Consider the following 144,179-nt stretch of genomic DNA (forward strand, 5'->3'; position numbering starts at 1 on the left):
TTATTAAAAACCTTATCCCACGCTCCTGAGTCACGATATCCTTCTTCAAGTAATTGAAGATCTGTTCTTCATTGCAGATTCATCATGTGTTTCCATAGTTACCACACAGCTAAGCAATCACATATGTACCCACAGCAGTTTCCCAATATCAATCCATGTGCGTCACCTGATAAAAACCATCCTTCTGTTTCCAGGTGATCTCCCAAAGGATCATAGAGCTCAGAGAGTTTAAGAAGGAACTGCAGATGCTGGAAAATCGAAGGTATACAAAAATGCTGGAGAAACTTTTCCTCCCTCTTCCTCCTTTTTCCTTTCTACTCCCCGCCTCCCCCCACCCCTTATCAGTCTGAAGAAGGGTCTCGGCCCGAAATATTGCCTATCTCCTTCACTCCATAGATGCTGCTGCACCCGCTGAGCTTCTTCAGCATTTTTGTGTACCATCGAGTTCAGAGATCTTGATTTATCTCATTTCTTCAGTCCTAATGTCTCTGCTCGGGTAGATTTATCAAGTACAACTTTCTTAACATAGATATACATATGGGCAAGAACATAGCATTTCAAGAGAAAATTGTCAATGACTACACTTTCCTGGAGTTTTTAATAATGTATTTAAGCATGCACCCAGCCATTAGTCCAATCAACTGGCTAATGATCTTAGACCCTATCTTCCAGCTGCTCCTTTGAAATATTCTCAATCACAATATAAATACTTGTTTATAACACATGAATCTGGGAGGAACCTTTCTTTTGACTAGTTGATGTTCATAGTCCTTGTGCTGTGAACTGCTTTGATGTTATCGTGCAAAGGCATATTTCCAGCTTCAGCCTCTATAAATTGCGTAATGAGTATTTTAATTTGATAGAAGCTTGCCATGACATCAAATTTTGGTGAAGAATGTTCACACATTTTCCTATTTGTGGACCTTTCTCATCAACATTATGCACCCAGGTGTCAGCTCATAATTAGCAGCCCTGATCGGAAGTCTGTGAGACTTGCCCTGAGCCTAGAGTAAGAATCAAGAGTGTTTTATTGTCATATGTCCCAGATAGGACAATGAAATTCTTACTTGCTGCAGCACAATAGAATATGTAAACATACTACATAACGGGAGATGAAAAAAGATTCAGTGTGTGTTTACACAGGCACACATATCCAATATATAACAAATATCGTGCAATAATAATAATAATAATGGTCTGTTGCAGTTCAGAGCTCATTTGTTATCATGTTTAATAGCCTGATGGCTGTAGGGAACTAGAACTGATCAGGACTAGAAATGTAGTGTGGTATGAAGGGGAGTAGCATTACCAAAGGTGTTGCCCACTCATTAAGGCAATAAACCATCTTCCCATCGGTTATGGAGGTAATAGATCACTCATCCTCTCCATGGTGTTCGTTCCTGCAATTCCATGGGACTGAGGACCGAGATAAGAAAAACATTTTTCACACAGAGAGTGGTGAATCTGTGGAATTCTCTGCCACAGAAGGTAGTTGAGGCCAGTTCATTGGCTATATTTAAGAGGGAGTTAGATGTGGCCCTTGTGGCTAAAGAGATCAGGGGGTATGGAGAGAAGGCAGGTACAGGATACTGAGTTGGATGATCAGCCATGATCATATCGAATGGCGGTGCAGGCTCGAAGGGCCCGAATGGCCTACTCCTGCACCTATTTTCTATGTTTCTATGCCATTTATTCATTCCACAACCAGTTCTTCTGGGGAAATTTCAGTGAAGCTGCAACACTCCCAGCGACTTTGAGATTCCCATACCTACACGTGACAGAGAAGACTGTTGATTGATTCTTAAGCAGTGTTTTTCACCTGGCATTTACTAAGAGTACAGTTGACTTATTAGCCGGGGCATAGAATGCAAGAGCTGGTCGGTTGAGGCACAAATATTTCTAACAATTAGTTCTAACAAATACTATGCTTTGGCTATCATGCACTTAAAAATATCAGACCCCATACCCTTGCACTAAGCAGGCATGACGCTAACTATCCCGTTGTTATATCTTGATACCAACATTTTGATGATATTAAGATCTGCCCCAGTTCTTTTCTTCCTCAGATTCAGCTGCAACCTCTTGATAATCACAACCATCTCTCTTTCACAAACACAAACCTTCTGGTAACTGACAGGCGTGAAGTTTGTTTCTGGTATATCAATGGTTTCCATCTCATGAGGTGATGATATATATACCCCGAGAAGAATTTGTGTGTTATATTGTTCTTTGAAGATGTAAATCTTTTATAAGCATTTTTCTGATGATTTACACGGTTAGATAATCACAAAAATATATAAATTCAGGGTCCTGTCTTGCAGTGGTCAGTGTAGAGTGAATGAAGGATATCAGTCCCTTCCATATCTTTAGACCTCTCTCCCCCTGACTCTCAGTCAGAAGAAGGGTCTCGACCCGAAACATCACCCATTCCTTCTCTCCAGAGATGCTGCCTGTCCCGCTGAGTTACTCCAGCATTTGGTGAATATCTTCAGTATTTACCAGCAAGGTTTAGTCAAACGGTGGTATTAGTAAGTGAGGAAGTTTTAAGTTCAATAAACCAATGGCCTTTGGATAGGTATTCATTGCTGTAAATCTTAGTTTCTTTTATTCTACCAGATTGTACTACTGTGGTGGCACAGCAGTAGAGTTGCTGCCTTACAGTGCCTGAGACCCAGGATCGACCCTAACTATTGAGTGTTGACTGAAATGCCCCTGTCCCACTTGGGAAACCTGAACGGAAACCTCTGGAGACTTTGCGCCCCACCCAAGGTTTCCGTGCGGTTCCCGGAGGTTGCAGGTGGTTGCCGGAGGTTGCAGGTAGTGGAAGCAGGTAGGGAGACTGACAAAAACCTCCGGGAACCGCACGGAAACCTTGGGGTGGGGCGCAAAGTCTCCAGAGGTTTCCGTTCAGGTTTCCTAAGTGGGACAGGGGCATAATTTTGTACATCTCCGCATGGGTTTTCCTTGGGTGCTCCGGTTTCCTCCAACACTCCAAAGACGTAGAGGTTTGTTGGTTAATTGGCATTGGTAGAAAATATAATTTATCCCTAAATTAAAATTAAATTAAATTAAATTAAATTTCTTTATTTATATAGCACATTTTTAGTCAACTTGCATTGACCCCAAAGTGCTTCACATAATTACATCCACACACACAGGCAAAGGTGGGTGAAGTGTCTTGCCCAAGGACACAACGACAGTATGCACTCCAAGCGGGATTCGTACCAGCTACCTTCCGGTTGCCAGCCGAACACTTAGCCCATTGTGCCATCTGTCGTCCCTAGTGTGTGGAATAGTGTTAATGTACGGGGATCACTTGTTGGCATGAACTTGGTTGGCCGAAGGGCCTTTCTGCGCTGTATCTCTAAACAACTAAACAGTGAACGTTTTTTTAGATAGTGTTCTTCATGTACTTAGAATTTCCCAAAACCTTTACAACCAATAAGGTATGAAGGGTAATCTGAAAAGCCTGACGGTCTGATTCAGTAGTGGTAGAAGGGAAGAAGATTGAAGTCGTTTTGCCTTCCATCACAGTGAGGAATGTGGGGGAGTCGATGTGGTGAATGTTCATGTTAAAAATTTATTTGGGTGTCTTGTTGTTCTTTATTGGTATGACTTGGACCACTGGACTGGAGGGCCGCAGCTTCGGCAGCTTCCACCACCCTGGGCCGAGGAGTTGAACCGGCCCGTTCGCGGAGCTCGGATTCAGCCGCGGGACTGACATTACTTACCATCGCCCGGTGGGGTCACAACATCCGAAGCCTGGATCGCCTCGGCGCAGAGGGAGAATAAGAAGGGAAGAGACAAAGACTTAAGACTTTTGCCTTCCATCACAGTGAGGAGGTGCCTGGTGAACTAACTCACTGTGGTGGATGTTAATTTGTGTTTTTGTCATTTTTACTATATGTAGGACTGCAAGGCAATGACATTTCGTTCAGAACGCAAGGTCTGAATGACAATAAAAGCTACTTTGACTTTGACTTTGACTTTTATGGTAAATCAAATTCCTCGTATGTTGCAAAACATACTTGGCTAATAAAGTACTATTATGATTATTATGATTGTGATTAGTTAGTTGAAAAAGGCTAGTGAACACCACCATTATTTGCTGGCATTCCAAGACAACCAAAGGGAATTTTACAATCACCTTAACAGCAGATGTTAGTTTAATGTTGAATTTGAAGATTACAGCTCAGAAATACGTACAGTTAGCACAACATATTTGCTTGTTGTTATCACAAGTCCAATCGGCGAATGTGATCAGTCACCGACTAAACAGATCGCACTTAACACACACACGGTTGTCAGCACTCACATTGGCACCATTTCCATCAGATGCAGTTGTGAAAACATTGCCCATGGATAATAGAAACCACACATGCAGCAACAAGCCTTCACAGGGCAACGGAGAGGTGCTTTGGTGAGGTTTAAAGTGGACCTGGTTCTCCAAATTTGAGTTTGTGAGGATTGTGTGCCCAGAAGGCACAATGGAGAAAGTGTTCTACAAAAGAAGGAATGTGAGAATAAGCTAATGATAATGTCTTCTGATGATTGTCTTTGTTGTGCTCCCCCACTGTGGAACAAAGAACCTGTTCTAAACATATGCAGCAATATTGGAAGGTTTAAAAGCACCATGCTTGTACATGTTGATGATCGAGCCCCTTGCAGCTTTGAAAGAAGTCACATTCAGTGCACTTACTTAGTACCTGGGACATTATTTAGTCACTCATTTGATCTGCAAATCCAAGAGGTCCATTTCTGGCCCGTGTTCCAATTGCAAATGAAAATACATTTCTCTTTGTGAAGGAGCCTGGCAGATAAATGAATGTTCACTGATCTGCATCTGGCCCCTTGATGATCCCATGGGCTGAGCTTAACCACATAACAGTATTTGATAAGAGTTGAGATGTCTGTTATTTCATCACCTTCATGTCACACACGGAATCAAGATTTCTGACTTGTTAAAGCTACCTGCTGATCTGACATTTGACAGCAAGAATAAACAAGGCATCCAGTAGGCTCAGGGCTGCTGCATATCATGGTAATGAGATACTGGAGACTGTTGTTTCTTATCTAGGTCACCCTGCTTTAGTTTATGCTTGAAATACAAACAAACCTTTAGGCACCACTTCTTTCACTCACCCACCCACCCACCGGACCCCTGTGTGGCAGATGGTATGGGATAATTACCCAAGTGATGAAAAGCTGTGTTTTTGAAGTAGCAGAAAGAGAATCAGAGACAGCAGGATGTGTCGGACAGGGTCTCAAGGCAACTCTGTGGTGATAAAATGCCAGAGTTAATGATGTTTGGAAAACCTTAATAATAATAATAATAATACATTTTATTTATGGGCGCCTTTCAAGAGTCTCAAGGACACCTTACAAAAATTTAGCAGGTAGAGCAAAAACATGTAAGGGGAATGAAATAAATAGTAGAGACATGACTAGTACACAAAGTAAAGACAGAATTCAATACAAAACACAATACGAGGCAATTAATGCACAGATGAAAAGGGAGGGGGACGTGGGGCTAAGGATAGGCAGAGGTGAAGAGATGGGTCTTGAGGCGGGACTGGAAGATGGTGAGGGACACGGAATTGCGGATCAGTTGGGGGAGGGAGTTCCAGAGCCTGGGAGCTGCCCTGGAGAAGGCTCTGTCCCCAAAACTGCGGAGGTTGGACTTGTGGATGGAGAGGAGACCGGCTGATGTGGATCTGAGGGACCGTGAGGGTTGGTAGGGGGAGAGGAGGTCAGTGAGATATGGGGGGGCCAGATGGTGGAGGGCTTTGTAGGTGAGGATCAGGATTTTGTAGTTGATCTGGTGGGAGATGGGAAGCCAGTGAAGTTGTTTGAGGACTGGAGTGATGTGATGCCAGGATTTGGTGTGGGTGATGAGTCGGGCGGCTGCGTTCTGGACCAGTTGGAGTCGGTTGATGTAGGTGGAGCTGATGCCAAGGAGAAGTGAGTTGCAGTAGTCCAGTCAGGAGGAGATGAAGGAGACTTTCAGCAGCGGGCGGTGTGAGAGAGGGTCTGAGTTTGGCGATGTTGCGGAGATGAAAGAAGGAGGTTTTAATGACATGGCGGATGTGAGGCTCAAGGGAGAGGGTGGAATCAAAGATCACGCCAAGGTTGCGGTGTTTATAATCTTGGCTGCTGGCATCTGAGCGAAAATGTGTTTTTCCCTGCATGGAACAATATTCTGGAATGTAGCCCTGACAAAGAGTGCTTTCTTGACACGACTCTGAGACAATAATGCGTTTAATTCATCAATGGATCTTGGCGAGTTCAACCAAACCTGAGCAAGCTTCAGAAGCCTGAATAATCATCTCCAAAACTCATTTATATCATCTCTTCAATGCACTCACCTGATGAGGCGGTGATAATACAGAAAAGGCACAATTCCATTGTTAATGGTTTATTGAGGAAGTTCTTCATGCAAGATGAGGGGGCTTCAACACGAGTGTCCATTCTCCTGCCCAATCATCATTCTGTCTGACCATTAATGCTGCCACCACAATTAAACAGATAGATAGAGACACAGCGCAGAAACAGGCCCCACGGCCCACCGGGTCCGCACCAACCTGCGATCCCCGCATGTTAACACTATCCTACACTAGGGATAATTTACACTTACACCAAGCCAATTAACTTACAAACCTGTACGTCTTTGGAGTGCGGGAGGAAACCGAAGATCTCGGAGAAACCCACGCAGGTCACAGGGAGAACGTACAAACTCCGCACAGACAGCACCCATAGTCGGGATCGGACACGGGAACCCGACGCCGCCAATGTTGTAAGGCAGCAACTCTACCGCTGTGCCACCATGATCTGACCTGGTGGACCAAGATACCTGGTTAAACTCGCCTCTTCTTGTCATGAAAAGCCAAGAGATTTTGAATGTACATATTTACAGGCAAATCTCCCCCAGTTAAATGTCACATGAAAAATAACTTTCAGCAGGTCTGTGAGTCAAAACATGGCGCGGAGGCAAAACTGAAGAGACAGACGTCAGGCAGAGTCATGGTAGTCAGGGACTCCATCGTGAGAGGTACAGACAGGGGTTTCTACGGCAACAGGCGGGATTCAAGGATGGTGTGTTGCCTCCCTGGTGCCAGGATCCAGGACGTCACGGACCGATTACAGGGCATCCTCAAGGGCGAAGGTGAGCAGCCGGAAGTGGTAGTGCATGTCGGCACAAATTACGTCGGGCAGAAGAGGAAAGACATTCTGCAGCGTGACTTTGGAGAACTCGGAAGAAGGCTGAAAAGCAGGACCTCCAGGGTGGTTATCTCCGGTTTGTTTCCAGGCTGGATGAGTGGGCAGATGAATGGCAGATGCAGTTTAATGCAGATAAATGTGAGGTTATCCACTTTGGTGGCAAAAACAGGAAGGCAGATTATTATCTGAATGGTGTCAAGTTGGGAGGAGGGGAAGTACAACGAGATCTGGGGGTCCTTGTTCATCAGTCACTGAGAGTAAGCATGCAGGTTCAGCAGCCAGTGAAGAAAGCTAATGCCATGTTGGCCTTCATAACAAGAGGAGATGAATATAGGAGCAAAGGGTTCCTTCTGCAGTTGTACAGGGCCCTAGTGAGACCACAGCTGGAGTATTGTATGCAGTTTTGGGCTCCAAATTTGAGGAAGGACATTCTTGCTATTGAGGGAGTGCAGCGTAGGTTTACAAAGTTAATTCCAGGGATGGCGGGACTCTCATATGTTGATAGAATGGAGCTTGTATATTCTGGAATTTAAAAGGATGAGAGGGCATCTTATTGAAACACATATGATAATTAAGGGTACACAAAATTGCTGGAGGAACTCAGCGGGTGCAGCAGCATCTATGGAGCGAAGGAAATAGGCGACGTTTCGGGCTGAAACCCTTCTTCAGACTGATAGGGGGTGGGGAAAGAAAGAAGGACAAAGGGAGGAGGAGGAGGAGCCCGAGGGCGGGCGGATGGGAGGAGACAGCTAGAGGGTGAAGGAAGGGGAGGGGGGGAGGGGACAGCACGGGCTAGCCAAATTGGGAGAATTCAATGTTGATGCCAAGGGGACGCAAGGACCCCAGACGGAATATGAGGTGCTGTTCCTCCAATTTCCGCTGTTGGGATTGGACACGCTAGAGGTAGGAAACATGTTCCCGATGTTGGGGGAATCCAGAACCAGGGGCCTCAGTTTAAGAATAAGGAGTAAGCCATTTAGAACGGAGATGAGGAAAAACTTTTTCACCCAGAGAGTTGTGAATCCATGGAATTCTCCGTCTCAGAAGGCACTGGAAGTCAATTCTCTGGATGCTTTCAAGAGAGAGTTAGATAGAGCCGTTAAAGATAGTGGAGTCAGGGGATATGGGGAGAAGGCAGGAACGGAGTACTGATTGTGGATGATCAGCCATGATCACATTGAATGGCGGTGCTGGCTCGAAGGGCCTACTCCTGCACCTATTGTCCATTGTCTATAATAATGCAACTGTGCGTCAGTACTGCACTGATACATTAAAATAGATCATGTTCAACTCCAACTCCTGAAGAGAGAGTGAAATAAAATAGCAATCACAGTATCATAGTGTAATTCCCAGACGGGCGGTTTATTGATTTGATTTCCAATACACGATCTTTAAAGCTTCGTTAGAAGAGTAAACAGATCTATCAACAGTTCCATTAATTATCCAAAACATAACAACAAACTACCATTGTGCAAAGAAACAGATGGCTTTAATACAACGTACCATTTCTCTCACCAACCTGACATGAAGCACAAAGTAGGCTTTGACCTGAATCTTTTAAATCAATCAAATTCCAGACATACTGATCATGAAAATGGTCAAACAGCTGCTGGATAATGAGATTTATTAGTGTTTTGTCCTGCTGCTCCATTCATCTTTCATATACAGAAAATGCTTCAAGACTCAACATTCCTGCCAGAGCCAGCTTAAGGGATCATGAACTATTAAAAGCAGGTACGATGAATGAATGCACAGCATTTGTTTATGTTTTTATGTAACCGTGGGTTTGGAAAATTATGCTGTGCTTTTGGAACTGTTCGAATCTCTAAGCAGAACCATACACCTACGAGATTCCTGGAGCTTTGCTTTTATACAAAGAAGGAAATGTATTAATGCGGTAATCTGGGCTAGAGTGATCACAACTATTTCTTTCAACATTCTGGATGGTGCACCTGGCTCCATAAGTATCTACAATCATAGAAACATAGAAAATAGGTGCAGGAGTAGGCCATTCGGCCCTTCAAGCCTGCACCGCCATTCAATATGATCATTGGTTGACCTTCCACTACCTGCAACCTCCGGCAACCACCTTCAACTAGCGTGGCAACCGGCTTCGACCAAAAAATTACCGATTTTTAAAACGGCAACCTATTTGGGTTTGAATTTTTTGAAATAATCGCCAGATCATAGAAGAAGCGGAAACCGCTTTCGACCATTAGGGAGACTGACAAAAACCTCCGGGAACCGCACGGAAACCTTGGGTGGGGCGCAAAGTCTCCAGAGGTTTCCGTTCAGGTTTCCTAAGTGGGACAGGGGCATTACTCCAGCAGTTTGTGTCTTCTTGAGAATAAAATCAACATTCTCTTCAAGGATTAGGTTTGTCTGAAGTCTTGCTCCCTCTGCTGGTAGAAGGGTAATAGTGACAGCCTCCGAATTTTGGTTACATGAAAATAGAATGGAATGCAATATTTTCTGAGAAAATGTATTTTCAATATTTTCTTGAATGTTCTTCCATTTCAAAGGATAGTGCTGGAAACATCCTGTTCTGTTACATTTATAGTTTCACGACAGATGGCACAATGGGCTAAGTGTTCGGCTGGCAACCGGAAGGTAGTGGTTCGAATCCTGCTTGGAGTGCATACTGTCGTTGTGTCCTTGGGCAAGACACTTCACCCACCTTTGCCTGTGTGTGTCCTTGGGCAAGACACTTCACCCACCTTTGCCTGTGTGTGTGAATGTAATTATGTGAAGCACTTTGGGGTCAATGCAAGTTGACTAAAAATGTGCTATATAAATAAAGAAATTTAATTTAATTACAAGATTTCTTCCTTATCGAATAATTAAATGGCAATGTATAAAAGCTCTGGCAGAGGCATGGGGATTGAAGTGTAGTGGGAAATCTGCCTGGCTGATATCAGGTATGCTGGTGTAAGAATGTTAGTGTTCAAAAAAATGTAAATACTTGATACCAGGAATAAAATTATGCAGACGCCTAAACAAACATAGCCCAGACGGTCTGAAGAAGGGTCTTGACCCAAAATGTTACCCATTCCTTCGCTCCAGAGATGCTGCCTGTCCCGCTGAGTTACTCCAGCATTTTGTGTATATCTTTAGCCTAGACGGTTGCTGTTTTTATACGAATCTCCATCAGGTGCTTGTTTTGTATGCATTGCATCTACAGAAGAGGGCAATCGTGTGCTGTGTTTTATAACAGGGCAACAATAACTGGGATAGAGGATTTGTCGTAAAGTTTGTAAATACAGGAAATCTCCAGCATTCTTACACTGGCAGAATCTTTGGACCATTTGATGTTATTTCCCATTAATGCCCTAACACATTTAATTCACTTATAAATAATTATTGAATCTTACAAATAAATCAACACATCCCTTCAAGGTCAGCAGAGGAGTGGCGGGTGAAGGAAGGAGTGATTGCTGAGAAGGGGAGCATCCTTGTCGAGGGAAGGGCCTTGTGAGAAAAGTGCTAGTCTTTGGCTCGAGAGTCTTCGGCAAGGAGGCTGAGGGAGGAGACTACTGCAAAAGTTGGAGAGGGTGAGATGCAGTGATGAAATGACAGGTAAGCTGAGAACAGTCTAAGAATAAAGCGTAGGCCATTTAAAACTGAGATGAGATAAAACTTTTTCACCCAGAGAGTTGTGAATTTGTGCAATTCTCTGCCACAGAAGGCAGTGGAGGCCAATTCACTGGATGATTTTAAACGAGTTAGATAGAGCTCTAGGGGCTAGCGGAATCAATGGATATGGGAAGAAGTCAGGCACGGGTTACAGATTGTGTATATTCAGCCATGATCACAATGAATGGTGGTGCAGGCTCGAAGGGCCAAATGGCCTCCTCCTCCACCTATTTTTTATGTTTCTATGTTAACCCAACCAGTTTAAAATGGAGCATGGGAAACATCCTCAATCAGCCTGAAAGGAGCATGTAAACTGAAGCTCCCGCGCTTAAAGGGAATCAATATCACCTGCTCTGTAAATTAGAATTTAAATTAGAATTTAACCGCAAGCCACTACATCTTTCTTACAGGGTTTGACCTGAACCTTTACCTGAATCATCCCACAGATGCTGCCTGACAACACTATTTTCAGTGTGTAGGAATGAACTGCAGATGCTGGTTTAAATTGAAGGTAGGCACAAAATGTTGGAGTAACTCAGAAGGACAGGAAGCATCTCTGGAGAGAAGGAATGGGTGACGTTTTGGGTCGAGACCCTTCTTCAGACTGTACAATATCAATCTACATTTTGAAGCTGCTATCTAGCAGACACTTAATGTGTTATTGCAGGCTTCCATATAGTGCAGGCATATATTCCTTTCCTGCTTGCCAGGAGTGGCTTGCTTTAGCCCAGGATGGTCTGATTATTCCAACAGCTCCTGCCAGGCTTCCTTGGTCATTCCGAATCCCTCAGACTACTCCCATCATTTAAACACTTTCCCACTGGTTAAGGAAAGTTTGCTTGATTTGTGGTATGTTGCTTTGCGAAGCCATCTGTAAACGTGGCACCAACTGTGATGCATCAGGGCAGGCATGAGAGCAGGCATCATACCACTAGAGAACATTGTACCAAGTCCCAAAATGGTGTTATACTGGGGAAACCAATGGTAGTGTTGGTTCAGACCCTGTGAACTTCATGGTCTTATCAAAGTTTTATGAACAGTGCTGGAGTTTCCAACTGGGCGTCGGAAAGTGGAGAAACCAATTCTAACCCCACGTCCTCAAGGAAGTTCTAACCCCATGTCCTCAAGGAAGTAGAATGGTTTTAGAATGCACCGATTATCTTCCCAGTGCCAACGCCTCAAAATATGTTTTGCTGCAAGGTTGACAGGATGCCTCCTATTAAAAGAGAGGCCGTCAGCATCCATAAAGACTCCTCACACCCTTGTAATGGACTGTTCGAACTACTTCCCTGCGGCAGACGTTACAAGGCCTTCTACGCCCGCACCTCCAGACTCAGAAACAGCTTCATTCCCAGAGCTATAGCGGCTCTGAACTGGCCCTGCTGAGTGCCCCCCATGCCCCCTGGAGGTTGGAGGCTGCATACTAAATCTCGTTGCACTGATGTGCAATGACAATAAAAGATATTATTATTAATATTATATTATTATGTTAGGGGAGATAAAACAGCTGCCAGTGGATATAAGATTACGACTGGAAAACAGAATAAATAGTGGACAACTTGGGATGGCTGCTCTCCATTTGGTGAAACCTTCCTTGCTACAACTGAGCACCAGATTATTTACACAACATTTCACCAGGAACAGTCTGAACATATGATCATGATATTAAGATCCCCAACAGAGCCGAGTCACATAAACAAGACCAGCAGTTGCTTTGTGGAACACTGCTTTATTAAAATATGATTCTGATTCAATCATATGTTCAAGAGAATTGTTTTATTACACAATCAGCAACAGAGTAAACATCACCAGTGTTCCTGGCAACGGCAGATACGATGAGTCTTCAATAGTCCTTGACATGATTCTGGAAATTGTGGAATTCCCTGCCACAGAGGGCAGTGGCGGCCAAATCACTGGATGGATTTAAGAGAGAGTTAGATAGAGCTCTAGGGGCTAGTGGAGTCAGGGGATATGGGGAGAAGGCAGGCACGGGTTATTGATTGGGGACGATCAGCCATGATCACAATGAATGGCGGTGCTGGCTCGAAGGGTCAAATGACAACTGCTTTACATATTAAAATGCTAATGAAGTAGAATGCTTAATATCACTATTCTAAAATGGTTAGAAAGTTCTTGCTGACTTGCACAATGCTGGAGTAACTCAGTGGGACAGGCAGCATCTCTGGAGAGAAGGAATGTATGGCGTTTCTGGACGAGACCAGAGATGCTGCCTGCCCCACTGAGTTACTCCAGCATTTTGTGTCTATCTTCGGTTTAAATCAGCATCTGCAGTTCCTTCCCACACCTGTTGTCTTTCACATTTTCACTGACAGCAGAATTTCTATTTCATAAATTCTCCAATTTCTTACTCTTTCATAATGCTAGGTTTATACTCCAATGGCTATTGAGGTTTACGTTTGCCTATGAATTATATCCACTTTCTCTCATTTGGCTTGGGCATGTGATTTATGCTGTTTAGAAGTTTCCATCGCATCATATTGATTTTCATTTTTGGCTCCTTCAGTCAAAAATCACATACAAGTGATTTTAACCACCCCCTTTCAACATGCAGGGGTAACTTTGTGAGGAATTGATTTAGTTCACAGTTCTTACAATTAAGCCACAAGTATCCACAGATTCAAAATACTATTTTCGCTGATGGTGGAATTCCAATTTCATAGCTTCTCCCATTTCTTTCTCTTTCACAATTTGGGGATTTTAGTGCCTCAAGTAACAATCTACTGGGGTGTTATTGTTCATTTTCATACTCGAACATTGACCACACACACACAGAGTAAAACACAAAGTGCTGCAGTAACACAAAGGGTCAGACAGCATCTGTGGACGGAATAGATAGGTGGCATTTCGGGTCGGGATCCTTCTTCTGACTCCAGCACTTTATGTTTTGCTCAAGGTTGCAACATTTACAGGTCCTTGTGTCTCCACGCACAGACTAAAGTTACGTTAAATTAAGTCGCATATAGGGCATATAAATTGAAAAATCAGGACAATTCTTCACTCAACGAGTGAACAAACTGAAGCAACTTTGAAGAACAACTCTGGATGATGAAATGTTAGTGTCTTTACAGCAACATGGACCATTGGAACCTTTCAGAGATCTTTTTCTAATCTTAGTAAATCAATTACAGAGTGAATAGAATTTAATGGAGTAGAAAGAGCAAAGGTATAAAGGTCTTTCATGGGCAAGTTAAGCCCCTGTCCCACTTAGACGATTTTTTCAGTGACTGCAGGCGACTAGGCTGTCGCGAGATGGTCGCAAGATGATGCCTGTATGGTCGTGAGTCGTCTCCTCAAGTCGCCTAAAGAGTTGTAATGTTTTTCTGGTTGCCGCTGGATTTTGAAATGTTCAGACCTTTTCGGCGACTGTGGGCTTGACGTAGCTTGTCTTCTGTCGTAGGTGCTGTCGTAGGTTGTCGCCAGGATGACGCATGTTGTCACCAGGTGATGTTGGTTGTCGCCGGGTGCTGACTTCGTTGAATTCCATTGGCGACTACCTACGCCAACCAGCGACAGGTACCGGCGACTGAATTGTCTTCAGTCGCCTTCAGGGTCGTCGCTTGTCTTAGCTCGTCACAGGTGGACGTGGGTTGACTTTGGTTTTCGTAGGTTGTCCCTGTGTGGTCGTAGGTGGATCGCCGGTTGTCAGTAGCTTGAAGTTGACTAGGTGGTAGGTTGGCGTAGTGCGACAGTCGCTGGCAGTTGCCGAAAAAAATTGCCTAAGTGGGACAGGCCCTTTATGTTCTGAGTCAACTACAGCTCAGTACGAGCAACAAAAATTAAACAAAAACTCAACAGGATTTTTTCATTCCCCGTGGTAAACAACAATATTCTTATCAGTTTCGTATAACTTTACTTCGTAGAGTAGTTTCGGCGGGAGGCGAGTCTGTAGGTTATCCCAGATGTAGATTGCTACATTTTCAGCGGTACTAAACAGAAACATAAAATGTTCAGTTATACATCGTTCTGAAGTTATTCCAGCTGCATTTTAATAGTTCACTCACATCACTGCCACAGCTTTAGCACAAAGTAGGAGTGGTGCAATATCTGAACTCTTTACACACAGCTTGTAAATACATTATAATATTGCACCACACTGTAAATAAAGTCAAAATAAGAGTAGCTTTGCCAATATATTTCTGGAAAGTTAAAAAGTTTTCAGATTAAAGTACAATTTTTTTTTTAAAAGGTTCAAATAGAAAATATTTGCTCGAGAAGGATAAAAACATGTATACTCATTCACTTTGATACGGGGGTAACATCTAATGCAAGATAAACATGGAATCTGCTCATAGCTCAAGTCCGAGAAGGAAGTAATACACACAGATCAAAGCTAACTGGGCCCTGTAACAACAGTCTAAAAATTAAAGCCCACATTTTAGAAACATAGAAACATAGAAAATAGGTGCAGGAGTAGGAGGATCACAATATATCCGGCTACAGAACTGTGTCTCGGACACGGTAGTGAGCAACACAGGGTCCCCACAGGAGACGGTCCTCTCTCACTTCCTGTTTACCATCTCCACCTATAACTCCATCTCTTGCCACCTGCAGAAGCTTTCAGATGACTCTGCAATTGTGGGCTGCATCAATGCCGGTGTGGGCGAGTTGGGTCGAAGGGCCTGTTTCCACACTGTATCACTCAACGACTGGAATTACAATAAGTGTATATTACCTGGTATTGTCAAGCCATGTACAACGATTCCTCATCAATTTTCTACTTTCAAAAAAACAAATGCAGGAGGAACTCAATGGGTCAGGCAGCATTTGTGGACAGATGATGTTTTTGGTCAGGACATTTCTACAGACTGATTGGTGTAGGGGGAAGAAAGGTGTAAAAGGGAGGTGGGGGGGTGGTGGACAAAGTCTGGCAAGTGATAGGTGGATATAGGCGATGGGAGGGAAGGAATGAATGGCAGATGGGTGGAGTAAGTGACAAAGGTTAGAGGTTAAAGGAGACAAAAGGATGCCAGATAAGGAGAAGGAAAAGTATAAAGTCAGAGGAAGGGATATCGGTGAAAGAGAATAGGGAAAATGATGGGTCTCGACCCGATACGCCACCTATTCCTTTTCTCCAGAGATGCTGTCTGACCATGTGAGTTACTCCAGCTTTTTGTGTCTATTTTAGGAATAAAATGGAAATGGACTGGAAGGTGGGAACTGAGTGTACAAAGGAGGAGAAAGGAGCAGGGCAACTGAGGGGGGAGACATTACTTGCCTAAGACCCACCTACCTAACATTATTAGCAAAGAATGGAACATCCTTATCCAGGTTCTTGTGGTCAAGTTGCTTCATAATGACTTCCTGGTCAAGAAAAATCAGAAAGGATTTGGTGTCAATATAGAACAAATATCATTTAATCTCATAGAGTGTTATACACAGCAGCCATACCAGGCCAAATCAGAACATTAGACATCATTTACAAATGACCTCCATCATCCTTCCTCAGTATGATCAATACCTGCACATGTTCCTTCAGTTCTGTGATATTCATCACCATCCCAGTGACTGGATTGACCTGAATGGAAGGGAAGTTAGATTTACCATTCTTCACTCATAGAAAATAGAAAATAGGTGCAGGAGTAGGCCATTCGGCCCTTCGAGCTCATGAACCACAGAAAGACTAGATAGAGACACTGACCCAAAGGTATCAAGCTGAAAAGTTAATGCCGTCGCCGAAAAACCACTAAATCTGGAAATCTGAAATAAAAAGGGTGGCGCAGCGGTAGAGTTGCTGCCTTGCTGACCACGTGGGTTTTCTCCGAGATCTTCGGTTTCTTCCCACACTCCAAAGACGTACAGGCATGTAGGTCAATTGGCTTGGTGTGTGGGTAAACTGTCCCTGGTGTGTGTGTAGGATAGTGTTAATGTGGGGGTTCTCTGGCCTGTGCAGACTCGGTGGGCCGAAGGGCCTGTTTCCGCGCTGTGTCTCGAAACTAAAGAAAAACTAAAAAATGCTGGAAAGACTGAACGGGTCAGGCTGCATCTGTAGAAAAAGGAACAGGTAACATTCCATCTTGAAGACCCTTTGACTGATCATAATTACTTATTCGGCTAATTTCCAAGATGCTCTCATTTTACTATGCCTGTCACTAACTATTTTCTTCCTGGATCTCTGTCTCTACCTCAGGTGATGGCAGATCACAAACATGCATTGCGAGCCTACAGGCTGGTTCAATATCTTAGCTGTTCATCCCAGTGTACCAAGTCCATTCTCCCACTTCCTCCATTTCCATCACATTTTTCGTTTGAGTCTCACTGGGGCTCAAATGACAATAAATTGTATTGTTGTTGTTGTTGTTGTTGTTGTTGTTATTTGATGAGACTTTCCTCAAAGATGTGTCCGAGACGTCTTCCTTCGTCCTGAACAAAGTCCTTCGACTGCAACTGATCTATAACCCACAATCTGCTCTCAACTTGACACAGCAACAATAACGTTACCCTGATCCCATCTACCACCTCACCAGCCTCTACAATCAACTACTGAACCATTCTATCAACAACAATCTTCTATTTACCTCTTCGGAGACCCTTGGATCACTTCACCCAGACTAAACGTTATTCCCTTAATCCTGTATCTGCACACTGTGGAGGGCTCGATTGTAATCATGTATTGTCTTTCTGCTGACTGGTTAGCACAAACGCAACAAAAGATTTTCACTGTACCTCGGTACACGTGACGATAAACTAACCTAAATTATCCTTCATAATGTTTGCAACGTAGTGAAGGGTCTTCGACATGAAACAATAACACTGATTCTTCCTCCACAGATGCTGCCTGATCTGTTGACTATTTACCCCATCTGCAAAATTGTCGATACTGATTTACACTATTTGCTTTTAACTAGTTATTTTCCATTAGACTGTCTTCGGTCTCAGTCTAGACTCAGTCTGAAGAAGGATCCCGACCCGAAACGTCGCCTATTCCCTCTCTCCATAGATGCTGAGTTTCTCCAGCATTTTTTGTCTACAATTTTCCATTAGATAACCATCTGTCCATGCATTGCTGATTGGCAATAGAAGAACTTTTCACAAGAAGAAAATTCCAGCTAATATCAATTAGTTCCAAAAATTGGGAAATTATTGTTTGAAAATTGTCAAGCAATAGCTTAATTGGCCTCAGGTTGTTCATTTTTTTTTTTGATCTTTACTGGGAGATTTTAATCACATGAAGTCTCGAGTCAAATGTAAGTATTTAACGTAAGGTAGCAATGAGACTACACGAATGACTACCAAACAATCAGCAGATTTTGTGTAGTATGGATTAGGTAAACGCGTCATGTGGTGACTAAGCCTCACTAACTGTGGGGCTTTCTGTTTCCTGCAGGCTGCTCACTCACCTGCAATCTACTGCCACAGCTTCTTCCCTTTCCCTACCTCACGTCCCAGTCCAGGGGAGAGGCAAGATCATCATCACTATGTTACAACCGTAGCTCTGCATCCACATCGAGTTCACTAACCGAGCTGGTTCACTCCACAACCTGCACTTCATATCCTGCATGCATATACTGACAAACACACTTGCATCCCGAGACTTCCAGGAGTCTCATTTAACTCCAGTGACCCATGGACAACTTGGGAAGATTGGTAACTCGAGGTTAGCCATTTCTACAGGTTGAGAACTTTTCATGCAGGTGGGTCTGACATGTCTTCCTGTAAATAGACACATAAAGCAGTAGTGACTCAGAGGGTCAGGCAGCATCCCTGGTGACGTTTTTTGGGACTGGCTAAATTTTTGTGCCTTCCTCCACAGTGATGAATGCTGTGGTGGATGTTTGTGTTAAATGTTTATTGTGTGTTGTGTGTTCTTTCTCATTGTACTGCTGCTGACAAATTCATTTCACTTGCACTTTATGTGCAATGTGATGAATAAAACCATATTGTATTGTATTGTTTTGGGTTGAGACCCTTCTTCAGACATCTGCTGGTCCTTGCTGCATGTCTTCCAGAACCTTGGCTTTGATACACCAAAGTTAACCAAGATCTTGTCTCCGGCCCTTCCTTCTCTCCCCCACCCCCCATCAGTCTGAAGAAGGGTTTCGACCCGAAACATCGCCTATTTCCTTCGCTCCATAGATGCTGCTGCACCCGCTGAGTTTCTCCAGCATTTTTGTGTACCTTTAACCAAGACCTTGTCTCTTCTATATACCACAAAGGTCCATCATTCCATTTCCACCCCTGCCCCACCTTTAAGCTCACAGCCTCCGCACTCAGCTTCTGCAAGTTCCAACTCCTAACAAAGGGTATTCAACTTGGAACATTAACTGTGATTCTTTTTTATTTTATTTTAATATATTTTTTTATTAAAGGTAATCAATTACAGTGCTTCAAACAACTTTATATCAAATTAATTCAATTTGCATTAAGTAAAACACTAATAATACTTATCTACTATTTTTTTTTAGAAATAATGATAGTAGAACAGTTATAAATCATTAAGAGAGTGATTAAATAATAATTTGATTATATATAAGAAAGAAAAGAGAAACGAAAAAAAAAAAAAAAAAAAAATTTGAAAAACCACAATATGTATTGTTAATAACACTACTACAAGTGATAGTATCAATAAAGACATATATGTTAATTCCAATATAAAAATGAATTATTCTCACCAAATCCCGCAGGGTGCACGCCGAGCTGTGTTGCCAAGAACAGCTACTTCTCTAAATACTGTATATATGGAGACCATATCTGTTCAAAAGAATTATACTTGTCCAATAGGACAAATCTAATTCTTTCCAGATGTAACGTCTCCATCATCTCTGCTGCCCACATTTTGGTTGTGGGGGATAATGTTCCCTTCCAAAATTTCAATATGATTTTTTTCCCAATTATCAAACAGTAATCAAAGAAATTTCTTTGATTTACTGTAAGTGATAGATGTAAATCCGGAATTCCAAATATTATTAGCTTTGGGTTAGGGTCCAATTTAACTTTGATGACTTCAGAAATAACTTTAAAAATTTCTGTCCAGTAATAATTCAATTTAGGACATGTAACGAAACTATGTATTAAATTTGCCTCTGCTTTCTTGCACTTATCACAAATAGCGGAGAGATTCGGAAAAATACTATTTAATTTAGTTTTCGAATAATGTAACCTATATAATACTTTAAATTGTATCAATATATGTCTGGCGTTTAATGAACACCGGTGTATTCGTTGTAGACTTTCTTCCCAGTTTTCTTTTGTTATAGCCAATCCCATTTCATTTTCCCATGCTTGACGATATATTTCCGTTATTGGATTCTCCTTATCCAAAATGATGTTATATATATAGGCTATTAATTTTTCTGTATTTGGATATAAATTAAACAGTTCGTCTAACAGTCCTGCTTCTTTATTTTTATAATCTTGTGTATTGGATTTAATATAATCTCTAATTTGTAAATACCTAAACAAATGTTGTGGAGACAATCCATAAATATCTTGTAACTCCTGGAATAAAAGAAATTTTCCTTTTCTATAAAGGTGTTCTATCCTTGTAATTCCTAAATCATCCCATTGTTTAAACCCCCCATCTAATATAGCAGGTTTAAACGATGGATTATTCATAATTGGTAATCTAAATGAGAGATTATCCAAATGTAGAGTCTTAACTATTTGTTTCCAAATACGTCTATTATTATATATTATTAGGTTGTCTTTATAATTTTTTTTTTGTACTTCCGTTGGTGCAAAAATTATCGAACCTACATTGAAAGGTAGACAGTCTTCCTTTTCTATATTTAACCATGTCGGTTCATGATCCATATTACCCACCAGAAATTCATATTCTTAATCTGAACAGCCCAAAAATAATATTAAAAGTTTGGAAGTGCTAATCCTCCATTTATCTTAGCTTTGCATAGATGTTTTTTATTTATTCTGTGATTTTTATAATCCCAAATAAAACTATTAACAATATTATCAATTTAAAAAAAAAAAGTTTTCAGAAGAAAAAAAGGAATAGCCTGAAACAAATATAACAACTGTGGTAGAAATACCATCTTTATGGCACTTATTCTACCAATCATGGATATAGGAAGTGTTTTCCAATATAAAATATTTTTTCTAAGTTTATCTAATAGTTGAGGATAGTTGGATTTTATTAATGAGTTATGAGTTTTAGTTACGTTAATCCCTAAATATTTAAGTTTGTCTGTAACTACTTTTAATGGGTATTGTTGTAATGTATTTAGATTTATTCCTGTTATTGGCATAATCTCGCTTTTATCCCAATTAATCCTATACCCAGAAAATGCACCAAACTTAGTTATAATGTTTAGCAGGTTGGGAATACTAATTTCCGGTTTTGTAATATAAATCAAAACATCATCTGCATATAAAGAAATTTTATTAGTTGTTGTATCAGTATTATAGCCATATATTTCAGGTTCAGATCTAATTTTTTCCGCCAATGGTTCTATCACCAATGCGAACAATAAGGGTGATAACGGACATCCCTGTCTGCATTCCCTAGAGAGTTTGAATTTGGCTGATAAAATTTGGTTAGTCAAACTTTGGTTAGTCATTAACTGTGATTCTAAGCCACAAATTAAAATAATCCTGTTGGAACATTTACAGCTAATAAACCGCTGCTTTGTTGTATTAATTGAAATCCAACAGATCAAAGGCGGTCAAATGGCAGTCAATTCATGGAATATTCTTGTGCTAAATATTGAATGACAGCCAGGCAGTCTTTATTCTTTATTCTTATTGCTTTTCTCTGAAGCCAGGTCAATCACTAGTGCAAGTTACTGAACCTTTGACACTCAAACAGTTTGAAATAGTCCTTGCATTATATTGAGAGTTGCCCACATCTTCACCACTTACCTCACCACATACTGTAACTTCCACTGTAAAACACAAACGCATCAGGTTAGAACAAGACGACAAATTCTATTGCCAAAAATAAAATTACAATAAGCACTCGTACCCCAGCGGTATGAACATTGACCTCTCTAATTTCAGGTAGTCCTTACTGTCTCCTCCCATTCTCAACTCTCGCTCTAGCCCTCTGGCTCCCCCTCTTCCTTTCTTCTTCCTGCCCCCCCCCCCCCCCCCACCCTCACATCAGTCTGAAGAAGGGTTTCGACCCGAAACATTGCCTATTTCCTTCGCTCCATAGATGCTGCCTCACCCGCTGAGCTCCTCCAGCATTTTTGTCTACCTGCATTATTTGATAGTGTTTATATCACAACTTGTTGTGGTATTTATTCTGCTTAATAGTTTAAAAATTATGAAAATAACTTTCTGTGCTAAGTCAGAGCAAAAGTACCCAAGTTTTATGTCACACAGACTTTCAATACGGGGGTGATCAAGGGCAACATAGCTAAACCTACTTAACTGAAGCCATTTTGTGTCAGTCTCTAACAGATACAGACAGGAACATTGCAATGTGTCTTTTGTGATGAAGCAGTTCTGTGGAGAAACAGCTGCATGGGTGAATTGTGACCACAAGAATCTAGGTTTGAAGTGAAGCAATACTGAAAATGGTCACCAATCCAGTTCATTCTAAAAATGATTCTTGACAAATTGTTAGCCGACTCCATAGCCAAGTCCACCCACCACTCTGTGCGTTAGAATCTACTGAAACACATATTCTCTTTATAGGGCCAAGGATTGAAGCTGCCCAGCTCTTCAAAGAACATGAAGCAATCTAATTAACCAGAGTTCATCAGATAAGTTGCAGCTGGATTCAGTCAATTGCTAGCTAGCCATATGCTTTTTTTGAATCACTTGCCTGTGCCAACAAGCCATTCATCGGGTACTGACCTTTGTAGTTATGACCATGGCCATTTGGGTTGTTGCACTTTCCAAAAATTCTCTTGTTATCCTCGGCACTCAAGAAATTACTGGAAAACAAGTTACAAATCAAAATTTCAAAACCAGCTATTTTTAAGAGCCCTATCTAACTCTCTCTTGAAAGCATCCAGAGAACCTGCCTCCACCGCCCTCCGAGGCAGAGAATTCCACAGATTCACCACTCTCTGTGAGAAAAAGTGTTTCCTCGTCTCCGTTCTAAATGGCTTGCTCCTTATTCTTAAATTGCGGCCCTTGGTTCTGGACTCCCCCAACATCGGGAACATGTTTCCTGCCTCTAGCGTGACCAAACCCTTAACAATCTTATATGTTTCAATTAGATCCCCTCTCATCCTTCTAAACTCCAGCGTGTACAAGCCCAGCAACTCCATTCTCTCAGCATATGACAGTCCCCCCATCCCGGGAATTAACCTTGTAAACCTACGCTGCACTCCCTCAATAGCAAGAATATTATCTGCCATGATTATCACAGTGTATGATGGTGGTGCTGGCTCGAAGGGCTGAATGGCCTACTCCTGCACCTATTGTCTACACAGATATTTATTTCACTGCCTCTTCTCTCTTTAGCAGATGCCGTTTTAATTTATTTTTCCAGCCTTTGTCACTAGCTCCACCCATCGCCCCACTTCTCCTGTTGCCAGACCGGACCAAAGATACTGGAGGAGCCTCTAGATTATAATCCTCTATAATCTTTGGACCGGACAGTCCCGCCCCCACCTAATTTTTCCGGCCTTCTTCCTCCTCCACGGGTGCTGCCTGGGCTCCTCTGGGATCTTTGGCCTGGGGTGCTGAGTTCCTCCAGCACACTGTTTTTGTTCAAGAAGGAACTGCAGATGCTGGAAAATCGAAGGTACACAAAAAAGCTGGAGAAACTCAGCGGGTGCAGCAGCATCTAAGGAGCAAAGGAAATAGGCAACGTTTCGGGCCGAAACCCTTCTTCAGACTGATAGGGGGTGGCGGGGAGCAAAGATCCTATAGCGGAGCTCCGCTATAAGATCTTTGGCGGGGAGAAGGAAGGAAAAAGGAGGAGGAGGAGCCCGAGGGCTAAGGAAGGGGAGGAGACAGCAAGGGCTAACAAAATTGCCTTGAACATTGAATTCTCCCAATTTTCCTAGCCCTTGCTGCCTCCTCCTCTTCCTTAGCCCTCGGGCTCCTCCTCCTCCTTTTTCCTTCCTTCTCCCCGCCACCCCCTATCAGTCTGAAGAAGGGTTTCGCCCCGAAACGTCGCCTATTTCCTTCGCTCCATAGATGCTGCTGCACCCGCTGAGTTTCTCCAGCATTTTTGTGTCCCCTTGTTTTTGTTGCTGCGTGTCCTGTGAGCGTTCCCAGTATTCCTCCCCGTGTTATTCGGTATCCTGCAGGCAGCTGCCGGCCGGTGCGGGAGCCAGCACAGTTTGCAACACAGTCTAGCGAAGCCTTGCTCCCACAACAGCAGGAAACAGCGCACAATGTGTGGTTGATGGGACGTAATGTGTCAGTGTGCTCGCAGATGAATGAACACAGCCACCATTCACGGAAGATAGATAGATAGACACAGAATGCCGGAGTGACTCAGTGGGACGGGCAGCATCTCTGGGGGGGGTGGGAGGAAAGAGGAATGGGTGGCGTTTTGGGTCGAGACCCTTCTTCAGACTGATCTTCATCCGCAGTTCTTTGCTGCACAATTCACGTAAGGACAGGCGGAAGGGAGACATGTCTCGTCTCCTCTGTACAGCTAGATGGCTATTCCCCGCCCTACAGTGGCCAATATTTACCTGTGGAGCCGGTGAGCTGCACAGAAAGACTCCACTCTGGTCACCCGCAGCCGCCTGCGACCTCCCGTCCCCTTCTCAGCCGCCTCAGCCTCCATTTGTCCGGCTGTGATCCTGAGCCGATTGGACGCGCCTCGCAGTCACGCTGAGTAAAACTAGGCGACGCTGCAAATCTCCAGGCCCTTGTTACATTAACCTGTTAATTACCTAAACGTTTGCAGCAAGTGCACGGGGTCTAATACAAGGGACGTTACAGCCAGTTACGTGCCAGAAAATTAGTAAAATACATAAAATTAGTGTATTTTATGTAGTTTCCAGAGGAACCATAGAGAGTGCCGTGGCGAAAGACACGTGTGTGTGTGTATATATAAACAGTCTACAGATATTGAAATAACAACTGAAATAACAACTGAAAACGCGTTTTTTTTAACGGCGTAAGCTTCATATTTCAATAGTCCTTTATAGTACAATGGAATTTGATTTACCATACAGTCATACCGAAAAAGCAGCAAGATACAAAACAATATAAACATTTAAACATAACCAGCAGGCGTGTGAGAATCCCCAGGGAAACACAGCATTAGTGGAGAGCCATCAGTTCAATGGGCCATATTCTCACTTTATTCACTGTTTACACTGTGCCAACCTAGTTCCCAGAATGTGAGAACTCCTCACGACCATGAAGGTGACTCCCCGGCAACCGCCCGCAAACATGTGGCGACCATGTGGTGACTGCAAAGTCTCCCACAGTCGCCTAAAAAGTTGCCTAAGTGGGACAGGCCCATAACTCTATCTAGGCCTCTATGACATAGAAACATAGAAATTAGGTGCAGGAGTAGGCCATTCGGCCCTTCGAGCCTGCACCGCCATTCAATATGATCATGGCTGATCATCCAACTCAGTATCCCGTACCTGCCTTCTCTCCATACCCTCTGATCCCCTTAGCCACCAGGGCCACATCTAACTCCCTCTTAAATATAGCCAATGAACTGGCCTCGACTACCCTCTGTGGCAGGGAGTTCCAGAGATTCACCACTCTCTGTGTGAAAAAAGTTCTTCTCATCTCGGTTTTAAAGGATTTCCCCCTTATCCTTAAGCTGTGACCCCTTGTCCTGGACTTCCCCAACATCGGGAGCAATCTTCCTGCATCTAGCCTGTCCAACCCCTTAAGAATTTTGTAAGTTTCTATAAGATCCCCTCTCAATCTCCTAAATTCTAGAGAGTATAAACCAAGTCTATCCAGTCTTTCTTCATAAGACAGTCCTGACATCCCAGGAATCAGTCTGGTGAACCTTCTCTGCACTCCCTCTATGGCAATAATGTCCTTCCTCAGATTTGGAGACCAAACTGTACGCAATACTCCAGGTGTGGTCTCACCAAGACCCTGTACAACTGCAGTAGAACCTCCCTGCTCCTATACTCAAATCCTTTTGCTATGAAAGCTAACATACCATTCGCTTTCTTCACTGCCTGCTGCACCTGCATGCCCACTTTCAATGACTGGTGTACCATGACACCCAGGTCTCGCTGCATCTCCCCTTTTCCTAGTCGGCCACCATTTAGATAATAGTCTGCTTTCCTGTTTTTGCCACCAAAATGGATAACCTCACATTTATCCACATTATACTGCATCTGCCAAACATTTGCCCACTCACCCAGCCTATCCAAGTCACCTTGCAGTCTCCTAGCATCCTCCTCACAGCTAACACTGCCCCCCAGCTTAGTGTCATCCGCAAACTTGGAGATATTGCCTTCAATTCCCTCATCCAGATCATTAATATATATTGTAAATAGCTGGGGTCCCAGCACTGAGCCTTGCGGTACCCCACTAGTCACTGCTTGCCATTGTGAAAAGGACCCGTTTACTCCTACTCTTTGCTTCCTGTTTGCCAGCCAGTTCTCTATCCACATCAATACTGAACCCTCAATGCCGTGTGCTTTAAGTTTGTAAACTAATCTCTTATGTGGGACCTTGTCGAAAGCCTTCTGGAAGTCCAGATACACCACATCCACTGGTTCTCCCCTATCCACGCTACTAGTTACATCCTCGAAAAATTCTATAAGATTCGTCAGACAAGTTTACCTTTTGTAAATCCATGCTGACTTTGTCCAATGATTTCACCACTTTCCAAATGTGCTGCTATCCCATCTTTAATAACTGACTCTAGCAGTTTCCCCACTACCGATGACTACACAATTTGATTCAGAATTACGAACAAAAATCATTTCTGAAGTTTGCAAGGCAGTGAGAATGATGTATTCCTGAGTTTCTGCCCGAGCATTATTTTTTATCTGCATTTTTCCTGTGGTTGTAACGCTGTATTCTGCATTCTGTTTCTTCCTTTAGATATACTCATAAATGGTATAAACTTCCTGGATAACTCACAAAACAAAAGTTTTCATTGTGTCTCAGTACACGTGGCAATACTAAACCAATGCCAGTACCACTTCCTGTGACTTTTATCATCAATAGGAACAAGAGCAGCAATGTCCAATATAGACTGGGACCGCCATCAAGGACTTAGATGGTGTGGAATTTGTCAAACACATTCAGGAAAGTTCCTTAGGCAATATGTAGAGGGTTCTATAAGGCAGAGGTCAAAGCCTAAACTTCTCTTATGAAATAGGGAAGGGCAAGTGACTGAAGTGTTGGTGTGCGAGTCTTTTGCGACCAGCGATTACAGTTCTATTAACTTTAAATTCGTTGTGGATAAAGACAGGGCAGGCCCACAAATGAAAGTTCTGAATTGTGGCTAGGCTAGTTGATTGGAGCAGGATGCATGCAGGCAAAGGGATAATTGGAAAGTGGGATTGGTTAAATGAGTAATGGTGTGAATTCAAGGCATGCATGTTCCTTCCTGCTAGAGTGAAGGGCAAGGCAGCTGCGAGTAAGGAACCCTGGGTGATGAGAGAAATCGAGGCTCTGGCCAGGAAAAAGAAGAAGGCATAGGCTAGCAAAACGCAGCTGAGATCAAGTGTATCTTAGTGGACTGAGGAGCACATTAGAGGGGGGTAGGGGGAAGGGGGTGTGCGGTGTGATGGGGGGGTGTGGGGAGGGGGAGGGGGAGGGGGTGTGTGGGGGGGAGGGGGTGTGTGTGGGGGGAGGGGTCTGCGTGGGGGTGAGGGACACTCGCCACGGCACCACACAGCACCTCCCGACTCCACACATCGGCTTACCCGACTCTACACAGCGACTTCTTCTCCTTGCGTTTGAGGCAGCAGATGTTATGTAACACCCTCCAGGCGCTGTGGCCAGTTCAATGTCCTGTAGTCGAGGGCCGTGAGGTGTACCCCTCCACCGGGGGGGGGGGGGGGGCGGAGGACAGCGCAGTTTAATAATGACGTGCTGCTGCGTTGTTGCTAGTCTGCTCCACACATGCAGGCCGCTGATGAATGCAGCCCCCAGTGATGCATGTTGGCATTGAACCAGCCGACTCCTGTATGGAGCCGGTTCAGTGCGGCCCACTCTTTGCGGGGCAGGTCCGAGCTGGGTGGGGCTGTGGTTGGGGCCTGGAACTCATTGCCAGGACTGGTGGTGAAGGCAGATACAATAGTCGCATTTGAGAGGCAAATGGAAATGCAGGGATTAGAGGGATATGTACAGCAGAAAAGACCGGTTCAGCTAGGCATCATGTTTGGCCAAAGGGCTTGTTCCTGTGCTCAATATTTAATGTTGTCAATTTAAATTTGTCTAAAAAGTCAAAAATTCTAAAGTCTATTAAAGTCTGTTGACCAAGACTGCAAATAAAGTTAAGTGGATCGCAGGCAAGGTGTGTTTTGCTAACAGTTTTAGGAATTCACACGTTAGTTACGGTTATTTCTAATAGCTAATTCGTTTGTTGTTTATATGTATTCGGATTTCTGTGTGAATGTCAACCTTAAGGAGATAAAGGCTAATCCTTCTAAACTAACAAGCTTTAATCTGTTTGGATAAACATGCATCTGGTGCCTGTCTGTGCATTGTTGAGTCAGGAGGAGTCCTGTGTTCTCCTTGCTTCTTGCCTCTGGGTCTGGAAATGGGAAACTCCAAAAGCGGTGCCCTCTCCAAAGATATCTTGGAAGATCTCAAACTCAACACCAAATACACAGAAGATGAGCTGGCAATATGGTATCAAACATTTTTGAAGGAATGTCCAAATGGAAAGATCACCATGGCACAATTTCAAAAGATCTACTCTGGATTTTTCCCGGATACGGATCCCAAAGAATACGCTCAACATGTTTTCAGGAGCTTTGACACCAATTCTGATGGGATCTTGGATTTTAAGGAATACATCATTGCGCTTCACCTCACCTCCTCGGGAAAAACCTCGCAGAAACTTGAATGGGCTTTTTCTCTTTTTGACGTCGATGGCAACGGAACTATCAACAAAACAGAAATATTGGAAATTGTCAAGGTACAGCGATTTTTAAATGGCATCATTCTAATTTTACAACGTACAGTGATTACTAAAGTGCATGATTCTGATTTTACAAACTGCCAGAAAATATAATTACACATTTTCCATTCTGAATCAATTTTTTTCCAATTATTATTTTTTTTGGCTTTCACCATTCATCTGTTTAAAATCTTCATAGGCAGCGCTTCTAATTATTGTTATCAATTATATGAAGAAGAGTCTTGGCCTGAAACGTCACCTATTCCTTTACTCCAGAAATGCTGTCTGACCTGCTGAGTTACTCCAGCTTTTTGTGTCTATTTTCAATTATCTTTGCTTTGTAACCAGTGAATACCAGCTGCAGCAAAGAGGCTGATGTGATATTCTTTGACAGTTAAGGGCATTTTCCCAAATGCAAGATGCTTTCTACCATTTTGTGGCCATAACAATTTTAAAAGATCTTGAGAAATGTTTTCTATTTATACTGTAGTGTAACAAATGCCCCAGGCATCCTAAACCCCCTGTCACACTTAGGAGACCTAAACAGCAACCTCTGGTGACCTTGCCCGCCACCCATGGTTTCCATGAGGTCACCGGAGGTTTTGGTCACTCTCCCTCATGGTCGAAAGTGGTTTCCGTGTGGTCGAGGCTTCATCTCGGTTGCTGCTATTTTTTCATCATGTTTAAAACCGGCCTCGACTAAAAATAGGTCGCCATTTTAAAAATCGATAATTTTTTAGTCGCAGGTCTAGTCGAAGCCGGTTTTCTTCATAGTCGAGGAAGGTTTTCAACATATGCGTGGGAGGTGGTAGGAGGTTGCACATCACCTCGACCTTGATTTTTTTTGGGGTGGTGGGCAAGGTCACCAAAGGTTGCTGTTTAGGTCTCCTAAGTGGGGCAGGGGCTTAAGGCATTTTGATTTTGAAATGCAGTCACTATTTCCAGGAAGATATCAAACTGAGCAAATTAATGAATGGGAGGATTATTTGTGCAGGAAGGAACTGCAGATGCTGGTTTAAACTGAAGATAAACACAAAAAGCTGGAGTAACTCAGCGGGTCAGACAGCATCTCTGGAGAGAAGGAATATGTGAGGTTTCAGGTCGAGCACTTCTTACAATACAATACAAATTTATTGTCATTAATAAATTTCTTCAGACTATTCTTCAGGATTATTTATTTCTTTGTGGTGTTTATGAGGGAGGAATGCTATCTCAGTTACTAGATGAATTCCCCGATCTTATTTAAATTGTGTATAATACCTCACAAACTGCTTCTCTTCCTCAATTATATATGAAATATAAAATACATCAAAACCACTCATCTTTGTTAATATACCTAATAAATATGTTTTGAATGTGAATCAATTTACTTATATTGGAATATCAGAAACAAATATTAAGGAACTGATTAAATATAGAACAGAATTCCAAATGATATATTAGAAATCTACAGTAGTGCTTAGTGACCTGCCCAATGCTCACTTCATTTCAAAAAATACATTCAGGGTGTATTTTATGCTGGAGCAGGAATCGTGAAACAAATGAAAGGACAGTAAAATCTCTGTCCTCTAGGATATGCTACATATGGACATGGAGGTAGACACACCAGGTAGACAAAATACTGGAGTAACTCAGCGGGTGAGGCAGCATCTCTGGAGAGAAGGAATGGGCCACGTTTCGGGTTGAGACCCTTCTTCAGACTGATGTCAGGGGAGGGGGGCAGGCCAAAGATAGAATGTAGTCGGAGACAGTAAGACTAGTGGGAGAACTGGGAGGGGAAGCAAGGGCTATCTGAAGTTAGATATGAGGTGCTATTCCTCCAGTTTGTGCTGGGCCTCACTCTGACAATGGAGGAGGCCCAGGACAGAAAGGTCAGATTGGGAATGGGAGGGGGAGGTGAAGTGCTGAGTCACCAGGAGATCAGGTAGGTTAAGACGGACTGAGCCGAGGTGTTCAGTGAAACGATCGCCGAGTCAGCGTTTGGTCTCGCCGATGTAGTGAAGTTGACACCTGGAACAGCGGATACAGTAAATGAGGTTGGAAGAGGTGCAGAGCTGCAGGATATCGTGGAGACCCTAAGAGCCTCATCTATAATGGAAGAGGGGAACCCCCTTTTTTCTGAAAGAAAGAGGACATCTCCAATACCCTGGTATGGAACACCTCATCCTGGGCTCAGATGGAACGTAGATGGAGGAATTTGAGGAAGGACATTCTTGCTATTGAGGGAGAGCAGCGTAGGTTTACAAGGTTAATTCCCAGGATGGCGGGACTGTCATATGTTGAGAGAATGGAGCGGCTGGGCTTATACACTCTCTGAGTTTAGAAGGATGAGAGGGTATCTCATTGAAACATATAAGATTGTTAAGGGTTTGGACACGCTAAAGGCAGGAAACATGTTCCCGTTGGGGGAGTCCAGAACCAGGGGCCACAATTTAAGAATAAGGGGTAAGCCATTTAGAACAGAGACGAGGAAACACTTTTTCTCACAGAGAGTTGTGAGTCTGTGGAATTCTCTGCCTCAGAGGGCGGTGGAGGCAGGTTCTCTGGATGCTTTCAAGAGAGAGCTAGATAGGACTCTTAAAGATAGCGGAGTCAGGGGATATGGGGAGAAGGCAGGAACGGGGTACTGATTGGGGATGATCAGCCATGATCGCATTGAATGGCGGTGCTGGCTAGAAGGGCTGAATTGTCTATTGTCTATTGACTATTGTCTATTGTCTAATTGGGTGTAAGTGATAGTCGTTACAGGAGGCAGAGTGGGAAGAAGTCTAGTCAAGATAGCTGTGGGAGTCAGTAGGTTTGTAGTAGATGTCGGTCAATTGTCTGTTTCCTGTGATGGAGCCGGTGAGATCTATAAATGGTCCAAGAGAATTTGAGTGCAGGATAGAAATTAGTGGTGAAGTTGTTGAAGTCAGTGAGTTGTGCATGGGTGCAGGAGGTAGCACTGATGCAGTCATCAAAGTAACGGAGATAGAATTCGGGGATAGGGCCAGTGTACGCCTGGAACAGGGATTGTTCGACGTACCCTACAAAGTACCCTACCTGAAGCCCATGCAAGTGCCTACAGCTACCCCTTGGATTTGGAAGAAGTGGGAGGAGTCGAAAGAGAAGTTGTTGAAGGTAAGGACCAGCTCTGCTTGGATGAGAGTATTGGTAGATGGACATTGGCTGGTTCTGCGGTCGAGGAGGGCTTTAAGACCCTCCTGGTGGAGGATGGATGTGTAGAGTGACTGGACAGACATACATTGTAATGATAAAGGAGTCTGGGCCTGGAAAACGCAAGTCATTAAGGAGACGGAGAGGAGGAAATAGGCAACGTTTTGGGCCGAAACCCTTCTGTTCCCCCACAACGGTGATTACACTGCCAGTCGGGTCGGGTTACTGAAATTGGTGGAAAAAAAGGCTCACGTTCCGCTCCGTTGCGTACTACACATCAGCCCATTGCATTTAGAAGGAGTGGTCTATCTTGCTTGTTATAGGATCTTTGCATCCGACCGCATCCTCCCCCTGGTCAGCTCCCGCGGCCTCTGCTGCTGTGAGCCGACTACACCACCATTGCACCACTCCCCAGCTCCGGCCCTTTCCACTCTGGTCCTGTTCACTGGATCCTGCCCTCCTCCCCCGTGGTAGCCCCCTCTCCCCTTGGCTCTTTCCCATCTTTTCTCCGAGCTCTCTCCACCCCCCATACCCCCCTCCACCCCCACAACCCCCCCCCGCGCACGCACTCAGCCCCTCCCCCTACACTCCCTCCCCCGCCCACACATCCCCCTCCATAAATCCCCCCGCGCACACACTCCCCTTCCCTCTCACACACACCCACCTCCCCACACACACTACCCGCCCACACACACCCACCTCCCCACACACTACCCGCCCACACACACTACTACCCGCCCACACACACCCCCCGCCCACACACACCCCCGCCCCCCACACACAATCCACTCCCCCCCTCACTTCACCCACCCCTCTCTCCCTCCCACATTCTCCCTCACCCTCTCCTACCACCCACACCCAGCCCCCCTCCGCTCCCACCCCCCGTGCCCTTTGATGATGAACTTTTTGGTTGAAAAGCTGGTGGCATGTAGAGGTCGGTAGTGACTCTTGAAATGGATTGTAACCCCACAGTTACTTTTGTAGAGGGCAGGAAAGCAAAAATGATAAATTGTAAAGAAGTTGTTATTCTTCACTAATCATTTGATTTAGTTTAGTTTAGTCTAGAGATCCAGCACAGAGACAGGCCCTTCAGCCTCTGAGTTATCAGCGACTGTTGTTCACGCTAGTTCTATGTTATTCCACTTTCGCTTCCACTTGAGGGAATTTACAAAAGGCCAAATAACCTACAAACTCGTACATCTTTGGGACGTGGAGGAAACCAGAGCACCCAGAGGAAACCCACGCAGTCACAGAGAGAGAGTGCAAACTCCACACAGACAGCATCTGAGGTTAGGATCAAACCCGGGTCTCTGGCACTGTGAGGCAGTAGCTCTACCATTTATTTACAAAGGTTTTAAAGATCTTGTATTGTCACGTGTGCCAATTAAGGTAGAGTGATATTCGTATTTCCATACAGCCATACTATAAAAAGCAACAAGACACACAACTACATAAAAGTGAACATAAACATCCACCACAGCAGATTCCCCACATTCCTCACTGTGATGGAAGGCAATGAAGTCTAATATTTCTTCCCTTATTTTTCTCCCGTGGTCGGGGCAGTCGAACCATCCGTTGGGGGTGATTGAAGCCCTTGCTTCGGGGCGATCAAAGCTCCTGCTGGTTGGAGCTCCCGAAGTCGGTCTCAAACTAGAGACCGCAAGCTCCACGATGTTAAAGTCCGCAGGCTCCCGCAGTTGGAGCTCAGACGTCGGTCCCTGGCAAAGGGATTGCCAGCTCCGTGATGTTAAAGTCCTGCAGGCTCCCGAAGTCGGTCTCCAGTTCCTCGATGTTAGGCCGCAGTGCGGACGGAGATATGATATGGAAAATGTCGCATCTCCGTCGAGGTAATAGATTAAAAAAAAAGTTTCCCCCATCCCCCCACAAAAAACAAGCTAAAGAACACTAAAACATACATTGAAAACATACTAAAGAAACAAAAGAGAAGGAGGGGACAGACAGATTGTTGGTGAGGCAGCCATTGGTGGTGCCACCTAGTGGTTTTGTTAGCTTTGTCAGCTAAAGAAGTAAATGTTGTTTCACAGTGTCACAGAGATATTCAGCATTGAAAGAAACCCTTCAGACCACGGAATCCACGGCAACCACCAAACACTCATTTTACATTCATCTTATATTCATCACATTTTTTAAATTCTTCCCACATTCTCATCAATTTCCCCCATAATCTACCACTCGCCTACATATGAGGGATAATTTACATTGACCAATTAACCGACCACACGTCTTTGGAATGTGGGAGAAAAACGGAGCTCTTAGGGTAAATCCATGTGGTCACTGGGAGAGTATGCAAACTCCCCACAGACACCAGCTGAGGTCAGGATTGAAGCTGGGTCTCTGGTGCTGTGAACCAGCAGTTCAAGTAGCTGTACACCAGTCAGACCAGTGCCACAAGTGTTTCTGTGCATTTGTGAAAGGAGACGTGCAGATGGCTGCAGTCTGTGGGGGAATTGTAATAGTGGTCTGTCAACTTTGTGGCTGGTTTTTAATGAATTCTATTCTTTACTCCCACAGGCTATATTTAAAATGATAAACGAAGATGAACTAAAAACACTACCAGAGGACGAGAACACACCAGAGAAGAGAGCTGACAAAATCTGGGACAATTTTGGCAAGAAGGAAAATGGTAAATACATACAGATGGTAAAGGGTGCACTTTAGACTGTTATCATGAGACACATTTAAATTTATGATATGTCCACTGTCTGCACCCGTAAAGATAGAATTCGACAACTTTTCATTACAATGCCATCTAGTTAAAAGCAATGAAAGTCTCACATTGATGATCAGGATAGGTCATAAAGTCTCAGAGATTTCCCTGTACCCTCCCTCAGTTTATTCTAAAGGAATCCACAAGGCATAGTGCAGTGCAAAGGGCCTGTCCCACGAGCATGCGACTGCATGCGGCGAGCGTGACCGAACCGGTGCGTACGGCCTCAATGCGGCTGCGGGCCGGTAGGCCGTTGCCGCGCGGAATCTTTGGACAGTGTCAGTTTTTCGGAGCCCCGCGCGATGTCGGGACCAGCCCCGCACAACTCCATACGGCTCCGGCGATCGAAGTGGGACCGGCCCCGCGAGGCCGTACGGCTCAAGCGACCACGTTAGGTCGCGCTTGCCGCATGGAGTCGCATGCTCGTGGGACAGGCCCTTTAGTAATTAACATTTGAGATTTGCATTTGTACAGGGAAGCTGTGAAAGTCTTGATAATACATAGAGGAACTAAGGGCAGATATTATCTGATACCATCCATGATCAATAACCCCTAAATGACTGGTGTTGTTACAGTGTGTTAGAACTGATAGAATTAACTTTGGAACCCTACCATCGGCCAATTTGAAACAGGTTGTTCACTGGAGAGATAGAGCTGCTTACTGACCAGTGATAAAAGACATAACAGGTTGCCCAAACTCCTAGAACAAGCAAAGAATACCATGGGAAGATACAGTACGTCCATCAGAAAGTTAATGCTTGTTTTAGGTACACAAAAATGCTGGAGAAACTCAATGGGTGCAGCAGCATCTATGGAGCGAAGGAAATAGGCCTATTTCCTTCGCTCCATAGATGCTGCTGCACCCGCTGAGTTTCTCCAGCATTTTTGTTTACCTTCGATTTTCCAGCATCTGCAGTTCCTTGTTAAATGCTTGTTTTACACAGTTTACAGTCACAGGGTCACAGTTTAAGGATAAGGGGGAAATCCTTTAGGACCGAGATGAGGAAAACATTTTTCACACAGAGAGTGGTGAATCTCTGGAATTCTCTGCCACAGAAGGTAGTTGAGGCCAGTTCATTGGCTATATTTAAGAGGGAGTTAGATGTGGCCCTTGTGGCTAAAGGGATCAGGGGGTATGGAGAGAAGGCAGGTACAGGATACTGAGTTGGATGATCAGCCATGATCATATTGAATGGCAGTGCAGGCTCGAAGGGCCGAATGGCCTACTCCTGCACCTATTTTCTATATTTCGTTTTGGTAAAACTTATTTTCTCCCAAGAATTTGAAAAATATGCAATTTTCAGACATTGGGCTTATTCCCGACACTTCTCATGTTTCCTATAGAATGTGGTGCATGTTTACATAAATATAATCTAGTTTTCGAAAAGCTTCATGTTTGCATGCGAGGCAGAGTATTTCATGAGCTACGTTGAATGGCAACCAAAGTTAAAAATAGCGCTTGTCAAAGTTGTGTTAAAATGTGTTTATGTGAAAACTTCCTATAACTAACTGTCCCTTTTTTTCAGATAAATTATCAGAAGACGAATTTATTCAAGGCACCCTGGAAAACAATGAAATTCTCCGAATGATTCAGTTAGAACCAAACACAATCAAAGAAAAGCTAAAAAGGAAATAGCTTCAATCTTTCACTGGGAATAATATTTTCCCAAAGACTGTTCCAAGATTGTTTACAAATTACTGTTTTCTCAATAATACAATGCAAGAGCTGTGTAATTTTAAATATTAATAAAAGATTCGGTATACATTTCCACTTTAATATGCGCATTTATTTAACGCGCCAGAGACCCGGGTTCGATCCTGATTATGGGTGCTGTTTGTATGGAGTTTGTATGTTCTCCCCCTTGACCTGTGTGGGTTTTCCCCCAAGATCTATGGTTTCTTCCCACACTCCAAAGACGTGCAGGTATGTAGGTTGTGCAGGAAGGAACTGCAAATGCTAAATGGTTTAAACAGAAGACAGACACAAAAAGCTGGAGTAACTCAGCGGGACAGGCAGCATCTATGGAGAGAAGGGATGGTTGATGTTTCGGGTCGAGACCCTTCTTCAGACTGGTTAGGGATGGGGAAAACAAGAGATATAATAATAATAATAATAATGGATGGGATTTATATAGCGCCTTTCTAATACTCAAGGCGCTTTACATCGCATTATTCATTCACTCCTCAGTCACACTCGGTGGTGGTAAGCTACTTCTGTAGCCACAGCTGCCCTGGGGCAGACTGACGGAAGCGTGGCTGCCAATCTGCGCCTACGGCCCCTCCGACCACCACCAATCAATCAGTGGAGAGATAAAGAACAACGAATGAAAGATATGCAAAAAAGTAATGATGGTAACGGAAGCAGGCCATTGTTAGCTGTTTGTAGGGTGAAAACGAGGTCAATTGACTTGGTATAATTGTGATTAAGAAGGAACTGCAGCTGCTGGAAAATCGAAGGTACACAAAAATGCTGGAGAAACTCCGCGGGTGCAGCAGCATCTATGGAGCGAAGGAAATAGGCAACATTTCGTCCCGAAACGTTGACTATTTCCTTCGCTCCATAGATGCTGCTGCACCCGCGGAGTTTCTCCAGCATTTTTGTGTACCTTTGGTATAATTGTAAATTGTCCCTCGTGAGTGTAGGATAGTGTTTGGGTGCGGGGATCACTGTTTGGTGTGGACCCAGTGGGCGGAAAGGCCTGTTTCCCCGCTGTATCTCTGAACTAGACTGAACGAAAGGTTTTACGGTGAATGTAATTGAGATTCTCTTAATCTGGAATGATAGTTAAAGCTTCTAATCCTCAAGGTCATTTTCTGTGAGCAGCAAAAATGACTTGAATGGATAGTCATGACCTAAATAATGTACATTTAATTATGTACAAGATTAAAGAAAATTACATGGATTTTCTTTTTCATTCTTTCCATTGCAGTTTGGAGAGAATGCGATGTAACTAGTAGATAATAATAATAATAATAATAATGGATGGGATTTATATTGCCTTTCTAATACTCAAGGCGCTTAATGGCGAGTAGATGGATCAATATGCTTCTGGAATTATATGAGGTGATTGTTTTAATGGCCATGACGTTTTTCATAACAAGAAGAGTTTGTGACAGAAGGTGAAGCTCACTAATCATCAACACATGATGTGATATGTAACGGTCGTGGGCTGAGCTGGATTTGCACCTGGGTTCGCCGGGTTTTATCGAATCCAGATAAAGATTCCTTTATTTAATTCATCCAGGTTAAGTTTGTTTTCCAAAGGGCTGGTTTATTGTTCAGGTGAAGCATCTGATGTAATGTTTAAAGAAAAAGGTGGATATCCTGGAAGGCTTTTGGACCCAATCTAGATTTCAAGGTACACAAAAATGCTGGAGAAACTCAGCGGGTGCAGCAGCATCTATGGAGCAAAGGAAATAGGCAACGGGTTGGAGTGGAGTCAGTGGGCCGAAGGGCCTGTTTCCGCGCTGTATCTCTAAACTAAACTAAACTAAACTAAACACAGTGTTAAAATATAATCCAAGATTTACATCCTATCTAGATTGCAGCTGATGTTATCTAATGTGCATGAATGTAGTCATTGTAGGGAATGTATGCAAATGACATTGCTGGCCCTCTATTACAAATGGCATTACATAGAAACATAGAAAATAGGTGCAGGAGTAGGCCATTCTGCCCTTCGGGCCAGCACCGCCATTCAATGTGATCATGGCTGATCATCCACAATCAGTACCCCGTTCCTGCCTTCTCCCCATACCCCGTGATTCCGCTAGCCCTAAGAGTTCTATCTAACTCTCGTTTGAATGCATCCATTGAATCGGCCTCCACTGCCTTCTGAGGCAGAGAATTCCACAAATTCACAACTCTCTGGGTGAAAAGGTTTTTCCTCATCTCAGTTCTAAATGGCCTACCCCTTATTCTTAAACTGTGAGCCCTGGTTCTGGACTCCCCCAACATCGGGAACATGTTTCCTAAGGGTTGTCCAGTCCCTTTATAATTTTGTATGTTTCTATAATACCCTCTCATCCTTCTAAATTCCAGTGAATATAAGCCCAGTCATTCCATTGCCAGTCCTCTGTTACAAATGACATTGCTGGCCCTCTATTACAAATAGCATTGCTGGTACTCTATTCCCAGTATTCATTGCCAAAGACAAGTGCTGCCAAGCAGAATGTAAAATGTTGAAGAGCTTAACCTGGGAAATCATCATAGATTTAGATATTTGTACAGAAACTGCAAAACATGGTCACAGTGAGGCAGCATTTATGGAAGGTGAAACAGAGGCAACGTTTCAGGCCTAAGACACTATCAGAACTGCCAGAGACATTTGCAAATAAACAAATTGTGGCTCTGTAAGATAATTTGGTCAAAGCCTGAACACAGGCGGGAAAGGAAATATAAACATTTTCGAATTAAAATGCAAAAGAAATGGAGGAGAAATTCAAGGCTTGAATTCTTGGAAGCAACAGTGAATTCAATAGTAAATTTAAATTAATTAATTGCAGATGCTGGAAATATGAAATAAAAGTAATAAATGCAGAAACCAGTCAGTCAGGCAGCACCTGTGGAAAGAGACACAGAGTTAATGTTTCAGATTGAAGACACTGCACCTCCACCATTTTCTGTTTTTATTTTAAACTTCCGGCTTCTGCAGGTTTTTGATTTTATATTTAATTATTTGGTGTCCTCTGAAACTCCTTCTAAGTTCCTGGACTTCCATGCATTTGGGTTCAGAATTGCTTTCAGTATCTGGAAACATCTGTAAGAACCTTTTCCATTTTTATGACTGAATTGCTATTGTCTACGTGGACAGATTTCAATATTTCTCAGTGACTGTTTTTTTCAGTACAGTACAGTTCAGTACAGTTTTTCCTGTTGCATTTGGCAACACAGTTCATCTTTGGTTCAACGGTACACAAAAAAAATATTCAATGGGTTAAATTGTTATTATTTTAAGCCACAAGTGACAAATGGGAACTTGGCAACTAATTACAAGGAGGATTTGGAGGCTTTGGAGAAGGTGCAGACAAGGTTTACCAGAGTGATGCCTGGATTAGGTGGCATTAGCTTCAAGGAGAGGATGGACAGACATGGATTGTTTTCTCTGGAACGTCAAAGGTTGCGGGGAGACATGCGACACGAATGTAAAATGATGAGAGGTAGAGATGGGTTAGAGACTCAGAAGTTTCTTTCCCACCGTAAAAATGTCAAAGACAAGAACCTGACATCAGTTAATGGTTTCTCTTAACCTGAGTCTCCCCTCTGAAGACAGACAGAGACCCAGAGACACAGAGAGAGAGACACAGAGAGAGAGAGAGAGAGAGAGAGAGAGAGAGAGAGATACACAGACACACAGACACACAGAGAGAGACACAGAGAGAGAGAGAGACACAGACACACAGAGAGAGACAGAGACAGAGACAGAGAGAGACAGAGACAGAGACAGAGACAGAGACAGAGAGAGAGAGAGAGAGAGAGAGAGAGAGAGAGAGAGAGAGAGAGAGAGAGAGAGAGAGAGAGAGAGAGAGAGAGAGAGAGAGAGAGAGCGAGAGAGAGAGAGAGAGAGAGAGAGGGAGCGAGAGAGAGAGAGAGAGGGAGTGAGGGAGAGAGGGAGAGAGCGAGGGAGAGAGGGAGAGAGAGGGAGAGAGAGGGAGGGCTGGAGGAGGGAGAGGGAGAGAGGGAGAGAGGGAGAGAGGAGAGGGAGAGAGGAGAGAGAGAGAGGAGCAACGGCCAAGGCAGCTGTTAGTCACCACAATAGGATTAAAAGTAACATTCTCTAATCTTGTCATTCAAAGAGAGTGTGAAGTAATTGAATTCCTTCTATCTAGATGCAGAGGGCTTAACACAGCATTGACTCCTCCCCCATGCCCCTATCAGTCCTTCTTCACGATTAGCTTGTGTCTGCAGGGTTTCCTCAATATTAACAAATATTTCAACATAGAGATTCAACCTAAAATCATGATTTCCATGCACATTATTCAGGGGCGGAAATCGGTATCAAACATGGGGGGGGGGGGCACAATTTCTTGGCAGCCGCGCGTACGCGCATGTGTGCGCACACACACACACACACACACACACACACACACACACACACACACACACACACACACACACACACACACACACACACACACACGGCTTCAGCTGTGGGCTCTGTGGATGGTAACATCGGGCGCTGACCTGGTTGGTGACCGACTCAGAACACCAGCAGCAGCAGCTTCGTCCACCCCGCACCGTGGGGCTTGAATCGCCCGTTCGCGAGGCCTTTATCGCCCGGTGCAGCTTAAAATCAGCCGGCGAGGGCTTCAACATCAGGAGCCTCGATTGCATTGATGTTTGATTTGAAGCCGCGATGGGCAATGAAAGGCCCCGCAAACGGGCCGATTCAGACCTTAGAAAGCGCCTGGTACCCGCTTGAATCTTTCAAAAGCTACAATGTGATAAATAACACTTAAACAAATAAAACTGAAGCAAATAAAGACAAACAGAAGCACCAACCTTGGAGGGGGGGGGGAGAGAGAGAGAGAGATGGGGAAAACTAAATAACGTGAGTGAGGGACTTACCTGCAAGCAGCTAGGAAACCCAATCAACCGGATTCCTTAATGACCTGGCCCGTTTAATTCCGATACCCGTTTAAATCTTTCCTATCCACCAATACATCCAATTAGTTCAAATGGTAATTGTACCCACATCAGACAGCTTTGGAAGGTCAAAACACAATTGGTGACACATCGAGTTAATATGGTTTTTGCTTTCTGCAGAGACCGTTCCTTCCGCATCTCCCTGGTCAACTTGTCCCTTCCCACCCAAACCACCCCCTCCTCAGGTTTCCCCAGCAACCACAGGATCTGTGCAACATCTGTCCCTATACCTGCTCCCACGACTCTGGCCATGGACCCCAGGAGTCTTTCAGGTTAGGCAGATGTTCACTTGCACCTCCTCCAAATGCATCTACTGTATCCGTTGTTCTGGGTGTAGACTCCTATATATCAACAAGACCAAGTGCAGGCGCAGCGAATGTTTCACAGAACACTGGTGCTCAGTCTGCCTTGGCCTACACAATCTCCCAGTTGCCAAACATCCTATTCCGACCTTTCCGTCCTGGGCCTCCTCCTCTCTCAGAAAGAGGACTATGCCAATTGGAGGAACAGCGCCTCATATTCCCCTAGGGCAGCCTACACCCCAACAGTATGATTATTGATTTCTCTAATTTCAAGTAACCGTTGCATTCCCTCTCTTTTTGTCCTTACCCCACCCAAGTCGTCTTGCTAGTTTCACTGTTTGTATCCTTGTCCACAGCCAACAATGGACCATTGTGGGCTCCACCTTTCCTGAGGCATCAGTGCCGACCCTCTCCCCTGACTCAGTCTGAAGAAGATTGTCAACCTAAATATGTCACATGTTCCTTTTCCCCAGAGATGCTGTATGACCACTTGAGCTACTCCAGCTTTTTCTGTCCATCTTCAGTGTAGATGGGGCATCTTGGTCAGCATGGGCAAGTTGAGCGGAAGGGCCTTTTTCCACGTTGCATGACTATATCTCTATGGTAAACCCATCTATCCATTTTGTAAGATGACCCTCAACAACCAGGCAAACGTTCTTGCCTCCATGAGGATTGAGTGCTCCTGTGATTTGGATGTTGTCTAGCCTGTGATGGCCCATCCATACATTGTATTTCTTATCCTCATTAATTTTCCCAGAAATGTAGTTAGGGTACCCATTCCTTCTCTCCGAAGATGCTGCCTGTCCCGCTGAGTTACTCCCGCATTTTGTGTCTATCTTCGGTTTAAACCAGCATCTGCAGTCCCTTCCTACACGTTATAGTAGCTTGTCTCTAGGTGGGGTTGAGGATAATGAAGTAGATTTTCAAAGTCTACAGAGAGATTTATGCCAGTTGGAAGAGTGGACTGAAAGATGGCAGATGGAGTTTAATGCTGATAAGTGTGAGGTGCTACATCTTGGCAGGACAAATCAAAATAGGACGTACATGGTAAATGGTAGGGAATTGAAGAATGCAGGTGAACAGAGGGATCTGGGAATAACTGTGCACAGTTCCCTGAAAGTGGAATCTCATGTAGATAGGGTGGTAAAGAAAGCTTTTGGTGTGCTGGCCTTTATAAATCAGAGCATTGAGTATAGAAGTTGGGATGTAATGTTAAAATTGTACAAGGCATTGGTGAGGCCAATTCTGGAGTATGGGGTACAATTTTGGTTGCCTAATTATAGGAAGGATGTCAACAAAATAGAGAGAGTACAGAGGAGATTTACTAGAATGTTGCCTGGGTTTCAGCAACTAAGTTACAGAGAAAGGTTGAACAAGTTAGGGCTTTATTCTTTGGAGCGCAGAAGGTTAAGGGGGGACTTGATAGAGGTCTTTAAAATGATGAGAGGGATAGACAGAGTTGACGTGGATAAGCTTTTCCCACTGAGAGTAGGGAAGATTCAAACAAGGGGACATGACTTGAGAATTAAGGGACAGAAGTTTAGGGGTAACATGAGGGGGAGCTTCTTTACTCAGAGAGTGGTGGCTGTGTGGAATGAGCTTCCAGGGAAGGTGGTGGAGGCAGGTTCGTTTTTATCATTTAAAAATAAATTGGATAGTTATATGGACGGGAAAGGAATGGAGGGTTATGGTCTGAGCGCAGGTATATGGGACTAGGGGAGAATACGTGTTCGGCACGGACTAGAAGGGTCGAGATGGCCTGTTTCCGTGCTGTAATTGTTATATGGTTATATGGTTATATGGTCTCAACTACCTCTTCTAGCATGTTGTTAAAGATGGAACTGCAGATGCTGGAAAATCGAAGGTACACAAAAATGCTGGAGAAACTCAGCGGGTGCAGCAGCATCTATAGATGCTGCTGCACCCGCTGAGTTTCTCCAGCATGTTTGTGTACCTACCTCTTCTAGCAGCTTGTTTTATTAACCCACCACCCTCTGTGTGGTAAAGTGGGACTCCCACCCCTCTCACCTGCTTTTCTTTACAACCGGCAGACTTTCACTTTTTAAAAATTGGCAATTCAGGCAGAGAAGGGACATGAAGGATGCTGATAGTATCGGACCTGTGTTCCATTTGTATCAGTGGGTCAGCTGTCTTCGCTGGCAGGTCCCATTTACTCTGCAGACTTGTATTGATAATGGACAGTAATCCTGTATCTAACTTAAAACAATCACTTGAAAGATGGGAACTGGTGGAAGATTGTCATAGTGCTGTTTAATAGACTTTTATTTCAACATAGAAATGACATACTTTAAGAAAATTCACACCTACAATAATAAAAAATGCATGGAGTAAGTAACATTTCTTGTAAAATATGTTGTTAAGATTGAATGTAAGAGGAATGTACACTTCAGCGTGCAATATGTGCAAGCTATGTTCCATTTTTACTTGATCGCATGTTGGCATCGACATGTGTTGGTGTGGAAAGTGTGGACCATGACGTGTGGTCACAGGATGGAAGTGTCCGAAACATTAACTGAACCACGGTTGAACATTCAATGGGATTCTCTATTGTTTTCTCTGACACTTTGCAAAACAATAGACAAGATTGAGTTGGGCGTAGGGTAACACCACAAGCGTTAGTTCGGAAGTCATTGCAACCTTTCTCGGGCATCGAACGTCCGCACATTGTCCACGTATCCCTTTCTGCCTCTTAACTCATGGTCACCGAAGCCGATTGCAGACCTTCCGCGGATGCTAGCTGGCAGCATCAACTGAAAATCAAATCCCATGAAGTCCTGTTCTGTGGGTGCAGAGCGACAGTAACAGCACCACGAGAGCCTTGGAAACACCAGTAGAACCACTTGTACGGTGCAGTATTTACAGCAGAATGTGGAGGTCAGTCATAGTGTAAAAATTAAACATATCATTGCTGACTTCGTGTGTTAAAGGCCTTCACACCTGCCAGTCCTGATTCGCTCTTAAATCTGGCGTTTAGATTTGAATCTCTCCAGCTCCCATCTCTTCTTTACTGCTTTCGGAGACACTGGTCTGTGTGGACTGCTCCGTCACTGTGGCTTTCTGTGTCTGCAGCTCTGACATTGGAGCTGTGCTCAGCTGTACACTGGACGTTCTGGTGTCACTGTAGCAGTAGCTGCTGCTGTTGATGTAACTATTTGACCTGGGCTTGGAGCATTTTCCCAGATACTTGAAGTGCTTGCCCATGATACAGCCAAAACACGCAAAGTCATTTGCCAGCAGCCAGCATCTCCAACGCATTTTCAGTTCTGCTTGGACCTATTGTAAAATCAAAATGAATATGCTTCAGGTTACTGGGCATAACCAAGAACATAATGCCCCTGTCCCACTTAGGAAACCTGAACGGAAACCTCTGGAGACTTTGTGCCCCACCCAAGGTTTCCGTGCGGTTCCCGGAGGTTGCAGGAGGTTGCAGGTGGTGGAAGCAGGTAGGGAGACTGACAAAAACCTCCGGGAACCTCACGGAAACCTTGGGTGGGGCGCAAATTCTCCAGAGGTTTCCGTTCAGGTTTCCTAAGTGGGACAGGGGCTTAAGGCTACAGAAGTAGTCTACAAACCTGCTCTGCCATTCATCAAGATCGGGTGTGATTTTGGATCACTGCTTTGCAATATATATATCCCTTGATTCCTCTAATATATCCAGGAAGTTTTTAATAAGTGAGATGCCACAATCCTTAGAGAGATTCCAAAGATTCATCATCATTTGAGTGAAGAAATGTTACCTCATCTCAGTACCAAACAGCAGGTCCCATATTCTGAGGCTGTGAAGTCTGGTTCTGGTGCTTTAGAAATGTCATTGGAATTGCCTCTCGTTTGTTGAAAGTCTTGAAAACACAGACCTAGCCTTCTCCATCCACACCAATATGGCAAACCTACCAACTCTGGAACTAAACTGGCCAATCCTCATTTTACTCCTTTGATAGCAAGTTATTCTTTCTTGGGCAATTAAGCAGGTCATTGTTAAAATAAAAATCATTATATTAAGATTTAATCTAAAGAATATTAATGAAATTTTAATGGACATAGGGTCAGATTGCACTGGAGGTGAATGGATCGACCCGTTAGAGCTGCCAGATAAATGCAGCGTACACAGCAATGCACTTTGATTTCCCTTGTCCATGCACTGGTGCAGTGAAGTACGGAATGCACTGCAGAACAGATGTGGCATCTTTGACTTCTTCCTCTGCTTTCTGGACTTGCCACTACATAACAATGAGTGGAGGGAATTAATACACTTTACACGTGGAATAAACGTATTGGAAAAGTAAAATTAATTATGTTTAAAAAAATATTTTTCCTCCAGTCACTGTATATTTATGAAGATCAAGAGACTTTGATCTCATTAGGGATAGCACAATGATGCAGAGGTACAGTTGCTGCCTTACAGCACCAGAGACCTGGGAGGGGAGGGAGGGGAGGGTGTTGTTACCGAACTGAACTCACTGTGGAATGAATGCATTAACAGAGCCACTCTGCTGCTGGATCCGAAGTTGTTCGTGCCGCTGACGGTAAAGTCTGTGAACGCGGCCCCATCAGAGACTGTGAGGCCTCGCATCCTCGGCGCTTCTGACACGCCGGATCTGTCACGCTGGCTGTTCCCCCCCCCCGCTGCTTTTCACCCGAGCGGTTGAACATCTGATGTTTGGCTTGAGGCAGCGTGACAGAGCCGGGCCGGGCACCAGCGGTAGGGAAAAATGTCGGCGTTTTTCGAGCAGAGCCGGGCGTCAGCAGCCGACAAAATGCTTCAGACCCCAAATACTGAGTTATGGTGGGTGGCCAGCAGGCGGCGACAAAATGAGTGAGTGGGGGGGGGGGGGGGGAGGATTTTATTTAAAAATGTGTACATAAAAATGTCCAAATGTTTTGAGAAGTGCATGAGCGAATGTAAAAGTGAATTAGCTAGCGAAATGGAAAAAATCACGGAGTTTCAGCGTGTGGTGCTGGCGGACCAAGGAATCAAAGGCCGAATCTGACATACACCCACACACACACACACACACACACAGAGTTTTAATAGTAGATAGATAGATAGATAGATAGATAGATAGATAGATAGATAGATAGATAGATAGATAGATAGATAGATAGATAGATAGATAGATAGATAGATAGATAGATAGATAGATAGATAGATAGATATGATATCCGTTATCATCACAGCATGAATATGTTCATGTCGCCATCACAGCAAGAACTCCATAATTATGGAGCATTTCATTCTCCTCACCTCTCCATTGGCAAAGCAATACAGCAAAGCGACCAGAAAACCCTACAGAGGAAGAAAGCAATGGTGTTGGTGTTTTACAGCTGATAACTAAAGTGATAGTAAATATGACATACATAATTTAATCCAGGCAGTGTGAAGGAAATTAATTATGCTACGCAAATGTATTTTTCTCAAATAATCACATCTATTAACAGTGACGGATATTTGGTTCAACACAGCTAACATTAGTCTAAATAGACAGTAAATGTAGCTTTGGCTATTCCTCCACATAGTAAGACACAAATCTTTAATAATATGATTTCTGGTAAGAAACAGTAAGTTCCGACTGATTGGTGCACATTTGTCCTTTTGTTTTTAAATCAACTGCAATAAGGTATTGTTTAAATTCTACTGATTTTTTAAATCGTTGTGAGAAATACATTGGTCTTTTTCATTGCAATCCACCTGCAGAAGGTTCGATATTAACTAATCATTGCTGGCCGACTGGCTGTTTATCTTAGGAATATGAATACTTTATTGTCACATGTCATTAGGCACAGTGAGATTCTTTGCTTGCATACACAATGTGAACAAATAGCAGCCACCTGCAACACTGATAAAGTGACAGGGCACGCCGGCTCCCCCTTGTGGCCCCCCCCCCCCCCCCCCCACCACAGCAGTTCCCCCATGCCGGGTCCCCATTGTCCTTTGTACCCCCCCCATTGTCCATTGTTCTTCCATTCTCCCCTCACGGTGGTCCTCCACGCTCTTATCGACCATCGACCGCGTGTCGACCCGCGAGGATTCGCCGCTGCCACGAGTCCTGTCGACCCACGAGGCCCCGGCCGAGCCCTGACCCGGGCTTCTACGCATCGATCCGGGAGGCATCGAGCCCGCGGCGCCTCGATAAAGGTCTCCGGCTGCGTCTCCAGTCCACAGTCCATCAGGAAACCTTCTGGCCGTGCGGCCCATCAGAAAAGAAGCTGTGAGTCCAACATGTAACTCACACCACCCACAGCTGCCTCTTGTTCAAACCCATCTGGGCAAGTTTGATGATGTAATACACAAGTGGTTATGATCAAATGTTCCTCTGGTGTTATATGTCAATTCCTTATTTAGAATGAAAGTCATGATAATATCTGGACAGTGTAGGACTTCTGGTTACGTCTTGAGTTGCAGCAGAAGTATAGTCATTGCAGTGAACACGATCTTTTGTCATTTGGTAAATGTTGTGATTTCTGCCTCAATTCAATGCCAACCAACATTGTGTCAGGGTTTAGTGGGTAGCACTTGCCTCTGGGTTGCAAGGCTTTGATGCAAGCCAACGTGTAGTGGTTAAACAATCATAGACTCTGTGCCTTGGGAACAATACAATATTGGGGCTAGACACAAAATACTGGAGTAACTCAGCATCTCTGGAGATGTTACTGCTGAGTTACTCCAGCATTTTGTGTCTATCTTCAGTTTAAACCAGCATCTGTAGCTCCTTCCTACACAATATTGGGGCTATGTTGAAATTGGTTGGCTGCTAGATGACCATTCTCTTGTGGAATACATTTCTAGACCACCCAATTTAAGGTGTCAGTAGAAGGTTCCAAATGCTACTGAGAAGGGCAGCTAATTTCAGCTCAAGCTCTGAAAGAGACAAACAGATCTTTTCTCTCGAAGATAGACACAAAAAGCTGGAGTAACTCAACGGGGCAGGCAGCATTTCGGGTCGAGACCTTCTTAAACATCACCCATTCCTTCTCTCCAGAGATGCTGCCTGTTCCCCCGAGTAACTCCAGCTTTTTGTGTCTATCTTTGGTTTAAACCAGCATCTGCAGTTCCTTCGTACACAGATCTTTTCTCTCATTGTTATTTGGGAGAATGTTTTGCTGTATACAAACTGGTGCTGTGGTTTCCTACAACGTAGGAGGTACACGTCAATGGCTCCAAAACAGGTTAAATATTCTTCAACGGATGTCATAAGTTCTAAATAAATTGAAGTTTTTACTTAAAGTTAGGTATGGCAAAACATGGCATCTGTCCCCTGTTTTACCCTTGACTACCAAAAGAGGTCAGTGTCTGCTGGTAAATATCACTTTGCATAACGAGGTCCTGAAATCACTTGTTGTTTGACAGAATGCAGCTGAGAGTGATATATTTGAAATAAGGACACTAATAGATCAGAACAAGTAATCCCCATCGACCAAAGGAGACGAGTGCTGACTGGTAAATATTACTTTGTATTGTGAAGGCCTGTAATCATTCAGAGTTTGACAGAACTTAGCTGAGAGTTAGATATTTGAAATAGGGATACTACAGGTCAGAACAAGCAATCCTTAACTAACGCCTTTCACAAAAAGTAGTTCTGCAGCTTTGAAATGTGAAGTGAGGTGGACAAATGAAGGGAAAGGTCATCACTGTTTATTGAGATGCACGTATCCATTGTTAAAGCCCTGTCCCACAGTACGAGTTCATTCCAAGAGCTCTCCCGAGTTCGCCCCGATTCGAACTCGGAGATTTACGGTAATGGCCACTCGTCGGTACTGGGGGCTCTCGTGGACATTTTTCAACATGTTGAAAAATCTTCACGAGTCTTCCCGTGCTTACCTGCCGTTAGCGAGTCTTCCTGAGTACCTGCCGTTAGCGTCACGAGCCGCTAAGAGACGTCCCCGAGCTCCGACGTACCCGCTACGTTCATTCTCTGTGCTTACCACGAGTTTGATTTTTTTTAAACTCGGGAGAGCTCTTGGGTGAACTCGTACTGTGGGACAGGGCTATTAGTGTGCAATATACTGAGGCTCTGATCATCTCTGCATGGCCAGGGTAAAGAATTCATTGAACCGAGCTGGGGTTAAGAGAAGCAAAAGGACACTGGCCCTGATTCAATCATTTTGAAGGCGTGACAGATTGGTTTAATTGACCATTTGACCATATGATTCTTTTGAAGTTCACTCACTTTACCAGCCCTTCAACAGTCTGTGAGCAAACCTGCTCCAAAGTATTCCTCCGCTACCATTCAATTTACTTGTATTCAAAGGAATGTAGTCATTAAGAACCAATTAGAAATGCTCATTGAGATATTCCAATCCACAATAAACACTTACAACTTCACATTCTTAACATTCAGATGAGATTTTGTTTGAATTAATCCTGACCTTGAGATTCAATGGCATTATTTCCACCATCTCAGGAACAGCCGTGTAAGTGCTGTGGCTACAATAGCAGTCAAAGGCTGGGTATCCTGCAAATATTGATTCATTGAGGTCCCGGCCACGGGGGAAATGGAGGAGGACTGGCCAAATTGTGTGCCTTCAACCACAATGATGAATGCTGTGGTGGATGTTTGTGTTACATTTTTATTGTGTTTTTGTGTGTTTGTTTTTTCATTGTAGCGCTGCTGGCAAATTGATTTTACTTGCACTTCATGTGCAAGTGACGAATTAAACTGATATTGATATTGATATCATCTGTGCACTCCCCTAAGCCTTTTCACTACCTATAAAACACAAGTCAGGATCACAATGGAACTCCCTCCTCTTGCTGCACCAGTGCAGCTTTAACAATACTCGAGAAGATTGGCACCATGCAGCACAAAACAGCTCGCTTGACTGGTATTCCATTAACCACGCTAGATATTAATATCCTTCTCACCAGGGTAGAACTCGCTGCAGTGTGCGGCGGCATCTATAACCCTTGTACTCCAACAGCACCTGATAAACTCACAACCTCTACCAGTAGCAGGGACAAGGACAGCAAGTGCATTGGAATTGCAAGTCCCTCTCTAAGGCACATACCATCCTGACCTGAGAGTATATGATCAATCCATCATTGTCAATGATCTAAGTCCTGGGAATAACCACCCAGTGGCCCTACTTGGAAATTGTTATCGGAATACAGCAGTGGTTCGAGAAGCCAGCTCATTACCATCTAGTGAAGAGGAGTTTGAAATGGACAATTAAATGCTGACTTGGTCAGAGGTACCAAGATCCCCAAAAATATAAAGAATGCTAGACTAAGTGGGACCCGTTGGGTCCCATGTTCACACGTGAGAGCTGGTCCCCCAACACAATATTCCACCTCTCCACCAATTCCAATATTGGTGACCAGTGGGGGGGGGGTTTCTGGAGCGCTAGTATGGGTGTTGTGGGCCAAAGGGACAAAGGAACTGGTTTCCAGAGGGCTAGTATGGACATTGTGGGCCGAATGGATTATTGGGCTGGCAGCTCAGTCACTCAGGCCTGGTGGGCTGGCAGCTCAGAAACTGCCAGAAATTCTGCCCAAAACTAGGTGAGAGGCTCTGTGATAGAGAAGGGGAAGAGGCTGGAGAATCAATTTTAGACATTTTTCATCTATTCCTGGATCTCACAGAGAGCCAATGAAGGGAGGGTGAACAATACTGGGGTGAGGTTTAATACCTGCAGGGGGAATACTTACTGATGGGCCGAGGGGACTTCTCCTGGGTTAGTACAGGCCTGATGGGCCGAAGGGACTCTTTAAAAAAATAAAAACTGAGTGAAATCTTAGTGAAAGGCACTTTTTCTGGACTTTTCCTGGCCTGGCATGGGCCTTTTGGGCCAAAATGCTCCTCCTGGGCTAATACGGGCATTTTGGGCAAAAGGGACCAGTTTCTCGGCTAATAGGGGCCTTGTGGACCGGAATTAGTGGTTTTAGGCAGGACAAACAAATCAGTTCATTTCATTTCCATTTCCATTTTGGATTTCCATTTCACGCACAGGGCAGGTCAAACATCTCATGGCATTGTCATTTCCATTTCTATTTTGCATTGCAGTCTCAAGCACAGGGCAGGCCAAACAACTCATGACATTGTAATTTCCATTTTGCATTGTAGTCTCAAGCACTGGGCAGGCCAACAATTCATGGCGTTATCATTTCCATTTCCATTTTGTATCAATTTCCATTTCATATCATTTCCATTTCCATTTTGCATTACAGTCTCAAACACAGGGCAGGCCAAACAACTTTGTTGTCTCACGGTTGTGGCCTCTCCCTCGCGATCTTCCAGAGTGACTGACTCACGTCCTGGCATCCGGAGCTTTATAGACCTGTCCGCCCCCGGAAGGGGCGTTACCTTCATCATGGTGATTGACAGGTACGAGGACCAATCAGCTGATCTCAATATTTTTTAAACACTCATAAATTTTTTATTTTTCATCGATCGGAAAAATCCTCAGGGCTGCCTCAGCAGAGGAGGACTGTGAGTAAGGTGACCAAAATTCATAGCAATATAGAGTAGCGTTTTTTCTAAAATCAATATACAACGCAGACCAGGAGGTGGCCAAGATGAGACTTTGTTATATAGATATTGCATTGCTTGGTTTGCCTTCAAAATCGCATGGCACATAGATGCCTGGACTTCCAACATTCAGTATAAAAAAGGTTGAAAAGAGGTTACAAAAAACCCAGCGCTGGATCGCATGGGCCAAAGGGCCTGTTTGCATGCTACATCTCTCTATCCATTACTCATATAGCATGGAAACTATGGTTTGAAATAAGAAAGAAAATGCTCCTCACCTTTCTTATAAAGGGAGACAAAGAATGCAAATTTAAATGTCCAGGCTCTTAGTACAAAGTGAATCTTTTTTACCTGGAATGAGCTGATCGCCAATTGAAGAAAGAGTCGGATGTGCAGCAGTAAACCGCGAATGTGTTCGTCCAGCAGGAAGGTAAATACAAATTCGTGGATCCCAAGCAATGGTATCAGCACCAACGTTGACCTTGTCAGTCTAAAATATTGAACAAAACACCATGATTAGCTTGTGTGGGTGGTCTGACACCAACATCAACAGCAGATTCGGATGGATTATTTGATAGCAGTTATGTTAGTTAATCGAAAAATGTACCACCAGCTATTTTCAATATTCATATCATCCGTAAACTTATTAACTTTCAACATTCACATCCAAAGTATTAATATGTATTGCAAACAACAAAGTTCCCAGCATTGTTCTCTGTGGTACCCCACTAGTCATAGACACAATTAGAAAAGCATCCTTCCACCACTATCCTCTGTTCTTATCAGCTAGACAATTTTGGATCCAATTAGCCAGCTTACCTGGGATCTCATGTGCCATAGCCTTCTGGACCACCCTACCATGTGGAACTTGGTTTTATTAAGGTCTACAATATATACTGTAGATAACGGCTACCATCCTACTTGTATCAGTCTCCTTAATTACCTTCTCAAAATACTGAATCAAACGAATGAGGCAGGATTTCTCCCATGCTGATGATCCTTGATCAGCCCCTTACTTTCCAAATGAACATAAATCCTATCTCTTAGAATTTCCTCCAATATTTCCTTACCGCTGACGTAACGCTCATTGGCCTGCAGCGAACTGGCTTATCCCTACTGACCTTCTTAAATAAAATAACAACATCATCTGTGGCAAATGAAGATGTAAAAATCTTTGTCTGTTTCCAAGCTATGTGGAAATGTGGAAATTCAAACATGTAACATAATGCTGCAATGTAAATTAACCTGGCAGAAATAGGATTTTCTTTGTAATTCACAGTTTATGCCATTAATGGACAAGGGGATTGAAGGCTTTGTGGCCAAGTTTGCGATGATACGAAAATGGGTGGAAGGGCAGGTAGTGTAGAGAAAGCAGGGACTCTGCAGAAGGACTTGGACAGGTTTGGAGAGTGGGCAGAGAAGTGGCAGATGGAATATAGTGTACAAAGTGTGAAGTCATGCATTTTGGTCGTAGGAATAAAGGCGTAGACTATTTTCTAAATGGGGTGAGAATCCAGAAATCGAAGGTGCAAAGCGACTTGGGAGTGCTGGTGTAGGATTTGCATAAGGCTAACCTGCAAGTTGAATCGGTAGTAAAGAAAGCAAACTTAATGCTGGCATTTATTTCAAGAGGGCTTGTATACAAAAACAAGAATGTAATGCTGAGGCTCAATAAGGTGCTGGTTAGGCCGCATTTGGAATATTGTGAGCAATTTTGGGCACCATATCTGAGGAAGAATGTGCTGGCTCTGGAGAGGAGGTTTATAAGAATGATTCCAGGAATGAGAAGATTAACCTACGATGAGCGTTTGTCGGCACTGGGCCTGTACTCGCTGGAGTTTAGATGAATGAGGGGTGACCTCATTGAAAATACAGAATAGTGAAAGGCTTGGATAGAGTCAATGTGGAGAGGATGTTTCCTCTAGTGGGAGAGTCTAGGACTAGAATTGAAGGACATTCTTTTTGGAAGAAGAGGAGATGTTTCTTTAGTCAGAGTGTAGTGAATCTGTGGAATACTTCCACAGAAGGCTGTGGAGGCGAAGTCAGTGGATATTTTTAGGGCATAGATAGATAGATTCTTGATCAGTACATGTGTCAGGGGTTATGGGGAGAAGGCAGGAGAATGGGGTTAGGAGGGAGAAATAGATCAGCCATGATTGAATGGTGGAGTAGACTTGATGGGTCAAATGGTCTAATACTAATTGTATTCCTTATGACCTTATTATTAATGCATTCTTCAAAATACTCATCAGGTATATGAATGACCAATTATTCATGTATGAAGGAACTGCAGATTCTGGTTTAAACCGAAGATAGACACAAAATGCTGGAGTAACTCAGCGGGACAGGCAGCATCTGTGGAGAGAAGGAATATTTCTTCTCTCCAGAGATGCTGCCTGTCCCGTTGAGTTACCCCAGCATTTTGTATCTACCTGTATTGTCAATTAAAGATTCTCCTAGTTCTCAAGTTGATAACAAAGGGACAAAACAGAGAATGTTGCTTTCCCTCTCAGCTAGTCCTGGGCTAGTTGATTTTTCCGGGCCATACTTCCATGATGCTGTAATTGTAAGTTCATGTTAAGGGCCATTCTTTATGTAAGAATTGGATTCTGAGGTAGGTTGTAAGGGCAATGCTGCAATGCTTTGTTTTTATGTATAATAATAATAATAATGGATGGGATTTATATAGCGCCTTTCTAATACTCAAGGCGCTTTACATCGCATTATTCATTCACTCCTCAGTCACACTCGGTGGTGGTAAGCTACTTCTGTAGCCACAGCTGCCCTGGGGCAGACTGACGGAAGCGTGGCTGCCAATCTGCGCCTACGGCCCCCTCCGACCACCACCAATCACTCACACACATTCACACACATTCACACACAGGCAAAGGTGTGTGAAGTGTCTTGCCCAAGGACACAACGACAGTATGCACTCCAAGCGGGATTCGAACCGGCTACCTTCCGGTTGCCAGCCGAACACTTAGCCCATTGTGCCATCTGTCGTCCCATACTTCCGAACAGTGTTAAGACCAGGATGAATTAGCAGTTAGCACCTGATTTGAGCTGACACTAAAACCACACTAATTCCACCAGGGGGAGCCGCAAGAAGGCAGCCTCGCCAACATCTGTCTGTCTTTTCATTTAAAAAAATTGTTTTAGTGTGTTTTAAAAGTTTGTATTAATGTTCTCTGGTTTGTTTTATGTGAGGGGTGGGGGAGGAGGTCAGGGGAAACTTTTTTTCATTCTCTAAACCTTGCTGGAGATGCCATTGTTTTCCGGATCGTATCTCCGGTCGCTCTGCAGCCTAACGTCATGCAGCTGGCGGCCTTGCTCAAGGCTGGCTTTGAGCCCCTCCGCGGGGATGTGGACCTATCATCAGAGCTGATCCCTTGCCTGGGATCGACGCTCCAACCGTGGCCTGCGGATTTCACCATCGAGGAGCTCGCAGTCTCGGGTAGAGACTGATGTCGGGAAGCTCCAAATGACGCAAATGGTTTTCGACCAGCCCCGACCCGGGGTCTGATTGCCTAGAGTGGGGGAGCTGAAATTTCCCCCCCCGGTGCAGGAACTTGATCGTCCCGACGCAAGGGTCCAAACCGTTGGCTACTGGAGGCAAGATCGCCCCATCAACAGAAGGCCCGAGGCCCCCGACCGTGAGAGAACAAAGAAGGGAAGAGTTTGAACTTTTTTTCGCCTTCCATCACAATGAGGAATGTGAGGAGTCACTGTGGTGGATGTTTATGTTAAAATGTATTTTTTGTGTTCTGTTGCTTTTTATTGGTATGACTGTATGGCAAATGAAATTCCTCGTATGTTGCAAAACATACGGCTAATAAGGTATGATGATGATTATGATACAAGGGGGAACGAGAAGAAAAAAGGAAGGAATTGCAAGTGCAGGTTTAAACTGAAGATAGACACAAAGAGCTGGAGTAACACAGAGGGTTAGACACAAAGAGCTGGAGTAACACAGAGGGTTAGACAGCATCTCTGGAGAAAAGGAACAGGTAATGCTTCGGCTCAAGACCCTTCTTCAGGAGGCTCGGATTATAATGTATATTTCCCAGTATCTGGCATCAAATTCATCAAACAGCTCCATACTTGCCGAGTCCAATCTATTCCCATATGGAGAGAACATTACTTGGAATGAATAAATCATAAGAGTATATACAGTACAAGACAATTAGTATGCGAAGCTCGGGAACTGTTTATGTCCATTCTAAATGTTTAGTCACATGGTATTTTAGGATTGAGTAGTTTAACAGTATGCTAGGCTTGATGCTTAGTACATATTTGGTTCAATTTAAGAGTGTTCCTCTCAACGCTTTAACCATTGCTAGCAGATTAATGAAACCCAGGCATTATTACCACGATGCATGTATTCACTGACACATTGAACAGACAGCAATGAGAACAGCTTTAGAATATAAGAGGATAAACATGGTCTGAAAACTATGGCAGTAAAATGGGAACTCAATGCAGAGAAGTGATACGTTTAGAAAGGTGCACTATTCTCTGTGTTAATGTTCAAGAGTTTGATGTTTATCAGGAAGAAGCTATTCTTGAACCTGGTGGTCACAGTTTTCAGACTCATATATATTTTCTTCCCAATGGTAGGAGTGAAATGAGAGGGTGGACAGGACTGTATGGGGGGAGCTCAGTACCCAAGATGGATCGGGTGGAGTCTGCTTCTTTTTGTAATATCTGGTGTTCCTGGGTGTTCGAGTTGGTGAACAGGGCCATAATGCAACCAATCATTATGCTCTCTACCTTAACTTAATCTGTACTTAAGATGCGATCATCAGCATTTAATTTACCTCTATTCCCCAACCACCTTTTTGAAGGTATTAACGTAGAATATAATAATAATAATAATAATGGATGGGATTTATATAGCGCCTTTCTAATACTCAAGGCGCTTTACATCGCATTATTCATTCACTCCTCAGTCACACTCGGTGGTGGTAAGCTACTTCTGTAGCCACAGCTGCCCTGGGGCAGACTGACGGAAGCGTGGCTGCCAATCTGCGCCTACGGCCCCTCCGACCACCACCAATCACTCACACACATTCACACACATTCACACACAGGCAAAGGTGGGTGAAGTGTCTTGCCCAAGGACACAACGACAGTATGCACTCCAAGCGGGATTCGAACCGGCTACCTTCCGGTTGCCAGCCGAACACTTAGCCCATTGTGCCATCTGTCGTCCATATGTAGAACATAGAACAGTACAGCACAGGAAAGGCCCTTCAGCCCACACATTGGCCCGAACATGATGCCAAGTTCAACATATCACCTGCCTCTATATGATCCATTTTTTTTAGTTTAGTTTACTTTAGAGATATAGCACGGAAACAGGCCCTTCGGCCCACCGGGTTTGTGCCGACCAGCGATCCCCGCATATTAACGCTATCCTACACCCACTAGGGACTTTTTTTACATTTACCAAGCCAATGAACCTACAAACCTGTACTTCTTTGGAGTGTGGGAGGAAACTGAAGATCTCGGAGAAAATCCACGCCGATCACGGGGAGAACGTACAAACTCCGTACAGACAGCACCCGTAGTCGGGATGGATCCTGGGTCTCCTGGTGCTGCATTCGCTGTAAGGCTGCAACTCTACCGCTGCACCACCATGACCACCCTAACTATCTCAAAACCTAGAGACATCTCTCTATTCCTACACTTCCATGTTGGTATCTAAAAGCCTCTTTTATGTCACTATTGTATCTCCCTCCACCACCATCCCCGGAAATGTATTCCAGGCCCCCGCTATTCTCTGTGTTAAAAACTGGCCCTACATATTTCCATTAAACTTTCACTCTCTCATCTTATAGTTATGCTCTCAAGTAATGGACATCTCCACCCTGGGCAAAAGTTTCTGACTGTTTACTCTATCTATGTATTATCCTTGTTGCAGGATTTAATTCCTCAGATGTCATTTGACTATTAAAACTACACTTCAAGGTGATAGATGAGAGCAAGATAGCGAAGTTAAGCTGACAACTGACTGATGAGGAATATCATAGCCAGCCAAGCTTGATTCCTAACGTAACTTTCAAATATTTGCAGCTCATTGGGCCTTGTTAGAGTCAGCAAAGCCTGACCAATATCCCCCTTGTTGATGCAAGGTGGTGGAGTACAATTACAATGCTTGCACTGCCACCATTAATAAAAATATTGATTGCAATTTGGTTTCCCACATAGTTCCATTGACCTAGAGTGAAATTAATCGAGGATTAGCCAAATCCCGAGGTAAGGAAAGGCCACAATGCACTCGCTTAATGTGGGGCAAGTTAAAGGATATTGAAGAAAGACACAAAATGCTGGAGTAACTCAGCGGGACAGGCAGCATCTCTGGAGGGAAGGATTGGGTGACGTTCCGGGTCGAGATCCTTCTTCAGACTGAGTCAGAGGAAGGGGAGATAAGAGATATAGAAGGGAAATGTGAAAAGGACAGATCAAAACAGACGATGATTAAGGAAATGTAGAATGGCTCATTGTTAGCTGAGGAGAAGAGGCATATGATCAAGCGGATATCTGTAAAATTAATCAGGAGGACAGTGAAACAAGTCGGAGAAGGAGGGTGGGGGAGGGACGGAGAGAAAAGGAAAGCACGTGTTACTTGAAGTTAGAGAAATCAATTTTCATACCACTGGGATGTAAGCTGCCCAAGTGAACTATGAGATGCTGCCACTGTTTCAAGGACAGAGTTTGGCTGTCAATTGTACTGCCACCAAATCCACAATGCCAACATGGTAACAGCAAAAATATTTTGCAGTCTGTTTGCCTTTGTTAAGTCCCTTTAAATATTTGTTTATGCTCAAGGCTGACCCTGTTATCAATCTCTGTAAGCTTGAGCTCCTACAAGATTTCACGTCAAGCCACTAAACATTTCAAAGGAGGGAAAAAGGTTTTTAAACATTCAGTGAAGTTGTGTCCATTGAGGCCAGGTGGCTCCCATGTTACTATCTCATAGTTTCATTGTAAATGCAGCAGAGCACACAAAATCATTAGGTTCGGAATAAATCATGTACCTGTATTTGTAGTCGTTAAATCGCCTTTGTTGGGCTTTCAGTTTGGAAAGCAATGTTTTCAAGATCTTTATAAATATATAGAAATTCAACTGCCAGAAGGAATAAAAGGGAAGAACAATCAAATTGCAATTAGTGCTTACACTTAAATTTTAAACAGAATGTATAGAAATGAGGTAACTATTAAAATATAAGATGAATGACTGACGACATTCTCCTTTTACTGAAGTTGTTGGAAGAAGGAAGTAGGTGTGACTGTGAACACATGAGGTTGTCCATCCATCACAAGATGGAAATTCATGCTGAACGACTACTGACCCATTTCCAAAATATTTTAATCACAAATATGCCAACAAGTTGCCATACTTACTGTAATTGCGAATATCACTGGTCCCCTAATGATCCACCAGATGCCCATGTTGCGATTTCTAACCCAGCACCTAACACATGAAAATATAGTCATCATTTTTAAGAATTACATCTAAAATTTTGAAAAAAAACATCATTGCATTATTGCTGTTAAATTATTCTGTTTACTTCATTTAATTACTGATTGTGAAATGGGTCATTAGTTTTGACACTGTGATCATTTTTGCTCAGTGTATAAAATCATGAGAGGAATAGATCGGGGAGATGCATGGAGTCTCTTGCCCAGAGACATTAGCCAGGGAGTCAAACATAATGTGTCTTCCATTTCCCATTATGGTCATAGTACATCTAAATGCATCAATTTTAGCAGAGTTACCATCCTGTTAAATGTTTAAAAAAAAAATTCAAATGTCAAAAACCAGGAAACAACTTTATTGCAAGGGTGTTTACAAACATTAACAGCTATTGCCATTGCAGTTGTTCACCCAGCTGCTCTCAATCCTGCAAACTTGTTCACCCAGATAGACAATGACACCTCTACATGTATACTCTCTTCCAACTCTATGACTCTAAAGCCCCTGTCTGACTTAGGAAACCTGAACGGAAACCTCTGGAGACTTTGCGCCCCACTCAAGGTTTCCGTGCGGTTCCCGGAGGTTTTTGTCAGTCTCCCTAATGGTCGAATGTGTTTTCCGCTTCTTCTATGTTCCGGCGATTAATTCATAAAATTCAAAACCGCCCGCGATTAAAAATAGGTTGCCGTTTTAAAAATCGGTAATTCTTTAGTCGAAGCCGTTTGCGATGCTAGTTGAAGGTGGTTGCCGGAGGTTGCAGGTGGTTGCCGGAGGTTGAAGGTGGTTGCCGGAGGTTGCAGGTGGTTGCCGGAGGTTGCAGGTGGTTGCCGCAGGTTGCAGGTAGTGGAAGGTACCGCATCGCAACCGGCTTCGACTAAAAGAATTACCGATTTTAAAAACGGCAATCTATTTTTAATCGCGGGCGGTTTGGAATTTTTTGAAATAATCGCCGGAACATAGGGGAAGTGGAAACCACTTTCGACAATTAGGGAGACTGACAAAAACCTCCGGGAACCTCCTGGAACCACACGGAAACTTTGGGTGGGGCACAAAGTCTCCAGAGGTTTCCGTTCAGGTTTCCTAAGTGGGACAGGGGCATAAGTCATTCATCAACTTGACCTGGAAATATATTACCGGTCCTTTATCATCACTGGGTCTAAATTTTGTAATTCATAGAGTCATAGAGTCATAGAATGATACAGCATGAAAACAGTCCCTTCGGCCAACTTACCCACTCCGGCTAACATGTCCCATCTACATTAATCCCGCCTGCCCACGTTTGGCCCATATCTCACCAAACCTGTCCTATCCATGTACCTGTCTAACTGTTTCTTCAACATCCCTTAAAACTCTTCCCAAACATCCTTGTGGGAATAGTTTTACCAGAAGGACTACAGTGGCAGCTCAACATTCTCATCTCAAGCAGAATTAAAGTCAGGCACTACTTGCTGTCTGCGCTCATGTTGCCCAGGACCTGAAAATGAATTAAAAATTAACTGCTCTCGTTATTGTCTTTATGTTTCTTAATCTGAAGAATATTGATGGCTAAAAGTCATTGTGTAAATCAGTAGAAAGATTGAAAAGGGTAAAAGTGAATACTTTGTAAGCCAGATATTATTGAATGATAAGCCAGATTTCTCAGTTAAAAGGAGGAAATGAGGATAAATGCTGAAGATTCATAAATACATAAGTGATAAAAGCAGAGTTAGGTTAATTGGCCCATCATCTACTCCACCATTCAATCCACCACCAATCTATCTTTCCCTCTTAATCCCATTCTCCTGCCTTCTCCATGTAACCTCTGACACCTGTACTAATCTAAAATCTATCTACCTTTGCCTTAAAAATATCAATTGACTCGGCCCCTACATCCTTCCACAGATTCACCACCCTCTGACTAAAGAAATTCCTCCTCATCTCCTTCCTAAGGGAACGTGCTTTTATTCTGAGGCTATGGCCTCTGGGCTTAGACTCCCCCACTAGTGGAAACATCCTCTCCACATCCACTCATTATAGGAGGAGGATGAAGGACTGTGAAAATAATGAGACAACTGTGTGATGTATTTTGGTCCCGACACAATGTGAAAGTGAGTTGAGGGAATTGTTGCGAGACAAATCATTTCTATTTAGATGTGTCTGTGGACTTAGCTAGAACAGGACTGAAAACTGCAGTAAACCTTGACTTGAGGATAACATAGGATTTCAAATGAGAATAATATTTATGAAGTAATAGAGGTAGCAAAGGAGAAAATGACATGAGGTGAAGGAGAACTCATCAAGTATAATGAACTTTCTCTTGAATACTGTCCAGGCATGTGATGTTAGAAAGCTCGAGTATCTTTCAAGGGCTTATAATATTAATGTAATCCAGCTATTAATTATTTTTCTGGAAGTTCTTACCATTCATTTTCATAGATAATCTTTGAAATTGTCCAAGGTATAACAAACAATAGTGGGGACACTGAAAGACAAAAAATATATACAGTATGTTTGCTTCACACCAGGGTAACTTATCGAGTTACATTAAGACCATTCAGCTGGAAAGCAACAGAAGCCAAAGTTGATTATTTTGTGCAGCATATACGTCAAGGTTTGTGTGAGACTGTAGAACTAAAGCGAAAGCCTTCTGATGCTTTTGTCGATGTGGTGGGAGAGCAGAAACCCCCTCACATATTGTCACTTACCAGGTTGTCATGTGAACCTAAGGGTAAGTGGGGCTAGCCTCTCACCACACGTTTGCAAGCTTGTACTGCCCCCACCATGAACAAGCTACAGACAGACACTCATGGGCCAGCATAGATTCATAACGCTCCATACACCACAGAGGGCAACTCGCACAATTAACACGAAGAGAGAAAATGTTGGAAAACTTGGCAGGTCAGGCAGCATCAGCGGAGAGAGGAACAGGTAACCTTTTAGTTTTAGTTTTAGAGATACAGCGAGGAAACAGGCCCTTCGGCCCATCGGGTCTGCACCGACAGCGATCCCCGCACATTAACACTAACCGACTTACACTGTAATTTTGGTCTCCTAATTTGTGGAAGGACATTATTGCTATTGGGGGAGTGCAGCGTAGGTTCACCAGGTTAATTCCCGGGATGGCGGGACTGACATATGATGAAATAATGGGTCGACTGGGCTTGTATTTACTGGAATTTAGAAGGATGAGAGGGCATCTTATAGAAACATATAAAATTCTTAAAGGATTTAAGAGAGAGTTAGATAGAGCTCTAGGGGCTAGTGGAGTCAAGGGATATGGGGAGAAGGCAGGCACGGGTTATTGATAGGGGACGATCATCCATGATCACAATGGCCAAATGACCCTTGTTACTCGAAGGGCCAAATGGCCTCCTCCTGCACCTATTTTCTATGTTTCTATGTTTCTATGATTGGACAGGCCAGATGCTGGAAAAATGTTCCTGATGTTGGGGGAGTCCAGAACCAGGGGTCACAGTTTAAGAATAAGGGGTAGGCTATTTAGGACTGAGATGGGGAGAAAAAAAAATCACCCAGATAGTTGTGAACCTGTGGAATTCTCTGCCACAGATGGCTGTGGAGGCCAATTCACTGGATGTTTTCAAGAGAGAGTTAAGGGCCTGTCCCACTTTTCGGCGACTGCCGGCATCATTGATTGACGTATCAGGTCACCGAAAAATATGTGGCGTGATGGCGTATGATGCGCAGTGTTTTTTTGAAGTGTCGTATCATTTTTTTTTCGCCACTGGATTTTGAAATGTTCAAAATCTTTTGGCAACCCTGATACATCAGTCAATGACGCCAGCATTCGCCGAAAAAAATCGGCAAGTGGAACAGGCCCTTTAGATTTAGCTCTTAGGGCTAACGGAATCAAGGGATATGGGCAAAAACCAGGAATGGTGTACTGTTTTTAGATGATCAGCCATGATCATATTGAATGGCGGTGCTGGCTTGAGGGGCCGAATGGCCTACTCCTGCACCTATTTTTCTATGTTTCTATGTCAGGAAGCATCTGTGAAAAGAAAAATAATTAACGGCTCAGATGAGGGACCATTCATTGAATTTGAGACCGAGGGAAATAAAGCAGTCGCGATCGCAGCAAAATGCGGTGAGAACATGGACATTTCTCTGATGGAGTGTAGACGGTGGATGTGATAAGAATGAGTTCCTCTCGCTGTGCAATTTGTTACTGATGTGCTTGTGACAAGCCGCTGCTCACTCAGTAACCAGACTATATATAGAGAGGAAAAGGATGGCAGGACAGAAATGATTCTTATATGGACAGGAAGCAAGATCACATTATCTAAAGTTAAATAATTCATTATTATGCCAGGACGGCTGCAGCAGCCCTGACAGAAGATGAAATGCTGCTTTGGGTCTTGCATACAGTAACAGTGCAGAAGGCCACAAAGAGATCAAAGAGGAGGGAGATGATGAACTAAAGTTTTAGGCAACCAGAAGCCCCGTGTTATTCCTTATTATTTATTTAGATTTTCACACAATTGACACACATTTCCCTTGTACACCACAGAATGTTCTGGAGGCTGTCTGCTCCGTCAGGATGCTGTTGCTGCCACCATGGTTTTGCTTCCAATTCTTAATGTATTACCACATCGCCTTGTGTGGTTGTACTTGGTGTGCGGCATTACATTCACTTACTGGGCAGGGATAGCGTGTGGTCTGTTCTGTGTCTCTGATCTTGTATTAAGCAGATCTCTGCTTAGGACAATGATAAATGACATTTTAGTTGTCCTCTATCTCTACAGTAGCTTCCTCCAGCAGCTATTATATCTACAATAGCCTGTTCCAGCAGCTATTGTATTTACAGTAGCCTGTTCCAGTAGCCAATCTATCTCTGCAGTAGCCTGTTTCAGCAACACCTGCTTGGAACCTTAATAGCCCCTTGTACTGAAATGCTCACTAAAACCCAGTTGGGCAGTGGATTCCTACGTCTGTATTCTCATTAACTCGTTTTGCACATGGTAAGACAGTCCAAACAATGCATCAAGCATTTCATTATGCATCTGTGTTCACATGTGCAGTCCTCAGTTATGGCGCCATGTCATAGAAGGGAGTTGCACTGGCGCAGTGGCACAGTGGCGCAATGGTGCAGTGGCGCAGTGGCCCAGTGGCGCGGTGGCGCGGTGGCACGGTGGGACGGTGGTGCGGTGGTGCGGTGGTGCAATGGTGCAGTGGTGCAGTGGTGCAGTGGCCCAGTGGTGCGGTGGCCCAGTAGTGCAGTGGTGCAGTGGGGCAGTGGTGCAGTGGCCCAGTGGTGCGGTGGCCCAGTGGTGCAGTGGTGCAGTGGCCCAGTGGTGCGGTGGCCCAGTGGTGCAGTGGTGCAATGGTGCAATGGTGCAGTGGTGCGGTGGCCCAGTGGTGCGGTGGCCCAGTGGTGCAGTGGTGCAGTGGTGCAATGGTGCAATGGTGCAGTGGTGCAATGGTGCAGTGGTGCAGTGGCCCAGTGGTGCGGTGGCCCAGTGGTGCAGTGGTGCAATGGTGCAATGGTGCAGTGGTGCAGTGGCCCAGTGGTGCAGTGGTGCAGTGGTGCAGCAGTGCAATGGTGCAGTGGTGCAATGGTGCAGTGGTGCAGCAGTGCAATGGTGCAGTGGTGCAGTGGTGCAGTGGCCCAGTGGTGCGGTGGCCCAGTGGTGCAGTGGTGCAGTGGTGCAATGGTGCAATGGTGCAGTGGTGCAGTGCCCAGTGGTGCAGTGGCCCAGTGGTGCAGTGGTGCAGTGGTGCAGTGGTGCAGCAGTGCAATGGTGCAGTGGTGCAGTGGTGCAGTGGCCCAGTGGTGCAGTGGTGCAGTGGTGCAGCAGTGCAATGGTGCAGTGGTGCAGTGGTGCAATGGTGCAGTGGTGCAGTGGCCCAGTGGTGCGGTGGCCCAGTGGCGCAGTGGTGCAGTGGTGCAGTGGTGCAGTGGTGCAGCAGTGCAATGGTGCAGTGGTGCAGTGGTGCAATGGTGCAGTGGCGCAGTGGCCCAGTGGTGCGGTGGCCCAGTGGTGCAGTGGTGCAGTGGTGCAGTGGCCCAGTGGTGCGGTGGCCCAATGGTGCGGTGGCCCAGTGGTGCGGTGGCCCAATGGTGCAGTGGTGCAGTGGTGCAATGGTGCAGTGGTGCAATGGTGCAGTGGTGCAGTGGTGCAGTGGCCCAGTGGTGCGGTGGCCCAGTGGTGCAGTGGCCCAGTGGTGCGGTGGCCCAGTGGTGCAGTGGCCCAGTGGTGCAGTGGTGCAGTGGTGCAGTGGTGCAGTGGTGCAGTGGTGCAGTGGCCCAGTGGTGCGGTGGTGCAGTGGTGCAATGGTGCAGTGGTGCAGTGGTGCAATGGTGCAGTGGTGCAGTGGTGCAGTGGTGCAGTGGTGCAGTGGTGCAGTGGTGCAGTGGTACAGCTAGCAGTGCCGCTGGCTCACAGTGCCAGACCCCTGGGATCAGTCCTGATTTTGGCTTCCGTCTCTCCAGAGTTCCCAAATTCTCCCTGTGACCGTGTGGATTTTCTCCCGATGCTCCGCTTTCCTCCCACATTCCAAAGACTTAATTAGCCGCTGTTAGTTGCTCGTGGATGTTGTTTATTGTAAATGGTAGAATCTAGGGGTTTATGTGAATGTAGGGAAATTAAAAATGGGGTTGGTGTAAATGGGTGCCCAATGGCTTTCATCAGCCAGAAGGTGATGAATCTGTGGAATTCATTGCCACAGACGGCTGTGTAGGCCAATAGACACTTTTAAGGCGGAGACTGACAGATTCCTGGTTGGTAGGGTGTCAGTGGTTATGGGGAGAAGGCAGGAGAATGGGGTTGGGAGGGAAAGATAGATCTGTCGTGAATGAATGGTGGAGTAGTCTTGAGGGCCTCTATAGACTATGCTGAAAGGCAGCATCTTTACCGCTGCCCCACTGTCCTGTCCACTGTTCTATTCGAGGGAAATGAGGTAGCACATTGCACACTCTATGGTCACAAAAATATAGACGATTAAAGGAACAGAACCTGTTTTAATGTTGTTGCTTGAGGAACATAGGAGAACATCAGGGAGAATGTGTCTGCTCTTCTTCAGAACAATACCATGTCATATTACACGTCCATCATCGAGGTTCTTAGTTGCAAGAGGGTAACAGTGCTAATATCTCCATGCTGCTGCTCTGCACCAATACCACAGTGCCATATAATCCAAGCATTGCAATGGGGCTTAATTCTGATTCACAACCCAAAGAATGACCACTGAGCTTCGTAGGGAGGTGTCCGTATATGTTGCATAGTCCCCATTATGTTTACCTCAACAAGAAGTTACTCTTGTGTCTATCTTTGGTGAAAACCAGCAGCTGCAGTTCCTTCCTACACAAGAGGTTATTGAACTGTATAAACAGAAGCCAAGGAAAGTGTCATTTCATTTGACCCTGAATGGAAAGACTGCAGGTGACTACAGTGGGAGAAATAAGTTTAAAAGTACTAGCGAGGAGGACACGTGCTTCACTTACCCCATCCTATAAGGACATATTGCTTCAACAGTCTTTTCTCTGATAAGACGGCCAGGACTATCAGTTTATGAAGATAAATTCCTTCAACTAAAAGCCAAAAGAAGGTTGCTCCAACGAAATAGTGCATGAAGACCTGAGCCACCTTGCATCCATTAGACGCCTGGAAAAGAGAAAGTCTTACAGTCACTGACAACTGTTGCAATGAAACCTTAACATGGGCCGCAAGAAATTCAGAAGCAACTCGGTGATGTTTGTTGCTCATGAATCTATGCAAAAACTGTATGCAATTTTCAAATGGGCTCATTATCCACATGATCTTATAGAGGTGTATAAAATCACGAGAGGAATAGATCGGGTAGATGCCCAGAGGAGGTGGATTGAGAATCAGAGAACATAGGTTTAAGGTGAAGGGGAAAGATTTCATTGGAATCTGAGAGGTAACTTTTACACACAAAGGGTGGTGGGTGTATGGAATGAGCTGTCGGATGAGGGAATTGAGGCAGGTTGAGGAGGTACTATCCCAGCGTTTAAAACACAGTTAAACAGGCACATGGATAGGACAGGTTTGGAGGGTTAAGAACCAAATGCTGGCTAGTGGGATGAGCACAGATGGGATACAAGATATACATCTTGATCGGTGTGGGCAAGTTGGGCCGAAGGGCCTGTTTCCACACTGTATGACTATGATTATTTGCTTACTACTACATTGAGAAGAGCCTGCATCTTAATACTGCAGAGAATATATTGTTTGGTTTATTTTATGAAATGTGGATGACTGGGCAAGGCCCAGAATTAAAGCCTGAAAAGAGGTTACTATCGGCCAAGAACAAACGAGGAGGAGGGAGTTGGGGTGGGGTCTCTACCCCCCATCCCTCTCTGCCCCTCTCCCTCTCTAACCCGTCCCCCCCCCTCTCTACCCCCTCCCTCTCCATCTCTACCCCTCACCCTCCTCCTCCCTATCTACTCCCTCCCTCTCCCTCTCTACACCACACTCCCTCCCTCTCTGCACCCTCCCTCTCTGCCCCCCCTCCCTCTCTGCCTCCCCCTTCCACTCTACCCCCCTCCCCCTTTACCTCCTTCCCCCTCCCCCTCCCTCTCTGCCCCTCCCCCCTCCCTATCTGCCCCCCCCTCCCTCTCTGCCCCTCCCCTCCCTCTCTGCCCCTCCCCCTCCCTCTCTACCCCCTCCCTATCTGCCCCCCCTCCCTCTCTGCCCCTCCCCTCCCTCTCTGCCCCTCCCCCTCCCTCTCTGCCCCCCCTCCCTCTCTGCCCCCTCCCTATCTGCCCCCCCCTCCCTCTCTGCCCCCCCCTCCCTCTCTGCCCCTCCCCCCTCCCTCTCTGCCCCTCCCCCCTCCCTCTCTGCCCCTCCCCCTCCCTCTCTGCCCCCCCTCCCTCTCTGCCCCTCCCCCTCCCTCTCTGCCCCCCCTCCCTCTCTTGAGAGTGGTGAGCATTGGAACCTATGGGTGAGTGGTGAAGTATTGTGTTCGGGAACCATCCCTCCCCTGTGACGCCGCGCACCTTTTTGTGTACCTTTGGTATATTTGAAGTGTTTATTGCTGGACAGGGATTAACAATAGTAAAATATCAGTTGCTATATCAGACCGTCTAAAGAAGGGTCTTGACCCGAAACGTCACCTATTCCTTCTCTCCATTCCTTCACTCCAGAGATGCTGCCTGTCCCGTTGAGTTACTCCTGCATTTTGTGTCGATCTTAGATTTAAACCACCATCTGCAGTTATTTCCTACACAAATATTAGTTGTTTATAGCTATCAAATTGATATTGGAGTATAGAATCCTCTGCATCACTGATTATTCTATTAAGATCAATTGTAAATCAAGAGGCATTTGTCAGTTGTCGACATGCCTCTAAAAAGATTATTTAATTTAGAATATTGAACAACCATGTACTGAATAGCAATTATATAAACTGTAAAAGGGGAGAAAGAGTTATTGATGGAGAGATGGTGGGCTAAAGGACAGGAAATTTGCAATGTTATTGTCTAGAATCGTTTAAAACTCAGTCTCAGAAGACAGTGCATATAAGTGGTTATTTATCATTTACCTCATTCTGCAAAAACGATTTCCAACCTATTTCATCATCTGGACGTTTTGAGTAAGTGTTTTTCAGAAAAATATCTTTTATAAGAACTGCCAGAGCTCTCAGGATAAAGGAAGCAAATAAATTGACGTGAATGTAATTTCGAGTGCAATGCAGCTTCCTACAAACAGAAGGAACAGTAACACAAATTAACCATTTATCCATGATATCTAAACTGGATACATCTATTTCTGCACAGACATTGAATAAAGCATCTTCTTAGAAATGTAATTATACATGTGTTCTAGTATTTGCACATGTGGCCCAACAGATTCATTAACAGAGATACATTGAGGGTACCATGTCATTGATTGCTACTCCATCCAGCAGAGACTAGAGTATAGGCTGAGCAGGTGTGCTGTTATATTTTCACATGAAAATGCTTGAACGGAGAATTTTGAGCAATTTTGTGGCACGCTGGCACAAAGGTAGAGTAGCTGCCTTACAGACTACAGAAAAAGTGAATAAATATTTGAACTAGCGGAAGTTAAATAAATGGTGAAAGTGCAACACAATATATTCAGATTTGTATTGCTATGCATGAATAAATATACAGGGCAAATGGGTTGAGTTTGTAGTATGTAAGAAATAATTTTTGGACTCAAGCATGTCATGGTTAAACACCAGAATCAAGATATCCAGATTTATAGAAAAAGCTGTCATTTATATAACATCACACAGATTGTTTCACAGATGACACTATTTATTGCCATAAATAGCATAATTTACACCCTAAGATGTATATTTCTTATACCATAGAATTTACTGTAGTTTAAAATATCATTGAAGGTTATGGCTTTGTGCCATCTCTTCATCCTCTTGTTTTCCATCACTGTTCTCATGTCAATGGCATTGTCATGATGGATGCAATGAATGTTTATATCTTTTCACAACACATCATTTGAGCAGAATTGATATTAAACATGTCATTCAGTTAGATGTAAGAGCAGGATTTTTATAAACTGGCTGGAGCTAGGGATATCATTTGTGCCATGCTATTGTATCAAGGTAGATTTGCCACACATTATAAAACAAACAAAAATGAAATGGCAGCATAAAGCTATATTATCCCAAGCACATTCTTCAAGTGTTTAACAAGTAATATAAATGGAGAACGTACCGAAGCCACAGCAGTATCAATATGGCCAACGAAAGTGAGGACAAGGAGATTGAGTAACCCACCGTGTAGATCAGTTGCAGGGTTTTCAATAACCCATGATGATTATTCTACAAAGAAAAGATACAATCAATACATGTTTGTTGAAAGTAGTTGGATTGTTTCTCTGGTGATGGGAATAATTGGGAATGTATTTCCAGCTTTGTTTTTTGATACTTGTATCGAGTAATCTGTAAAAGGCTCAGGTTCAACATTTTATCTCATCTTGAGATATGAGCTTTGCCAGCAAAATAGTCACTTATTACCCAAACCAGTAGAAATAGTTGGTGAACAGTCTTATACAATCAAAATAAGAGCACATCGAGCGTTCAGAAATTTGGCCAGGTGATAACATACAAATGGTCCAAGTAAGGATACTATGTAATGCTCAGGAGAACTTGAATGTGTTGGGCTTCCTTTGTACATTCTGCCAACGTCTTTCTTGGTAATAGAGTTCTCAAGGCAAGTTGCTCTTCAATAAAGTCCCACCTTGACTCGTTCTATGCATTCATGTGGCTAGTCCAGTTTGTTTCCGCTAACCCTAATCCTCTAAGCCTAACCTGGAGCACGGGAGGCTAAGGGGTGACCTTATAAAGGTATTAAAAAAATATATATTTTCTCGAGGGTCGGAGTGTCTAAAACTAGAGGGCATTAGGTTTAAGGTGAGAACGGTAAGATTTAAAAGGATTTAATATAAACGTAAAAAGGCAAGATATAGAAGTACACAAAAAAGCTGGAGAAACTCAGCGGGTGCAGCAGCATCTATGGAGCGAAGGAAATAGGCAACGTTTCGGGCCGAAACCCTTCTTCAGACTATATAGAAGTATATTGGTGAATGGATTTATGGAAAATGAGCAAAAGGATTACCATGAAAATGGTGGGCAACAAGGATCCTTGCCACTCTGTAGACTTCATTACTCTGATGTAGATTTTTACAATAAAATATCCAGATCTTAACATATTAAATTAATCCTGATCACAGCCATGTTACTGGTAGGAATTTAGCAATTATTGCCACTTTTAGTTTAGTTTGGTTTAGAGATACGGCAGAACATCATCAGAAACTCACAGGAGCGTGGACAGTTATATTTCAAACAAACTCTTCAGAAATTGAGCTGTAGGGTAACCAAAATACTTTTAGGATGAGTTGGTAATCATGAGAGAAAATACGACCAGATTGTTATTTTTTTAAATCAGAAAAATGAAAAAATATGCAGTCTGAACATTGATGCAGGTGTAAGGTGAATATTTTCAAAGATTTTTAAAGGATACATATCAGAAAGAATTATAAATTATTTAATCTTGTTATAATGTTATCCTGATCTAATCAATGTTTTTTGGCCTGCACACCTACGGGGTTAACACACAGAATGGTATTAAATCACAAAAAGAAAGCAAACAGCAGTTCCCAACATTACAAAGATTCAGACGACATACGTTTTGCTGGACATCCTGGCTATCTTCATTACATTCAGAATGATCCCTCCAGATATCAGTTGAGTTTGAAATGGTCAACCAACTTCCATTATCCAGGCAGTACCTGTGGACCCTCCTTGTACTACCTGCAAGGAAAGAAAGTGATGTAAGTCAAGGGTTAGATAGAAGACAGCAATGATGCACTTGGAACCTTGTAGATTCTGAAGAAGGGTCTCGATCCGAAACATCGCCCATTCCTTCTCTCCAGAGATGCTGCCTGTCCCGCTGAGTTACTCCAGCATTCTGTGTCTATCTTTGATTCAAACCAGCATCTGCAGTTCTTTCCTACATGAAACCTTGCGGATTATTGGCTGAAAGCCGATGAACTGAGAAATTGAAGGTTGAAGAAACCAAGCAAAATTAGCCCCTTGAACGATCTTGATTATCTAATGCAGTAGTTCTCAACCTTTTTTCAGTGATGTACCCCCTGTGAAATATTTTTTTAGCTAAGTACCCCCTAACCAGCGCAAAAATATAGGCTTACATATATGTAGGCCTATATTTTAAAATCTCACGTACCCCCTGGAGTGCCTTCACGTACCACCAGGGGTACGCGTACCCCCATTTGAGAACCACTGATCTAATGGGCCTAAAAAAGAAACGGATGGCCTTTTCCTTTATTTTCCTTTTTTCTCAGGAGATTAAATGGTTTGTGGGGGAGTTGGAAGTGGCAGTGGCAGATGGAGGTGTGAATTGTTTTGTGATAGCATTGTCATCACGTGGTCCAGGTTCAACATTGTAGACCAAGATCTTTGCTTGCCCATTACATGTTTGATACCAATTATGGACCAAGAATCTTTTCTGCAGGTAAAATCTGTAGTTGCTAAATATTCCACCCGGTTAAAAAAGATCTGGCATTGTCGCTGTGACTCTAGTTCACCTGAACTGGGACAGCAGCAGTGGTGTTAATGGGTGGCTTGCCTAATTTAAAAATATTTGCTTATTGTCCTCAACTGCTGGAATATTGGTAATCTCAGCAGTTTCTGGAGAAGAGAATAAGACACTGAATCCTTGCATGGTCAAGCTGTATTAATACAAATGCAATTAAGGGATTTGTGTATGTTGTCATATAACGTCAGGCAGATGTAGAGATGGAGGGAGTTTCAACATTAGCAGCGAGCAGGGGGTGATGTTTTGCAACATTGTCTATGTTTATTTTGTTTCCTACTGTATCTGTACTTGTGTGGAATTAATAGATTTTACACCCAGCCACACAGATAATTTTAACGCTGCTTTTATATTTGGAATTAATTGTACAAATAAAAAATATAATGACATTTGCCAACCATGAGGCCGAATTATGGATGATGATTTATATATTACTTTGATGGTGTGATGTTCAAAGTTTGGGGAGAAGGTAACATTTTGATGTTATCAGCAATATTATCGCTGTTCAAAACCACTTTGAAGATGCAGCACATTGGAACTTCAGCGTGGAAAAGTGGGATGGTTTATTAGACCATTGAAGAGACATCACTCAATTCCAGAGATAGACACAAAATGCTGGAGTAACTCAGCGGGACAGGCAGCATCTCTGGAGAGAAGGAATAGGTGCACTCAAATCCAGGCCCTTCTTACTTGGAAGGGGGTAAATCAACTACGCAAGTTCAATTCAATTCAATTCAATTCAACTCATTGCACAGATACAAGTATGGGTACAACGAAATGCAGTTTAGCGTCAGTCCGTAGTAATAGTGCAATATAGAAATAAAAATACAGAATAAGCAAACAATGTGGACGGAGAGACTGGAGAAATCTATCGGCGGGACTCCGAGTTCAGCAATGTGATAGTGTTGTTGTAGAAGCTGTTCCTCATCCTACTTGTATGAGACCTGAGGCTCCTGTACCGCCTCCCTGATGGGAGGAGGGCAAACAGTCCATGGTTAGGGTGGGAGGGGTCTTTGATGATCTTCCCGGCCCGTCTCAGACACCGTTAATGCAAGTGATGCCTTCTTTTTCTTACATGGGTGGTATTTGCTACAAAGTTGGCACAGGCTTAAAGCCAGTATTTGGGTCAGACCCAGTTAGAACAAGGAGAAGTCAATGGGGAGATGCTTTGCTCTACTCAGATACAGAGCAGCATGGTGGTGCAGTGGTAGAGTTACTGCCTGTAGGCTAGTGTTAATGTGCAGTGATTGCTGGTCAGTGCGGACTCAGTGGGCCGAAGGGCCTGTTCCTGTGCTGTATCTCTAAACTAAAACAAAACAGATGATAAATGAAAAGTGGCAAGACTTAAAAGTAAAATGTACCTGGTTTAAACCAAGGAAGATACCAGGGGCAGGGTTCTGATACATTGCCCGGGTATGATGCCGGCCAACAGGTAAACTGGTCAAACGTTTCATTACAAAATATTCCTAGAGGATGCAAATATATGTCAATTATTCAAGGTATCATAGCAAACTGTTTCTGAAATATTGTTGAAAGTATAAAATTGTAACACGTTTTTATGAGTGATAAACAGCTAAATCTCAGAGATTATTTTGGAACAGACTTTTTGGTGTAAACCCTCACAAGGAGACAGCATGAACTATACTAATTGGTAGGAATCTCACCTACATCCCATTTACATAGCTGTATTCACTTGCATACATCCATTGCAGTAGACGGCACTGCTGACTAAAATGTTGGATTAATACTATTACGTTCTTGTTTTAGGTGACGTTGATCAGAATTGCTTCCACTTGATTTCCGTGCCCTTAATCACTGTCCTAGTGAAAAGGAAGCATCTATCTTATTGAATGTATTAAAAAAAACATTAAGCCTGAATATGACAAACTAACACAATTACATTGAAAAACAAGGAGTATTATTTTTAACTTAAATTGTTACATCATTGATTATGCTATTTTTTCATTTTGATTCATATTAAAATATTTTTGATTTCAGTAGAGATTCATTTGATATTTATTTTGTCATTAAGTTTTCAAAGATAATAATTTTTTTTTTTTTATATTGTCCTTTGAGCTTGATTAAACATTAAATTTTAGTGTAATTACTAATTTACTTTGTGTACACAATACTTTTTGCACTAATCTTTCAGAGAATTTCCTACATTCCCCTTGAACTTCCAGTCTCATCGGCTCCCCGTCCTCTTTCCACCTCCCATTCCCACCTCTCCTTCTACCACCTCTCCCATCTCTCCCTCTTCCTCTCCCTCTGCCTCACTACCTCTCCCTCCTGCCTCTCTCCCCCTCTCCCACTATCCCCCTCCCCTCTCTCCCCTCCCCACATCTACCTCTCATCCTCACCACCCCCCCCCCCCCCACCACTCCCCTTCTCCACCACCTCCTCCTCCCCCACCCTCTTTTGTTTCCCTTCTGCGGCACATTTTAATTTTAGTTTCATCTGTTTATCTCAAAATTAGATTGTATTTCAAGCTTCATGAGTAATTCAGTTTTTCCCTTTTAACGGTTGATTAAAATGCAATATAATTTCCTTTCATTTCCCCACTTAAACCATTCAAAATGAAACCACTTGTTTAGCTCACACGGAGATTTAGATAGGAGAGCAAATATGATGAGAAATGAAATTGGACCAATAAATGTCCGATGAAGTGAATGATTTTCTTGTTACCAAGTTCTAACGATTCTCAAATCAGTGATGTTTAATTTTGGGACAAACATAGAAACCAAGATTATTTTTCAGTAATTTATTAAACTCAAGAGTACAGATTTACAGATATTGTTCCAGCATTGCACTACCTCTACATTTTTAACTCCTTTGCTGTATTTTTCAATACCTTTAGGTATCAGGATAAGGTCCAGGAGGATTGGCAAGTAGCCAAAGTTGTTCCTTTGCTTAAGAAGGGAAGTAGAGAAAATCTAGGAAATTATAGGCCAATGAGCCACACGTCAGCAGTATTGAAGCTATTGAAGAGGATTTTGTGGGCTAGGATTTACTCCTATTTGGAAGGGAATGGGCTAATTAGGAACAGTCAACATGGTTTGGCACACAGCAGGTCATATTTTATTCACTTGGTTAAGTTTTGTTTTCAATGAACCAGAGTTTCTCTGTAAGCCAGACAGAGAATGGCCAAAGCTTGAGCTGGGATTTGAAATCTCTGCTAATGATCCAGAAATTAAACAAAACATCACAATGAACGTTATTGCTATAAATCCTATTATTCTCTCGAAGGATGTTCACACTTCAACATTATTGTTACGACATATCCATGAATTGATCGTACATGGAGGAAGAAGTTTCCTGCTGTCAAAACTTTGGCCTTTTGTGTTTTGGACTATATACTGGGTATCATGCCTGATGTTAAGGGCTTGGTGCGCACGGTACAACTTCAAACCAAGAACAATGTTTTAATAAGACCAATAAGCAAGTTATGCTTGCTTCTAGAAGGCAAAGGTGAAGATGGAAGAATCGCTAAAGAAGTCTGAATGCTTATATATAACGCATGCTATTTTTTTGTTTTTTGATATATGTTAAGCTTTTATAGCTACTTTTTAAATGTCTGGTTAGTAATTGCCTCATTATATACTCGGGTTTCTTGACATGTTGGTGATTGTGCAAGAGGTCCCGGGGTTTGTGTTCACATTGAAGCGTTCTACTGCAGTTCAGAACTGCTCTCTGGTTGTGGTAAAATTATTCAGTTGTCTGATAACAGCTGGGAATTTGGCACATTCCTTCCATACTGTAGATATGTTAAATACCTGGTTGTTCACCATCCAGTGTGCTGTCTACGGGAAGTAACAGATGTATTCTGTTTTGAATACATTGCTGGAATGCAGAAAGTAAGGTGACTGCATGATTGTTTGCTTCACAGTGCTGTCGTGTATCTTCCATTGCTGCATGTGGCTTAGTGGGGTCCTAAGGTAACTTCAAAATATAGAGCAACTGGTGGGAATTCTATTCTTTCAACCATGGATCTTAGTGTGTGGTATCATGTTGCCTTCATACTGTGGCATACTTCAAACCCGTGGCACAGCGGTAGAGTTGCTGCCATACAGCACTAGGGACCTGGGTTCGATCCTGACTACAGGTGCTGTTTGTATGGAGTTTATATGTTGTCCCTGTAACTGCGTGGATTTTTTCTGAGCGCTTCGGTTTCCTCCCTCACTCCAAAGACGTGCACGTTTGTAGGTTAATTGGCTTCTGTAAATTGCCACTAGTGTGTACAATGGGAAACTGAGATAACATAGAACTAATGTATGGGAGGTTGTACATCGGTGAGGACACAGCTGGCCAAAGGGCTTGTTTCCACGCTATATTGCTAAACTAACCTGTGCTAGTCTGCTGTGTTGCCGACAGTTTAGCTGTGCTGAAAAAATGAAAGTTTGGCTGTCAATTGGCAAGATTCTTCACCCATCATTTCCCAGCTCCTGAATCAGAAAGCTGTGGATTCACGGCCCCACTCCACTCAATGCCAAGAGTTAGCCACATTGCAGGACTTGCTGAGGCAGTGCTGCACTTCCAAAGGCTCTGGTGTTCAGATGAGGTATTAAACTAAAACATCATCTACCTGGTGCCATGATACAGTATATGGGAATGTTGCCAAGACTCAAGGCCTGAATTACATGGAAACATTGGGCATGGTCAAACTTTATTCCGTGCAGCACAGGATGCTGAGGGGTGATCTTATAGAGGTATATAAAATCATAATAGATATGATCAATAGACTGTTTCCCAGGGTAGGGGAATCAAGAACTAGAGCGTTGAGGTGAGAGGGGAAGGATTTAATAGGAACCTGAAGGACAACTTTTTCACATTGAGGGTGAGGGGTATATGGAATGAGCTTCCAGAGGAAGTAGTTGGAACAGGTAAATAACATAGAAACATAGAAACATAGAAATTAGGTGCAGGAGTAGGCCATTCGGCCCTTCGAGCCTGCACCGCCATTCAATATGATCATGGCTGATCATCCAACTCAGTAACCCGTACCTGCCTTCTCTCCATACCCTCTGATCCCCTTAGCCACAAGGGCCACATCTAACTCCCTCTTAAATATAGCCAATGAACTGGCCTCGACTACCCTCTGTGGCAGGGAATTCCAGAGATTCACCACTCTCTGTGTGAAAAAAGTTCTTCTCATCTCGGTTTTAAAGGATTTCCCCCTTATCCTTAAGCTGTGACCCCTTGTCCTGGACTTCCCCAACATCGGGAGCAATCTTCCTGCATCTAGCCTGTCCAACCCCTTAAGAATTTTGTAAGTTTCTATAAGTTACAATCTATACAGAACAATATTTAAAAGTCATTTGGCTAGATACATGGATAGGATAGGATTCTGGGGATATGCGCCAAATGCAGGCAAATGGGACTAGCTTAGATGGACATCTTGGTCGGCACGGAGGAGTTGGGATGAAGGACCTATTTCCATGCTGCATGCAACTAAAGCTTTTCACTGTACCTTGATACATGTGACAATAAACAAATCTGAACTGATCTGTTCCCCATAGACCCACCAATGAGTATCTGACCATATTCACTGAGCAGTGCATATATGGGCATTCACAGACTATTTCTCCATTAGAATGATGTTGGCCAGGTGAGATTCTGCCCTCCCTTAATGACTGCATAAGTTAATTGGTGCCATAGAACCAATCAATCTCTACTTCCCTAAAATAATTTGAGCAGATTCCAGTTCTGTTGCTCCCCTCAACGTGGGCTACTTCCAAGAGAGCAGATGGTTAAATGTTTAAACAGAGTAATTTGGCTTTGAATCATTGAAACTATCAAGTTAGGTTGCTCACCAGTTTTGGCACCAGACTTGGTTTGGTTTTGCAAACACTGATCCCGATACAAGGACCAGTTACTGATTGTGTCCTCCAGTATTGTGCCACTGACCTGCAGAATAAACAGGATGGGAGATATAAACAAGTCCCTGTAAGAAGCAAACAAGAAACATTCTTTGTGAATTACCAAAGGAAAAGAGTGTGTGAAAGCAATAAAGTTGATTCCAACAAAGATTAAATCTTGATTTATTTCCCCTTCTCATCTTCAACTTCAGTGGCTTCATTTACCGTATCCTTAACCTTCATCTAAATTTCTGAAAATTGGACCAGTTTAAGGTGTGAAACACATGAAAATCACAATCAAAAATTATCAAGCCGTTTTGAACAATCTCTTGACAAAATGTGTGTTAGCTGATACTATGATGTATTACCTACGTAGAGATTTTAATTTTTGTTTTCAGCCTGCTAGGTTTTTCTAGTAGGCATTTAGTGTAGCCCCAACTACATGTTTTTTTTAAATGATTGTTTAACCCAAATGAAGAGGAAAACAGGTGTAGAAGAAAAATTAAAATCCCCAGATACTTAATTATGGTTGGAATTAAATAAGGTAACAAAAGGGTGTGCGGACGTGGCAATGGGCATCTCTTGTTGTCCAGCTGTAGAGAAGATTAGGTTACATTAGATTAGATTCAACTTTATTGTCATTGTACAAATAAGAGTACAGGTACAATGAAATGAAGTTTAGCATCTAATATTGTAATAGTGCAAAGTAGTAAAAATACTGGTTAAAACAATATATACAATGTGGATGAATTGGACTAGTACTGTACATAGGCAAATAAATATATACAGATAAAAGGGTATAAAAGATGGCTAGCGTCGGGCCTGTGAGATCAGCAGGGTAATGGTATTTTGGAAGAAGCTGTTCCTCAGCCTGCTTGTACCACCTCCCTGATGGGAGGAGGGCAAATAGTCCATGGTTGGGGTGTGAGGGGTCCTTAATGATTTTCCCGGCCCGTCTCAGACACCGTGTGCGGTGGAGGGCATCCATGACAGGGAGCGGGGCACCGATGATGTGATGAGCGGTTTTCACCACCCGTTGCAGCGCCTTCCTGTCAGCTGTGATCTTGTTTTTGCAAGATCATGAGTATCTTGCAAAAACAAGTTTCCGACACGTTATCTCCTAGTATTGAGCTTGCACCTGTGTTTATTGTCTTGGAGCGTAGCCTTTCTTAGGCCATTCTATGGGAAAGTGTAGCATTGGTGAACAAAACTCAACAGCAACAGCTGGGTAGACCACCCGCTAGCTCATGTGGGGATTACTATTGTGAGCAAGTCTTCCCCCAGCCGCTAGAAGTGCAGAAACATTGCAGACAATGGAGGCTTATAATTGGTTCGGGGGGGGGGCAGTGGTGCGGTCTGCTTCAAGAGGAGTTAGAATAATGTCATGATGCCCTTGTATTATGTTTGACTTGTATTAACTAATGAAATAATTAATAACCATTGGTCTTTTAAAGGGGCCGTCTAATATTTCGGTGGGTTTGCGATTTTCCCAAACCAATGTGACAAGTCACGGAGGATAAAATGGTACAATAGTTATTTGTAATTTTTTTGTTTTTAGTTTTGTTTTTAGTTTATAATTTTTTTAAATGTTTACTTTTGTTTGAGAATACATTCCATTTAGCTATATTTGTAAACCAAATCTCACACAGTTACACTTTAATCATATTTCACTTTTGATCTTGTCTGCATCCTGGTCTTGGTAGAATTGGTTTGAGTAATACACTGTGCCTCTTTACAAAAGTGAAGTACACAAGGCCACAGTAGTTAGATCAATTAGTCTGCAGCTATTTTGAGTTTTCAATGCGTACCTTGCCTTACGGGCGGACTGTATTTCCAGACAAACGTCTCTATTATGAATTTCCGTGGTGCGAAACTTTTTTTCATTCCCATGTTATAAGTGTCATCCTCCAGGAAGACTTGCTCACAATAGTAATCCCCACATGAGCAGTCAGTCTATTGATTAATGAATTCCAATTGTTTTGTACGCAGAGGAGAAAGAGTTGTTGCTTTAATCAACAAGACATTGATGTTACATTGTTTGATGCAGGATTTTTGTACAAAGAAGAGATTGCCATGTTAGTTTTCCAAGCAAATCCCCAAAGTGGCCTCTCCCTGTAAACTGGTCGCCTGTTGTCCTTGGTAAACTAAATCAGCTCTCTGTATACACTTTGTCTTTATTTATTTACTTTTCACACAGGTTCTTTAAGAGGATTTTTCAATTCTATCTTAATAGTTTTGCAGTGATATCTGAATTCTTTAAGGGTGAATCTCTGTTACCTGAATGACCCTAATGTGGGGTTATGCTGTATTTCCACCTAACAATGTCTCTCATAGAGATTACAAGAACTCTCATAATCTCATAGAGATTACAATTACAAGGGGCAGCAAGGTGGCGTGATGGTAGAGCTACTGCCTTACAGCACCAGAGAACCGGGTTCGATTCTGACTGCGGGTGCTGTCTGTATGGAGTTGGTACTTTCTCCCCGTGATTTGCGTGGGTTTTCTCCGGGTTTTCTTGAAGTGTATAGACACATCCTATCGGCTCAAGTTCAAACAAATGCCTCAAAACTCATTGGCCGGCGGTTCATTCTACAGCAAGACAATGATGTCAAACATTCTGCTAAAGCAACAAAGGAATTTTTCACAGCTAAAAAGTGGTAAATTCTTGAGTGGCCAAGTCAATCACCCGATCTGAACCCAATTGAGCAAGCCTTTTATATGCTGAAGAGAAAACTGAAAGGGACTAGTCCCCAAAACAAGCATAAGCTAAACATGGCTGCAATACAGATCTGGCAGAGCATCACCAGAGAAGACACCCAGAAACTGGTGATGTCCATGAATCACAGACATCAAACAGTCATTGCATGCAAAGGATATGCAATAAAATACTAAACATGACTACTTTCATTTACATGACATTGCTGTGTCCCAAACATTATGGTGGCCAGAAATGGGGAGACTATGTATAACACTGCTGTAATTTCTACATGGTGAAACCAAAATGTATAAACATGGCCTTTATTAAAATCTGACGGTGCACTTTAACTACATGTGGTTTTTTCTATTACAAATCTCAAATTGTGGAATACAGAGGCAAATAAATAAATGATGGGTCTTTGTCCCAAATATTATGGAGGGCAATGTAGATGGAGAACCTTGAAGCAGTTGTAGTAATCAAGTCCATGGTATCATACACTATACCAAAATATTATATATATTCGTTAATATAGTAATTGTTATGCAGAATTGACATGTGTTACGTTTAGTGTTAACAGTTGATGTTTAGAAACAGATGTAATACATTGTATTTCTAATCATCTATAGTTATGGAGAAAACAGTTGTAGCACAGAATATGAGATCAACGATGAATGAAGTATCTCGAGAGAAGTAATCCATTGGAATTACAGGAGCTCTGAGTGGATCATGCAGTTGTTGAATACAGTTCATCAGTTAAATATTTGTACTTGAGAGACTGAATAAATGATGTTTGGCTAGTTGCAACTCCCCCTCTGTCAATAATTATTAGATTGTATAATTACATTTCAGTAGGCGGCAGTGAGCTGATGCAATAATTTAATGCAAATAAATAGTTGATTGTTGTCAGAGTTTATTACTTTTTAAGGGAATAGGTTGTATTAATAAAGGACTAAGCTCCTTTAGAAACTGAGTTTAACCATGTAACATGACACTTGTTGCATGGTTACAACACTTGCGCTTGTCTACCTGCAATGGTGTATGTTTTGTTAGTAGCTTTACCTCTGTTATTTGCCTCAGGAAACAGCAGCATAAAGTGCCCATAGATAATACAGACTACCAAATGTTTTGTGAATGTACTCCAACCCAAAGAATGGAGCCTGCACTCAGAGAAGGCGAGTATTCAGCCGCTAAAATTAATTGAGCAACAATATTTGTTATGGAAAGAGTCACCAGTCAACTTAAAATAGTCAAGGTATAAACCAAAGATGGACACAAAAACCTGGAGTAACTCAGCGGGTCACACAGCATCTCTGGAGAAAAGGAATTGGTGACATTTCGGGTCGAGACCCATCTTATTATTTGCATTAGTGATTTGTCATTTTTTAAATTATTTTCTCTGTGAATTCTATTCGATGAACTGTACAGCAAACCAATAAAGCGTCTGGGTTTTATCTGTGATAGTCATATGGCGTGTGTTACGTCTGCTGAGTATCAGTCCAGACACTGAACTTTGGTACATCACGCCTTATATAGCAGGATATAGGAATCTAGATTGGATGAGTAATGGATGAGGTTCTAGTTAAAGAGAGATGATTGTGTTTGATAATTCCCATGTTCCCAGAAGAGATGGAAAATGAAATTAAAACAAAATCTTGGGCAGTTCCTTCTCTCCTCCACACTTTGCTCTTGCCATCACTCTGATATATGTTCATCTTCGTCTCATCTGTCCACAAGACCTTTTTCCAGAACTGTGGTTGCTCTTTTAAGTACTTTTTGGCAAACTGTAACCTGGCCATCCTATTTTAGCGGCTAACCAGTGGTTTGCATCTTACAGTGTAGCCTCTGTATTTCTGTTCATGGAATCTTCTGCGGACAGTGGTCATTGACAAATCCACACCTGACTCCTGAAGACTGTTTCTGATCTGTCGGGCAGGTGTTGGGAGATTTTTCTTTATTATAGAGAGAATTTTTCTGTCATCAGCTGTTGAGGTCTTCCTGGGCTTGCCAGTCCCTTTGTCATTAGTAAGCTCACCAGTGCTCTCTTTATTCTTAATGATGTTCCAAACAGTTGATTTTGGCAAGCCTAAGGTTTGGCTGATGTCTCCAACAGTTTTACTCTTGTTTCTCAGTCTCATAATGGCTTATTTGACTTTCATTGGCACAACTTTGGTCCTTATGTTGATAAACAGCAATAAAAGTTTCCAAAGGTGATGTAAAAACTGGAGGAAAGACTATGCGCTGAGAGCTCTCTTATACCTGCATTAAGGAGGCAATGAAACACATCTGAGCAATTACAAACGCCTGTGAAGCCATGAGTCCCAAACATTATGGTGCCCTGAAATGGGGGGACTATTAACACAGCTGTAATTTCTACATGGTTAAACCAAAATGTATAAAAATGGCCTTTAATAAAATCTGACAATGTGCACTTTAATCACATGTGATTTTTTCTATTACAAATCTCAAATTGTGGAGTACAGAGGTAAATAAATAAATGATGGGTCTTTGTCCCAAACATTATGAAGGGCACTGTATGTGCCTTTGTTTTCACTCTGCCTTTTGTCCAAACCTCCACTCTGACTCCCTGTGGACTACAGACCTTTTACTTTCCTGTTGTCACTTTGGGAGTCATTCAATTTTCCCCTTAAGCCCTTTCATTTCTTGGCTGTCTATAAGGCTTTCTATTGTGTGATAACTAGATTTCATCTTCTCTTATTACACTTTGGCTATGCTGTATCAAGCTGACATCATGAAGTCCAAGACGACTGTGATATCTTTACAACTATAAAACGGCTCCACATTGCAATGCAGTAGTTTTTCTTAAAATGTCTAACTCAGTCTACACTTGTTCAGTTTATTTAGCAATTCTGTAAACAAGCCTTCTTCCCTGACACCCACACAGCCATAACTTCAGCACAGTACCATCTGTGCCAGATGTAATTGAAGTGGCCTTAAAGGGCTTTCTCACGGTGCGACCTGAAGCAAGACTTAACAAGAGTTTAACATCGTGGGAACCTTCTGCGATAGCAGTACGGCATTCGTGGACCACCGAGGACCTCCGTGGCGCTAACGGCAGGTAGTCGTGTAACTTTGTAAGGTCGGGAGAAAATTCAAAATTTTTTGAATTTCTCCAAGAGTGACTTGAGCAGCGTTGCAACATTGTATGAACGCAGATGCCAGTGCGATATCCGTAATGACTCTTGCGGGTACCGTGGGAGCTCCTGCGAACGGTAAACCCGGAAGCTTGACAGAAGGGACATAAGGTGAGTAAAAAAGGTGGTCTCAATATCGCCAATGGACCATGTGTCCATCGAGGACGTCCCACCTGATTGTCATTGTTTGAGAATCTTTTTCACAGTAAAAAGACTTGCAGAGATGCCTCTCAGAAAAGCGCAAGGAAAGGGGTCAAAGAAAGTCAGAAAGTTTTTAGCCATGCAGGTAAATGAGGAGGAAACTCAGCAAGAGAGACAGGTGGAGAGGCAAGAGGAGATGCCAGAGATACCACTGCCTGTGGGCTCCTTGGAGCAGGAAGAGGGTGATCAAGGTGGATTTGAGATTATCTCCCCAGTAGCTGTTGCCTCCCCAATATCCTCAGCAGACGATAACATAAAGGGAAGATGGCAGAAGGTAAGGCCATATAACTTCAACAGGGAACAAGAGGGGGAACTGGTGGAGTGGTACCAATGCAATGAGATTCTCTATGACAAATCCAGAGAGGATTATAGAAATAGGGAGAGAAAGCGCAACCTGCTGGAGACGAAGGCTGCGGAGTATCCCCGGTGCTCATGTGAGTATCTATAACAAACGGCAGGTTTTGCGGACGAACATCTTATAGGAAGCACTTTTCAGAGGACAACACTAGGAAGTCAGCTTATAACATGTGTTCCTGTGGTCGGCTACCCATCAATATAGCTGTCCTGCCATGGCACACTCCCCAATTGTGAATTGTAGTAAGGGCAGAGATGGTCTCTTTGCTCTTTCACACTGGATGTGCCCGAGTTACCTTTCAAACGCTGCAGTGAGACCATTTTCAACATGTTCGCACCACTTCTCCAAGCACCTAGTGTTACTTCCCCTGTGTCACTGTCCACTATGTCACCGTCCTGGATGGATGTTGCTGATCCAGCAGCTGCACCTCTCATTCGGATCAGGTTGTGCAGAACACATGCTGCATATACTATACACTCCACATTCTTGGGCCTCTGCTCCATTGTCTTGAGCAAGCATCTAAACTACTCTCCTGGCCCTTGACAGCCTGTAATTGAAGATCCTCTGTTCCCTAGTTAGATTCCTCTGTGGATATGGCTTCATAATCCAGGGCCGTAGTGCAAAGGCTTCATCAGCAACCATCGCATATGGGATGTCCGGGCTGTCTTCTCCTGACAGAGGTTCTGGATCAGGCATGCCTGCTGTTCCACCTTCCATTTTCTTTCCAAGCCATGTTTCTTTCCAAATCCGGCCATCACCAACACTTCCAGGTGTGCCCGCATCCACATACAGGAAGTTGTAGTTATAATCAACCACCGCCATGAGTACAATTGAGTGGAATTTCTTGTAATTGAAATAATTTGAGCCACCTCCGGGTGGTTTACGAATTGCCACATGCTTGCCATCCAAAGCCCCACATGTGTGAGCAAAGTTCCACCTGTTTTCAAACCCCAGTGCAACTCTCTTACACGCATCTGGTGTACTGGGGCATTCCATCACTTCAGCTGAATAAAATTGGATGATCGCCTCACAGGTTTCTCGGACAATACCACAGATGGTGTTGGTGGCGACAAGAAAGTTGTAAGATAGACTTTGATAAGAATCGCCTGAGGCCAAGTAGCGGAGGGTGATTGCTATGCGCAACCCTGGTTCCAGTGCCTTTCTCATTACAGTGTCAGTCTTCTTCAGCAGAGGTCCCAAATTATTCTTTAACTCATTAAAGAGCTCGGGTGAAATTCTGACAACGTTTTTGAATGCACTTTTATCCTCTTCGCACAGCACATTAAGCAGTTGCTCATATTGTCCAAATTGAGGTCTCCGTTGAAACATGGGCTTCACCCAGTGAGACTTCCTCTTAATTCTCTTTTTAATTAATCTCACCCTTCTGCCTTCACGCAAGCGTTTTCGATGCACATGTTGCGCTAATGCATACAGCGCGTCAATGAAAATAACAACCAGCCTGTACTAGAACCAACTTTGTATAGGCATGTCTACAAATGAGACAATTCTACGAACGGAGGATATTTATATAGTGTGTGAAAAAAAGTGACATCATTTGTGCCACGTGATTAACTACACTACAGTCCACGATGTTCATTCACGATTAACGGGAAAGATCGGGAGACGGACAAGTCACTCGCACAAATGACAGAATTGCCGAGTGCCGTGGGAACTCTTTATCTACCCCCCATTAAATCGTGCCGAACTCGTGCTGGACCACGACCACTTCACTCTTGTGACATCTTGCGTCAGGTCGCACCGTGAGAACCGGCCATTACCCTCTGCATTTTATCTGCTATGTGAGTTCTTTAACTTGGCGATCATCATACCAAACCTCCAGTGGATTGGCTTTCATGCCATCCAAAGATAGACACAAAGAGCTGGAGTAACTCAGCAGGTCAAATAGCATCTCTGGAGAAAAGGAATAGGTGACGTTTTGGGCTGTGACCCTTCTTCAGATTGAGAGTCAGGGGAAAGGGAAACGAGGGATATGCTGTAGATGCAACATCATAACACCCAAACAGATTACCAATGTTTCCTCTCAATAACCTGCTGTTGAGTTTGTTCAACATTAATATTGCTCCAACTGTGCTAAATCGCTGTTCAAATGATACACTAGATTCAGATGGTTCATAATGGACTGTCCTTCACACTGAATATCCCACCTTGGTCTAATTCATTGCCCTGCTTGAAACTTTCATTGTAGGCTAGTCCGTAACAATGATTCTTGGTGAACCTGAACAAGTATCAAAAAGCACTGGATGTAGATATGTGCCCAATCCCTTACTGACAGATACCTGAACTGCCAATGCAGCAAATACAACGCCTTCAAAATATGATCCTAAACTTCTCTTTATGTAGTGGAAGCTACAATAATAATAATAAATTTTATTTTCGGGCGCCTTTCAAATCTCAAGGTCACCTTGCACAGATTAAACAGAAGAGAAAAAAACATATAGTCGGAGAAAAATAAATAATAAGGACATCATCAATACACAAATTAAAGACAGAAATCGCTCCAAAGACACAAAATCAAAAAATCAAAAAACACACAATGTGAAGAGAGAGCAGCGGCAGCTAAAGCACGCCAGCGTCCACTCTCTCTTCCGACAGCCATCTTGGACACAGACTAACAAAGTACCTTACACACAGAAAAATCATCCCCCTGGTGATGCTGCCAATTTGCATTCCCAACTCTCATCCAGAGAAAAGCACTAAGTGCTGGAGTAGCTCAGCAGGTCAGGCAGCACGACCGACACAACCCCCCTGCCTGACACTCTGAGTCACTCCAGCAGTTTGTGTTTTCCTCAAGATTCCACTACAAGCGCAATATCACATTGTAATATGATCAGCATTGTACTGTTCAGTTCCTCTCATAGTAACTTGACAATATTGTACACCCATATGGACGGTTCATATGGCCATGGCTAATGGCCAACACTGGTCTATCTCTCGAAATGCCATTTCTACTACTTCCCATCACTACCCATTTACCTAACAATTCTGTTTTCCTTAACCTCACACTGGATAAGTGTCCCGTTGAAGGCAGTCGATTTCCAACTAACAACAATGAATTGAAAGTCAAACCATAAGCAACACCTGTTTTTTAATCATTGTGCTAACTTTCATATCCCACACGTTCCACCTTCCTATTTTTCTCATACTATTTCTTGAGTACATTCCTATTTGTTTGTCTTTGTGACGCCCATAATATTCAACACTACTTTTCAAGATGGGAATAGTGATGGAAAAAGCTGCAACATTATTTCTAGGCACTTAAAATTAGCCAACAACAGATGTTTAGACATGACCCTTCATAGGGGTTGCGAGCTTCAGTAATGTTCGAACTGACTGCAAATGAGGAAAGCAAGACTTGAGCTTGGCAATGCTGGGAGGAGAGAATGATATCCTCAATGCATTCAGTGTCATGAACCACATGATGTAATTTTGCTACCACACTCATTGCAGGGTTTGTATGCATCATCCCCCACTGAAGTTTGTTCATCTGCAATCACAGTGACCATCATATTATTAATCATTGATATATTGAAATGTGACATGACATAATAGAAGACACACGTAATAAATGATTGGATCAATAATATAGCATCGTACTGACTTAGATTTCGATAGACAATAGACAATAGGTGCAGGAGTAGGCCATTCGGCCCTTCAAGCCAGCACCGCCATTCACTGTGATCATGGCTGATCATCCCCATTCAATGGATGATCAGAATTTCAAAGTAATACTTATTCCCCAACCCTGTAGAGCCTGTTTCTATCCTCTGTTCAGTTACAACCCAAAATATTGTCTGTCCATTCCCGCTACGGACGATGTCTGACCTGCAGTTAGTTTTTGTTCAATGTATATGTAGTACCTGTAGTCAATTCGTCATTGGCCAATGCAAAAAAATGTCCACTTTGCACTATTTTATCTGGCTTGCCTCAGTCAGATCACTTGCACAATGTCTTTGTTCATTCTGCAAATGTTATTTGTAACAGAACAAGTTCAGCATTCCAGCATACAGCAGAATAAAAAGCTATGTCATCACGTCTGTGCAAATTCTTTCTGACTCGAATAGTCACACTTCCAAATCATTTCCCTTTATCTCAGCAAACTATTCCTCTGAAGGATTTCATTTATTTCTTCTAAAGTTACCATTGAATCGGCTAAGACTCACAAAATACAGAGCAACAGCGACAGAATGCCTTCAGCCTGCTAAGATAAGGGTAGCTCTCAAAACATGTTCCTCACATCAACTCCCAATTGTCCTGCCAGCTCCCTAAATACCTGGGGGAACTTACAGTAGCCTATTAATCTATCAACAAACACATGTTTAGGATTTGGGAGGAAACTAGAGCACTCAGGTAAAACTCACATAGTCACTGTGCTAACATGCGGCACTACTGACCTAAGGCAAGGAATGAACCCAGGTCTCTAGAATTATGAGGCAAGGCTGTAACTACTGCATTACAATGTTACCTAGATCATAACAATAAAAAAAGTCTCAGTTTCATTGTATTAATTCTTTTTAATCCCTGGTTCCAAGTTAGTTGCCAAACCGCTGGTTCATTAAGAACATTTCTCCAAATCCATTCCATCTAGGCCCCTCATGAATTTGAATTTATTTATTAAAAGTATCACTTAACATGTTATGTTCTGCGGAGAAAAATCTCTAATACATAACCACGGATTCATTGTTTTGGGGGCCAGTGCTGTTTATGTGACAGAATATGACAAGATGCTGTTCCTGCACCTCTAAAAAGCTGAACACTAGATTAATGTGCAGCATCATGTGAAATGATATATGTGCACCAGCAGCCTTTTGTCCACTTAAAAAGCACTGGTCTCTGGAGAAAAATAAGATGTCATGATTTTGATGTGAATCCCACAGGGAAATGCAAATGTACTGCCACCTAGTGTATGGTCTGGGTGATGTGGTAGACTGGACTTCATTGCCAAAGCGAACTGCAGTGCCTATTGCTTAAATAATACGACTTTATGTATTAAGTCAAAGAGTGTGACATGTATTTGTTTTAAATTTCCTACAACAGTTCACAGTTTAAGGATAAGTTAACCTGGTTTACCAGAGGGACTACAGATGGAAATTAGCCTATAGCTATAATCTTGCGTATAGCATGCAAATGTTTATAAATATGCACTGTCCTTAATAAAAACAAACAAAAAAAAAAAAAGAAAAAAAAAGAGGGAAGTCTTTTAGGACCGAGATCAGAAAATCATTTTTCACACAGAGAGTGGTGAATCTGTGGAATTCTCTGCCACAGAAGGTAGTTGAGGCCAGTTCATTGGCTATATTTAAGAGGGTTAGATGTGGCCCTTGTGCCTAAAGGGATCAGGGGGTATGGAGAGAAGGCAGGGATGGGATACTGAGTTGGATGATCAGCCATGATCATATCAAATGGTGGTGCAGGCTCGAAGGGTGCGTTTCGGGAGGGGATTGAAAGAAGATATGCCGTAAACAAACACAAATCGATGAGAAGGAAATAAAGTTCATCACAAAATGCGGAAAATGTTCAAGATGACGGGAAAGTAATGAAGCAGTTGCTTCATTAAAATTAAGGGCTTAGTTTGAACATTTTACTTATTCAAAAAAATTAAAGAAAATTAATTTCTTACATTTGTGTAAACTGCATTAAATAGAATAGGGAAGAAATTGGAGAAGCAATGATGAATAAAGAAAAAAATAAGAAAGATTATTGTGAAAAGGGAATGGGTGGATAGAACAGGGGAATGCGGGTGAGCAGGATGTAAGGGTGAGCGAGAATATTTTAATTTTATTCTGAACTAGCAGTCAGTAGTGCCATGATTAGCTAATGTATCAGGCAATAGAGATGGCAGGTTTTACCTATCGTACATCTTAAATGAATAAAAATATGTGGATTTGGCTCAATTATTGACTGTGATAGTACAGCACCAACAATATTGAAACAGCAGCATATTCAGTTTTATTTTCAGAGAAATCAGGAGTGAAAGTGACCATCTCTGTGTGGAACCACAGGAGATGGGCAAGGTCCTCAATGAGTATTTCTCCTCTGTATTTACCGAGGAGAAAGACAGTAGGACGGAGGAACTTGCAGCAATCAATGGAAGTGTCTTGAGAGCAGTCAGTGTTACCTTCGAAGAACTACTGAAGGTAAAGTCGTGAATGAAGGTAGACAAATCTCCAGAGTTTGATCAGATATATCTGAGGACATTGTGGGAAACTAGAGAGGAAATGGCTGGAGCCCTGGTTGAAATTTACGAGTCATCCTTAAATACAGGAGAGGTGCCGGAAGACTGGAGGGTGGCAAATGCTGTGCCTCTTTTCAAGAAGGGCTGCAGGAAAAATGCTGGGAACCATAGGCCGGTGAGTTTAACATCTGTAGTTGGTAAATTGCTGGAGATTATTCTGAGGGTTAGGATATACAGGCATTTGGATGGGCAAGGGCTGATTAGGGACAGTCAGCATGGTTTTGTACGTTGGAGGTCGTGTCTCACAAATCTGATAGATTATTTTGAAGACCTGGCCAAAAAGGTCGATGAGGGCAGTGCTGCAGGTGATGTGTACATGGATTTCAGTAACATGTTTGACATGGTTCCGCATGGTGGGCTGCTCTGGAAGGTTAGATCGCATGGGATCCAAGGAGAGATAGCTGCATGAATAGCAAATTGGCTCCATGGAAGGAAGCAGAGGGTGATGGTGGAAGGTTGCTTCTCAGGCTGGATGCCTGTGACCACTGATGTGCTTCACGGTACTGGGCCCGTTACTGTTTGTCGTCTACATCAATGATTTGGATGATAACATACAGGGCAAGATTAGCAAGTTTGCTGATGATACAAAAGTTAGTGGTTTTGCAGATTGTGAAGATGGTTGTGAAAGATTGCAGCAGGATCTGGATCGATTGGCCAGGTGGGTGGAGGAATGGTTGATGGAATTTAATACAGAGAAGTGTGAGGTGTTGCATTATAGGAAGTCGAACAAGGACGGGAATTACACAGTGAATGGTAGGCCTCTGGGTAGGGTTGTAGAGCAGAGGGATCTAGGGGATACAGGTACATGGTTCCTTGAAGGTCGAGTCGCAGGTAGATAAGGTGATCAAACATGCTCTTGGCCCATTGGCCTTCACCAGTCAGAGTATTGAGTATAGAAGTTGGGAGATCATGTTGCAGTTGTATAAGACATTGGTGAGACCGCATTTAGAATATTGTGTTCAGTTCTGGGCACCATGTTATAGGAAAGATATTGTCAAGTTTGAAAGCGTTCAGAAATGATTTACGAGGATGTTGCCAGGACTAGAGGGTGTGACCTATAGGGAGATGTTGAGTAGGCTGGGTCTCTATTCCATACAGGGCAACATTCAACATTCAGCATTTTATTTCCTATTTTGCTCTCATTAAAAGTTGACTGATATTTGCAGTTGTTCGATACCACCTTAGGACAGGATTGGTAAAATAAATTCACTATAATATCATCTTCTTAAAGAAATACGTCGACATTTTGAAGTGCAGTTAATGATCCCATCTGAATTTACATATGACGCAGGCTTTTAAAAAAAATATATATATATATAATTTGGGTTTTATTATTTGCGCATAATTGAAATTCAATTTAAACAGTCAATGAAGAATGTCAAACAACGCTTAATTAATAATTTCGACCCTGCCCTTTCACTAGTACGGTTATCAGTGAATAAAAATTAGTTTTGTGCAAGATCCGATGATGCCTAACATGCAAACTGATTCTGGTTTGGTATTACTTTGTTATTCGAATCGGCTAGCAGATCAGAATCATTGTGTTTACATCTGTGCAATGCTGACAATGATGACAAAAAGAAAGGGGGACTTTCGGGTGAAGTATTAGAAATTCTAGGTGTTGCGATTTGGGCATGATACTCGTGTTTACACCGAAGATAGACACAAAATGCTGGAGTAACTCAGCGGAACAGGCAGCATCTCTGGAGAGGAGGAATGGGTGACGTTCTAGGTCGAGACCCTTCTTAACAGAATTGCCCTGGCAGACCCATTGTTTCTGCCTGCTCCTGCCCCACTGAATTAAATTTTCACGTACCTCGACTCCATCCTATCCCCCTTAGTCCAATCCCTCCCAACCTATGTCCAAGACACCTCACTAGCAGTCTGAAGAAGGGTCTCGACCCGAAACATCACACATTCCTTCTCTTTAGAGATGCTGCCTGTCCCGCTGAGTTACTCCAGCATTTTGTGTCTATCTTTGGTGTAAACCCGCATCTGCACTTCCTTCTTACACATTTCGACTGCTTGTGTTTACAGTCTGACAATCTCTATCTGAAATCACTCAGGTGTCGTACATTTTACAGTGCAAAACTTAAATTCAGTTCAAGGGACAGTAAGTGTCACTTAGTGGAAATAACATAGGCACCTTGCAAGTTCAAAATCTTTACAATATCAGCCATTCAAAGTTTTAAAACAGTATTCCATCCAGCTTGCATGCTGATGTTAATATAACCTCACCTTCATTGGGAACATTAATGTGGGTGTTATGCTATTGACCAGTAATCCTGAGCAAATAATCCAAACTCAAATCTCAGAACAAACTTCTATTTTGGTATGTGCTGTTCTCGCCATAGGACATAAATCATCTTTTGTTTGTCAAAGATTTTAGCGGAGAAAACAGCTTTAGAGAAATTCAATTAGCCTGCTGAGCTTGGATAACACGGTCATGAGAATATCAGTCATTTTATTGTGGGTTTAGGATTCAGTACCTGGTTTTCATGCTGTTGCAAAATTCTCGCTCATTTCTTACCCCTTTTGTTCACAGCCTCATTAAAAAGAATAGGTGCATTTATGGAAATTTCTGCCGAAAACCGATTATTTTACAGTATGTTCCTAATTGAGATTACGAAATGTAGATTTTAAAAGGAAAGTGAAAAACCTTTCTTCCCTCATGGTTTTTTTTTGGTGCATCGATGAAAGTTCTGTGACATTTTAACACTGCTTTTCAACCATTTAAACGGATTAAGGATTTAGCGAAAAAGTGCAAACATGCTAATAAATATGCCAAAGGTAATGAACAGAAATAAATAAAAAACCTTCAATGAAAGAGAGAAGTTACCGCAGATCCTTGTGTAACTCATTCTGCTTTTAAACTGATGAGTGAGCCGGCAAAATACCACACTGAAGGGTTCACCATTTTAGTCACCGTTCCTGCATAGTTCTATTCATACAAAAATGCTTTTCTTTCCTCAAGATGGCTGTTTTTAATACACCCAGACTTTGATTTCTCAATTGCACACTCTCACCTGCATTATCTGTAGCAACACCATGCAGAGAAGAGGTGACACGGCAGTCCTCGAAGTTTGTAAAGGGCACAGCCACAGCTTGAAACTTAAAGCTTCCCCCTTGCCTCTGCCGTTGAAGATTCCCATTGCCTCAGAGTAATTTGCTTCCCATTCATCAAAGAACATCCAATTTCCTTCACGGTCCAGAATGATCCACACCTTCGTCCAACATCTGCTTTGGAGTAATTCAGGTACCGACAGATCCTATTACTCTGGTCCCCTTTGTTTTTAGTGGTCAGCTGTTGCAAGATCTCGAGACCCTATCATGACAAATTAAAATAGGTCTTCAGTCGTAGCCAACCCAGCTCAAAATGAAGAAGCAGAGGTGGAAATTCCAGCAGATTCCTGTGCAGCCGTCAATCCCCAGAGAGAGGACTACAGCTACTGAATGTGCAACTGGTGTTGTCTCACGCATCCCCCTGCTCCTAAGCTGCTCTCCACCAATCGTAGCAAAAACAGGCAGTTACCATAAAATATAGCCACACAAACACACTGCATTTGCATATAATGTGACTATCTCTGCCATTCACCAACACATTGATTGATCCATGCTATACAACTTTAAAACCATGCTTTACCTATTTCCACAAAATAAATTTTTTTGTTGGTTTTATTTTTTTTCTTAATTTCTTTTCGAAATGTTTTCTTAATTTTCAAAGAATTTTCAAAGAATCCTGCAAATCCCCAAAGTTTGTTTTTTAATCACAAAACAAACGATAACAAAAATAACATGTTAAAAACATTGTTATTAACAAAAAGTCTGTTTTCAATAAAAGCTTATGCAGAGCAAATCATACATCCAGTCTTTAGGTTTTACCCTGTGCAATCTCAGGACTTCACAGGATCCTCTAAAGCCATTGAAATTTATCAAAAGGGCAGTGACTTACAGCGAAGAGACAAGGAGCAAGTAATTTGCACATGAAACTCTTCCATAAGCAGCAGCAAAATACTGAGCAGGTTATGTATTTTTAGTCTGCAGTGTCAGTACTCACATTGTTTAGATAATGATGTTAACAGAAGAACAGGCTGCAGGCAATCCGTGTAGGAAGGAACTGCAGATGCTGGTTCACACCAAGGATGGACACAAAATTCTGGAGAAACTCACAATGGCCTGTTTCCTTCATCATCATTACTTTTTTCCACATCTTTTGTTTATCTATATTACTAAAAGTCTCATCTTGACCACTTCCTGTTTGCATTGCATATTAATTTTAGAAAAAACACTACCACTTACGGCTGTGATTTTTGGCCATCTTACATCCCCGTCCGCTAAGCAGGACAAGAAGATTTTTCCCATCGATGAAAAATAAAATACTTATTTTTTTTAAATGTTGAGATTCTCTCTCCTGTCAATCACGCCATGAAGGCCACGACCCTTCCAGTGGGAAGGGGAGGGATAAAACCCGGAAGTGTTGCGTGCCTCAGTCAGTCTCTGCAAGATGGGGGAGTGAGACGGTCACGTCTCTCAGTCTGAGCTGTGAATAACACTGAACACATGTGAGTGCCCTTAATGTGGTTTGAAAATGTAGTTTGAAAAAGCAGTTTGAAAATGCAAAGCAGATTTTGGTTTGAAAGTGCAAAAGTGTTTGTTGCTTTGAAAATGCTAAAGTGTTGCTTGCTTTGAAAATGCTAAAGTGTTGCTTTAGCATTTTAGCCCAAGAATCCATTCGGCCCACAATGTCCATACAAGCCCTCTGGAAACCAATCCCTTCAGCCCACAACACCCATACTAGCGCTCCAGAAAGCCCCCCCCCCCCCCCCCACTGGCCACCCAACGGGTCCCACTTAGTCTAGTTTGTTCTGTATCTCGCTATATCACCGTCTATATCTCTCATTTCCTTTTCCCCTGACACTTGTCTGAAGAAAGGTCTCAACCTGAAACGTCACCTGCAGTATTTCCTTTTCCTCAGTTATGCTGTCTGGCCCGCTAAGTTACTCCAGCAATTTGTGTCTATCTTTGATTTAAATCGGCATCTACAGTTCCTTCCTACACAAGGAAGGAACTAATATGTGTAGCTACATAGAGGATGGGGAGGGATGAACAGGACATAAGGATATCTCTGATAGGATGAAACCAGGGTTGACATGGGGATATGATGTAGGTGGAGCTGCTTAGAGAGGACAATCAGAGAGTTATTCAGGTAGTTTAGTGTATTGTCATTAGTTCCTGATAGGATGGTTCAGTTGCCCAATAACAGAAACTGTCCCTGAATCTGGATGTATGCGTTTTCACACTTCTGTATCTCTTGCCTGATGGGAGGGGAGAAGAGGGAGTGACTCGGGTGAGACTTGTCCTTGATTATGCTGCTGGCCTTGTTGAGATAGCGTTGAGACAAAGGTTGTTGTCTTGCCACCAGGTCACGAGGTTCTCAATCTCCATCCTCTCATCGTTCTCATCGTTATTTGATATCCAGCCCACTACAGTTGTGTAATCCGTGAATTTCTTAACCTGTGAAAGGACCATTCAGCAGTCTGATAACAGCGGGGAAGAAGTTATCCCTGACTTTTGTGGTAAGTGCTTTTAAGTTTTTGTATCGTTTGTCTGACAGGAGAGGGGAGAAGAGGCAATAACCTGGGTTAAATTGGTCCCATGCTTATTTTACCTGTTTTTCTGAGGCTGAGTGGTAGAGATGGAACCAATAGGAAACTGGTTTGCATGATGATTAATCATAATCATACTTTATTAGCCGTATGTTTCGCAACATACGAGGACATTAATTTGCCACAGTCATACAAATAAAAAGCAACAGAACACACAAAATACATTCTAACATAAACATCCACCACAATGACTCCTCCACATTCCTCACTGTGATGGAAGGCGAAAAAAAGTTCAATCTCTTCCCTTCTTTGTCCTCCAGCGGTTGGGGGCCTCTAACCTTCCATTGACGGACGATCTTACACTCGTAGCCGGCGGCGGGCCTCCTCGTCGGGGCGATCAAGCTCTGGCATTGGGCGGAGTCAGCTCCCTCGCATCAGGCTATCTGACCCCAGGTCGGGGCTTGTCGAACGTTGTGCGGCTTTTGGTCCTCCTGACATCGGTCTCATGCCCGAGACTGCGAGCTCGTGTTGTTAAAGTCCGCAGGCTGCGGTTGGAGCGTCGATCCCAGGCAAGGGATTGGCTCCGACGTTAAGTCCACTCAAAGTCAGTCCCGAGCGAGGCCTCCAGTTCCACGATGTTTGGCCGCAGAGCGACCAGAGATACGACCCGGAAAACAATCGCATCTCCGGCAACTTGGAAACAGTTCAGAGAAGATTTACAGGGAGATTACCAGGACTTGAGGGCCTGAGCTATAGGGAGAGGTTGAGCAGGCTGGGACTCTATTCCTTGGAGTGCAGGAGGACACATGGTGATATTATAGTGGTATATATGATAATTAGAGGAAAAGATTGGGTACACAGTCTTTTACCCAGGGCTTGGGAATCAAGAAAACAGGTTTAAGATGAGGGAGGGATGATATAATAGGAAACTGAGGGGCAACTTTTTTACACAAAGAGTGATAGGTATATGGAATGATCTGCTAGAGGAGGTAGTTGAGGTCGGTACAATCACAATGTTTAAAAAGCATTTGGACAGGTACATGAATGTGATAATATTAGAAGAATATGGGCCAAATGCAGGCAGATGGGACTAGTGTAAATGGGGCATATTGGTCGACATGGGCAAGTTGGACTAAAGGGCCTGTTTCCACGTCATATAACAGACACACCAAGTTACTCCAGCACGTTGTGTCTTTTTTCGTTAACTAGCATCTGTAGTTCCTTGTGTCTCTGAGATTAAGACCCATGAGCAGAAGAGCTGGAGGGAATTTCCTGCTCCTCAGTTACTTTCCACTCATTCAAGACATATACATATTATGCTCATAGACCATTGACAGAATCACATGGGTATGTGTGTGATTCTAAAGGTCTAAGACTGATTGATTGCGTGCGTGCGTGCTTGCGTGTGTGCGTGTGTGTGTGTACCTGTGTTTAACTTTCCAGTTATTAGAACAGTGACAGTTGAATGGTTTTAGAGTGATTGATGACTGTCCAATCTTGCTGGAAGATTCTACCCTTCGTGGTAGATGATACAACGAGCAGCCCAAGACAAGCAAGCAATATTCGGCGAGGAATGTGGAATTTTTATAATGGTCACGCACCATTTTGGAGGATAAGCAATAAGCACAAACAATGAACTAAGAACACCCACATATTGTAGTTATGCTTCATCGTTTTACCAAACAACTCACAAAATAGTAAAGTATACAAACTTCGTATGTATATATGTACTGAGATCACAAGCCCATTACTGAAGCCTTTTATTCATGTTATTTTTGCTGATCAAAAATGCAATTAGTCAAATCTGGATTCCCCAGTCTCCACATGTATATGAAGCCTAATGGTTTGGATAATATTGGCCAACGTATTAATTTTCTATTCTAGGAGCAGATTGTTTTCCTTTCTCCAGAATAACAGATATGAACGGGAGCTAAGTTGAACACACACATCAGACACATCTACGGTGCCACTCCATACTGTGGCATGCTTGACAGTTCTGCATCAGATTTGAAACAAATCTTTAATTAATACGTTAAATGATTACGTTAATGCGAGTTCATATTCAATTTCTCCAAGGAGCAGGATTTTCCAATAACAAGCTAAATCTTTCCAAGTAACAGTTATTGAACATGGCATGGTGCATTTGTGGCAAAACTCTATTTGACCTTGAGGTAATTTTTTATCCCCACTGAGATGTTTTTTTGAGAAATAGATTACCTTTCTGCCTTTATGTGCACATCTATGGTATAAAACTGCCTGATCTGACCTATTGTGTATGAATTAAAGTTGCTTTGAAAGTTAGTTACTTACTCCACTCATCAGCCAATCACTCCCCAACTCCCTCCCTCCTCTAATTAGTCTGAAAAAGGGTCTCGACCTGAAATATCATCTATCCATTTCTCTCTACAGATGCAACCTGACCCACAAGCTTCCTCCAGCACTTTGTTCTTTTGCTTAAGGTTGCAGCATCTGCAGTTCCTTCTGTGTGTCTTCAATAATAAGATACTAGCGGCTGTTAATGTTCCTCCCAGGAGGCCGTGGTTAGGCCGGGCGGCGAAGCCTGCCAGGGTTGGTGGAGCCTCGTGGGTCGGAGTCAGAGCCGCGCGGGGCTGGAGCGAGGGTCAGTGCGTGGGTCGACTGAGCACGCGGCTGGGGCCTGGGTCGGCGCCACGGAGGCGCCAGGTGTCATCAGACCGACGGATGAGGTCAGACCACGTGTAATTAAGGACATCGCTGCAGGGCGGGAGGAACAATGGAGGACCTCGTGTGGTTAATACTTTATTATTGCACGTGACAAGTCACAGTGAAATTCTTTGCTTGCATACCCACGGTATGCAAATAGTCGCCAATAAAGGTAGCCGACAAAGTTACAAATGTATCCCGCACCAGGTCCCTCCCCTAGTGTGTGTGGACTGCCGTGAGGAGGGGGAGGGGGGTAGAACAACAGGGACAATTTACCTTACCCTGTGGCAGCAGCATGTGATACTAACAACGTGTTACAGAGGGAAAAGATCCAAGACCAGACCAAGATCAGCACAACTAAAACCCTTTTGTCAAATGATGTCGGATATATCAGGTTCCATTAGAATTTATATAAGAGGGCTGCTGCTCAGCCTCAATGATGATGAATACATCGCTGTTCCGTGTGTAACTAATGTTCTAATGCTCCTAGCTGACACAGGAGCGCACCAGGCTGCCAACACACCATTTAACATGTGTAAGAAGGAACTGCAGATGCAGGTTTACATTGAAGATAGACAAAAAATGCTGGAGTAACTCAGCGGGACAGGCAGCATCTCTGGAGGGAAGGAATGCATGACATTCCGGATTGAGACCCCTCTTCTGACTGTGAGTCAGGGGACAGGGATACTTGAGATATGGTGGGGTAAGGTGCAAAAATGACAAATCAAAGCAGACGATAATCAAGGAAATGTAGAATGGTGCAAAAAAAATATTCAATTCCTCTGCCAATTTATTATTCCCCATTATTACTTCTCCAGCAGTCCAGTGGCCACTCTTGTCTCTTTCTTACTCTTTATATATCTGAAGAAACTTTAGTTATCCTCTTTTAGCTTACCTTCATGGGCTAGCTTACCTTCATGGGCTAGCTTACCTTCATAGTTCATCTTTTCTCTCCCGCATTGTGTTTTTAGTTACTATCTTATGTTTTTTAAAAGCTTCCCAATCTTCTGTTTCCCCACTAATCTTTATAATGTTCTATGCCTAGGTAGACACAAAATGCTGGAGTAACTCAGCGGGCCAGGCAGCATCTCTGGAGGGAAGGAATGGGTGATGTTTCAGGTCGAGACCCTTCTTCAAACCCCAATACAGTCAGTCTGAAGAAGGGTCCTGACAGATCACCTATCCATCCATGTTCTCCAGAGCTGCTTCTTCTTCTTCTTTTCGTGTCTTTGAAGCTGGTTGACTATATGACAGTTTCCCATTCCTTTACACAGTCCTTTGCGTTTTTGTTGAACACTGCAAGATCCTTTGAGCTGCACTGGTTGGGTAGTAGGGGGCAGACAAGGCAGTGCTGCATTGTATGGTCCTCTTCTCCACATTCACAGGTGGTTTGGCCAGTTTCATAGCCCCATCTGGCCAGGGCAGCTTTTGATCGCCCTGTTCCTGTTCTCAGGCGGTTGAGCGTCTTCCACTGGACCCATGGTGCTTCTGAGCCCAGAGGGAGGGCTTCAGAAGGAGGGATACCCATGTCAGTAGGAGGGGGGTCGTCCTCAAGCCTTTTTGTCCATAGTTGGAGTCTGGTTTCTTCCCGTGATGTTATTAGGGGCTGGACATGGCTGAGAAAGCTTCTCCTGGACTTCAGCCGTTGGGCCGGGGGTACAAGTCCATAGAGGAGGTGGCGTTCATCACTGGTGGCCTTGGTCATCTCTACTCGGCTGGCGACTTCCCGTCTCACATCAGCAGGGGCAATGCCAGCGAGGAGGTGCAGGTTGTTTATGTTGGTGGGCTTCAAGCAGCCAGTGATTGAGCGGCAGGTGTTATTCAACGCTGGGTCTAATTTCTTGGCATGGGATGATCTCTCCCAAACAGGACACGCTACCTTGGGGATCAAGGTAGAAGCGTTCACGTCGCGATCCCTGTCAAGTAATATCACCAAATTACTTGCGAATTCTACCAAACACTTTGAAGCCAAGCCGAAAGACAAATGATGTCCAGAGCTGCTGTCTGAACTGTTGAGTTACACCAGCTTTTTGTATCTATCTTTGTCAACTTTATCATGTTCTTCCACAAGCTATTCACAGAGCGGGCTGATCCCAGTGTAAAAAAAGCTTGGAGGTCATGTAAAAATCATTACTTTAATGTGCATTATTAACACTGAAGTTAGATATTGATAATTGTTATAAAGCAGAACAACCAAAGGAATTTAGAGAATCTACGTTGGAAGCTGTAGGCTGAAACATAAAATCATCATATGGGAGGCACAATGATGTCAGAGCTGCCTCATAGTGTCTGAGACCCAGGTTCAATCCTGACTTCCAGTGCTGTCTGTGTGGAGTTCTCATCTGCTCTCTGTGACTGTGTTGGTGCCCCTGTCCCACTTAGGAAACCTGAACGGAAACCACTGTAGACTTTGCGCTCCACCCAAGGTTTCCGTGCGGTTTCCGGAGGTTCCCGGAGGTTTTCGTCAGTCTCCCTACCTGCTTCCACTACCTGCAACATCCGGCAACCACCTGCAACCTCCGGGAACCGCACGGAAACCTTGGGTGGGGCGCAAAGTCTCCAGAGGTTTCGTTCGGGTTTCCTAAGTGGGACAGGGGCATTAGAATACTCTGATTTCAACCCACATCCCAAAGACATGTCACTGGGTAGGTTAAGTGGACACTGGAGGTTTTTCCCATCACGTAGGAGAATGGTCGGATCTGTTGGGAATTGATGACAGTGGGGAGAATTAAAAAAATATGGGATTCCTCTAGGTTTAATCAGCACTAGTTGGCTGATGGTCGGTACAGACTTGATGGACCAAGGGGCCTGGTTCCTCCTGCATCTCTGTATATTTCCACAGATTTGCCTCTGCTTGACATTCTGCCCATGACGTTCTGGTCTGGCAATCCACCTTAAGTCTGTTGGGGCAGATTTCTAACTTCCTGGTGGCCTTGACATTAACCCTGTCAGTAACATAACGGCCAGCCAATCAATATAGTTCCATGCAAGACAAAGCTGTAGTTATTACGGGTGGAACGGTTGGTTAGTAGGGCTGGAGGAACACCTCACAGGTGTTGATTATAAAGTAGACTGTTCTCAAGACAACCTGAAGCTCATGAGAGGGGAAACTCAGCTACAGACAGACTGATATGAAACTGAAATTAAGAACAGAGAATTCCACAAATTCATAACTCTTTTTCCTCTTCTCAGTTCTAAATAGAAACATAGAAACATAGAAAATAGGTGCAGGAGTAGGCCATTCGGCCCTTCGAGCCTGCATCGCCATTTAATATGATCATGGCTGATCATCCAACTCAGTATCCTGTACCTGCCTTCTCTCCATACCCCCTGATCCCTTTAGCCACAAGGGCCACATCTAGCTCCCTCTTAAATATAGCCAACGAACTGGCCTCAACTACCTTCTGTGGCAGAGAATTCCAGAGATTCACCACTCTCTGTGTGAAAAATGTTTTCCTCATCTCGGTCTGAAAAGATTTCCCCCTTATCCTTAAACTGTGACCCCTTGTTCTGGACCTCCCCAACATCGGGAACAATCTTCCTGCATCTAGCCTGTCCAACACCTTAAGAATTTTGTAAGTTTCTATAAGATCCCCCCTCAATTTTCTAAATTCTAGCGAGTACAAACTGAGTCTATCCAGTCTTTCTTCATATGAAAGTCCTGACATCCCAGGAATCAGTCTAGTGAACCTAATGGTCTTTCCCTGATTCTTAAACTGTGGCCCATGGTTGTGGACTCCCCCAAAATCAGGAACATGTTTCCTGCATCTAGCATGTTCAATTCCTTAATAATTTGATATGTCTCTATAAGATTTCCTCTCATCCTTCTAAATTCCAGTGAATATCTTATGATCTTATGAACTGCCACCTGCTGGACTAGTCTAGCATACCCCTGAGAGCCAGTAGGCAACAGTTCCTGTCCAAGGAAAGTGTTGTTGGATAACATCATTGGGGTAATGGTCTGAGCCTCATGTGAATGAGGCTCTGTCTGTCTGCCCCTGGCACCTGAGAGTGTTTCTCCAACATTAGCCCCACTCTGTCACAAGGCCACAGATGGGTCACAACAGGGTGACTCTGTGGCTCCTGGGGTTGTCCAGCCAACTCCTCTTGAGTCCGGCAGCATTAACCAAGATTGGATGAAGACCAGATAACTGCAGCAAGCAAGAAAGCAGATCCAAAAATGTGCCTATTGATCAATCAGTTACAACTGATGTCAAAACTTGCATTAAAGGAAAAATCAATAATATTGCTGTGATCTACATCTTAAACTTGAGCTCTTCCCTTCCAATGCCATTGTTAGGAAGGTGAATCTTTGAGCAGGTTTTGGGCGTGACATTAATTGAGCAATGTGGTCTTAGCCAGGCAAGACAAACCTTACACATTCCCCCTTATAAAATTTAAGATGAAACTCATACAAAGATTAAATTTGGCAACTGTTATTAGACGAATTACAGAGAATGATGAGTCAAAATATTGGAGGGGGATCAAAAATCTGATTGAATTGTGCCAGAACAACAGCCGTGCTCTCAACATTATGGAAACCAAAGAGCTTATTGTTGACTTTAGAAGGGATGAGGTCTTCATCAATGGGTCGGTGCTGGAGAGAATCAACAACTTCACGTTCTCAGGTATATATGTATAGATATCTCTGAAGATAGACACAAATGCTGGAGTAACTCAGCGGGTGAGGCAGCATCTCTGGAGAGAAGGAATGGGCGACATTTCGGGTCGAGGGCAGATCAAGTGCAGATCTTAGAAATTCGCTGACAAGGATTTTGTGGCCTATTTAGTATTCAGTTACAAGATGTTGGTACACTGGTAAGTCAGTAGTTTTCACAATTGGGGAAATGGTCAAGAGTTACCTCCTGAAAGGGTTCAGTCCGTGTAGCATGGAGAAGCCAGGATGAGAATCATTGTGTTTGTGAAACCTGCAGTTACATCTCCCGATTTCCCATTGAATTGGAATTGAAGACCGTCTTGATGAAGGTCATCAAGAGTTAACAGTTGCACTGGCAGCAGCAATCAAGATTCATTTGGTTTATGGAGCTGTTGTGCTCTTGGTAAAATATTTACTGAATTACATAATTTCTCATGGAGTGTAGCTTGGTGTACATTCTGAACATAGGTCATTGACCAGAAATGTCAACTCTATTTCTCTCAGCACAGCTAGGCAGGTTCAGCATTTGCCATTTTGTCATTGCTCAGCACATGTTCAATCTGTAGTGAGGGCACATTGCTAGTTTTCATTGCTAGGTGTAAATAAAGAATGAGAAACTGTCAGAACAGTGGACACTACTATAATGCCGTGACACACAGCCAGTGCACGACTACCACAGCAGTGTCTAACCAGGCGTTCCTCACCAAACTAAACCATGGCTGATGGACCAGGTCTCAAGCTTCATGGTTGTGTTAGGAGGTGTTATAGTCATAGGGTGATAGAGTCATAATAATAATAATAATGGATGGGATTTATATAGCGCCTTTCTAATACTCAAGGCGCTTTACATCGCATTATTCATTCACTCCTCAGTCACACTAGGTGGTGGTAAGCTACTTCTGTAGCCACAGCTGCCCTGGGGCAGACTGACGGAAGCGTGGCTGCCAATCTGCGCCTACGGCCCCTCCGACCACCATCAATCATTCACACACATTCACACACATTCACACACAGGCAAAGGTGGGTGAAGTGTCTTGCCCAAGGACACAATGACAGTATGCACTCCAAGCGGGATTCGAACCGGCTACCTTCCGGTTGCCAGCCGAACACTTAGCCCATTGTGCCATCTGTCGTCCCTGTATCATAGAGTGATACAGTGTGGAAACTGTTCAGGGCCTTCAGCCCAACTTGCCCAAACTGGCCAACATGTCCCACCCGCCTGCACTTGATCCATATCCCTTCAAACCTGTTCCATCCATGGACCTGTCTAAGTGTTTCTTAAACATTGGGATAGTCCCAGCCCCAACTACTTCCTCTGGCAGCTTGTTCCATATACCCTTTGCGTGAAAAAGTTACCCCTCAGATTCCTAGTCAATCTTTTCCCCTTCACCTTGAACCTTTGTCCTCTGGTCCTCGATTCCCCTACTCTGGGCATGAGATTCTGCTCATCTACCCGATCTATTCCTCTCATGATTTTATACACCTCTATAATATCACCCCTCATCTTCCTGCACTCCAAGGAATAGAGGCCCAGCCTACTCAGCCTCTCCCTATAGCTCAGACCCTCTAGTCTTGGCAACATCCTTGTAAATCTTCTCTGAACCCTTTCAAGCTTGACAATTTATTTCCTATAACATTGGTGCCCAGAACTGAACACAATACTCTAAATGCAGTCTCACCAACGTCTTATGCAACTGCAACATGATCTCCCAATTTCTATACTTGTTCCTCCAATTTGTGTGCGGCTTCACTCTGCCAATGGAGGAGGTCCATGACAGAAAGGTCAGTATAGGAGTTGGAAGAGAGTTGAAGTGTTTATCAACTGGGAGATCCAGTAGTCCTTGGCAGATTGAGTGTCGTGTTCAGCGAAATGGTCGCAGTATTCCACCTCTCCACCAATTCCAATATTGGTGGTCAGTGCGGGGGGGGGGGGGGGGGGGCTTTCTGGAGCGCTAGTATGGGTGGTGTGGGTTGAAGGGACTGGTCTCCAGAGGGCTAGTATGGACATTGTGGGCCAAATGGATTCTTGGGGTGTCAGCTCAGTCCTTCAAGCTTGATGTGCTGGCAGCTCACTCATGGCTGGTTGGCTAGCAGTTGACTCACGGCTATTCCTTGAAATTCCATTTCAAGCAGGGTGCAAGGCCACCAATTTCAAATGCAGTTTCCTACCATTTCAAGCAAGGTGTAAGGCCACCAAATTCAAGTGCAGTTTCCTACCACTTCAAGCAGGGTGCAAGGCCACCGAATTCAGGTGCAGTTTCTTACCACTTCAAGCAGGGTGCAAGGCCACCAAATTCAAGTGCAGTTTCCTACCACTTCAAGCAGGGTGCAAGGCCATCAAGTTCAAGTGCAGTTTCTTACCACTTCAAGCAGGGTGCAAGGCCACCAAATTCAGGTGCAGTTTCCTACCACTTCAAGCAGGGTGCAAGGCCACCGAATTCAAGTGCAGTTTCATACCATTTCATGCAGGGTGCAAGGCCACCACATTCAAATGCCGTTTCATACCATTTCAAGCAGGGTGAAACCTCCATCAAACCACACAAAACACCACATTCACAGTTCAGTAGACATTCAGTGTGTTCAGATGATTCACAACTCGGACAGAGTTGTGACCTCTCCCTCCCTCATCATGCAGAGACTAAGCCACACCCACACTTCCGGGTTTTATAATCCCTCCCCCTTCCCACCGGAAAAGTTGTGGCCTTCATGGCGTGATTGACAGGAGAGAGTTTCTCAATATTTTTTAAACACTAATAACACTTTTATTTTTCATTGATGGGAAGAATCCTCTGTACAGGATGAGCGGAGGGGGACTGAGTAAGATGGCCAAAAATCACAGCCGTAAGTGGTAGCGTTTTATCTAAAATCAATATACAGTGCAAACAGGAATTTGTCAAGTTTTGACCACCAACCATTTGCAGTGCTTTCACTTCAACCCAACCCCCACCAACCATTTGCTGTGCTTTTGCTTCAACCCAACCCCCACCAACCATTTGCAGTGCTTTTACTTCAAACCAACCACATTTTCATTTTCAAACCACATTAAGGGCACTCAAGGTCAGTAAAACCACACTCACAGTTTAGTAGACATGTGTTCAGTGTTATTCACAGCTCAGACTGAGAGACGTGACCTCTCACTCCCCCCATCTTTCAGAGACTGACTGAGGCACAACACTTCCGGGTTTTATAGTCCCTCCCCCCTCCCACCAGCAGGGGCAGCACAGAGAATCTCAACATGTTTTAGACATTAATAATTCTTTTATTTTTCATGGATGGGAAAAATCCTCTTGTCCTATGCAGCGGAGGGGGACTCTGAGTAAGATGGCCAAAAATCACCACTGTAAATGGCAGCGTTTTTTTTCTAAAATCATGAAACAGCAAAACAGGATCAAGATCAGACGTTTAGTAATATAGATGGCCTGATGTTAATCAGGAGATGTCCGGGAGCTGGCGCCTGGCCTCAGCTTGGTAGAGGTCAGCTCACAAGACTAGAACGGCACCTCCCTTGTCGGCAGATTTAATGGCAATGTTGGGATTATTGTGATGTGAGCCCAGGGCTGTGCATTTGGTGGGGGTGAGATTGGACTGGGTTTGGGTAGTAGAGAAGATAATAAAAGTGATAACGTTCCCTCCTGCTCATAGTCTAGTATATCAGGGGCAAGGAAACCTCCTGTCCTAGCAATTCAATTACTTTTATCCACCACACGATTAAATTAAAGGACTAAACTGCTGGCAATTTTAATTGGCACTCACATACGTGCATGGACGCTGTGAAACTGAATTACTTGCCTCTCAGTGGCTCATTCACCATTCATGTTGGCTGCTATTTCTGTGACAGATTTGTAAATGCAGGTGGGATGCCAAGTTGTGAAACTGGAGTGTGCATTCACTCTGATGAAACCACATGGGCTTCGACTAGGACAGCAAGTCTTAGAAGTAGCACATGCATTGCAACAGCGCAAGTAGATAAGATATTATTGGAGTACAAGTTGAAGTGCTACTGTCAGGAAGTCTGAAAGTTGCCATGGAATCCAAGTTAAAAGACATTCTATTTCTCTTTCCTGCCAGCTAAAAGTATTCTAAACACGAATACGACTGCCTCTGATGCTCTGCCAGAAGATCACATTAAATATTTAGCATTTTAAGTAAAAATGTTTCTTCACAGGCCACCTGCTTTGTCACTAATTTCCAGAGCTGACTTTTTAAAATTCCTTTTTGAGGTCTGCGCATTTATTTCCAAACTCCAGCAGTCTTTGAAGTGAATTAGCCAGACCAATGCAGTCAATCATACAGGATGGGTCTGGAGTTACAAACAGAAGGCTGTGGAGGCCACGTCAATGGATATTATTAAGGCAGAGAAGATTCTTGATTATTACGGGTGTCGGGGGATGTGGGGTGAAGGCAGAAGAATGGGGTTCAGAGGGAGAGGTAGATCAGCCAAGATTGAAAGGCGGAATGTGAATACTTGGCCAATAAACTTATTCATTCATTCATTCATAGGCCGAAAGGCCTAATTCTGCTCCTGTCACTATGAACTTATGAAGATGGACTGGATAATGATCTGCACCTGTTTTCTATGTTTCTATGTTTTCGATTATTTAGTTAGACAAAGTAAAAGTTGAAGACAGCACCTCAGCCATTCCATCAGGATCCTACCATTCTATCATCCTCCCTTTCACCCCACAAGCTTCCATATCTAACACAACCACACCTCCATACACCCACCACCCTATGTGTGAAGACGTTACCCCTCAGATTCCTATTAAATCACTTCCCCTTCACCTTAAACCTATGTCCTCTAGTCCTCGATTCACCTACTCTGGGCAAGAAACTCTGTGCATCTACCCGATCTACTCCTCTCATGATATTGTACACCTCTATAAGTTCACCCCTAATTCTCCTGCCCTCCAGGGAATAGAGTCCCAGCCTACTCAACGTCTGCCTGTAGCTCAGACCCTCTAGTCCCCCTGGGTACCCCCTCGCCCTTTCCTCCCCCTCTCTTAGCTGTGCCTACTTTGTGTGCACCTAATTCTCCCACCCCCCCCCCCTTTTCCTCTTCCCCATTCCCTTCCACATATATCCCTTTCTCTGGCTTCACATTACAATGCATTTCACTTTGTTTCTTACACTTTTCTCTCCTTGTTATCTCTAGCCTTTGTCCACCTATTTGCCAATTAAACCCTGTCACCTGTATCCACCTATCAAAGCCAGGCTTTGTTTCACCCCTCCCGATAGACACAAAAAGCTGGAGTAACTCAGCGGGACTGGCAGCATCTCTGGAGAAAATGAATGGATGACGTTTTGAGTCGAGACCTTTCTTCAGACTGAGTGTGAGGAGAAGGCAGGCACGGGTTATTGATCAGCCATAATCACAATTAATGGCGGTGCTGGCTCGAAGAGCTGAATAGCCTCCACCTGCACCTATTTTCTATGTTTCTATGAGTGTCGGGGAAAGGGAAACAAGAGATATAGACAGTTACATAGAGATATTCACCCTCTGTTCCAGCTTTCTCCCCCCTGCTACAATCATTCTGCAGATGGGTTCCAACCTGAAATGTCACCTACCTATGCTTTCAAAGTTGCTGCAGACCTGCTGAGTTACTCCAACACGTTATTTTTGTGTAAACCAGCATCTGCTACACCTTGATACTCTGTCAGCACAAGATGTAGATTCGGAAAAAATCCTTAATATCAAAAGTGTTAAGAAGGGTCTCGACCCGACACGTCATCCATTCCTTCTCTCCAGAGATGCTGCCTGTCCCGCTGAGTTACTCCAGACCTTTGTACCTATCTTCATGTTACATAGAATATGGAAAACCATTTTTCAAATAATAATCCCTGCACTGAAAATAAGACACAGAATGTTCAAGTTGAAAGATTTGGGTAAGAAAATTTGAAAGGTAAATACCAGTCCTGAGAGTAAAACAATGTTGGCCACCTGCTGAAGTAGAGATTTCATAAATCCACCAAAGTTTCTCTTAGTTTTGATTTAAAGTGCAGATTTTGTTGAGATTGGAATGTAAACTGACCCTCATGGAATCAACATCCTGACTTGTATTAAGGTTACCGTTAGATTTTATAAACAGAAAGATGAATTTCCTTGCTGGATTTGCCATATCCATTTTATGTGCAGTGTGCATCTTGACGCATGTTTACAGCCGCACTATTTACGACATCCTTTGTAAATGAGTTTGTTGACTCCTTCATTAAGTGTGTGCATTCCACAATTATATTTCTCTCCCGGCATCATTGATTTACATTTACATAGCGCCCTCACCATAGAAAACTGTGGAAAACTGACACAATGTGAGAGAAGGGAATAAAATCCCAACTGGTGTTCACAGGCAAGTAGATATGTCCAAACCCTGGTTGGAAGGGTGGGTCAACATCAGCTAGCTGCTGCTGAGAGAATTACAGTACATTCTCACATTGACACATGCATGAGACAGTGTGTATATGATCAAAAAATGCCATTCACTAAATTATCACCAGTTTGGCTTTTGACTCTTGTTGTGTTGGGTAGAGCCTGGACAAGTGGAGGCCTGCTTTAATTCGGAAGATATTTTTAATATACAAATCAATGCTGTTTAATAACTACAGTTCTTTTGACACAGAGTGATTCAATGTCTCTTTAAACAGTAAAATAATCTCAGCCCCACTGTTGAACATGTAATTGAAGAGATACAGCTGGGTGGTGTATCTCAACATGAACTAACGGTCAGAATGCAATTATACTCCAGGCTGATGGCACTTGGTTCTGTGGGGACTGGATGGCTTATGGACAGTTCATGTAAGGGTTGCTGGAAACAGCTTCAAAACCAGTTTATTGCCCAGTTTAGGTCATCCTGTCTCCTAATTCCTCGTGTCCTTGTGCATGAAATCACTTTTCCACCACATCACTACGCTGCTTCCCTGTGGAGGTTGGATTCTCCATCCCTGGTGTCTAACTTGTAGGGCAACTCCATTCATGAATTGGCTGAGTTTCTGTCATCGAGCGAACTTTGTTTGTTTGCTGTCCACAGCTCTTCAATTACAGACGGGCTGATATCATTTGACTGTTTAATGAAAAAATGGATCTTTCTTCATTTTCAAAAGGCAATATTTATTCAATCACACTGAGAAATTGGACCATGGAAAGATTTTAACACTGTAATAAACAACTGAAAATGTAATATATGAAAGGAAACATAGACAGAGGTCGGTGAAATAGAATTAGAGCGACTGAAGAGTTTCCTAGTGTTGTAAATTTCATTATTTATGTAAGGCACAACATTACTCTTACAGGTCAGGTTATAGTAATGACTTCGACCAGCTGCCCTTTAATACAGATACATAATTGTTGGCTATAAATTGATTAACAAGATAACTAGAGGAGGATTATACAAGGAATGAGATGGCAGCTAGCTCTTGTGATTGAGGGATATTCATATTGTGATTTTATTGTTCAGTATAATGGGAGATTACATGCGAGGGTAATGTCAATACACAAAGTAATAATGAACAAATAGACATAAAATGCATTTACTACAGGTTGGCAGGACAGTGGATATTCCAGATTAGGCTTTTCAATAATGGATTTCTCATTTCCTGTCCACACCTGCCATTCTCATTACATTTGCCAATTAGCATCCTGCAAATTAAACACTAAATTAACAGAGTAAAGAGACAGCTAATTTTTCGTTCTCCTTAGCAATGGTAGGGCATCATGTGGAGGGTGCAGTTGTCAAGGAACTAATATGATCTAACGCTTGGATATAATCACTCAGACAGGCAAAATCTCAGTGGAATAAGCGAGTTCGGGTAAGAAATCAGCAGCCAGCACAGAGGGAAAGAATGACCCAGTCGCATTAATATGCCGATAAGCCAGGTGATAGGAAAGACCAAGGTTGTAGATCAATCAGTATTACTGATTTGATCCATATGTGGTTTGGCTATCGAAAACAAATGGGTCAGGTTTTCAGAAACCTTCACCATGTCTAAGACTATGAAAAGCCTTGTAAATAACAGCCAAAGTCAAACTGAAATCCCACCTCCGACACCCCCTTCACTTTTTCCACATTTTGTTACATTACAGCCTTATTTTAAAATTGATTAAATCCATTTTTTTAGCTTCAATCCACACACAACACCCCAGAATAAAGAAGCAAAAACACGTGTTGAGATTTGCAAAGTAATTAAAAAGAAATAACTGAAATATCACATTTACATAAGTATTCAGACCCTTTGCTATGACACTCAAAATTGAGCTTAGCTTCATCCTGTTTCCATTGGTTATCCTTGAGATGTTTCTACAACTTGATTGGAGTCCACCAGTGGTAAATTAAATTGATTGGCCATGATGTGGAACGGCACAGACCTGTCTATATAAGGTCCCACAGTTGACAGGGCATGTCAGAGCTAAAACCAAGCCATGAAGGCGAAGGAATTGTCCGTAGACCTCCGAGACAGGATTATGTCGAGACGCAGATCTGGGGAAGATATCCCCACCACTGGACCGCCACTCCATGCACGCGCACGCAGGCTGCCCCCCGACAAGCTCCTTAACTGCTCCGTTGAGTTACTCCAGCATTTTGTGTTCAATGCAAGATTCCAGGATTTGTACATCCTTGTGCTTCAATTTTATAATGTTTGATTAGTATTACCATTTAGAATTAATCTTTCAACCCTCTCCATTTCAGCCTTGAACACTTGATAAACAGGTAAAAATTGTGAGTTCCAAATGAAAATAAAAGTGTTGAATCAGTCTGGAGATGTATAAAATAGATGAAATATATGTTACTCTGAGTTTATGTATGAAGTTTGAAATGACCAGAAATTTGCAAATGCCCAGTGGGTAAAACCAAAATCTGAATGATGTATATATCCCAAGGTGCAAGAAAGAACCATGAAAGGAACCAGCACAGTGGAAGCTTTCCATTGTGTTCCTGGCCTCCATCCATTCTGTGTCACACATTGCTGTTTAATGGATGGCTTTTGGAGAATTCCTGTAGAAAATTCTGAGGTTCATTTTAAGAATTTCAGCTGCGACTTGCATGGCATTTGGCCAGTCTTGGATTTATATCCCCACAAATCCTCCACTTGCAGTCAAACTACATTTACTGCTTGACAATCCAAGAGCAAGGATGGAAAAAAACAAGCATTGCCAGGGTAATTTATACCTCAGACGTTAAAGTTGATTTAAACCCACGAAAGATCACTTTCTTGATGGAAACAAGACAAATATTTATATATTGAGGGGAGGGGAGTGGAGCGGGATAATATTAATCATTTCAAAAATAACGTTTATTTTTATCTTTCCATTCCCCAGCTATTATGATCAGGAAGATCAGGACTATCACCAATAGATGCTCTCACTCAAAGATTGAGGAATGGTGGGAGATGTAGAGCAATGGGCATTAAATGTTCTCATTCATCCTTAGAATGCATGTTAATATAATTTAGAGGTTTGTACCCAGCTCTCATTTCTACAGTATATATCCCAGTCTGCAATGTATTTGGACAAGAGATCTTGGACAAGACAAGGCATTAACATTGAATTCTCCCAATTTGGCTAGCCCTTGCTGTCTCCTCCCCTTCCTTAACCCTCTAGCTGTCTCCTCCCACCCTCCCATCCGCCCGCCCGCCCTCGGGCTCCTCCTCCTCCTCCCCTTTTCCTTCTTTCCTTTCCCCCCCCCCCCCCACCCCCCATCAGCCTGAAGAAGGGTTTCGGCCCGAAACGTCGCCTATTTCCTTCGCTCCATAGATGCTGCTGCACCCGCTGAGTTTCCCCAGCAATTTTGTGTATCTTGGACAAGAGATTATGCTGGTTCCTGTAATGTTGTCACGTTGTTAAACATGGTTTAACCATCAGATTGCTTACTTTCTGGGTTGGTATAAACTAGTGTGCAGATCTACATGGAGAATGTAGAGAAGCCTTTCTGCAGCTATTGAAATCTGTGTGAATCTATTCAATACACTCAACTAAATAAAGAGCCGAGAAACTGCACTGGAGAAGAGGATGTGAGTGTACCAAATGTATGGACAATAGTAAGCTAGATTGGATGAAGGTCAGGGAAGAAGCATGCAAAGAAAATCTTATGTAAGATGGCTGACAGAATGTGGTAGCCCTGGAGAGTCTACAAAGATGCAGGAAGTGGCCCGTGCCTACGTTGAAGAAATAGAACTGCCATTCCAAGACAAAGTTGATGGCAGGAAGAAATGAAGTCATCGGAGAAAGTAAGTCTTTCAGTGGAAATGGATTGGAAACTCATGCACTATTACTTGATCAGAACCATACTGCCTGGTTGTTTAAATATTAAGCACCCATTGTTTAACTCCTGTGTTTTAAGGAAGTTACAAATTTAGAATCCACAACCAATGACCAGGAAACCAACACTCACATGTCATGGGATCAATTTATGACACTTTCTCAATTAGTACATTCAGATACACTGAAGCATTCTTTTGAAAGGATGTCCAAGTTAGGAAAATTTGCAACACATCTTTGGGATGTTGGAATAAAACTGGAGCACCAGGAAAACCCACCCAAAGGCACGGACATTGTGTAAACACACAGATAGCACCAGCAATCAGGTTCATGTCCAGTCCTCTGGAGATGTTCAGTGCTATCTGGTTCACCACTGTTCAGTCGGAAGAAGGGGCTCAACCAGAAACGTCTCCTATCAATGTTTTCAAGAGATGCTGCCTGACCTGCTCAGTTACTCCAGCACATTGTGTCATTTCCATCACTGTTCTATCCTGATCCACAAATATTAACTGACTGGAATTGAATTGAATTGAATAAATGTTATTAACCAAGTATGTATACATACAAGGAATTTGCTTTGGTGCTTTGCCCACTTAGAAGCGCGGGGCTGGTCCCGACATCGCGCGGGGCTCAGAAAATCTGACAGTGTCCGAAATCTTCGCGCGCCAACAGCCCGTCGACAAGCAGGCGCATTGTGGTCGTGCGCAGCGTCTTGACGGCGTACGCAGCGTCTTGACGGCATATGCCTAGCGTGTGGCGTTGTGCGATGATGTCACCGCCCGGCGTGGCGTTGCGTGATGACGTCACCGCCCGACCCCGTGCAACGCCCAAATTCAGTCGGCCCGCCTCCTGCCCAGCTGATTGGTAAGAATGACCCAAATTACGTCTCGCGCGAACTTAACGCGAACTTCGCTTCCATTTGGTTGCGCCAAACGCATATAATCGCATGCAAGTGGGACAGTCCCTTGAGTGAAGACAGATCCGAAGTAACTGTTCAACTCTTCTGCCATTTCCTTGTTACCCATAATAATTTCACCCGTGTCTGCCTTCAAGGGACCCAGATTTGACTTTGCTACTCTTTTTCCCTTAACATATCTAAAGAAGCTTTTACTGTCCTTCTTTATATTTCTGGCCAGCTTCCCTTCGTACTTCATCTTTATTGCCCGTTTTGTTTCCTTCTGTTGTCCTATGATGGCCTTGCTTCTGTTGTCCACTTCTCACGAATGGCTGAATAGTAAAATAGTTATCCTACATTTCATCTCTAACATCACATTTATATAAAGCACAAAGTGCTGGAGTAACTCAGTGGATCAGGCAGCATTTGTGGAGGGAACCTATAGACAACAGCTCAGTTCAGGTGGCTTCTTCAGACTGATTTCTGTAGGGAAAGAAAGCTACAAAAGAGATGGGGCAGCACAAAGCCTGGTAAGTCATTCGAGAATGTACACGAGGGGTATTTCATTTGTGGACCAAAGCTAGAGATGAATAGGAGGCAAAAGGGTGTCCGATACGGAGAGAAGTGGCATGAAATGTAATCCAAATGTAGAAAAATGGGTGGAAGGGGACACAGTTGGGGGTGAGTGCGAGTGATGTGTGGTGGGGTGGAGCTCAGGAAAGAGGGGGTGGGGAAAAGAGGGCTGTTATTTAAAATTGAAGAAACCAATGTTGCCTACCCAATGAGTTACTCCAGGACTTTGTGTTTTACTCATGATTCCAGCATCTTCGGTTTTGTGCTTCATCATATTTTATAGCTAGGGTTTTAATAATTTGTTGTTGCAATCACTATCACTAGACTTAATAAATGATGTGATGAAAGATGCATATATTCCATTATGGATGGGTGACTGCGATTAGATCTTACAACTTATAGTTTATGCCTTTCTGCCTTCAGCAGAGTGGACATGAATGACATGATCTAAGGCTAATCGTGGAAACTCACTGCATAAACAGACAGCATCTAATAGTTCTCATGTTTGTTTTGAAGCTTAACTCCACTTAAAACCTCCATTCAAGTGCCTATTGTAAATGGAAATAATGGTGGGTAAATATTTTTGCACTTCGTATTTTCTACTAGTCCCTATTAACAAGAACAATCAGATCCAATTATGAAGGTCAACTTAGAACCAAAAAGCTAATTAGTTACTATTTTCCTTTATCTGATTTGAGTTGATACTGTATATTCAATGTTGAAAGCTTTACCCTCACACCAATGACAGAAAGTAATGTGCTTTGGTCATTATGATAAATTGATCTTGGAGCAAATGATTTGTACAAACAAGTCCACTGCATGTCAAGAGAGATTGATTCCCCAATGTTAAAAGATCTGTGAGAGATTAACAGACTGATAAAATCATCGTGGGTAGACAAGGCGTTGTGTGTAAACAGATCCGATCAGCTTGTATTCCAAAACCGTTCACTGAAAGTAGTCTAGTCACAAATGCAAAAGCTGTGCTCAACACTTGCACAAAACAACTATCTTTACTTGTATTGCAGCAGAGTCAATGTAGGTCATTGTGTCTGCTTGCACATTCAATAATACTATGGCTGGTTGTTAACCTACTGCACTAACGGGGGTTACTTGGTGCCCTTAACGACCAAGTATACGTTGGTCTCTCTCTTAAGAACACTTGTGACTAATCCTGCACACAATCCTAGGGTAGAGAACTCTAAATGATCGGGCCCGAAACGTTGCTCATTCCCTTCGCTCCATAGACGCTGCTGCACCCGCTGAGTTTCTCCAGCATTTTTGTCTACCTTACTTTATTCATTGTTGACATTTGGTCTATATTTGCCCAGCTCAGATTTGTCAATCTGCTGAACAGTTTGTAGAACTTGGCAGATGACTTGTGATTCCTCAAAGGGACCAGGGATTGGCACTTAGCCTTGATGCTCACCCACTCTTCAGGATGTATGCTTAATAATTGAAGTGGTTATTAGTCTGAAAGATAGACACAAATTGCTGGAGTAACTCAGTGGGACAAGCAGCATCGCTGGATAGAAGGAATGGGTGACATTTCAGGTCGAGACCCTTCTTCAGACTGAGGAAGGGTCTCGTTCCAAAGCATCACCCATTCCTTTTGTCCAGAGATGCAGCCGGTTCAGCAATTTGTGTCTATCTTTGGTGTAAACCAGCATCTGCAGTTCATTGCTACACACTGATTATTAGTCTCATTACTCACCAATACCCAAGAGTCACATTGCAAAGAAAATTATACAAGTTCTGTACACTGTCAGTCTGTTGAGCCAATGTGTTTAATTTCCATGTTTCCATCAAACACTCTTGTTATGTTGAATTTGAACAGTAGTTTAGAATCTCTTTGGTTGTGTCCCCACATGAAATGGTTTGTAAATATCTGCCACGTTCCTATGAGATAAGAAAGATTAAGGAAACTGAAAAAACGGAGAAACTCAATGCGGATGCATAAACACATTGGGCATTCAGAAAATTTCTTCAATGGATTCAATGAAAATTGCCAATGTGCCCACACTACTCAGATCAGATTTTAATCATTGGCAACAATGGCATGAACTGATCCCATTTCCCCCTCTCCTCGCCACTCATCATCAGCCTCCTCAGCTCCCAACACATTTGGTTTTCAGCATTTGTACTACGCAGACTGTTCAGGTCAACACCCTTCCTTGTGCTAAGATAAATACCGTAACTTTGGGGAATAAATGATGAGTTGAATTGATCATGACATCATCCCACCGGGGCAGAATGGGTTAGAATTAACTCCATGGAACAGCCATTGTTGAACAGCACAACTAAACTCTGTGTGTGTGTGTGTGTGTGTGTGTGTGTGTGTGTGTGTGTGGTGTGTGGTGTGTGGTGTGTGGTGTGTGGTGTGTGGTGTGTGGTGTGTGGTGTGTGGTGTGTGGTGTGTGGTGTGTGGTGTGTGGTGTGTGGGGGGTGTGTGGGGTGTGTGGGGTGTGTGGGGTGTGTGGGGTGTGTGGGGTGTGTGGGGTGTGTGGGGTGTGTGGGGTGTGTGGGGTGTGTGGGGTGTGTGGGGTGTGTGGGGTGTGTGTGTGCTCCTCTTCACAGCATTCTGCAGTCTCCGCAGTCAGCTGGCACATATCCATTGCTTATCTTCTCCTATTTCTTGGAAAGTCAGCCAACTTTCTGTTCCATATCCTAGTCAAGTCAGATGGCTGGGAATTGAAGATGAACAGTTTGTAGCCGGCTGCACAGAGAGTTTCCAGAGCAAGTCTGTACATACTATACATATCATTACCCCATCACAATATCAAACTCACCGATCCCATATCTTTTCAGACACACTGCGTTGAGAATTAAATATCTTGCTCAGTTGAGAGCGGTGAAACGTCCTATCAGTAAGAATGCAGATGAGGCATACTTAGTTATAATATATTTATATTTATAAAATAGACCAAAAAAAAGAGTTATGATTCAACCAGCATGAAATTTCAGCGGTGGATTCTTTACCGATCATGTACCCTGTACAAGGAAGTTGTTTCCTGTCTTCCTCAATCTCTCCATCAAACTGATCTTTAAAGGTTTTCCTTGCAAGTTTGCAACTCGTCAGTTATAGATGCAGAGTGTATTAATTGTTCAATCATTCCAATGCATGGCAATATTTAAATCCCCCACAGAAGGCTTGACTTTATTGTAATAAACACACAATATAAATGAAGACCTGGACCCCCCGTGTTGGAACATAGTTAGTTCCTATCTTAACTCCTTCTGTAACCAGACAGAACTATGAGCATTTGACGGCACTGAGCCTGCACTCACTGGAGTTTAGGAGGATGTGTGGGAACCTCATTGAAACTTACTGAATAGTAAAAGGCTTGGATAGAGTGAATGTGGAGAGAATGTTTCCACTAGTGGGAAAGTCAGAGCCTCAGAATAAAATGACGTACCTTTAAAAAGGAGATGAGGAGGAATTTCTTTATTCAGAGAGTGGTGAATCTGTCAAATTCATTGCCACAGACGGCTGTGGAATGCCATGGAATATTTTATTATCACATGCGACTAGGCAGTGAAATTATTTGCTTGCATATCTAATGTATATAAATACCCGCCACTTGCGACACTGACCAAGTTACAAAGCACACCGCTCCTTTTATTGTTTACCTGAGCTCTTCCCTCCTACAGCAGTTCCCCCACGCCGGATGTCCATTGTTCTCCATCCACCTCCCTCTGGGCGGTCCCCCCACGCTGGGTCCTCCATTATTCCCCCTCACGATGGACCTCCACGCTCTCATCCACCGTGGATCGACCAGCGAGGCATCGCTGCCGCCATGAGGTTTCACCACCGCCGAGGTCCCATCGTCGCGAGGCTTCACCAACTCCGCCGCTTTACCGCCACTGAGGCCTCACCGCTGTCAACGCCCCACGCCACGCCTCCATGATGCCGACCCGAGCCCCAGCCGTGGGCTCTATCTGCCGCTCCTCCAACCCGCGAGGCCCGGCTCCTCCATCCCACCTGGGAGGCCCCGCCATTGCCCCGACTCGAGCTTCTACGCGGCAATCCGAGAGGCGTCGAGACCGCGGCGTCTCGAGGTCAAGTCAATTGATATTATTCAGCCGGAGATTGACAGTTTCTTGATTAGTAAGGGTGTCGGGGCTTATAGGTAGAAGATAGGAGAATGGGGTTGAGAGGGACGGTGGTTCTACAGAGTCCAGAGGAAAGTGGGAGAAATGAGATGTGCAGGAAAAAACAGAAAAGAGGAGACAGTAATCTCAAGAATTAGATTTGGACACACTGGTCTGAACAGTACACTTTTTATAATAGGCAAGCATAATACAGGTAGATGTGAATACTGTGGGCAAGAAGAGACAATAGAGCATGTCATTGTACATTGTGAGAGGTATGAGGAGGAGAGAGAACGGATGAGTGAGCAGTTCAGAAAAGAAAGAATACAATTTGATTTGGTAGATATTTTGCAAGGAAGTTCATATAAGTGCTATCAAATCCTGTTGCATTTTCTTAGGGTAACCAATTTGTTCGGAAGGATATAGGTTATTAGTATATGTAATGGTGTTGTTTGATCCACACTCCATGCCAGTTGGTGGCGGTAATGCACCAAAAAAGTTGTTTGCCAACCGCCAAAAAACACCACATAGAAGAAGCAGAAGAAGGGGTTGAGAGGAAAAAATGGATCAGCCACGATAGAATGGAAGAGTAGAATTGATGAGCCGAAAGGCTAATTCTGCTCCTATAACTTATCAACATAAATTATACGAGTCTCACTTTTGAATTTTTCAATTGATGCTCCCCAGCCATATTAAATTGCAAGAGAGAGTTCAAACGCTCAATCTGTCTTTATCCTGATATTGAACCTCTTTGAGCTCAGATTTAGTAGATGTTCCAGAGAAAATAGTTTCCCACTGTGATCACCATTGAGCTGAAAACAATTGGGCAGCAAAAGGCACTAATTGAATACATTAAGAAGTCTGTTCCTATGGACGGGGATTGAATTCTTGTTAACGTCAGCAGCCACTGGGATGATGATAGTACTATCATGCAAAGAAGCACGTTCAACAAGCTGTTCATGTTGTCAATTATTTCTGCAGCGGCTCCTCTAGTGAGGCCCAGAGTTCAGTAGCTACGTCAGCGAGAAGAATATCTGTTTACAATATGAATATTATCAGAGATATTTTTTAGAGGTTATCGTTTATATCACTGTGTTCTATAAATAGGGTCCCAAGAGTGGCTTCCAAAATTAAATCTTCAAAGCAACTTGTCCAGCCATCTGCTGCAGTTAAGAAGATCAAATACTTTTCCACATCTGTCACCACGTAAGAATCAATTGGACACTTATTTGGACTGAAAGGAAATCAGGATTGCTGTGGACTTAGTTAGCAGTCCTTCCTCTGAGCAATCGTACCCTGGCCACTCCCTCTTCTCCCCTCTCTCATCAGCCAAAAGGTATCGAAGTGTGAAATCGCACACCTCCAGATTCAGGGACAGTTTCTTCCCAGCGGTTATCAGGCAACTGATCATAGAAACATAGAAAATAGGTGCAGGAGGAGGCCATTCGGCCCTTTGAGCCAGCACCGCCATTCATTGTGATCACGGCTGATCGTCCCAAATCAATAACCCGTGCCCACCTTCTCCCCATATCCCTTGATTCCACTAGCAAATAGAGCTCTATCTAACTCTCTCTTAAATCCATCCAGTGATTTGGCCTCCACTGCCCTCTGTGGCAGGGAATTCCACAAATTCACAACTCCCTGGGTGAAAAAGATTTTTTTATCACCTCAATCTTAATTGGCCTCCCCTTTATTCTAAGACTGTGGCCCCTAGCTCTGGACTCGCCCAACATTGGGAACATTTTTCCTGCATCTAGTTTGTCTAGCATCCTACCACAACCAGAGAGCAGTGCTGAACTACTATCTACTTCATTGAAGACACTGTGGATGGAGTAAGTGGATGGAATAAGAGTACATTGGGATGACAGATGGCACAATGGGCTAAGTGTTCGGCTGGCGACCGGAAGGTAGCCGGTTCAAATCCCGCTTGGAGTGCATACTGTCGTTGTGTCCTTGGGCAAGGCACTTCACCCACCTTTGCCTGTGTGTGAATGTGTGTGAATGTGTGTGAGTGATTGGTGGTGGTCGGAGGGGCCGTAGGCGCAGATTGGCAGCCACGCTTCCGTCAGTCTGCCCCAGGGCAGCTGTGGCTACAGAAGTAGCTTACCACCACCGAGTGTGACTGAGGAGTGAATGAATAATGCGATGTAAAGCGCCTTGAGTATTAGAAAGGCGCTATATAAATCCCATCCATTATTATTATTATTACATTGATAGATTTTTTGGTGGATATGTGGGTGATATGGGGCTGGCTTAGAGTTGGTGGATTGATACCATAGATTCGGAGAGTCATTCAGCATGGAAATAGACACTTTGGCTCAACTCATCGATGCCTATCTACATTAGCCTCATTTGTCTGCATTTAGATATCCCTCTAAATCTTTCCCATCTATGCAAATATATTTTAAATGTTGTAATTGTATGTGCCTGTTCCAAATTCGGCAGTTTGTTCCATAGACCCACTCTTCAGGATTATCTAGGAGTTATCGAATTATGTGGCTACCAGGTGTTCAATCAAATGAGCCAGTCTTCAAAAATAACATGTGTTCACCGTTTAACTCCCGTTACTTTAAGGCCGTTGAATCAAGTCATTAGAAGTGGAATATTCTGACTAACACTGTAATTTTGCAGGTGAGGACAAGAAGTGAGCGTTCATGATATTCTCCGCTCACTGTGTAGAGATCAGCAAAATCAGTAAGTGGCCATCTCCTGCATTAACACAACATTAAAGACATATCCCCGCCACTTAATGCATTGTGAAGGACATGTTTATTTTATATCGGTGTTCTGGCTGTTTGTATATCCAGGGAGTCATCCCTCTACATTTTAACAGTATTATTTGGGTGTTTGATGTCTTTGCTCAGAACACTTGGATCAGCCACTGTTTGAATATTCAAAGTGGTTTTGATAGCTGAACTATGCTCCCATTGTAAATACGTAACTCTGTGAAGAGTTACCTGTCATAGAACATAGACGAGTACAGAACAGGAACGTTCTACAATGCACAAAATCTCTGCCGAATATGATGCCAAATTAAAATAATCTCATCTGCCTACATGTGATCCATTCCCCTTCATGCCCTGCATATCCACATGCCTATCTAAAGGCTTCTTAAACACCGCTATTGCATCTGTCTCCACCACCACCATTTGCCGTGCATCCCAAGCACCCACCACTCTCTGTAAAAAAAACTCACTCTGAACATCTCCTTTAAACTTTACCCTACTAGATGAACCAAAGAGCATTGTTACGTGATGCATGACTATGGGTGGGTAAGCCTGTTTTAGAGCGAGTCATAGAGTCATGCATCACGTAACAATGCTCTTTGGTTCATCTAGTCCATGCTGACCAGGATGCCCTGTGTAAGCTAATGCCACTTGCCTTCAGTTGGCCCATATCCCTCTAAAACATTCCTCTCCATGTACCTGCTCATGTACCTGCTTTTCCTGGAGCAGGGGACATTCAGTAGCTGCACAACTGAAGCATATTATGTTACGAGGGGTATAGAAATGATAGAATGTTGGAAAGTTTTTCCCATATCTTTGAGGACGTAATTGAGAGTAAAGAGTAAGAAATTTTGAAAGGATCCGAGAGAGACCTTTTACACCCCAGAGGATAGTGATTACCTGGAACACACCACCAGAAAGAATGTGTACGAAGGAACTGCAGATGCTGGTTGAAACCAAAGATAGACACGGAAAGCTGGAGTTACTCAGTGGGTCAGGCAGCATCTCTGGAGAATAGGTGGCGTTTCAGGTCTAGATCCTTCGACTGACCCGCTGAGTTACTCCAGCTTTTTGTCTCTACCAGAAAAAGTGGTGTAAGAGGAGTTCCTGACTGCATTTAAGAGGTTTCTGGGCAAACGTAGATATAGACTATGGGATCAGTGCTGGCAGATGGAATGAATAAGAATGGGTGCCCCTTTGGTCGGTGTAGATGTGGTGTGTCAAGTGGCCATGACTTATTGAGGGAGCAAAATGAATAACCACTTTGGTTTGTGAAGTATAGTCACATTAAATAAAAACATCATTATTTTCATTACCGTTTAGGTAATAATCTAATGGTGTTCAAAATCATAAGGGTGACTAAAAGACTTGTATGAGAATGAGAGTATGATCCTTCCATCAGGGTCTACCAGCTTGTTGATGATGTTTAAACTTACTCTTAGTGTCCCATCATTTCACATTGGACACGTGCACAAGGGCATGTATGCTGGATAACACTGGTCTGTTGGCTTTCTTGATATCCAGTACATTTTGAGTATATCTGCTAAAAGTATGAGATATTGAACCAGTCTTTGCATTTTGCATTTTGTTTCATTTACTGGAGTACACATGACTAGGACAGCCAACTTTGTTGTTCAAGAAGGAACTGCAGATGCTGGAAAATCGAAGGTACACAAAAATGCTGGAGAAACTCAGCGGGTGCAGCAGCATCTATGGAGCGAAGGAAATAGGTAACGTTTCGGGCCGAAACCCTTCTTCAGACTGATAGGGGGTGGTGGGGAGAAGGAAGGAAAAAGGAGGAGGAGGAACCCGAGGGCTGGGGGATGGGAGGAGACAGCCCGAGGGCTGAGGAAGGGGAGGAGACAGCAAGGGCTAACAAAATTGGGAGAATTCAATGTTCATGCCCGCAGGATGCAGACTCCCCAAGCGGAATATGAGGTGCTGTTCCTCCAATTTCCGGTGTTGCTCACTCTGGCAATGGAGGAGACCCAGGACAGAGAGGTCAGATTGGGAATGGGAGGGGGAGTTGAAGTGCTCAGCCACCAGGAGGTCACGTAGGTTCTTGCGGACCGAGCGGAGGTGTTCGGCGAAACGGTCGCCCAACCTCCGCTTAGTCTCACCGATGTAGATCAGCTGACATCTAGAGCAGCGGGTGCAGTAGATGAGGTTGGAGGAGATACAGGTGAACCTCTGTCGCACCTGGAACGACTGCTTGGGTCCTTGAATGGAGTCGAGGGGGGAGGTAAAGGGACAGGTGTTGCATTTCTTGCGGTTGCAACGGAAAGTGCCTGTGGAGGTGGTGGTACGGGAGGGAAGGGAAGAATTGACAAGGGACAACATCCAACTTTGTCCGTTTACAGGCATTAGTGGTTGCAGCAAGGTTAATGATAGGATTATGGTCACTGCATTCTAAATAAATCTAATATGCAAAGTTTCCAGACTGCAAAAATGCAAGTATTTACTTTTTCATTGATGGCTGGATTTATCTGACATTAGTAAAATTATGTGAGCTGTGACAAAATTATGAGCTCAGAAATTCACTGCGAGAACTCCGTACAGACAGCATCCGTATCAATGGTTAAAGTTAGCCTGCTTAACATAAAAGGGACATACAGATTCTGAGTGCCCAAAACATGGCAATCTGTTTCCATTTCCTTCTCAATGTATGTCTGAAGGGTTTCCTCGTCTCTTATGGATGCAAAGTATAATTTCTGCTTATGTGCAACAAAGGCCCCCACTTTGACATCTTGGATCAAGCTTCTGCTGCATTGTTGCAATGGTTTGATCACCTTCCGATAATGACATGACCAAATGACATGACCCCCCCCCCCCCCCACCTCCTCTGCCCACCTGCCTGCTGTCTTTCCTATAGGATGTATAACCCTGAATATTAAGTTCCCAGGCCCGATCCTCCTGCAGCCACGTCTCGGTAACACCCACAATGTCATATCTACCAACCTCTAACTGAGCCTCAAGCTCATCTACTTTACTTCTTATACTTCGCACATTCAAATACAATACTTTTTATTAATTCTGGCATGGACAAGGTGGGCCAGATGGTCTGTTTCTGTGCTGTACAGCTTTACGATTATGACTCTATTCTTTTAATAGTTGATGCGATCCTGTATGTCCTCTCCGAATTATCACAGTCACACCGCACTACAATGTATGTTCACTAATGCACTGACTGGAACTAACTGATCTATGCAGAAGATTGAAGTCACACTAAGATCCATCAGCACACCACTCTCTCTGGACTTCATCACCTTTCAAGGACTACTGCAAGCTGCATCTAATCCATATACAATGTTAAGAACAACTAAAACATGAGCCAACAACAGAAGGCAGTTGACGATCCTGACAAAGCATCAGTGGGTCAACATTCATGCTGTTAACCCTTGCTCTATTGTGTGAGATTGAGAGGAAAATGAGAAGATGTTAGCTGTGCTAAATTCAAATCAGCAGTACATAGTTATTAACTTTATAAAATGCTCACACTTTATTCTTCAAATAGGCATTACCACTGCATACGCTTGCAAACTAGTAAACATGCCTTTCATCATGACACACTGCATGCACCCACGTTAGATGATTTGCCACATTCAATACAATTTATCAACTGTACCTTCCAAACAATTAGTTCTATGGAGGTATATTTTGCAGCTTGTAGCTTCCAAATAGAAAGTAATACGGATTTCATTACCGACAAACCTTACTGGAAATAATGACTTTGGTTTTATTTCATAAGCATCTGTAACATTTGTATTAAAGACATTTTTCAACGAACAACCTCTGCTGAGGAAAGCAGGATTAATGCGAGTGATCTTTTTTTTCATTTATTGAAAATGAATGTACAAATGAATTTCTCTCATACTGGCACCTTGCACAGCAGTCTCGTTAGAATTATAAATCATTGACAGTCATATTTAATTTACTCTAGACTAATGCAGGCCCAAACAAACTTATACACACAAACTATCCTAATAAACATCACTGCATATTCCCCAGCATAACAATCTGTTCCTTGTTTATTAGTCCCAGCCGACTGATTTGATTGTAACGCCAGTTGCCATTGGAATTTACATAAAATATCGCCTTGACACATGGCAGTACAGCTCGAGCCCAGTCAGAAACTTTTAACTTTGAAACAGAGAATAATGAAAAGCACAATGATAGCATCCTCAAATTTGAAACGTGTCATCGGGTGGTATCTCAAACTGGTTTTTATGATTTTGAAAAATACACTGCTTATCACAGTATGAAATTAAGAAATCTAAGACTGAATACATGTTCCACCTGATGTAACACAGTAATTGTCAGAATGCAGGAAATATTTTTTTCAAGGTAGCAAACAAGTCAGGCAATTGCTCAAATAGGTCATTAAATCCAAGTTAATTAGCCAGGTGAATCTGGGGATAAACACAAGGCAGCCATTTGATATTACACTGTGCCTGCAGTAATACCACAAATATATTCTGGTCTGCTTCTGGAGCGTTGGGCCTGGTTATGAAGCTGGATTCACTTCAGACATTGGGGGACATGACCTGCTTCCAAGTTCCACATGAGGTAAATAGTCAAGCATGAAAGCGTCTGTAACGAAATTAATGACAAAGCCCTCAAGCCCCGATCATACCATGTCAGAATAATATTTCTGGAAGCTCCTTCGAGATTCAATTTCTGAAAAACATCTATATAATTTAACATTAACTTTAAAACATATGTATTTACTTGAAATAGCTGCACGGTGGCGCAGCGGTAGAGTTGCTGCCTCACAGCGCTTGCACCGCCAGAGACCCAGATTTGATCCCGACTACGGGTGCTGTCTGTATGGAGTTTGTACCTTCTCCCCGTGACCATGTGGGTTATCTCCGAGATCTTCGATTTCCCCCCACACTCCAAAGACGTGTGTACAGGTACGTAGGTAAATTGGCTTTTTCTTCTTAAGCCCTTTGCTCCTTTAGGGAGCGTAGGCCATTGACAAATGTCCTCCACCTCACTCGGTTGTTCGCAGTTCTTTCGAGATCTCCCCAGTTGAGCCCACTCTCAGACATTTCTGTCTAGTCACCTCTTCTCCAGCTGTTCCTGGGGTGACCTCTTTTCCTTTTTCCTTGGGGGTTCCATTTCAGGGCTTGCCGGGTGATGTTTGTGGCAGGTTTTTGAGGGTGTGTCCAATCCAACTCCATTTTCTCCTTCGAATTTGTAAGTCAATGGGCTCCTGTCTTGTTCTTTTCCACAGGTCCACATAGCTTACTTTGTCTCTCCACCAGATGTTAAGTATTCTCCTAAGGCCGGTGTTAATGAATGTTTGCAGCCTGTTTGTAGTGTGTTTTGTTGTTTTCCATGTCTCTGAGCCATACAACATCACCTGTTTCACATTTGAGTTTTTGTGTTGAGATTGAGATTGATTTTGGTGTTGGTTGAGATGTGCTTTGAGCTCCAGATCTTCCTGAGCATGTTAAACACCACCCTAGCTTTATTGTATCTACTTTTTATGTCTGTCTCTGCCCCTCCGGTGATGTCCACAACACTGCCTAGGTATGCGAATGTTTCTGCCTCCTCTAGAGCAGTGTTGTGCATAAGAGGTAAATTGGCTTGGTAAATGTAAACATTGTCCCTAATGTGTGTAGGATAGTGTTAATGTGCGCAGGGATCGCTCGTCTGAAGAGCCCGTTTCTGCACTGTATCTCTAAACTAAACTAAACTAAAGTGGAATAGCAACTTCAGGCTGCCGTGATTATGTCAATTTATTGTGTTAAACTGTACCTCAGTCAATAAGAGTGCACAAAAATTATAAGTTGTGTGACCACTTTATAGAACACCTGCGTTTATATCCAACAGTGACTCTAGTCTTTCATTCTCCATTCCACTGGAGGAGGATGGTTTTATATGCAGTGAGGGGGGAATGTTTTGAAACCTCTTTTCCAGAATAGTGTGCTGGCTCGGAGTTTGTTCAATAAAGTGATCTATAGATTATTGGATATTAAGGGAATCAAGGATTATGGGAAAGCACAAAGAAATGAGGCAGATCAGTTACAAACTTGATGAACGATAGAACAGGCTCAGAGGGTCAAATGCCGACTCTTGCTTCTGGCTATACTGTATATTCTTAAAAAACGATAATGTTTTGGTCAGTTGGTTGGCTGCTGTTCTCTACAATGCTTCCCGACCTCCTGAGCATTTCCAGCATTCGTGATTTTTATTTGCGTTTGTTACATATGCAGTTTGAAGAGTGCACATTTTGCAGTGCATTGTATAAAAAGTGAGCGTAGCCTTAATTGTAGATTTATCTGGAAAGAATTTAATTATAGAGTGTTTTGAATTCAGAACCATACATTGCCTCTCCGTAACAAGATGAGAGAGACATGAATCTAGCTAGCATATGAATATTTTAATTCATGGTTTTGTTTCGCTCAGTTCACCTTCCATTTTTATCTTGTTAAGGGATTGGTTATAACCTTATAACAATGACAGCACGGAAAACAGGCCATCTCGGCCCTTGACTGATTATCTAATAGTTGACGACTATCTAACATTTATTCAAAAGAATAAAATCTCTTCTTGCAATGAGTTAGGGTCAATATGACTTTTGTTTCATATTTTTACCACATTAACAGTGTATATTTCAGATAACGGCAACCCGCAACATGTTTCCCCCTTCTGTGTGTCTGGTTGATTTGGTGATTACCTTCAGCACTTGTGCCTGGTTACTGATTATTTTGCTGTTGCAAACAGTTCTTTCCTTGTTTGCTCTGACACAGCAAAACATTATTTTGAAGCAAACAGAAAATGCCGGACGCACTCAGCGTGTCGGGCAGCATGTGTGGAAAGAGCAACAGTCAACATTTTGGGTCTGTGACTCTTTCGTGGTCAGAACCAGGAAAAGGGAGAGAGATACAACTTAATTTTCAGTCGGATATGTAAAACTAGAAGAATCTCTGTTCTTCAAATATTATTCTGTTAAATGTAGAGTGATAGGACATATAATGATGTGTGGTTAAACACAGTTTGGATGCATTTATAAAATTGCTAAAATGTTCAGATGCATTTATTGAAATTCTGTCTGACTTTGTGTACAGTTGCATGCAGCTGTTGGAAAGAGGATGGAATACATGTAAGTCATTAGTGGTAGGAAGGAACTGCAAATGCTTGTTTAAAACAAAGATAAACACAAAATGCTGGAGTAACTTTGAAGAAGTTTGGTGGCCGATTAGGAAAAGGGGAGATGCAGCGAGACCTGGGTGTCATGGTACACCAGTCATTGAAAGTAGGCATGCAGGTGCAGCAGGCAGTGAAGAAAGCGAATGCTATGTTAGCTTTCATAGCAAAAGGATTTGAGTATAGGAGCAGGGAGGTTCTACTGCAGTTGTACAGGGTCTTGGTGAGATCACACCTGGAGTATTGCGTACAGTTTTGGTCTCCAAATCTGAGGAAGGACATTATAGCCATAGAGGGAGTGCAGAGAAGGTTCACCAGACTGATTCCTGGGATGTCAGGACTTTCATATGAAGAAAGACTGGATAGACTTGGCTTATACTCGCTAGAATTTAGGAGATTGAGAGGGGATCTTATAGAAACGTACAAAATTCTTATGGGGTTGGACAGGCTAGATGCAGGAAGATTGTTCCCGATGTTGGGGAAGTCCAGGACAAGGGGTCACAGCTTAAGGATAAGGGGGAAATCCTTTAGGACCGAGATGAGAAGAAACTTTTTCACACAGAGAGTGGTGAATCTCTGGAACTCTCTGCCACAGAGGGTAGTTGAGGCCAGTTCATTGGCTATATTTAAGAGGGAGTTAGATGTGGCCCTTGTGGCTAAAGGGATCAGGGGGTATGGAGAGAAGGCAGGTACGGGATACTGAGTTGGATGATCAGCCATGATCATATTGAATGGCGGTGCAGGCTCGAAGGGCAGAATGGCCTACTCCTGCACCTATTTTCTATGTATCTATATATCTATGAAGGGTCTTGACCCAAAAAGTCACCAATTCCCTCTCTCCAGTAATGATGCCTGTCCAGCTGAGTTACTCCAGCATTTTGTGTCCATCTTAAGTCATTAGTGGGGTCCACATAATGTTACATTAGTTGGGTTCAAACCATGGGAAGGATAACCAACCTCAGTCAGGATTATAAAGAACGATTTCTACCAGTAAACAGACCACAAGTGGTGCCGTGACTCACCATCTATCACCTTATAAGTAATACAATGTCCCAAGGCAATACAGGGAAGTTTTGACAGAAGCTTAACACAGAATAATCAGTAGATAGTGATGTGTTTCCATTTTCCTCTGCGGGAGAAGATGAAATCCAAGAGCCGCAGGGATGGTGGAGCAAAGAAAATCAGGGGGCCACAGAGGACCAGGATTGTAGGAGTTCTCAGGGTAAGCAGATAAATTGATTTTTCATATTCGTAGGATGTACAAGTTATGAAAGCCCTGAGCAATTGCAGTAAGACAGAGAAACTAATTACAGTCTTTCCATATTTCCCATTAGAGACGAGTGTGGTGTGTATGTGGATAAGAAGTAAGTCAAGCATGCTTGTCTGAATGGGAAGGGATTTAAATTGCATTAATTTGACTGTTGATTAAAATATTTATGAGTCTCCCTCTCTATTTGTGTGGCCAGCCTTAGCTAGTTACGTTGAAGGCAGCATAGTATAACTTTGTCTGTAATTACCAGACAAGTGGCGTGCTTGGAAAGGCAAACACACGGTGGAATCCTATCAATAAACATGCAGCAGTTCACTGCGAAGACAAGTTTCAAACGAACACATCAGAAAGCTGTTCTCCCCATATTCCCATCAAACATCAGTTTTACCTACACACAGGAGTTAATTTAGAGTGGCCAAATAACCTACTAACCCACATGTCTTAGGACGGTGGGAGGAAACCAGAGCACCCGGAGAAAACCCACATAGAAACATAGAAAATAGGTGCAGGAGTAGGCCATTCGGCCCTTCGAGCCTGCACCGCCATTCAATATGATCATGGCTGATCATCCAACTCAGTATCCTGTACCTGCCTTCTCTCCATACCCCCTGATCCCTTTAGCCACAAGGGCCACATCTAACTCCCTCTTAAATACAGCCAATGAACTGGCCTCAACTACCTTCTGTGGCAGAGAATTCCACAGATTCACCACTCTCTGTGTGAATAATGTTTTCCTCATCTCGGTCCTAAAAGATTTCTTACTTATCCTTAAACTGTGACCCCATGTTCTGGACTTCCCCAACATCGGGAACAATCTTCCTGCATCTAGCCTGTCCAACCCCTTAAGAATTTTGTAAGTTTCTATAAGATCCCCCCTCAATCTTCTAAATTCTAGCGAGTACAAGCCGAGTCTATCCAGTCTTTCTTCATATGAAAGTCCTGACATCCCAGGAATCAGTCTGGTGAACCTTCTCTGTACTCCCTCTATGGCAAGAATGTCCTTCCTCAGATTAGGAGACCAAAACTGTACGCAATACTCCAAGTGTGGTCTCACCAAGACCCTGTACAACTGCAGTAGAACCTCCCTGCTCCTATACTCAAATCCTTTTGCTATGAACCTTTGACACTAATCTCATTTACCAGTACTTGGCCCATAGTCTTCTGTGCCTTGGTTATTCAAATGCTCATCTTAACACTTCTTAACGTTGTGAGGGTCTCTGCTTCATTATCCTCTGGCAATGCATTCTGAATCGTCCTCTGTATCAAGAAATTCTTCCTTATATTGCCTGTAAACCTATTATTTTAACAGTACTCCTTCCTATTCCCTCTGGTTACATATTCTTAAGCTGCTGGGTCAAGTTCAACTACCTGTGTTTCTCTTTGTAATTACTTTTTGATCTGAAGAGAGTGTGAGCAGCTGACTGCTCATTCCCATGTTGTCATCGTTGATCTATATCCACGACTGGAATAAATCTGTCATCGCGTACTTAGCCACAATGTTCTGGTATGTTTCTCCTGCACTCATTCGTGTAGAGTGAGCTCTGCTGGCTTAGCCTTCATTCGCAACAAGACATTGCTGAGAGCAGAAGACGGTCCTGAATCATTAATATATACTTACAATATATAATCATAATTTAGACGAAGGGGCTAAAAGTAACATTAGCAAATTTGCAGATGACATAAGGCTGGGTGGCATTGTGCACTGTGAGGAAGATGCTGTGAGGATGCAGGGTGACTTGGACAGGTTGGGATGAGTGGGCAGATGCATGACAGATGCAGTTTAATATGGATAAATGTGAGGTTATCCACTTCGGTAGCAAAAACAGGAAGGCAGATTATTATCCAAATGGTGTCAAGTTGGGAAAAGGGGAAGTAAAATGGGATCTGGGGGTCCTTGTTCACCAGTCACGGAAAGTAAGCATGCAGGTGTTAGTTCTTGCCAAACTGGAGATGCCAGGACTAAAATTGGGTAAAGGCTTCTGTGCTGCTAGGCCATTTGGTCAATTTAAATGTGCCTTCTGCAGAAATGGGACAAGCTGCAGAATGGTGCCAGCTTGTCTAGATCCCAGATAAGAGTTGCAGGGAAAGAATGGGACATCTGCAGCATCTTACAATTAGGTGTAAATTGCATGAAACGGATTGTGTGATTGCAAATCAGACATACACATTGTGAATATTGTTGCGAAGCTTAACTTCGCTAGATGTTGATTGGGTTAAGTGTTGAGCCATGTCTGGGTTTCTTGAATATCTGGGCAAATGTTGCTATGTTTGCTTCCTTCCAGAAGCTCCGTTTGAATACAATGTACTGGTTACTCTATTATTGGGTTAGGGAATTGTCTATCATGTACTGTGTTAATCGATATCCATTATTGGACAGTAAAGAGACCACCCCCATATGGTTCGGCCCCTCAAGGTTCGGGGACCTATTAAAGGCCGCTCCTACGAGGTCCTGTGTCAATCTTCTGGAAGAATGCTCGGGACTGTGTGACCTTTTGGAGTGTCTCTGCTTCCACCCGGTTAGGAGGGCTTGGACAAGCAGATACAAGGATCGAACCCGCGGTGGTTAGGTATAGTAATTAGGAACTGTTATTGTGTTTTTCCAAAATAAAGTTTAGATGTGCAATTGCTGGACTCAGTATTTTATTGACTGAAACTAGACTGGGGGGAAGATTAGAACGAGTTATTTACACAGGTACAGCAGGTAGTGAAGAAAGTGAATGGCATTTTGACCTTCATAACAAGATGAGTTGAGTAGAGGAGCAAAGAGGACCCTCTGCAGCTGTACAGGGCCTTAGTGCGACAACACCTGGATTATTGCATGCAGATCTGGTCTCCAAATTTGAGGAAGGAAATACTTGCTTTCAAGGGAATGCAGCAGAGGTTCACTAGGTTAATTCCGGGGTTGGCGGGACTGTTGATAGAATGGAGCGGCTGGGCTTGTATACTCTGGAATTGAGAAGGATGAGAGGTGATCTTATTGAAACTTTTAAGATTATTAAAGGTTTGGACACACTAGAGGCAGGAAACATGATCCCAATGTGGGGGGAGTCCAGAACCAGGGGCCACAGTTTAAGAATAAGGGGTAATCCATTTAGAACTGAGATGAGGAAATACTTTTTCACACAGAGAGTTGTGAGTCTGTGGCAATCTCTGCCTCAGAGAGCGGTGGAGGCCGGTTCTCTCAATGCTATCAGGGGAGAGTTGGATAGAGCTCTTAAAGGTAGCAGAGTTAAGGGATATGGGGAGAAGGCAGGAACATGGTATTGATTGTGGATGATCAGCCATGATCATATTGAATGGCGGTGCTCGTAGGGCCAAACGGCCTACTCCTGTGTCTATTGTCTATTGTCTATTGACTCGAAACATCACCTATCCATGTTCTCCAGAGTTACTGCCTGACCCACTGAGTTACTCCAGCTCTTTGTGCCAAAACAAATAACTGCATGTCATACTCATCCATCGGTTTCAGTACAATGCTTTTTTACTTCTTATCTTCGCTTCTTTCCATTGAGTAGTTGGGCTCTGATCCAGGCATTCGATTTTATTTCAAGTGCGTTCAGATTCTGCCATGCACTATCAGCTCTGTGGTGGACGTGTGGGTGAATAGGACTTGTACAATCCCTGAATAGGAAATAAGCTGATGATTCATGGATGAACTCAAAGAACCTTGAAGTTCTTCACAATTGGATGTTGGAAAACTGCAAATGCTGGAAATCTGAAATCAACAAAGGAAACTCTGTGAACATCTAACAGGTCAGGCAGCATCTGCAGAGATAGATAGATAGATAGATAGATAGATAGATAGATAGATAGATAGATAGATAGATAGATAGATAGATAGATAGATAGATAGATAGATAGATAGATAGATAGATAGATAGATAGATAGATAGATAGATAGATAGATAGATAGATAGATAGATAGATATAATTTATTGCCACACAACCAGGGTTGGTGGAAATTTGGGTTGTCAGCAGCAGTACAATAATAAAGAACACACAATAAAACTGTAACACAAACATCCACCACAGCATTCATCACTGTGGCACAAAAATTTGGCCAGTCCTCCTCCATTTCCCCCCCGTGTACAGGACCAGTGTCCAGAGTCAGTCCAGGATCGGCTCTTCCTCACCGGAGACCGCGGCTTTAAGATGGTGTAGGCCGCAGACCGGCAGTCGAGATTTAAAGTCCCCGCAGCAGGCCATCATCTGAACTTGTTTAAATTCATGGTAATGAGTAGAGTTCATCAATGAAAGTCTGGCATAATGCAATCATATAGTCTCAGTTACTGCCTGGATTGGGTTCCATTATCACCGTTACTTTTTTGCATGTCTTTCATTCATCTATATTACTAAAAGTCTCATCTTGACCACTTCCTGTTGCACTGTATATTGATTTTAGAAAAAACGCTGTCACTTATGGCTGTGATTTTTGGCCATCTTACTCAGAGTCCCCATCAGTTGGTCAGGACGAGGATTTTTCCCATCGATGAAAAGTAAAAGACTTAATAATGTTTTAAAAATGTTGAGATTCTCTCTCCTGAAGACCACAGCCCTTCTGGAGAGACTATAAAACCCAAAAGTATTGAGTGCCTCAGTCAGTATCAGCAAGATGGGGGAAGCGAGAGGGTCACGTCTCTCAATCTGAGCTGTGAATAACACTGAATACATGTCTACTAAACTGTGAGTGCCCTTAAGGTGGTTTGAAAATGCAAAAGTGTTTTTTGGTTTGCAAATGCTTGCTAAAAGTGTGTGTTGGTTTGCAAATGCTTGCTAAGAGTGTGTGTTGGTTTGTAAATGCTTGCTAAGAGTGTGTTCAAGAAGGAACTGCAGATGCTGGAAAATCGAAGGTAGACAAAAGTGCTGGAGAAACTCAGCGGGTGCCTAATTGAAAAGTTGGTTTGAGTATGCTAAAGTTGCCTTGCCTAATTGAAAAGTTGGTTTGAGTATGCTAAAGTTGCCTTGCCTAATTGACTTTTATCATCTTCTGGTCACTACCTCCTAGTGGGTCCTTAACCTTGAGCTCCCAATTAAATCCAGTTCATTACACAATACCAAATCCAGAATTGCCTTTTCCCAGGTAGACTGGTACAAACTGCTCTAAGAAACCATCTCGGAGGAACTCTACAAATTCACTCTCTTGTGGTCCATTACCAATCTGATTTTCCAGGTTTACATGCATATTGAAATCCCACATGACCATCGCAACATATCTTAGAGGCCGATTGTATCTCTTGATGTAACTTGCACTTATGCTTTCTGGCTACAGTATAGAGGCCTGTAAATATATCCCATCAGTTTCTCAGCTTTACCCACAAGATTCTACTTCTGATCCCATGTCACCCCTTGCTACGGCCTAGCCAAAGTCCTATAGAGCTGCTTCATGACTTCTTGACTCTTGTATTCAATGTCCCTGGCATTGAAGACAAGCATACTATATGCCTTTACCACTCTATCTACTTCTGTTGCACCTTTTAATCAGTCCTATCCTCTTCAACAAAGAGCATACTTTCATCCACAGATCTCTCTGAATTTAAGCACAATTCATATCAACACATTTTAATTATATTGCCATTCATTTTTCCTACTAATATGCATCATTTTTTAAACTGCTAAGTAAATTTCATCGGTACACAAACCCTTGAAGAAGTAAATTTCATCTCCTACTTCCACCCATTTTACCAAAATAACTTTTCCTTCTAGGTCCATTAGTTTCCTTCACACCTTCCAATTTACTTACCATCTGCACATTCTAATACTGTATAATTCTGCATAAGCTCAAGACCAAGTTAATAAAATACATTACACAATTCAGTGGTCCCAGCACTAATCCTTTGGGAACACCATGCATACATTACTTGCAGTCTAAAAAATCATTCCCCTTCAATCTACATTTCATACCATTAAACCCATCTTGTATCCAGATCGCTAATGTCCCGTTTGTTCCAAGGAGTTCGATTTTGTTGACACTTTCTCAAACATATCCTGGAAATATGTACAAATATCCTTTAGTTTAGATACAGAGCATGGAAACAGGCCATTCGGCACATCGGGTCCATGCCAACCATCTATCATCAATTCCACTGCTTTGCATTTTTGAGTCATTTTCAGACCATGGCACTGATGATGATTGCTGAGCCCAGAGGAACTGGGCCGACTCATCATTGACTGGGTATCAAATGACCTTACTGATTTTCATATTTTAATTTATTCCTCGGCTTTGCTGCCAATCACTGAACCACTGGGACAACAGATGTGATTTGTTTACATACATGAAGGCTAGAAGACTGAGGATTTACTAAAAGTGCAATTGCAACAATCGAGAGAAATCCCCCCTGAACTACTCTATATATTTTTTAATGACATTTTCATCTATAATTGTAATATCGCGGTTTGCAATTCTGGGTCTTTCTTGTAATTGGATCTAATGAATGTTAATTTTGCTGGTGGATTAATTACATTTCTCAAACTAATTTGATAAAAATTCATGGATCAGCACAATACACAAGGAAACCATCTGGGTTATTGAGCCTTTGATAACCAACAGTGCAACTACTCTTTTGATGAAGTTCTTTTCTATGTTATATGTAAAATGCCAACCCTGCACTGAAAATCACCAGTGATACTTTTATATACAAATCCTTTCCTTGGCCACATTGCTTCCTGCCTTAATATCCTACTTCAAGCCTACTTTTCTCAGTAAATGATTTTGTTTGTGTTCCTTCAAGTCAGGGCAGTTATATGTTTACCTTTTTGTTCATTTCACCATTGCCAGCCATACATTTATATTTTATAGCCCCCAGACATTAGTAAATTACCGATAACTTCAAACAATGATGTTTGGGGGCTTCCTAAATCTTTCTGCCACAAACCCCTCTCACTAAACGACACTAAACGACTAAACTCACTGGGACGACAGATGGCACAATGGGCTAAGTGTTCGGCTGGCAACCGGAAGGTAGCCGGTTCGAATCCCGCTTGGAGTGCATACTGTCGTTGTGTCCTTGGGCAAGACACTTCACCCACCTTTGCCTGTGTGTGAATGTGTGTGAGTGACTGGTGGTGGTCGGAGGGGCCGTAGGCGCAGATTGGCAGCCACGCTTCCGTCAGTCTGCCCCAGGGCAGCTGTGGCTACAGAAGTAGCTTACCACCACCGAGTGTGACTGAGGAGTGAATGAATAATGCGATGTAAAGCGCCTTGAGTATTAGAAAGGCGCTATATAAATCCCATCCATTATTATTATTATTAAACATAGAACATTTCACAGGTACACAGCTACACAGCTTCTTCCCACAGGCAATAAGACTGGTTAACGGACTGTGTCCCCTCCCCATATATCGTTCACCAACACATTCAACCTCGCCCATACTTTGACAGCTAGGCACCTGTCAAAGCAAAGCCACTGTCGGTCGGAATATCTGCTTTTATTCTATTGTAAATTTTAGGCCTACTTTCTGTTTTTAGATATGGTAATTTTAATTTGTTTAAAGCTCTATGTATTTATCCTGTTTTTATTAACTACACTGAATGGAAACTGATCGAGAATTTTTTTTTCTCGTTTCATCTGTGTATGCAAGTACTCAGTTAAAATGATATTAAATAAATACTGAATACTACTGAGGTACACAAAAAAGCTGGAGAAACTCAGCGGGTGCAGCAGCATCTATGGAGCGAAGGAAATAGGCAACGTTTCGGGCCCGAAACGTTGCCTATTTCCTTCGCTCCATAGATGCTGCTGCACCCGCTGAGTTTCTCCAGCTTTTTTGTGTACCTTCGATTTTCCAGCATCTGCAGTTCCTTCTTAAACATAGAACATTTCACATCTGGAACTTGTAGTTTTCATAGGGTCACAAGGAGTACGTTACAAATAACCTCATACAAATATGTTTATATTGGATTTATTACTAGAAAGGAACCCAAAACGGTCACACTGTTTCATAATAGGCAGTAAGAAATCACACTGGTTGTAAATTTGTGGAGTTTATTGTTTGTTAATTAAGCATTAAATCTTTCCGAACCGATTGCTGAAACTATAATTGGAGACTGGGTAATTTTACAGTCACTATTCACAACAGTGTGCATTGCCCCAAGAATGAGTGAAGTAAATATGATTCAAAATTAAATTTGGCGGATATTGAAATTTGGAGTGAACATTATTATAATCCAGAGCGGAATTGAGACTTTCTGACTGGTAAATATATTGGTACATTATTGTTTGTGTTTTTAATTTACCAATGGACAATTTAGCCTTTAGTGGAACATAGATGCTGAAGATGGCCCAAACATCATTAGGTGGTAATGAGACTATAATCAGGATTTAATGCACTCAAGCAGCTGCAGATACTAAAATAAAATAAACTGGGTCATTGAATGTGTTTTTGTTCAGTTCCGAACAGGTGGGGACTAGTCAGCCCCTCGACCATCTTCTATCTGTCAATTAGTCTCCAACTGATCTTTTCCCACTTCTGTTCTCTGATATTTAATAACCTTGTGTAATTTTAATCTGTCACTCAGTATTAGAAGCTGCAAATCTCTAATAGCACGCACTGGCTGGTGTGCAGAAAATTCCCAAATACAATACACCTGACAGTTGGGTGTAAAAGTTCTTCTTTGATAGATGTGCCACTTGAGTTGAGTTTATTGTTGCGTGTAACCAGGTCCACTGATAAGCTTTTGTTGCGTGCTAACCAGTCAGCGGACCGTACACAATGAAAATCGAGCCATTCACAGCGTACAGATACATGATAAAGGGAAATAACACGAATAACGTTGAGTGCACGATAAAGTCTAATCAAAGATAATCATCAGTGAGTTAGATTGTAGTTCAGGACTGCTCTATAGTTGTTAGTAGGATGGTTCAGTTGCCTGATAACAACCGGGAGCAGATAGATACGGTGTGCGTTTTCACACTTCTATACCTTTTACACGATGGGAGAGGGGAGAGGGGAGAGGCCAGGGTGCGACTCGTCCTTGATTATGCTGCTGCCCCTGTCAAGGCAGCATGAAGTATAAATGGAGTCAATGGAAGGGAAGTTGGTTTGTGTGATGATCTGGGGGCTGCATCTGTAGAAGTTGGTGAGAGTTGTTGAGGACATGTCAAGCTTCCTAAGGCCTTCTAAGTAGAGGCATTGGTGTCGTTTCTTGGCGATTGCTTCAATATGGGTGGTCCAGGAGAAGTTTTTACTCCTTGGAATTTGAAGCTTTCAACCATTTCTGCTTCAGCGCCATCAATGCAAACCGAGTTACGTGTTCTGCTTCACTTCCTGAAGTCGATCACTATCTCCTTTCTCTTGCTGACATTGAGAGAAAGGCTGTTGTCTCTACACCAGGTCACGAGGTTCTCAATCTCCTTCCTGTACTCCGTCTCATCATTCTTCGATATCCGGCCCACATTGATGGTGTTTGTCTGCGAATTTGTAACTCGAATTGGATTTGTACTTGTGTTACTCTCCACTCCCAAAGTTTAGTTCAACCAAATTCATGTACTACCAACTAATAATCTTCAATCTCCCTCAGTTAATTTAGCCACAACTGCTGTTACTTCATCTACCAAAGTGCACGTCACTGGCACGGTGGACTGCAATGTTCATTTCACACACTTGAGTTTCTTGGCCAGGATGTTTTAGACACTTTGAAGAAGGATCCCAACCTGAAACGTCACCTATCCATGTTTTGCAGGGATACTGATAATTGCTCCAGCACTGGATGTCCTATTTTGTTTTAGACTCATGATTCTCAGATTAGGTTTCCAGCCTACTTAGATCACTGTCAGGCTACCACAGCCACATCTTTACTTTTACTCTGCACAGCGGAGAGATGCTGTAGTTAAACAGTGAGATAAAAGCACATGTAGCTGGATGTTGTTAGCTTCATCCAGAATACTTTCCTGTGCCATCATCCATCAAAACAGCATCAGTCATCCCAAGTTGAGTGTTTGAAGCCCCATCTTGAATGAAAAGTTCATTCAGTTCTCTTAATTTGTAATAAAGTGTTATGGGATTTAGACTGTCCTCGATCACAGCTTTTGTGTTAAGTCAATGGAAAAGCAATATGGAACGAGATGCCAATTTCCGAGTATGAAAATGGCCATAACTTTTTTAATACTGAAGATATGAAAGTGAATTAGGTGTCAAATTAAACTTCTTTTTATGGGATAAATTGCAGACTTGATTTTTTTAATCTCAAAATTTTGTAACATTGCTACTTTGAGTCTAGTTTCGTTTCAATATTCTTTCAATGTACGGGCACAGCTGACAAAGCAGATATCTATTGTACATTACTGGTCACTCTGAGAAAGTTTATATCAACGGGTCGATGGTTGAAAGGGTCAAGAACTTCAAATTCCTGGGGGTGCACATCTCTGAAGATCTTTCCTGGTCCGAGAACACTAACGCAATTATCAAAAAAGCTCATCAGCGCCTCTACTTCCTGAGAAGATTACGGAGAGTCGGATTGTCAAGGAAGACTCTCTCTAACTTCTACAGGTGCACAGTCGAGAGCATGCTGACCGGTTGCATCGTGGCTTGGTTCGGAAATTTGAGCGCCCTGGAGAGGAAAAGACTACAAAAAGTAGTAAACACTGCCCAGTCCATCATCGGCTCTGACCTTCCTTCCATCGAGGGGATTTATCGCAGTCGCTGCCTCAAAAAGGCTGGCAGTATCATCAAAGACCCACACCATCCTGGCCACACACTCATCTCCCTGCTACCTTCAGGTAGAAGGTACAGGAGCCTGAAGACTGCAACAACCAGGTTCAGGAATAGCTACTTCCCCTCAGCCATCAGGCTATTAAACCTGGCTCGGACAAAACTCTGATTATTAGCAACCACTTTCTGTTATTTGCACTACCAGTTTATTTATTCATGTGTGTATATATTTATATCATGGTATATGGACACATTTATCTGTTTTGTAGTAAATGCCTACTATTTTCTGTGTGCTTAAGCAAAGCAAGAATTTCATTGTCCTATACAGGGACACATGACAATAAACTCACTTGAACACTTGAACTTGAAGCTTGTTAGAGCCACTTTAGAAAGCCTCTAGGTTAGCGTGGGATCTGGGACACATAATAAGCCGTAAGTACAGCAGTATTTTCCTTAGAGACATGGAAAGGTGAATTGAATTTCAGTAGAATCCGACACACTTATTCATAGCAGTTTCCTATTTTCAGAATTTTTATAAACTGAATTCAACATCAAACAGGGAGTTTGCATTCTGGCTATTGGTCATGACCTCTGGATAATGAGTCCAGCACAGTAATTTATCGTACAATGCTCTATTAGGAGCTAATAATGAATGAGAGGTGAGGTGGGTGAAAATACAATTGTTGAGCAAATGAAGGCAATTGCAAAAGGTTTTCTCCAATTAACAATTTGTCAATGATTGTTCAAAGTGTAGTGGGTGGGATTGTAGTTTGAAGATGATAGTTGAAGCTGTTGTTCTGAGATGCCAGTATAATGCCATCTGCTGGAGTTCATTGTTACTGCTGTGTTGAAACAAGAACATATTACCACCATCAGTCGGATATGAAGGATAAGCAATAAATCCAACTTAGGCCAATATCGTTGATAACTTTCAATAGGAAAGTCAAACCTACGACCAGCTTATAACAATGGCTTCTTAGTTTAAGTTTAGAGATACAGCGTAAAACAGGCCCTTCAGCCCACTGAGTGTGTGCCGACCAGCAATCCCTGCACACTAACAATATCCAACACATACTGGGGACAATTTACATTTATACCAAGCCAATTAACCTACAAACCCACACGTCTTTGGAGTGTGGGAGGAAACCAGAGATCCCGGATAAAACCAACCAACTCAGAGATTTACACCGTTTTTTAAACACTAATAACACATTTATTTTTTATTGATAGGAAGAATCCTCTGCACCTGATGAGTGGAGGGGGATTGAGTAAGATAGCAAAAAATCACAGCCATAAGTTGTAGCGTTTTATCTAAAATCAATATACAGTTCAAACAGGAAGTTGTCATATAGCCACCACCAACAACAGCCATTTGCTGTGCTTCTCTTCAAAGCAACCACCACCAACAACAGCCATTTGCTGTGCTTCTCTTCAAACCAACCACATTTTCATTTTCAAACCACATTAAGGGCACTCAAGGTCAGTAAAACCACACTCACAGTTTAGTAGACATGTGTTCAGTGTTATTCACAGCTCAGACTGAGAGACGTGACCCTCATACTCCCCCATCTTGCAGAGACTGACTGAGGCACTCAACACTTCCGGGTTTTATAGTCCCTCCGGAAGGGGCATGGCCTTCAGGAGAGAGAATCTCAACATTTTTTTAAACACTAATAACTCTTTTATTTTTCATCGATGGGAAAAATCCTCTTGTCCTGCACAGCGGAGAGGGACTCTGAGTAAGATGGGCAAAAATCACAGTCGTAAGTGGCAGCATTTTTTCTAAAATCAATATACAGAACAACAGGAAGTGGTCAAGATCAGACTTTTAGTAATATAGATAGATTTATAATTAATCTAATAAACTGGAGAAGAAAAAGCATGTTATCCCAATGGCAAGAGGCTGCAGAGTTCCAGACCCCTGAAGGCACACGCCACCACATCTACTTCCTTGTTTCTACTTTACTACAATCAATAGTTCGAGAACTGACCTGCACAACCCTAATCCTACCTTGCCAATGCAACACTTTAGACCACCTCCAACACTGTGGACTTGTTATCTATATGGGTTTTGTACTAATGCTGCTGCAAACAGAATTACTGGCACACAGACTGATCATACACAAAAAGATAGCATACATAAATCACACACTAATTTTGCACTAATGTATTTTCACTTTGCATAATTTATATCATTCATGTTTAAGTAATCTTTTTTGTGTGTTGTCTGAGTTTGTGTGTTGTCTGAATTTGTGTGTTGTCTGAGCCTCTGATGCTGCTGCAAACAATATCTTCAGTACATGCAAATGCCATTAGACGATCTACAGAATATTTGTAATTATTATGAGGAGAATTGAATACAAAAGTAAGGAGGTTAATGCTTCAATTATACATGGCACGTGAGATCTATAGAGATCTGTGCACATCATTGGTCTTGTCTAGCAAAGAATATTTATGTGTTA

At 43.1% G+C, this 144,179-nt stretch overlaps 3 protein-coding genes and 1 long non-coding RNA gene across 4 annotated transcripts; 2 read left to right on the plus strand and 2 right to left on the minus strand.

The window, feature by feature from the left end:
* The first annotated feature begins 10,713 nt into the window (after positions 1–10,713).
* Positions 10,714–12,605, plus strand: LOC116987850. Its single transcript, XR_004415811.1, has 2 exons — positions 10,714–10,794; positions 12,345–12,605. It is a non-coding gene; the product is annotated as an uncharacterized LOC116987850 (long non-coding RNA).
* A 1,950-nt stretch (positions 12,606–14,555) lies between these two features.
* On the minus strand, positions 14,556–24,662 carry pts (6-pyruvoyltetrahydropterin synthase). Its single transcript, XM_033044103.1, has 6 exons — positions 24,429–24,662; positions 22,627–22,706; positions 21,685–21,707; positions 16,331–16,387; positions 16,103–16,173; positions 14,556–14,798 (listed from the first exon to the last, which is right to left on the minus strand). The coding sequence occupies exons 1-6, from the start codon at positions 24,521–24,523 to the stop codon at positions 14,675–14,677; spliced, it is 450 nt and encodes a 149-aa protein (XP_032899994.1). The 5' UTR covers positions 24,524–24,662; the 3' UTR covers positions 14,556–14,674.
* Positions 24,663–28,051: 3,389 nt separating this feature from the next.
* Positions 28,052–36,456, plus strand: rcvrn (recoverin). Its single transcript, XM_033044102.1, has 3 exons — positions 28,052–28,822; positions 34,493–34,604; positions 36,215–36,456. Exons 1-3 carry the CDS (start codon positions 28,442–28,444, stop codon positions 36,322–36,324), a joined length of 603 nt encoding a protein of 200 aa, XP_032899993.1. The 5' UTR covers positions 28,052–28,441; the 3' UTR covers positions 36,325–36,456.
* Positions 36,457–43,910: 7,454 nt separating this feature from the next.
* On the minus strand, positions 43,911–94,622 carry glp2r (glucagon like peptide 2 receptor). The gene is made up of 13 exons (XM_033044105.1): positions 94,198–94,622; positions 78,468–78,561; positions 74,019–74,123; positions 71,731–71,855; positions 70,258–70,364; positions 69,102–69,258; positions 67,042–67,201; positions 62,001–62,061; positions 59,528–59,597; positions 59,161–59,249; positions 52,472–52,610; positions 46,900–46,941; positions 43,911–44,930 (listed from the first exon to the last, which is right to left on the minus strand). Exons 1-13 carry the CDS (start codon positions 94,360–94,362, stop codon positions 44,628–44,630), a joined length of 1,617 nt encoding a protein of 538 aa, XP_032899996.1. The 5' UTR covers positions 94,363–94,622; the 3' UTR covers positions 43,911–44,627.
* Between the last annotated feature and the right edge of the window lie 49,557 nt (positions 94,623–144,179).

This window comes from Amblyraja radiata, chromosome 26 (genome assembly GCF_010909765.2).
Source record: "Amblyraja radiata isolate CabotCenter1 chromosome 26, sAmbRad1.1.pri, whole genome shotgun sequence".
Lineage (NCBI taxonomy): Eukaryota > Metazoa > Chordata > Chondrichthyes > Rajiformes > Rajidae > Amblyraja > Amblyraja radiata.

Excerpts from the sequence above, each read along its gene's own strand:
- pts (XM_033044103.1), bottom strand. The coding sequence starts at position 24,523 with ATGGAGGCTGAGGCGGCTGAGAAGGGGACGGGAGGTCGCAGGCGGCTG. Across the intron at positions 22,707-24,428 it reads GCAGCTCACCGGCTCCACAG|TAATTTCTTGAGTGCCGAGG; the intron begins GTAAATATTGGC and ends CTTGTTTTCCAG. Across the intron at positions 16,174-16,330 it reads AACTGAAGGAACATGTGCAG|GAAGTCATTATGAAGCAACT; the intron begins GTATTGATCATA and ends TTTCTTGACCAG.
- rcvrn (XM_033044102.1), top strand. The coding sequence starts at position 28,442 with ATGGGAAACTCCAAAAGCGGTGCCCTCTCCAAAGATATCTTGGAAGAT. Across the intron at positions 28,823-34,492 it reads AAATATTGGAAATTGTCAAG|GCTATATTTAAAATGATAAA; the intron begins GTACAGCGATTT and ends TTACTCCCACAG. Across the intron at positions 34,605-36,214 it reads TTTTGGCAAGAAGGAAAATG|ATAAATTATCAGAAGACGAA; the intron begins GTAAATACATAC and ends CCTTTTTTTCAG.
- glp2r (XM_033044105.1), bottom strand. The coding sequence starts at position 94,362 with ATGTTCTTTGATGAATGGGAAGCAAATTACTCTGAGGCAATGGGAATC. Across the intron at positions 59,250-59,527 it reads CAGTGATATTCGCAATTACA|TTGAATTTCTATATATTTAT; the intron begins GTAAGTATGGCA and ends TCCTTCTGGCAG. Across the intron at positions 52,611-59,160 it reads TTTAACGACTACAAATACAG|ACTGACAAGGTCAACGTTGG; the intron begins GTACATGATTTA and ends TCAATATTTTAG.